Source organism: Barbus barbus (genome assembly GCF_936440315.1).
Source record: "Barbus barbus genome assembly, chromosome: 42".
Classification (NCBI taxonomy): domain Eukaryota; kingdom Metazoa; phylum Chordata; class Actinopteri; order Cypriniformes; family Cyprinidae; genus Barbus; species Barbus barbus.
In genome coordinates, this window is record NC_136720.1 from 1,892,104 (window position 1) to 2,002,870 (window position 110,767).

Consider the following 110,767-nt stretch of genomic DNA (forward strand, 5'->3'; position numbering starts at 1 on the left):
GCACATCAGTAATCTGACAACGCAGGTAAGCCACATTTACATGAGTCTATTAATAAATCAGGTTATTTCCCTGTAGTGATGTCACAACATAATCATTTGTATCTGACTCCGCGTAATCCATGTTGTCAGTTGTGATGTTAAAGCTTGCAACATGTCTGCGGGAGACTTACAGCTCATTCTGGGACGTAAACAAGAGGGCGCCGCCATATTGTGAGGCCACATCGGGCAAGACTTAAAACAACCAATTACAACACGAAAATGTGTCGAAAACAATGTTGACCAGTCAATTAAATGAACGAAATGTAATGTGAGACAAACTTCTACTGGACGGAAGAAAACGGTATCTGGAAAAGATGGCATTGATCGGAAATTTGGATCCGTATGAGGTGCCTGCAAGAGAATGTCCTCGAGACCCTGACGATTTAGGGTAAACGTACCCATTAAGCACACTTCCATTTTTGAGATCAGATTATAAAAAGAAAAATATATATATTATCCTACTTGATGTCTTAACCAGTTGATGTGTTTGTTACTATATACCTCCTATAATTTGAAGTCAATCAGATCTTTGTACGCTGAGATATGAGTCTCCATGTGTTCACTCTGTCTAAAAACTTTCACCAAAAGAGGAGCCCCTTAAATGTGCGTTTAAGCCTTTATTTTTGGTAAATTTCACTACTTATTGTAAAATTAAGAGATTAATGTTCAGACTTTTGTGTCATTATAACCTGAAACTTGGATGTGGGAAACAATTACATTAGATCCAAAAGATAGTTTTAGCAACAGATGCTACAGAACACAGTTAGCTGACTAGCTGTAGAAGATTGTGTGCTACGCTAACATATTACTTTTACATCCATAATATTATAAATTGACAATTTATTGCTGGTCTGTGATTTTACAGTGCTGCAATTTTTAAAGATTTCATATAATTTTAAGCAGGGCTTGACATTAAGTGATGATGCTCGTATGTGTTGGAGAATGAGCTTTATTGGCCAGGTATGTTTACACATATGAGGAATTTGTTATAGTGACAGAAGCTCTACAGTGCAACAGGACAGGGCACAGATAATAAAAGAATAATATACAAATGTACAAAATAGCAAAAACACTATATATAATATAGACAATTATGTGTGTGCAGGTCTGATATATGCTAATTTGAAATTAAAATAAGTATGTGTGATGAATAAATAATGTATAATAGTTGTGTGTTCTGCGTTTATTGTCAAGTGTTCATGAGATGGATTGCCTGAGGGAAGAAACTGTTCCTGTGCCTGGTCGTTCTGGTGCTCAGAGCTCTGTAGCGTCGACCAGACGGTAACAGTTCAAAGAGGGAGTGTGCTGGATGTGAGGGGTCCAGAGTGATTTTACCAGCCCTTTTGCTCACTCTGGATGAGTACAGTTCTTGGAGAGTGGGGAGGGTTGTACCAATGATTCGCTCAGCAGTCCGGACTACCCTCCGTAGTCTTCTGAGGTCAGATTTGGTAGCTGAGCTGAACCAGACAGTTATTGAGATGCAGAGGATGGATTCAATGATGGCAGAGTAGAACTGTTTCAGTAAGTCCTGTGGCAGGTTCAACTTCCTCAGCTGGCGAAGAAAGTACAACCTCTGCTGGGGCTTTCTGACAATGGACAATCACTATCTCAACAAATTAGAATACTTCATAAGACCAATAAAAAAAACATTTTTAGTGAATTGTTGGCCTTCTGGAAAGTATGTTCATTTACTGTATATGTACTCAATACTTTGTAGGGACTCCTTTTGCTTTAATTACTGCATCATTGCGGCGTGGCATGGAGGTGATTAGTTTGTGGCACTGCTGAGGTGGTACGGAAGCCCAGGTTGCTTTGATAGCGGCCTTCAGGTCATCTGCATTGTTGGGTCTGGTGTCTCTCATCTTCCTCTTGACAATGCCCCGTAGATTCTCTATGGGGTTCAGGTCAGGCGAGTTTGCTGGCCAATCAAGCATAGTAACACCATGGTCACTGAACCAGCTTTTGGTACATTTGGCAGTGTGGGCAGGTGCCAAGTCCTGCTGGAAAATGAAATCAGCATCTCCATAAAGCTTGTCAGCAGAAGGAAGCATGAAGTGCTCTAAAATCTCCTGGTAGATGGCTGCATTGACTGTGGACTTCAGAAAACACAGTGGACCAACACCAGCAGATGACATGGCAGCCCAAATCATCACTGACTGTGGAAACTTCACACTGGACTTCAAGCAACATGGATTCTGTGTCTCTCCACTCTTCCTCCAGACTCTGGGACCTTGATTTCCAAATGAAATGCAAAATTTACTTTCATCTGAAAAGAGGACTTTAGACCACTGAGCAACAGTCCAGTTCTTTTTCTCCACAGCCCAGGTAAGATGCTTCTGACGTTGTCTCTGGTTCAGAAGTGGCTTGGTAGCTCTTTTCCTGAAGACGTCTGAGCGTGGAGACTCTTGATGCACTGACTCCAGCTTCAGTCCACTCCTTGTGAAGCTCTCCCAAGTATTTGAAACAGCTTTGCTGGACAGTATTCTCAAGCTTGCGGTCATCCCTGTTGCTTGTGCACCTTTTCCTACCCAAATTCTTCCTTCCAGTCAACTTTGCATTTAATATGCTTTGATACAGCACTCTGTAAACAGCCACAGCTTTCAGTAATGACCCTCTGTGACTTACCCTCTTTGTGGAGGCCGTCAATGTTCATCTTCTGGATCATTGCCAAGTCAGCAGTCTTCTCCATTATTGTGGTCTCAAAGAACAAGAGATACCCGGAATTTATTCTGTAGGGATGGTCATTAATTGAAACGCAAGTGTAAATATTATAATATTTTGAAATACTGATTTTTGACTTTCATGAGCTGTAAGCTCTAATCATAAATTAAAACAAAAAATAAAAACTTTTGAAATGTTGAACTTTACATGCAATGAATCTAAAATATATGAAAGTTTCACTTTTTTAAATAACTTACAAGAAAAATGAACTTTTTCATGACATTCTAATCTATTGAGATGCACCTGTATTATTATTATAGCCTACTTTATTGCTTTCATTTCATAACATATTTATATACGCTACTAACCTGTTTTCATATAGGCAAACACACACAGACCTTTTCATTAACATAAAAACTACATTTTTCATATCAATTTTATTCTCAACAAAAGTATTATTCAAAAATACAAATATTTAAACAGAATACCAGATTTTTTGTTTAAAAAAAACAAACAAAAAACTATTTAAAATTACTTTCCATTACTGTAATACATTAAAAACTGCTTATTTCATCACAACAGACATGTACTTTTCATGTATTTATGTAGCCTATATATGTATTTTATTTATGTAGATTTTTTCACATATTCTACAAACCTTGTTATAATGACTATTTACATCCAGTTATGAACTGCATATAAAAATATACCTACATTCTCCTAATTACATTCAGTACAAAAACATTGAAACGCACACATAAACTTCTGAACTTTGTCACGTGAACACCTCCGTCTAGACTTAATTACTCCATCTAGCAGGTGTAAACACTTATAGTTATACTTGACCTATGCCTATATAAAACCACAGTCATAAAAAGATTATCTAAACAATCTTTATTTTAAAATATGCCTATATATAAATATATATAGTCTAGACAAAGGTGTCCACGTGACAATCTTCCGTGCCATGGACACCTCTGTCTAGACTAGCTACTAATTACTATGCCACATAATTCATTCACATACATTACCATCATAGTAATACCAACCAGGTTAAAAATCAACTGACTTATACTTTAAGGCAATAATAACAATATGTCCATCTATGGTGATTACCATCTGAAGTCTTCATGGGTGTACTCATCATCTGAAGCCTCCACAAGTGATGCTGGATCCAAACTGCAGTAATCTCTAATAACACTAGGATATGCGTCCCAAAACATACAAACAGGAAAACAAATTACAAGCATTACAAGTTGGCCATATGTGCATAAACCCAGTTGTAAAAACGACATATAGAAACGTATTTTTCTTGCACAGTGAGTTAAAGACAGGATATTCAAATAAAATTAATTCCAGGTCCCCATTAATATGGTACAACAAAATAATACAATCCTGCAATAAACTGTATAGCCATGAAGGTTATATTGTTCTTTATTCAAGCTATTTCAAGCGGTGGTGATTCAAACATTAACAATCTTTGCACTTAAAGCAAATTTAATAAAAGTGGGACTGCTGTGTTACACTGTATTAGTTTTAATAAGTACTCATTCTTTCACCATCACATACTTACCTGCTGTACATCCCAAGGAAGGAGAACCCAGTGTGCTTTGGTGCAAAGGCAGTATGAGCGAGTGAAATGCCTCCGATGAAAAGGTCTGATACTGTGGAGACACTTCCGAACATCCTTTTCCAGTGCTGTTCTACACTCTCCACCAGCTGATCCTGCATAAATACACATTTCGTTTTTAAGATGAGGCATGATTGTATGATCAAAATGAGGTGGGATTTGTATCACATCATTTTCAGCCACATAATAAACATATGTGGCTGTATGTACAATTGTTATACGGCTCGTTCAGTGAATCGCCGTAACAGTGTTCAAATTCCTTATAAAATCATAAATGATTCCCTTTGAGCTAAATTAAACTATTTCTTTAAATGACATAATATTATATTTTTTATTACGTTACACCTGTTTGCTGTTTATTGAACTATGCCTGTTTATGACCACGCCTTTGAATAAAGCTTGCACATGGATCCCGTCCGTACACTCCTAAAGCAAAATATAATCTTTTTAAAATGTAAATGGCATTTATCTTTCTGTAGATTTTTTTTAAGGCTATGATTTAATTTGTTGTATTGGGCCAATTTCACTCTTTTCTAAATACAAACCATATTTCTGAAAATTTTCAGGTCATAGCACTGAGTCTAGCTTTGCTGAGAGTGCTAAATGATATTTGCAGGTGAATCTGTGATTTTAATTATTTTAGACTTTGATATTGAAATTGGTTCAGTCTTGAATCGGTTTAACACTTTAACTAACTTAAAAGCTGAAGCTCGAGATTATGGTAAGAGGCGTTACATTTCTGACGCGTGCTTGTGGTGTTCGGCCAATCACAATGCACTGGGTCAGCTGGCCAATCAGAGCAGATTGTGCTTGTTGGAAGGAGGGGCTTTGTAGAAAACGATGCGTTTTTGAGAGAGGCGGGGCATAGAGGAACTACAATAATTTACAGTATTTAAAAAATAATGTGTTTTTTTAACATTAAAGCATTTCGACATATTCTGTTACACCAAATACACAAAATAATGACAGGGGTCAACACTAAAGAGTTTTTCTACTGGCTTTTTCTTTACATGCCCTGCCAGCATTTTCACTGTTATCATTGTTTTTGATCTTGTATTCTAATAATATTATAGATATGGGTATTTTAACATACTTTTGTATGTATTTGCCCGTTCAGGCGGCTCGTGGCTGTCTGTGCATGAGCACTGAATGCAGTTGTCTTTCGAGCTCAAATGCTTTTTAATCGCTTGAATTTTTTTTAAATGAACAAGGCTTAAAAACACATGCAAATGATAAAACTTCATGACAACGCTGCAGTGGCCCGATCGGGCAAGTGACAAATCCGTCTACTGTCCCAAACGTCTTTCATGCTGGCCATCGGGCAGTCCTTATTGTCGAGCCCTGAATGATCTTTAAAGTAGCATCATATGACCTCTTTAATTACTCACCCTCATGTCGTTCAAAACCCGTTAGACCTTTGTTCATCTATAAGATATTTTTGATGAAATCTGAGAGCTCTCTGACCCTCCGTAGACAGGAGGTCCTACCACGTTCAAGGCCCAGAAAAATACCAAGATGATCGACAAAGTAGTCCATGTGACATCAGGGGTTCAACTGTGATTTTACAAAACTATGAGAATACTTTATTGTCACAAAGAAAACAACAATAATGACTTTATTCCACATTTTCTTCTCTACTCACTTATATAAACTTCAGTGATTCAGTGCTTTAGTCAGTCTTGATGACTGCAGCGTGACACAGCACCATCTCAATCAAGAACCTGCTGAACATTCACTCTGTATCAGACCTTCACTCATTCAGTTTCTTACATGTTTAACTGGGTACTGTATCTCGTATTTATTAACTGAACTGTTTACTCTAACAACTGAATATATTGTAATTTTTTGCCAATTAAAGAAAGTAAAAAGATAATAATCAATGAACTATATTCCTTTATACTGCTAAACTGTATTTTAAACTAAATTAATATAAAAGAACATTACCATTGAAATCAATCAGATCAAAGACACCATTTTATTCTTCCCATCCAATCCCTTTAGAAGACAAAATTACTAACATTTTAGAAGAAACGATTTAAACCATTTTAATTAAAGATGTTTACTTTAATTACTTTGCTTTAATTAAAGATGTGTATAATGTAAACTTATATTGATTTTAGCGAACAGGACTTTTATTTTGGTGTTGCGATGTGACGTCATCAGGCTGCGCGCGCTCCCGCGTCTGTGATTCTGCTGAAGAAAGGTGTGTGTGTTTAATCATGTAAAGTGTTTAAATCAACACAACTCGTTTAGAGGACTGTGTATGAAACTGTGAAATTAATTTTGGTAACACTTTAATGCTTTATCTAGTAACATTGCAGTCCCTATATAGTGGAGTATTTGATCTTAAGCGAGTTGTTACTGTCTAGTAACGTTAGTGATGAGAAACGGATCTTTTCGAAGCTCCGAATCAACTGAATCAAATGATTCGAATCACCTGCTGCTCAAAACAGTGAAAATACAACGAGAAAACAAACACATGTGTAACTTTTACAAAACAACTGCAAATGAAAGTGGAATCTATTAAATATAATATACAATTAAGCAAATACTATATAGCAATATTAATACAAACATGAACCTTCGATATAATTTGTGTCCCTTTTATTATTCGAGTGCTAGTTTTGATTGTTTTTGTTGGTAATTTAAGACCATTAACTCTCTCTCTGACTGACTCCCTCACTAGTGCGCTGACTACTGAACTAGTGTGCTGACTACAGAACTAGTGTGCTGACTCCCTCACTAGTGCGCTGACTACTGAACTAGTGTGCTGACTACTGAACTAGTGTGCTGACTACTGAACTAGTGCGCTGACTCCTTCACTAGTGTGCTGACTACTGAACTAGTGTGCTGACTACTGAACTAGTGCGCTGACTACTGAACTAGTGCGCTGACTACTGAACTAGTGCGCTGACTACTGAACTAGTGCGCTGACTACTGAACTAGTGTGCTGACTACTGAACTAGTGCGCTGACTACTAAACTAGTGCGCTGACTACTGAACTAGTGCGCTGACTACTGAACTAGTGCGCTGACTACTGAACTAGTGCGCTGACTACTGAACTAGTGTGAACTAGTGCGCTGACTACTGAACTAGTGTGAACTAGTGCGCTGACTACTGAACTAGTGCGCTGACTACTGAACTAGTGTGCTGACTCCTTCACTAGTGCGCTGACTACTAAACTAGTGCGCTGACTACAGAACTAGTGCGCTGACTCCTTCACTAGTGTGCTGACTACTGAACTAGTGTGCTGACTACTGAACTAGTGCGCTGACTACTGAACTAGTGCGCTGACTACTGAACTAGTGCGCTGACTACTGAACTAGTGCGCTGACTCCCTCACTAGTGCGCTGACTACTGAACTAGTGCGCTGACTCCCTCACTAGTGTGCTGACTACTGAACTAGGGAGCTGACTGAGACACACCCAGAGATTTAATCAGCATTTATTTCTCTTTCTGTTAATTATTCTCATCTTAAACAGGAGAAAGTGTTCAAACACACAGAAAAACTCCTGCTGAAGCGACAGAGATCCGCGAGACACTTTTATAAAGATGGAGTTTATTAAAGAAGAGAGTGAAGATGTGAAGATTGAAGAAACATTCAGAGACAAACATGAAGAAACTGAGGAACAAACAGGTTGGTTTTCATTCTCAAAGCTTACTTTACTTTACTTTTAGTAATTTAGCAGACGCTTTTGTCCAAAGCGACTTACAAATAAGAAAAAGTAACTAAAACTAAAAGTTAACACTCTGTAAATACTCTATACACACACATTTAAGAAAATACAGAAATTAAATCAAATTGACACATGCATATAACAACATTTCAATAATAAATATATAAATAAAAAAAACTAAAATAAAAAGCGATACTTCTATCCCTTGCTGGTGTCCCACGGTAGAGTCGATGGTCTTTACACTCTTTACTTCAATATTTTAATTGAATTGTTTAATTCAAGTTTCTTCTGTGGGTCAATGGAGCTGCTGTCTGTAGGGAACTTGCCATCAACAAATCTCTTTTTATTGGTGATCCAGCTCTTGGTAGTCCTGATCCAAGAATTTCAAAGGGTTGTCGAGAGTTCCCACGTTGTCTTTTGTGGTGGATTCATTCCTGGGTTTTTTGTTTACACGAGGTGGAGGCATTTTTTTTTTTTGCAAAAGTCTGTTTCTTAGGATAAACTAAATGAGCAGTCTTCTATTACTAGATTTGACTCTTTGTTCTGCTCAAAGCTCTGGGATCCTGTGCTCACACTGAATGATGTTTTCAGGAAGTGTGCAGTGTTTTGTTACTATACTATTGCGCAAACTGAAAGAGATTCCTAATTCCTCCCACCACAATGAAAAGCCATTGTTAATATAATAGGTAACCACATCTGATTAGTCCTTAAAATAGTTCAAATTATGAGAACATGAAAATACAGAAACTCAAGCTACTTATCTCTTTGCAGTCTTCATTTTTACACCCGAGACTTCATGCGAGCCCGTTAACATTAACCACCAAACCCTGTTTGCTGAACTCATTCAATCCTTAAAATGTCCAGCTCTACAAACAAACAAACAAAAAAGAACTTGTTTTTATGTAGCATTAAACCAAGTATTTGCTTGAAGCAAACAATGACACTTCAGTTTTTAACTTGACATTTGTTTTATTTAAGAGATTTTTCTGCTATCATCAAAAGTTCCATATTAATATACATATCTGAATGTAAATAGCAGTAAATGATCATTACAACAAGCAATAAAAAAGTCATATTTCAGAAACACCAGCCCACTTATAAAATAATAAAACATTTCTCCTGGTAGAGTCACTGCATGCTGTTTACCTTTGCTTTTCATTTAAATATCTCTAGTGAGCAAATATTACAGTCAGTGACCAGTAACTTCATAATGAACTGCAGCATAATAAAATCAAACTGTTGTTTATGAGTGACAAAACCAGTTGATATCAAACACCTAATTAGTGCACTAAAGAAAACATCTGTTGTGACTTTAACATGGGGCTGCACGATAAATCGAAGCGATTAGGCAGAAACTGCGCTTGTCATGCGTATCTTTCAGTGAAGCACGGTTCTGTGATCAGCAGTAAATCTTCATCTGAAGGCCAGCATGCAGCAACTCCAAATATACCCCGAAGAAGAAACCCAGGAAATGCCAATCGCTGCAGGTGAACTAACAAAAGTTTTAACTGCTCTCATTGATTCAACGTGACTAATAAACACATGACTAGAGGTCGGCAAAACCGATTAATCGGCACCGATAGTTGCCAACTATCGGTTATCGGCAAAAATCTATGCCGATACTTTTCCGCTTTGCGTCCGTTGCTGGAGTGGCTGAAAAGGGTCCACTGTCATTATACAATACGAGAGTGGCCTCTAGAGGCGGAAATCACTGACAGCACGTTGTTTATTTTGACATGTGACAGAGCATCAAACTTCAAACGCGCATTTAAATATAGTTGTGTTCTAGCTCGGCATCTAGCTCGGCGGGGTGTTCCCTAGAAGGGGAACGGCTCGGGGTACGCATGCAACCATGGTTCCCTGAGAGGGAACAAGACGCTGTGCCCCCAAGACGCTGCGCCCCCTTGCCATGCCTTCGGCCTGCTTGTCTACATCTCCTTCAGACATCTAAAGTGGACGACGTATTCAGCAGGTGCCCTTTTATACTTCCGGGCACCCCGCCTATTACGTCATGGGCCATGTGGGCCAATAGATTGGCGTTGTTTCACACGTTCTCTTTTATGTCTTATTGCGTTTAAACTGTCAAATATAAAAAAAGTCAAAAACTACATAATTTACAATATTATTATTAACACAGTCACAGTGTGGCAGCAGCTTAATATACAGTACCTATACTGCTGTCTATGCTGCTAATATGAGCCAAGCAATAAAATAAAACCAGAAAATCACTCCCTCTTGACTACATGACATCTATAGCTGTAACCAACAAAACAATCATGTGGTCTGAACTGGGCTTAAGACTGCATAAAGATTTCCCATACATGAAAGGTTCTTAGAGACACAGCTGGGAAGCTGTATTGCTTAGCTTAAAATGTGCTGTACCAGAAAACCTTTGAGGGTGACGAAGAAAAAGCACCTCATATAATGCGTGATCAACTTTACATTCTCAGAATCACTCCAATGTATTTTAATAAGCTTTCTCTAATAGTTTACTGATGCTTTTGTTGGATTGTTTTCAGAAAATGTTATTGGTAGCAAAATGTGTTGCAGGTAAATAATTTTGTTTGCAAATGTACAAACCCGATTCCAAATAAGTTGGGACACTGTACAAATTGTGAATAAAAACAGAATGCAATGATGTGGAAGTTTCAAATTTCAATATTTTATTCAGAATACAACATAGATGACATATCAAATGTTTAAACTGAGAAAATGTATAATTTTAAGGGAAAAATATGTTTATTTTAAATTTCATGGCATCAACACATCTCAAAAAAGTTGGGACAAGGCCATGTTTACCACTGTGTGGCATCCCCTCTTCTTTTTATAACAGTCTGCAAACGTCTGGGGACTGAGGAGACAAGTTGCTCAAGTTTAGGAATAGGAATGTTGTCTCATTCTTGTCTAATACAGGCTTCAAGTTGTTCAACTGTCTTAGGTCTTCTTTGTCGCATCTTCCTCTTTATGATGCGCCAAATGTTTTCTATGGGTGAAAGATCTGGACTGCAGGCTGGCCATTTCAGTACCCGGATCCTCCTCCTATGCAGCCATAATGTTGTAATTGATGCAGTATGTGGTCTGGCATTGTCATGTTGGAAAATGCAAGTTCTTCCCTGAAAGAGACAACGTCTGGATGGGAGCATATGTTGTTCTAGAACTTGGATATACCTTTCAGCATTGATGGTGCCTTTCCAGATGTGTAAGCTGCCCATGCCACACGCACTCATGCAACCCCATACCATCAGAGATGCAGGCTTCTGAACTGAGCGTTGATAACAACTTGGGTTGTCCTTGTCCTCTTTAGTCCAGATGACATGGCGTCCCAATTTTCCATAAAGAACTTCAAATTTTGATTCGTCTGACCACAGAACAGTTTTCCACTTTGCCACAGTCCATTTTAAATAAGTCTTGGCCCAGAAAAAACGCCTGCGCTTCTGGATCATGTTTAGATATGGCTTCTTTTTTGACCTATAGAGTTTTAGCCGGCAACGGCGAATGGCACGGTGGATTGTGTTCACCGACAATGTTTTCTGGAAGTATTCCTGAGCCCATGTTGTGATTTCCATTACAGTAGCATTCCTGTATGTGATGCAGTGCCGTCTAAGGGCCCGAAGATCACGGGCATCCAGTATGGTTTTCCGGCCTTGACCCTTACGCACAGAGATTGTTCCAGATTCTCTGAATCTTTGGATGATATTATGCACTGTAGATGATGATAACTTCAAACTCTTTGCAATTTTTCTCTGAGAAACTCCTTTCTGATAGTGCTCCAATATTTTTCGCCGCAGCATTGGAGGAATTGGTGATCCTCTTGCCATCTTGACTTCTGAGAGACACTGCCACTCTGAGAGGCTCTTTTTATACCCAATCATGTTGCCAATTGACCTAATAAGTTGCAAATTGGTCCTCCAGCTGTTCCTTATATGTACATTTAACTTTTCCGGCCTCTTATTGTTACCTGTCCCAACTTTTTTAGAATGTGTAGCTCTCATGAAATACAAAATGAGCCAATATTTGGCATGACATTTCAAAATGTCTCACTTTCAACATTTGATATGTTATCTATATTCTATTGTGAATAAAATATAAGTTTATGAGATTTGTAAATTATTGCATTCCTTTTTTATTCGTAATTTGTACAGTGTCCCAACTTTTTTGGAATCGGGTTTGTATTTGAGAAATGTCTTCAAGAAAGCAAGGTTCTGAGATTATAGATTACACCTCTGTCAGTAGTTTAGTAGGTATCATACATGTTTAGTTTTGATGCTTTTCATGTCTAAATTAGGGCTGTCAAAATTAATTAAATAATAGTGTGATGTTTTCCCCCTTAGGTTAATGTGTTAAATATATTCAATGCAATTAACACAACACCATTTTTTCCTGGCATCCTTTGGCTGGTGTTACAGTGGACTGTATGGACATGCTATCAAGCATGTTAAGATGCAAAAGAGAAGTTAATTCAGTACTGGAGCACTGTCCGAAGCAGCTCCTTTGAACATAGGCATCCAACATGTACAGAAAGACGTTTCAGAGAGCACACCAGTAGTGACCTCGTAATAACAGTCTTAAATTAGTTAAGAAGTCCTAAATGAAGGTAAAGTGTTGGGAGAAAAGCAGATGTGTTATGTGATCTGTATTATGTGCTCAGGTTTTAAAGAGACAGTACTGCTTTTAAAATGAAACCTGCTGCAGTCTGTGACGTTGATGTAAATCAAAGAGCAAAAGAAAAATAAATCACTCACTACTCTGATTGATTTTTTGTTTAATAAAGATTAATTTATATTCAATTAATAGTTTATGCATATACAATTTATGTTAAGATTGTTTTAAGTTCACTATTTTTCAAAGCCAATTAAATGTTACAAATAACAGTTTTTGATTATATAGTATAATTGCTATAATCAATGGCTAAAATTGGGAGGAAAATTCATTTAATATATACTGATCAGTAGCAGTATTTGTATCATTGAGACTGGTCTTCATTAACAATAGGCTACTTGATAAAAGATGCCATTAAACCACATATTTTAATACACCAACTTTGTTGTTTTACAGTAATTTGGAGATTCGTTGTGAAATTGTTTGTCACAGTTATTTTTTATTTGATTGACAGCACTATTCTAAATGTTTTGACATCTGTTGCTTTGTGCCATTAAACTGGTGTTAACTTTTTTTTATATTTCACCTCAGTCTTGATGGCGCTGAAAGAGGAGAGTCAAGAACTGAATGAAACACAAGAGAAAGATCAAAATGAGAAACATCATGATTTCAAAACTGAAGAAGAATCGATTAGTAGCTCTCAGGCTGAAAAGACTTCCTCACCAAAAAAAGCTCAAAAAACACAAACTACAAACCTTAATTCTCACATGAGAATTCATACTGGAGAGAGCTCTTTCACCTGCCAACAGTGTGGAGAAATTTTCAATCAAAAAAGATGCCTTAAAGTCCACATGAAAACTCACATTGAAAAGGAACCTTTAATATGCCCTCAATGTGGAAAGAGTTTTAAACGTAAATATAACCTTAATTCCCACATGAAAATTCACGCCGGAGAGAAACCTTACACCTGTAAACTGTGTGGGAAGAGTTTTACACAGAAAAGTCAAGTTAAGGTCCACATGAGAATTCACACCGGAGAGAAGCCTTTCACCTGCCAACTCTGTGAGAAGAGTTTCAGAATTAATGCAGAGCTTAAGACTCACATGATAAATCACACTGGAGAGAAACCTTACACCTGTAAACTGTGTGGAAAGAGCTTCACACAAAATAGTCAACTTAAAGTTCACATGAGAATTCACACTGGAGAGAAGCCTTTCACCTGCAAACTGTGTGAGAAGAGTTTCACACTAAATAGATATCTTAATACTCACATGAAAATTCACATGGAAAAGAATCCATTCACATGCTCTCAGTGTGGAAAGTGTTTCACACAGAAAAGAACCCTTGATGCCCACATGGTAATTCACACTGGAGAGAAACCATTCACCTGCCCTCGGTGTGGAAAGAGTTTCCGATTAAAAGAAAACCTTCAGGCTCACATGAAAATTCACACTGGAGAGAAGCAATTTGAATGTCAACAGTGTGGAAGGAGATTTACACAGAAAAAACTCCTTAATGCCCACATTAGACTTCACACTGGAGAGAAGCCTTTCATCTGCCCTCAGTGTGGGAAGAGTTTCACGAACAAAACAAACCTAAATACTCACATTAGAATTCACACTGGAGAGAATCCGTTCACATGTGATCAGTGTGGAGAGAGTTTCAGATATAATGCAAACCTTATTAGTCACATGAAGATTCACTCAGAAAACAGTTTTAAATGTCATCAGTGTGAAAAGAGTTTCACAGACATGAATCACCTTCAGGATCATGTTAAAATTCACATCTGAGAAACGCCTTTCTTCTGCCATCACTGTGGAAAGAGTTTCACAAGAGGAGGAAGTCTCAAGATTCCCAAGGTAGTTCACACTGGAGAGAGACCTTACAAGTGTCTTCAGTGTGAACAGAGTTTTACATGTCAACCCAGCATGAAACGTCATTTGCGAACTCGTTCTGAGAAGAAATTGCCATTTTCCTTAGTGTGAAGAGGTTTAGAAGAAGGAGAGATTTCTACAGTCATCTGTGCATTCATTCTGGAAGACAGTTCAATTGAAGTCAAAGTACAATTCCCTCAAATTGTGAGTTGTCAACCAATGCCATGTGTTGATTTCCTTTGAATCAAAATATCAGTCAAACTTTTACCTTGCTGGGAAAAGCAACAACGTAACTGGAAGATTACTAAAAAATTGACATAAACTTAACAAAATGACTTGATCTTGTAGATTGTAGGTGTATTTTAGCTTATTGTTTAGTCGATTTCAATTGAATGTTGTAATATCTGGATGAATTTACTGATTGTTCATACCAGGCAACTTTAAATTTATGAACAGGAAAAGCATGGAAATAATATTATTTATGCACAGGTCTTTTTATTTTGTTTATCAGCACAGTGTATTCTTTGTCGTGCTTCCAGTAACTTACATGGACATACTGTTTCATTTCTAATTAATTTGCTGTAATAAACAATCCTACACAGTTTGCCTTCCTTCCTTTTTCTTGTTAATTACAGTATATATTAGAGAAAGTATTTCAAAGAATTGCTTCATGCTCCACACTTGTAGGATTGTGGGCTGCTGGAGCCGATCTCATATCTCAGGCTGAAGGCAGGGAAACACCAAGGTTAAATAGCCAGGCCATCACAGGGCTAAATGTATACAAATAAAAAATAACTTTTGTTGTCATTTACTCTTATGACGATCCAAATCCATAGGAACCTGAGCAGCAGAGTTCAGAATGTATCCAAGATGATTCATCCTCTTGATGGGCAGGCCATAGTAAAGAGAGTTTCAGTAGTCTAGTGAGGGAGGTGATAAAGTCTGTACAAGAATTTCTGCACGTTTGATATTTAGAGTAGAGAAGGCAAGCAATGTTATGAAGGTATATAAGCAGGCTGATTTGACAAGTTGATGCGAGAAATAAAAGGTGAGAGAAAAATCGAAAATTACACCAAGATTTAGCACTGGAAGGCCTAAAACACCAGCAGTATTAACCAATTGAACAGAGCGGTTACCAACCAGCAGTTTTTGGTCATTTGTACGGAAGCAATAGGACATTTGAGCATTGATATCATCAACTCGTGTAGATATGGAATTGGTGGGGATGGGAGCAGTGGGTTTAGTGCTGAGTGTCGTCTGAGTCACAATGCTCTGGTGTCTGTCTATCTTCTCTTGTGGAGTTATTGTAATGTACATGTATTTATTTACCCTTTTCTTTCTGTGCTGGGAGTGTTGCAATAGGTGTTTCCATGAGAATGCTGATTACTTTATTAGATTATGGTTCTCTGCTGTGTCTCATTTTCCCATGCCTATTTTACCTCTCCTGTCTTCTTTGTGAACCAAGAAGGGAACTCTGGAGCACACCACAAGAAATAGGTGCAATAGTTTCAATTTTCCTGTAGTCCTCCAGGACGAGATTCCATCTGAACTCTGTACCAGTCCTCTTCTTCTTGGGACTCTGGTGAATGGCACAGAACCTGAAAAAAATAGTCTCAGTCACACACGTACAGCAGCCAGATAGTTCAAGATTCAAGATTTTTATTTGTCACATACACAATTATACAGGGTATAACCAGCAGTGAAATGTAGGTCAGGTCCGCTCCAAGGACAGTGCAATTATAAAGTATACAGATATTAAGAAAAAGAAAAGTAGAAAAAATAAGAGAATAAAATAAAAGATAAAAAATATAAATGTGCAGGTCAGTATGTTGTTGACTTAAATAGTAATAAGAGGAATGTGCAAAAAGTTGTACAGGGTATTTAAATAGCAGCAATATGAGGTAGAGAAAAATTATGAATAGCTATTCATATGGTGATATTAACATGGAGTCATGTGATGTTATGACACAGAGTTAGAGTTTAGGAGCCTGATGGCCTGGGGGAAGAAGCTCCTCCTAAGTCTCTATTTTTGCAGTGTTTGAGGTAGATGTCCTGCAGAGAGGGGAGAGCAGACCCTGAGATGCGCTCAGCTAAGCGCACAACTCTCTGTAGTGCTTTGCAGTCCTGATTGGAGCTGTTTCCATACCACACTGAGATGCACTGAGTCAATACACTTTCTATGGTCCCTGAATAGAAAGTTTTCAGGATTGCTGGTGAGACCCTGAATTTCCTCAGCTGACGCAGGTGGTACAGTCTTTGCCTGACTTTCGTAAGCTGTGTTTGGATGTGTGTAGTCCAAGTCAGGTTCTCGGAGATGTTTACACCGAGGTACTTGAAGCTACTCACCCTCTCCACAGGGCTCCCACTGATCATAAGAGGAGTGGTATTCCAAGCTCTACAAAAAGCATTAATTTCATCTTTGTTACATAAAAAATATTTATTGAAACATTTCTATATTGACAACTATATACATGAAACAGCAAATTCATTTAGAAAACATTCTCATATCTACAACTATATACAACAACTTAAACATTTACAACTATATACAAGACGAGAAGAACACGGCCATCAGCCACACTGCCTACAGCACCGCCGGTGCTGCTGTTGTTGCTTCAAGGCTGCAGACAGAAGAAGAAGAAGAAGGTTTCGGTTAGTCCAGTGGTAATCCAATCTGTCATGTAAGATGATAATTGATTCTACAACAGTTGCAGCATATTTAATATTGTATCACTGAAGGTAAATAAAATATACTTAAAGGGATAGTTGACCCAAAACTGAAAATTTTGTCATCATTTACTCACCCTCAAGTTGTTTCAAACCTGAATTAATTTCTGCTGAACACAAAAGAAGATATTTTGAAAAATGTCTGTAACCAAACAGTTGATGGACCCCATTGACTTCAATAGTATTTTTTTTTTCCTACTATGCAAGTCAATGGGGTCCATCAACTGTTACAGACATTTTTTTAAATATCTTATTTTGTGTACAGCAGAAAAAAGAAATTCATACAGGTTTGAAACAACTTGAGGGAGAGTAAATGATGACAAAATTTTCAGTTTTGGGTCAACTATCCTTTTTTTTGGTCAGTTAAGACCATAATACAGTACATCACTGGTACATTAAGTATATTTCAATTACCTTCTTGACTATGGGTATTTTCCAATGGTGGTGTTGTATGTACTTGGATGTAAGCACAGCAGGTCATAGTCCACACTTAATAATTCACCTGACAAAAATAGTCATGGTCAAGAGGTGCCTCGTGGAGTGCAGACACCTCGTTGGTCAGCGCAGCCCGCCAAGCAGCTCCACTCCGGCTCTCCCCACCATCAAGCTCCACAGGTGGCTGGTTGTTCTCCTCCTCCACAACCTCTTCCAGCACATCCCCGACACCAACACAAATGTTGTGCAAAATTACACACGCCGTCACCACCTATGCGTAAGGCAGAGCAAAAGGATACAAGACTGTTGAGATATGAAAAACATGAACACAGAAGGTAGTGTGACTAGCAGGTGTTAATCATTAACTGTTTTTTTGAGTAGGATACTATGATTTGATTAAGAAATCCACTACAGAAGTATTGCAATGATGTATTACCTTAGGGACAAACAGTGTATGTACTTCAAGTGCTTCTAAAAAGATGCACGCTCAATGATTGTGCGACCTTTGGAATGATGGTAGTTGAACCTTTGCTCTGCCATGCCTCTCACTGGCCTCTTATATGGTGTGATAAGGGACAGGGGTTCCTGTAGACATGGGTAGCCACCGTCAGCTAGGAGAAAATACCCAGGCGGAGGGTCAGTCCCTCTAATGTAGATGGGGCTGTTCTTGAGAATGCGTGCATCATGCACACTTCCTGGGTAACCCACAAAGATGTCAATAAAGCGGCCCTGATGGTCACAGACTGCCTGGAGCACCACTGAAGGGAAAAGCTTTCTGTTGTTGTAATCGTGACCATCAGGGCCGCCAGGACATTTTATTCTAATGTGGCAGCCGTCTACTGCCCCTGCTGCCTTGCCAAATGCTTGGTGATTAGCCAAGCGAGCAAAAATATCCCCAACCACTTGGAGCTCCTCCTGTGTGCGAGGGAAGTGGACAAATTGGGGTAGCACAGCCACCACCTCATCTGCCATCTTGTGGACAACTCTGTGCACTGTGGGAAGAGGCATGCTAAAGACCCTGGAGACAACTCTGTAGGCTGAACTGGTTGCCAGCCAGAACAGGAACACGAGTGTCTCCAGGGTCGGGCCCCATCCGTGCTGCCTGTCAGTCTTCAGGGCCACCATCAGCTGTTGCATGGCCTCTCTACCCAGCCTGAAGTCTGGCCGAGTGTCCTCCCCTCCATAGTACCGCTGCAGTACTGGCACTGTGGCATTGATGGCACTGTAGTGCCGAGCCTGTACAACATGTAGAAGAGAGGAAGGTTTAAGTATAATTTCAGTTTTGCCATTTATTTAATGTTTATTAAACATATCAGCTCAACTGATTTGCACAACTTGTTTGTGAGATAGGACAAGTCTTTAACAAATAGTTGTGAAATTATAAATATTTTTAAATATTACGCAGTTCTGTTCACTCAGGCAATATAATCGTTTTAAATCAATAAACTCCTTTTAATCATGTTGATTCTTTGACTGTCAAGTGTGTTTAACCAGTGCGGGTCAATTTGACATAATGGATGTAATTATTTTTAAATGAATGATAAGAGCGTTAACGTTACTTACCATCCCACGTCGGCAGAGGTGGCGACAAATTAAAATTCTCCTCCTTCGAGCCTGACGTCGATGCTGCCTCACCATCTCCATTTCCATATCTGAAAAAATGCTGTACAGCAACCAAACCAGTAATGTTTGCACTTCCATTTTTCAGCGCCAAAAGCGGACCGTTTCACTGACGTAATGACGCAATAACGTGCACTTGCTAGCCTGTTCCATTTACGTGTTCTCCGAATGCTTAAGAGGAGCCTCGCCTAGCCTCTGAAGGAAGTGACTTGGAAGGACCAGTCCTGCCAAGGACGTATCCTTGACATTGAGAAACACCTACAGTTTCATGATTCTGAAAAGGACAGAGACAGACAAGGAAAGATGTATGGCCAAAGGCAGGGCAATAGAAGTTGTTGTGCAAAAGCTACTAAAAGATGAAATTCTGTAGAGTTCACAACAGGGGGAGGATACCCCCTAAAATTGTCACTGGCTATAAGCAATTTGGACTCACAATCGAAAAGGTGTGAGAGACCGGTTACATCTGGCCATGGCTTCCAACATCTGGACCAATGTTGCTGGAGCCAAGCATTATAATGGAGAATCATGGTAAGTTCTTTCACAATAATGTTAACTCTGGTTGTTATTTTGAGGAAAAAATGCTATGGATTTCCCTGTGAACTCAAAATATAATTTGGTTCCAATATGACACTGTAATTGTAGTACTCAACAAACTGCAAGCTTTATAAATAATCACACAGAGGTCAGTGTTCATCAATGCTGATGTAACTGGAATTCATTTAAATACCTATGAATAGGCTTATATATTAAAACATGAATCCACGTAAACATGTTGTCTCGTGTTTACTCAAATGCATTTATGTGTTTGCATGAACATAACTCCTCAATAACTCAAGTCTTGCCTTGTCAGCCCTCAGGAACTACTAGTGACCTGGACCATTATTTGAAAGTGAAAAACACGTTTATTCCTCTCTGCATGATGGATGCACAAATGGGTGTGCAAGAATAAAGCACTGTGCAAAATATGTCTTAATTAAACTATTTTAAAATATATGTGGCACAGCCACAAGTGGCTATAAACCTAGCCACAAAATTCTGTATTTTGGAATGAAACACATTCAACAAACTGTGAGGAGAAACTGAGCTAAACATGAAGGTTAAATTAAACATTAAAAAATATGAATAATAATAAAAACAATATTTTAACAATTATATTGTAAGGATAATCTGAGAACACGTCCTGCACAGGTAAGAATGTACATACAGCCACATGTTATTTATTTTATTGTGTAATGTCTATAGCTCTCCACACTGGTTGCTGTGTGCATAACTGTAGGCAACTTCTGCCCTTTTTCAAACGTAGCACGTCATTTATTGTACGCTGTGTTGTCACAGGCTTCCAGTTCAGCAATGGCACAATAATTTTCCTGTCCAGACAGCACTTGTGGTAAGCCTCCGTTTCGGTTGCTCCTTCATATTACTTGCTCTGAAATTCTGAAAAAGAACATTTTGCTAGATTATACTGCATTATTAATTAAAACTACATCACTCTATTCTTTCTTATAACACTAAAATCCATTCATCTTAACAGTTTTCTCCAAAATATCATTATGTTCTCAAAGCATATACAGTAGGCAGACTCTACATGGGAGTAGCATATCATACATTACAGAAGAAATTATATTAATAAATAAATATACATTTGTTTGGCAGTAAAGGCAGACTTCCTGAATCCTGAAGTGACCGAGTATAAAGCCACAGCCACCCATGCATATTTGAGGGCTTCTGAGTATAATAAATTATATGTAACTGTATAATATAATACTATATGAATTATTAAAATATACTGTTAATTTACTATTGTGCTACACCATAAGATGGGTTTAGGCTAGAAGGGATATGTATGGTGCTAATACAGTGTCATTTTTGTCACACTGTACAACAATAATTACTATTTTTTCATTCTTGTAAAAGGTAGGTGTAGGGTTGGGGTAGGTGTAGATGCTAATAAAACACAATCTAATAGGTAGAAAATTAATTTCATTGCTCGTTTCCGGTCGGAGCTGTATATCTAGCCACAACAACCCATAAAATGTTTTGTATTGAGCCAATGTCCTATACAGCTCTGGCGGTTGTCATTTAGTCATTTTTATTAGTGTAGTGCAGTCCCATTATTCCTGAAGAAGTCTCCATATGTTTTGAATGTCACCCTTATCGGACACTGAAAACTTTAAGTTTATGGGCATATCCTTATCTGTAAATGTCACAAATTCATGCAAGCATTTCCATTTTTGCATAAAAGCTTGTGTTGTTTAAATCTTTACTGAATGAGCTTGTCAGACAGACAGAACACAGGGAGACAATAGAGAATGTGACGTGACGCTACTCTACGCGTTGCATGCTGAGGTGCCACCGCCATTCTGAGAGGATCACCCTCTGCTACAAATGCTGAAATTAATACAGATACCTGCTTATCTTTCGTTTTTGCCTTGAAGTAAAATGTTCTCATTCTTCATTGTATCATTTGCAGGGAAGAGAAAATATTTTATTGCTTCGCATGACAATTCGATTTTTCACTTAAGTTTTGTAGAATTTGGTTTACAGTGTTATTAGCATGAAAATAGTGTCACGCGCTGGACATTTCTTTCGCTCAACCTGGCAAAGACTGAGCTTCTTGTCTTCCCTGCCACTACAACTCTACAGCATGATTTCACCATCCAGTTAGATTCATCAACAATTACCCCATCAACTTCGGTCAGAAATCTTGGTGTAATCTTCAATGACCAGCTGACTTTCAAAGACCACATTGCAAAAACTGCTCGATCTTGCAGGTTTGCATTGCACAACATCAGAAAGATCAGGCCCTTCCTTACACAACATGCTGCACAACTTCTTGTCCATTTCGTGGACAAATTTGGGCACGAAGGTCTCAGGTGTGATCCCTTTTTTTTTATTTTTTATAAATGTCATATCACCATCTTCGATAAAATACAATTATCAATTTATGCAATTTTGTGGTGCGGTTTTTTTTTTTATTATTTACCTCTAAAATTGACCATATTTTATTGTAAAATATTTTTGTTATATTTACTATTTATTTTACTTCAGTAAAAAAATTATAATAATAATAATTCCATTAAGTTCAGACAGCCAAAACCTAAAAATTTGGTGACATCTGATGGTTCTGTATAAAAATATCAAACATTTCAATGCCACTATTTGGCTGTAGTATTCAATGTTTTTGTGTGTGTGTGTGTGTGTGTGTGTGTGTGTGTGTGTTTGACACATTGAGAATGTTGTATAGGCTCAAACCTTAATTTCTGTGTATGTTTCATCTGCATTGTGTTGATTTTTATTGGACAATTAATTTCCTATGGGTGCCCATTTTTGGACACGAAGATCAAATTAAGTTAGGAGTTTATTTGTTTTTTCAACCACTTAACATTGTTGAATCGAGTCCTCTTTTTTTTGTGTGTTCAGGTGGCAAACTTACGAAAGGTTGCCAAGTCTTGAACCGCTCAGATTAAGTAAACTATTTAAAAAAAATTAAATGATTTTGCCCAAATTTGTCCCAAAGGATGATTGAGGGTTAAATCCTGATTAATAACTTGATTAACAGTCACTCAAAGAATTCTCTATTCTACCAGCAGACATGAACAAATATGTTTTATTTCTTATACAGCTATGATTGCTCTTGGCTAATTTGGCTGTATTAGAAAATCAATAACAAAACAAATAGGGAAAGGGAAGTGGTGTGTGGCCAAGTATGGTGACCCATACTCAGAATTTGTGCTCTGCATTTAACCCATCCAAGTGCACACTCAGTAGTGAACGTTTTTATGACCCCAATTAGAGGGTCATAAAAAACAAAAAAATAAACTCACACAAGTTTGGAACAACTTGAGTTTGAGTAAATGAGTTTTCATTTTTGGGTGAACTATTGCTATAAGACAAGTGAACGTCTCCTCTTTAGTGTGATGCCTTATGAGACTGTAAAGTTTTTGTTGATCTGAAAGACTTTTCTCAGTGATGGCAAATGAAAGGCTTTCTTTGATGTGAGTTATTACATGATTCTTACGTAGTTTCCTGTCCAAGAAACTCCTTCCAAGCTAATGACATATACAACTGTGATCTAAAGGATACTTTACTTCTGAAACCAGTTCCACCATGAGGGCACGTGAAAGACTGCTTTACAGTGTGAATTCTCATCGAGTGCTTTTTAAGACTTCCTTTTTCAGTGAAACTGTTTCCACACAGTTCGCAGGTGTAAGGTTTTTCTCTGGTGTGGCTTCTACTGTGCTTTTTAAGGTTGGATTTATTAATGAAACTCTTTCCACATTGCTGGCAGTTGTAAGGCTTTTCTCCAGTGTGGATTCTAATGTGCTGATTAAGGTGTCCTTTTTCGCTGAAACTCTTTCCACACAGTTCGCAGGTGTAAGGTTCTCTCCAGTGTGACTTCTAATGTGCTTTTTAAGGCTTTCTTTATCAACAAAATTCTTTCCACACTGAGGGCATGTGTATGGCTTTTATCATGATGTTTCTCATGCTGAACTTTGTTTTCCATTCCATTCAGTTCTTGGCTCTCCTCTTTCTGTGGCATCAGGCCTAAAGCAAAAAGAGACCAATACAAGTTAACTCCACAAAGCAACAGACATCAGTACATTTAGATATGTATAGCTTCAAAACCATTAACGTTTATCAATACTACTAACTAAGCTACTGAAAGAGGTGTTGCCTGTAATCCTCTTCTCAATATTGTTAACTTAATTTGCTTTCTTTAGGAAATGTCCCAAATATGTTGGCGGTTATCAAACTCCTTATGAAAAAGTTGACTCAGGAGAACTGTTTAATCCTGGAATAACTGGATTCCTTGCTCCTTAACCCTACAAATGACCCGTTTTTGGCATGCAATCATGGCTACATACATTCCTCCATGTGCTATTAGATCTTATGATAATGTAGACCATGACATTCTCTTGGATAGCTTTAAAATTATGTTGGCATTTGTGAACAAGAATTAGCATGGTTTATGTCTCATATATTTGACTTCTACCACTTTGCTTGTGAAAATAAAGAGATCTCATCAAACACAAGTATGGAGTCCCACAGGGCTCAGTATTAGGTCCTCTGCTTTTTATGCTTGTATAAGTTTCCTTTAATAGACAGTGGGTCTCATTTGATAAGCAAAAGTACATGCAAACTTGTGTGTGAAATCAGCATACAAATTTTCACAAACAAATCATGATGTCGAACACTTATTCTACAATTACTTCTAAATTTACAAACAAATGTAGCAACAGACTGCCTGACTTTGCCACTTCATGTTAAGTTTTATTTTTCTTTGACCAGCTGACCAATTCAAATTTAGTCAATCATGCCTCTTCTCACTGACTAACGTTTGGTCGGCTACCGGGGGGCAGCCCTACAAGTCAGGACACATTTGAACTGTACAAGGTACTTTTGGAGCTGAAGGCCAAAGAGATGCAGATCCACAACCTGCTGGAGAAGCACACCATGGATAAGCATGAAAAATCTTAGAAAAAATCACTAGGAGCACATTCTTAGAAATGTGGGTGTTCCCTTTTAAAATGATCCTAAAAGGACAAATTTTAGAACCTAAAAAAAAAAGTAATTCAGAAAGGATCTTAACCTTTAAAAGAGGTCTTAAAGGGGTCCTATTATGCTCTTTACACAGTCTTGATTTTGTTTTGGGGGTATACTAGAACATGCTCTCATGCTTGGTGGTTAGAAAATCGTATTATTTTTCACATAATTTACATTATTACAATACCTTTCTCCCCAGCCTGGCACAAACGACTCGATTAGTTCCGGGTTTGATGAAGGCCCGACTTTCGAAAAACGAAATGTGTTGTGATTGGTTAGCTGTCCCAGTGCTTTGTGATTGGCGAACAGCGTTTCAGTATTGCCAGAACAGCAAGTTCATCAATATTGCCATATCAGTTCAGACCCCGAGAATATTGAACAAGAGGATCGTACAGAACCTTTGCATGTACGGATATTGCAAGACATGTTAAAGTGGTAATGTTATAGTTGTTGTTGTTTTTTTAGGCTAAATCACGTTTTAGATGGGATGTCAACAACAGCTTAAAAATAACTGCATTGACTATGTACAGATAAGTGCAACGGTAATATGTATTATGTTTATTGTTCTTTAATTCTAACATTATAACATGAATTGCACTGAAACTGTTATACAGTTGAATTTATTTATACCATAGTCCCACATACTTGCACTATTTGTGGCAGCATATATATGCAAATTAATTATCTGCCAGCGGTAGTATCTCATTTTGAAGAATATTACTGAATGTACAAATACAGTAACCTGTAATATTAACGTCTCTATTCATGTTCAGTTGTTGTACAAGTACAATGATTGGTCAGTGTAGTATTTGTCCCGCCCCTCCTCCATCGATTGGACAGCTGGGTAAAAAGTGACAGTGATAAGCACTGCGTTTTACCCAAAGCTAAACAGCAACTTATCAATTCTCAGCTACAAAACAAAAAAAACTGAGCAAATGAACTTAAATAGATTTGCATTAAAGGATTAGCGCACCCAAATTATTTAATCATTAATTACTCACCCTCATGTCGTTCCAAACCCATAAGACCTTAAGATATTTTTTATTAAATCCGAGAGCTCTCAGATCCTCCATAGACAGCAGCACAACTGCAATGTTCCCAGGTCCAGAAACATAGTAAGGACATCAGTAAAACAGTCCATGTGACATCAGTGGTTCAACCATAAATTTACAAAGCTACGAGAAGCCTACGGTTGAACCCCTGATGTCACATGGACGATTTTACCGATGTTGCTGTATGTCTGTTCCAAGCGGGTGATTTTTAACTTATAATAATTTAACTTCTTGATAATTATGTCATGTAATGTCATGCGCCTGACAAGTTTTATGGATCAGGTCAGGTATGATCAGGTGCTTAAAGCTTGGATAACCCCTTATTTACACTGCACACATCTGCGGTGCATTATTATGTTTATACCAACCTACAGCATGTTTCAGAAGCAGCTCTCAACACTGCTTTGCTAAAGATACACGCCTACGTTTTAGTCACATAACATTGGTTAATGGAAACGCCGTCATTTCGAATCAGTTTTTTTTAATCAACATTTATAAAATATCTCAAATGTTTTGCACAAATCTGTAATGTAAACACACCGATTGTTTCTCATTTGGTCAGATATTATTTACATGATTTATTTTAACCCTTCATGTGTTTTAATTTTTTTTCATATTTAAAGATGAATAAATGTACTTGTTTTCTGATCTGATATTCATAACAGCACTCTTAACTCATGTGATTAAATATTGTATCATGATGAAAGATGAAAGCAGGAAGATCGAGACCTGGGGTCTCATTTATAAATGTTGCGTATGCACAAAATAGGCATAGAAATATGCATACGCAATGTTGCATGCACATATCGGGATTTATAAAAAATAAACTTAGCGTAAATATGTACGAACCCTACGGACATTCTAGACCATGCATACAAACTCTTTTTCCTGGCATGAAAAAAAGTTATGAAGTAAACAATGATTTTAAACTGTTTTCATGTCAATATACACATTTACATTAAATATTCCACTCTTAATGGAGATAAGCACTGACATTAGGCTATATAAAGTCATTGTGATAAGTTAAACCAAAATTATATTAATTTAGACATATTTGTAGCGGATGCACTTGATTACTTTTCCTGTGGCATGCTATGTTTTAATGACAGCGAGGAGTGCTATAGGTGCACAATAGCTCATCTTAAAACGAAACGGCAGATCTCATTTTATGAGAAAATATCAATGATGCGCACTTACTTTGATATTATGGTGGACACTGCTGGATTCGGTGGTCGAACGGTCCATTGTCCGTTTTGAATAGGACCAATGATAACAGCTTACTGTACAACAGCCTGTTGATGCCGTGTGAAGGAATATCCAAAACATTATGAAAAATACCACTGTATTTGAAAGATACAACTAGAAGAAAATGATAAGATGTGCACATTTCCTTTTTAAAATACTTTGTCAGTGGCGTGCCGAGTCAAACAATTGTATTTCCACTGCATAGGTTTCCACTAAAATAGCTAAAACATGTTAATCTTATCAGCAAAACTGCATAAATTTAATTTGATTAGTTTAAAACAATTGAAATACTATTTGGCCAGTGGAAATTAATGAGATCAACTCTATTCTAAAATGTTTATCTGAGAACTGTTTTAATGGATATTTTTATATATGTATTCTAAAACATAACAAGGATACTGGATGATTTTTAGCAATAAAAATTAATGTGTATGTAACTAATGGTATTTATAGTCCGTATCTCATATTTCCTTAATGTCTTGTACCTCTGACTGTGTTAAACATGGTGTCACGTGGATGGGAATATGCATGGAAATGATATGCAGATAAGGTTATGCATAGTAAAACTAGGCGTTGTAAGCTCCATATGATTTCGGAGTGGACACAATCTTCCCGACTGGGATTTATAAAGGTTTTTGTGCAGGTTCTGACGTATGCATGGTTTTATAAATCTGAAAACTTTTGTGAATATCTACACTTTTAGGATTAAATTAGACCCCTGGAATAACAATTACTGACTATTGACTGGTAAGATCTTCAGAGAGTCAAAACAACAGAAGAATGGAAAGAGTGTGTGAGTGAATGTGGTTGTGAATGTGTGTAGATGTGTGTTAGTTATAGGATCAGAAAATGACACCATTCCTTTGTCATAGTCCAGATACACTCTTACACAATCAAGCTTCTGTTCAAGACAAAAACCAGAACCTAAAAACACACCGTACTGATTATACTGCACACACCAGACATTAGTGTCAAAGAAACCCCATCCCTTCCTCTGGTTTGATGCTGTAGTTACTCCAAGTCTCCAGCATGAACTCTGTTTAACCTCTACATCCCAGCAGTGTGTTCCTGAGTTAAAACCCTCTGAAGCCAGGACACATTCATAACATTCAAATCTCTCTGGATTATCAGGAACAGGTTGATTGTTCTCGCTGTTTGTCACACTAGTCAGATCATCAGACAGGACGAAACATGGATTTGCAGTGTTTGGATCCAGAATCACAGGAGCTGATGAGACACAATCAACAGATGCTTTTATTCTGATGTTCATATAATGATCAAGAGTGCACAGAACACAGATTATTGTATATTACGACCCTCGTCCGGTTAAACACTTTAGATGTTTTCTTCAGATCACTGTCAGTAAGTCTCTGTGTATCAATACTGAAGGTTAAAGTCAGAAACTGAGTGACACACACTATAAAGATATTCAAATGATTTACGCTGTAATTTATATTTAATTAGGAGAAGAAATTTGTATTTAGTGCTGTCATATTCAAACGTGATAAACAATAATAATGCCAAAGAAATAATGTTTATATTCATATAATTTCCCTCAGTGTTTCTCTTGTATAAATCACAAAGCTCTTTACTGAATGCTGCCTAATTATTAAAAATAAATAAACAGTAGGTATTATTCCACAATAAGATATAATAATAATAACATCTTGCTGATATTGTTCATTAAAACTGTTTTACTAAATTATTAACCCTTAAAAGCATACAGTGGTGTGGAAAAGTGTTGGCCCCCTTGCTGATTTTTTATTTTTTTGCATGTTTGTCACACTTTAATGTTTCAGATCAAACTAATTTAAATATTAATCAAAGGTAACACAAGTAAACACAACATGCAGTTTTTGAATGAAGTTTTTTATTATGAAGGGAAAACAAAATCCAAACCCACATGGCCCTGTGTGAAAAAGTGCTTGCCCCCTAAACCTAATAACTGTTTGGGCCACCCTTAGCAGCAACAACTGCAATCAAGCGTAATTCAGCCACATTGGAGGGTTTTCGAGCATGAACCGCCTTTTTAAGGTCATGCCACAGCATCTCAATAGGATTCAGGTCAGGACTTTGACTAGGCCACTCCAAAGTCTTCATTTTGTTTTTCTTCAGCCATTCAGAGGTGTATTTGCTGGTGTGTTTTGGATCATTGTCCTGCTGCAGAACCCAAGTTCGCTTCAGCTTGAGGTCACCAACAGATGGCCGGACATTGTCCTTCAGGATTTTTTGGTAGACAGCTGAATTCATGGTTCATTTAATCACAGCAAGTCTTCCAGGTCCTGAAGCAGCAAAACAGCCCCAGACCATCACACGACCACCACCATATTTTACTGTTGCTATGATGTTCTTTTTCTGAAATGCTGTGTTACTTTTATGCCAGATGTGATGGGACACACACCTTCCAAAAAGTTCAACTTTTGTCTCGTCAGTCCACAGAGTATTTTCCCAAAAGTCTTGGGGATCATCAAGATGTTTTCTGGCAAAACTGAGACGAGCCTTTATGTTCTTTTTGCTCAGCAGCGGTTTTCGTCTTAGACTGGGCAAAAATGGCCTGCATGGCAGAGTTCCCTTTCTTATGGAGGAGTCATGAACACTGTGAGGCAAGTGAGGCCTGAAGTTCTTTAGATGTTGTTGTGGGGTCTTTTGTGACCTCTTGGATGAGTCGTCGCTGCGCTCTTGGGGTAATTTTGGTCAGCCGGCCACTCCTGGGAAAGTTCACCACTGTTCCATGTTTTCTCCATTTGTGGATAACACTTTTTCACACAGGGCCATGTGGGTTTGGATTTTGTTTTCCCTTCATAAAAAAACCTTCATTTAAAAACGGCATTTTGTGTTTACTTATTAGACATCTACTTTCTTAGTATTCCTCAATCTATTCAATTTAAACAATACAACAAGAAAAAATAATCAAATAATAAAACAATGTTTGTTTTCTGATCATTTAAAAAAAAAAAAAAAAGTGTATAGGGTCACTAGAGACCCATAATGTATATTTTTCCTGTGCAACAATAATTAAATATCTGATGACTCAATAAGTGCAACTCACATTTATTCCACAAGGTGGCACTGTTTGATAGACAAAGATGACGTGATGTTTAACTCAACATACACGTAAAACAAAAGAATACCAGCAGCAAAAATTTAATTGGGTTGAATGGCTTTACTGCGGAGCAATTGCCATAAATCAAAATATTGAATATGAAGTCATTGAAAAACGCTAGTTTTGAGAATATGGTCGAGATTGCGAATATGAGCCAGATGCTGAATGTACTGTGGAAGACTCTGATTATGACAGCGATGGTAAAGTCATCTGCTCAAATTGAACAAAAATGCTTTATTTTATTCTTTTGTAATATATGGGGAGAGTTTTTTGCTATTGCAGCAGTTAAAGATTCATCCGTGCTGGATATATAGGTCCGGGACCCTAACGACCCGAAGATGTAATAATGATTGGCAAAACATCCATGCACACTTTCACTAAAAATGAAATAAAGCTTTAAAAAATTATAAATATTACATGAATATTAGATGAAAATCTAAAAGCTACAATTAAATGAAAATTAGAAGTTGTTTTGGCAATTAATTTAAATAAATTATGTTGAAGTAATAAATGAACTGAAACCAATTTTTTTGTAATAATACAAATTAAATTTGAAGCTAAATATAATTTTTTTTTTTATAATAAAAATCACATAAATTACTTAAACTAACATGTAAAAATAAAACTTAATTCAAAATATTTATAAAAAATTAAAGTAATATATAAACAGCATTCATTATATGGGAAATAGAAACTTGTTTGTGTAGAAATGTGGCAATCTGATCAAATAAACAGCCCAAAAACTGCTGAAATCACTTCTGTGTCTTTCATTATTTCTACAAGCAAGTTGTTTGTTTTGGTGCAGTAGATCATCTGGTTCTTCACACATAGGCCTAATGCTGAAATCTGTAAATATTCCCCCTCCTGCGTTATTTCCAGTGTGTGTGTGTGTGTGTGTGTGTGTGTGTGTGTGTGCAAGCTCAGATCTTCTCAAGACTCACTGTTCTGGACGATGTCCTGCATCTTCTTCCAGACTCTGAAGGGCAGGTTGCCCAAGTATCGTGGCACATGAATCAAAGCTCCAGAAGGCATCTGTGGATCCGGCTGTGATGACATCTGGAGTCTGGAAGATCATTCAGGATCAGAACTGCACTGGCTTTGGATCAGAAGCAGAGAGACTAGAGACACCAGCAGATCACTCACCTTTCCATTGAGCCTGGAAACTCCTGCAGAACAAACACACCATTGATCATCAAGAACTCAATCAATCAATCAATCAATGATATGAAATCAGACCTTTAGAAAGCAGACTTTTTCACTGGTTTTCTTCATCTCCGTCTCTTTGATTGTGTGTGAAAGAGCTGAGATGGATCTGTTCATCTCCTCCAGCTTCTCCTTCATCATCTGCTTCTTCTGCTCCTCTTCCTCCCTCAGTGCGGTGATTGCAGCTTCTTCTTCATCTCTGAGAAACTGATGAAGCTTCTCAAACTGCTGTTTAATCTGATGCTCTGTGTGCTCAGCTTGAGACTGAAATCAAACCACATGTCTAAGATAAACTGGGGTACTGACATATAACTAAGGTTGGGTATCGTTTGAATTTGATCCATTCTGATTCTTATCAATTCATAGTTTTGATTCCAATAAGATAAAAAACCCAATATAAAGAAATTAAGTCAAACATTTATTCTGTCTTTTTACAAAGCATTCTGTTGCAGCTAAATATCATTAATAACAGCCAACAGAACACTTAGGCCCACTAGAGGAGCTTTTGCCTATGCTTTTAACAACAAACCACAGCAAAAACAACGACTAATATAAATTTCAAATATTAAAGTGTTAAAGACAAATAAACAGTCAGTAATAAGATAGGAACAAACAAATCAATTAGCAATAGCATAAATAAATACAACTGTACCAAATTTCAGGTACAGAAAAAAAAGTTATTTTCATAAAATATAGATGAATGAATTAAAGTTATTCAAAATATTAAGTCAAGATCAGTGAATGATTTTCTTTTGTTCTTTGATTAACATTAATGACAGGCAGTGCGTTTATTAGGCCGCTGTCTAGGCCGAACGCACGCAGATCTAAAAATACTGTACACGTGCATTTTCTTTCTCATCTGTTTACATTCACTTAATGCAAAAACGGCTGTGTTTATGATGATATACTGATGTAGTTGTAACGCATGGAACGATTAGAGAACGGACACCGGCTCGGAACCCGCACCAAGACTGCTGCAAAGTCACTACAAGGCAAGCCTGCAACTATTAGCTGAAAAAGTGTTACAGTTAATGCTAATGCTTACGGTCTGGCAGTACGTGGGGAAGATTTCTTTTAATGGATGTCAATGGAAGAGAGGCTTCACTACGCTGAATAAACAGCTTTTTAGAGGAAATGGCTTATCATTGAATGAATCGACAGCAATCTAAGACTTTCCATTTCTTTGCTCTTATAAATTCCTTGACTGAACTGCAGGGTGTTTTGGGTCATTGTCCTGATGCAATATGAAGCACTTCCCAATCAATCTGGTGGCATTTTCTTGAATATTGGTAGGCAAGATGGTTTTGTACCCTTCCAAATTCATTCTGCTACTGTCATCTTTTAGCATCCAAATTGCTTGCTTTTCTCTCAAAGTCAGCTCCCTCATCTTCATCCTGGTTTGTGTGTGTCATCATCGAATGCAGAAATAATGGATATAACTGATACGACACATTCCCTGCTTTTAATATCTGAAGAATTAATGCAACAGGACACAGCTGATCACTTAGAAAGACCTGTGAGGCTCCAATACTTATGCTCTCATCAGATAGAGGGATGAACTCTAAAAGTGCTGAACTTCTTAGCTGGTAAAACATCTCTGTGTTGAATCACCCAATAATAAAATGTGACATTCTGTAGTTTTGTCTCATATTCATCTTTTAATCATATTTGCAAATGTCTTGACTCCACAGCCAACAGAGCAATTTTGTCTTTACTCTTCCAATACTTTTGGAGGGCACTATATATTTAAAAAAAATACCTTGCTACGTGTACTGTGTTAGGCTAACAGTTGCACTTACATATTGTTGCTCTTTTGTTAGTTTAGATTGCTTATATTGTCTTCATTTGTAAGTCGCTTTGGATAAAAGCGTCTGCTAAATGACTAAATGTAATGTTATTGGTTAAGGCACACGTACTCCAAGTTAGCCGCTATGCTTTCTCCAATAGCAAGTAATAGAGACCTTCTCATCTCCCCATAGTAATACAATCTCTGACCGCTGTTCTTTATGCTTGTGCTGCAAACATGTGCTCTGCATGCAAACAAGGCACAAGTTATTTCTGTTCCTGCACTTCAATCATTAAGCAGAATCAAAATGTCTTAACGAATACCCGATTCTGGAATAATATCCTAGATATAACGGATCCAGAAGCAGACTGCTGCTCACCATTTACATATATAATCAATTAAAGTATGTTATATTAAATATATCAGATCATAACTGTATATAGTGATCCTACAGCTGTAATGAAAATGACTCAATTCTGTTTCCTCACCTTGATGTATTGAACTGTTTTCTCAAACTCTCCTTTCATTTTTTCTCTGTGTTGAAGTTTCTCCTGTAATGGTTTCAGTGCTGTATTGAGCTCCTCCTAGAATTGAACAAAATTAAATCCATTAAACACCAGATTACTGTGAAAAAAGAAGAGAGGATGATGCAGCAATGATCAAAAGTATTTGCCTCCATTCTGATTTCTTCTGTTTTTGTTTTTGTCCGGTTTGAATAGGACCAATGATAATAGCTTACTGTACAACCGCCTGTTGATGCCGTGTGAAGGAATATCCAAAACATTATGAAAAATACCACTGTATTTGAAAGATACAATGGTGTTAAACACGGTGTCACGTGGATGGGAATATGCATGGAAATGATATGCAGATGAGGTTATGCATAGTAAAACTAGGCGTTGTAAGCTCCATATATGATGATTTCGGGGTGGAGACGCAATCTTCCCCTGACTTTGATTTATAAAGGTTTTTTTGCGCAGGTTTTGGCGTACGCATGGTTTTATAAATAAGAAAACTTTGTGTATGCAAAATCTAGCTTTTGTGCCCACGTACACTTTTAGGATGAAATCTATGGAGAATTTTACAAATGAGACCCCAGATCACTGCAGCACTGATCAATCAAATCACCACTTAAATAGGACTTTTGCAACAGCATGAAGTTGAAACACTCTTTTGTCTTACCTTATATGATGAAACAACTTCACTGATGGGTCTGAATTTATGACTGTCATGTTTTTGTGAATTAATACACACTAAACACATCGGCTGTTTGTCCTCCAGACAGAAGAGTTTGAATTTCTCACGGTGTAAACTGCAGATCTCCTCAGATCCTGATGGCTGCTTTTCATTTCTCTCCTTCAGGAACGACTCACACACGTTTTTTAACACAAGATTAACAGGAGGATCAGATCTTGAGGATCTTCTCCTGCAGACAGGACACTCCTGGGTTTCCTTGGTTCTCCAGAACTGTTGAAGACACTCTTTACAGACACTGTGACTACATGATAAAACAAGAGGAGCCTTGAAGATTTCACAGCACATGGGACAAGAAAGTTCTTCTGCAGATACATTTACTGAAGCCATTTTCACTGTTTGAGCTCCAGCAGTCTAAAGTTTACTTTCAATTTCTGAACGATGGTTTCAAAAGTGAATCACCATGAGAATCACAAAGATCTGCTGTATATTTGGAAAAAAAATTCTCAAAAATCCTTCTTGAAAGCTTTTGTCTTCGTTCTCCACTGATTCGTTTTTGCTGTTGTTGAGGCATTTGAGAGCCAGTATGACAGAAAAGAGAAACAAAACATCATATTAAAATAGAGTCAGAGACATTACAATTGTGAGTGTTTTCCCAGTTAACAATAGTTTGTTCTAAGAACATTTCCCAAACATTTTGTTTTGGTTTTGGTGAAATGTCCAGTGGTTTGTAGCACGAAGCGAGATGAACAAACTCAGAGTTGCAGAGTACGTTTTGAGTTGACAAAACCTGATAAAGCCAGCCTGGTTTAGACCAGGCTCACAAAGTTTGATATAACATTCTCTGACAACTCAGAATTTGAACCAGAGTTTGTGATTAACTCTGGAGCGTGTGCACCTGAAAGCGTGTCACGTGTAGCAAACAACCAATCACACGGTACGTGGTGACCATCAGCAAAGCGTCAGTTTGATTCACTTCTCGCAAGAGTCAGCAATTCACTTTTCTGCTGAGGATTAAGAGATGTTGTTATTAAAAATGTAATACATTTAAATGCATTTACAAGCCAGGAATAAACACTTCTGCTGCAACAAAAGTTTGGCAGCAGAAAGTGAAATAGTGACAGTGTAAAGAAGTACTATTTGAGAGAAGCAGTCAATCAGTGGAAGTTAAAAGCACTTAGCAGGAAGTTAGCAGCCCTCGTGTGAAGACCGAAGAGTTTAAAGACCATCGACTTCTGTTTCAGTTTTTATGACCAACTCTTACTATGTGTTTCCATATCCCTACTATTACTAGCACTCGAAAACCACTCATCACACACTATAGGCAGCGCGATCCTAACAACCTGTGCGCTTTGCCTATGTCTGCTAAAACACTACTTTCTTTTTCTATTGGTCTCTGGAATTGTCAGTCTGCAGTAAACAAAGCAGATTTCATTACATCTATTTCAAGTCATTAAAGACTAAACCTCATGGCCCTGACAGAGACGTGGATCAAACCAGAGGACACTGCTACTCGAGCAGCACTCTCCAATAATTTCTCATTTTCCCACACTCCCCATTTGACTGGAAGAGGTTGAGGTACTGGTCTGCTCATCTCTAATGCATTCCTTTACCTTCTCTGGGTATTAACAGCTCCTTTGAATCACATTCAGTCACTATTACCCACACTTTTAAAATCCATTTTGTAGTTGTTTATCGACCCCCTGGAGCAAAGGTAACTTCTTGGATGAATTAGATGTGCTGCTCTCAACCTTTTGTGAGTATGGTACTCCAGGGCTCGCAAAATTAACAAATCCCTGGTAGTTCAACCTTCGGGCAGGTACTCTTCAGAGTTTGGTAGCCCGAAAATTAATTTAACTAGCCCAAATATATATTTTTTTAAATATACAAAATAAGATAGGAGTCTAAATGTCAATCAAAAATATTTTCAATACATAAATATCAACAAATATGAAGGAAGGAATTTTATTTCACTATTTACAGGGTATATGCAGAATTTTAAAAATAAATTTAAGGCTATTTATGACCCATTTTAAGAGCTGCACAAGTAAAATGAACACAGTATGAGCAGGGTTGGACAATGTCTATGGTAACATACAGTACTAAGCCATAAAGGAAAGGGAAAGGGAAGTGGTGTGTGGCCAAGTATTGTGACCCATGCTCAGAATTTGTGCTCTGCATTTAACCCATCCAAGTGTACACACAGTAGTGGACATACACCCGGAGCAGTGGGCAGCCAAGGCTACAGCGCCCGGGGAGCAGTTGCAGCTTTGGTGCCTTGCTCAAGGGTCTCACCTCAGTTATTGAGGGTGGAGAGAGTGTTGGTTATTCACTCCCCCCCACCTACAATCCCTGCTGGACCTGAACCTTCGGGTTACAAGTCCAACTCTCTATCCATTAGGCCACGACTGCCCCTACAAAGAAGTGCCATTGAGTATCATTGAAGAACACCATATGTAGCCTTCTAACAGAAGTCCAAAATTATATAAAAACAGTTGAATAAATAGTCATACCTTAAGGCCTGGAAAGATGAACCCCAAAGATTGTAGACATGAATGACCAAATTAATTTGTTATTAAATTGTGATACTGCTCCATCACTGAAAATGTGCAACTTTTCCATGCTTGGATTTTTTTTTTCATGAGGTCATCCACCACCTTGGACAGAAATGTTACAACAGCCTTCTTTCATCATAAATATCTCCAGTGAACGACCATTTGTTTTGTTTATGTTTATCACTGCCATGCCGCCAGGAACATGCGTTATATCACCTGTTTAATTTTTTAAATTTTCACGTTGTTTAAAACGTCACGTTCATAACGCAAAATTAAAGTGAAGGCAAACAGGTATATTGGGGGCAAGACAAAAGAGGAATCCAAAACGGGCGTGAGTCAGTCGACACCGAACGTTATCCAGAGGGCTTGACAAGAGGGGTAATCCAATAACACAGGCAATTGTCCAGGCGAGGTGCAAACACAGTCCGAAACAGCAAGGCAAAGAGCTAATCCAAGATACACAGGCAAGGATCAGGTAACAGGCAATTACAAGACAAAACTAGACTATGAAACTAGAACAGGCTCCGTAGAGTAGCTATTGCTAGGAGAGTGATATACGCTAAACAAAACTCCGAAAAGAGGAAGTCCAAGGCTTATAAAGCGTGTCTAATTGGATGCAGCTGTTTGTATGTAATCAGTGCAATGGATGATGGGAACTGTAGTCCGGAGTGACATGTAACAGTCTGTGTAGTATGAGAGTCAATGTAACGGAAGAGTGACCTCTGGTGGCAAGCGGATGGAAGTCCATGGACAAATTTGGTGACAGAAAAAGAAATTCTCATAGAATGTATTCATTATCAATACATTAAACCATCTCTTTATATTTTTCTAAACTCCTGAAAGTAGAGTCCAGACATCAGTAAAGTATCAGTCTATAAACATATTTTATTAGATGAGGAAAATACACATGCGTTACGGACGTGACAAAAAAAGAGAAAAAAAACAAGAGTTTTTGGGAGAAAACGTATTTTGTAGACTTTCTGTGATTTACAATGCACAGCCCAGAGGCAACCATATTTGCCAAATGGAAAGGGTTGACTATTCACAAAACATAAAATATACACATTTTATTTATTTCAATATATTAGTTTTTGTGTTTCAGAGGAAAAATCAATGTTACAGACGGACATCTCTCTGTTACGGACGTGACAGTTTTGAAAGTGGAATTAATCAGACTATGGAAATGCATAGCTATAAAATGCTTTAAAAACTTTAACAGAGACGTCTAGCGGGTATTTAATAGGGATGCCCCCCTAAAGCTAATAGGACTAATCCAATGAGCTTCAATATATTCCGCTCTCAAGCACACGCATAAAGTTTGCCACCAAGCACAGGCAAAAGTCACCTAATGATTATGAATGTGTCGGAAAAAAGGAGATATTTGAATTATTTATTAATAAACTGGTGTTTATGAGTCCTTGTCGGCTGCAAAGATGAAATACACAATAATGACTCTCATCTCCATACTGGACACGCCTTTAGAGAGAAATGCAACCTACATACAGATTGCAATAATCAGGGAATATTTTGTTTTTGAATTGGGCCGTTTAAAAGTAGACATTTTAAACATTCTATAGAGACAGTATATTTCACATGTCTGTGAGGCAGCCATACGCGGTTTCGGATTTAAAAAAAAAACCGCACTCCAGATTCAGAGATGGCAGAAAGTGCGTCCTGTTTGTTTTCATTATTTTACAAGAGCAATGTTTTACTTACTTACTTACTTTACTTTTGTCATTTAGCAGACGTATTTGTCCAAAGCGATTTACAAATAAGAAAAAGTAACTAAAACTAAAAGTTACAACTCTATAAATACTATCTACCCACATATTTAAGAAAATAAAGAAATGAAATAAAATTGACACATGCATATAACAACATTTCAATAATAAACATATAAATGAAAAAACTCAAATAAAAAGCGATACTTCTATCCCTTGCCGGTGTCCCTGCAGAAAAATGCAGATGTCAGAAATGTCAGAAAAATGCAACTCATTGCACGGGCCCTTCCCAGCATGCAGGTGCATTCCATAGCCTACTCCGTACAAACGGGTTTATTAAAGTTTTAAGATGATCTAACGGACCTGCTCCAATTCGTTGATCATTATTGTTGATAAAAATTAAACGGATTTCGCTCTTATAAAAAAACTTGTTTTAATGACTAATTTATGGATTAAATAATTAAGATACAAAACAGGCTAAGTAAAATATGCTGAATATATATATATATATCTTACAAATATTTAGCTTAGACTGCAGTTTCACATTTTGCGTCTGCATAGCGAAGTATATTACACTAAACAAGATGTGTAATGAAGAAAAATATTTAGACAAAAATAAGAAAATCTTTTTTTACATTAGCTAACATATTTAAGGGCTAACGGCAAACTCATATTTCTTGAAAGCTGTCCTGCATGGACGCGAACACATTTGAGATACGGTCATACAAACGGACGTAGGCTATGTAAATTAAATAATAACAATAACAACAATAATAATAATAGGGCCTAATAAGAATAGCTTTTGCCTTGAAAATAAAGTGAAGTGACATACTGCCAAGTATGGTGACCCATACTCGGAATTCGTGCTCTGCATTTAACCCATCCAACGTGCACACACACACAGCAGTGAACACACACACACAGCAGTGAACACACACACACACACACAGCAGTGAACACACACACACACACACACAGCAGTGAACACACACAGCAGTGAACACACACAGCAGTGAACACACACACACAGCAGTGAACACACACACACACCGTGAACATACACCCGGAGCAGTGGGTAGTCATTTATGCTGCGGCGCCCGGGGAGCAGTTGGGGGTTCGGTGTCTTGCTCAAGGGCACCTCAGTCGTGGTATTGAGGGTGGAGAGAGCGCTGGACATTCACTCCCCCCACCTACAATCCCTGCCGGCCCGAGACTCGAACCCGCAACCTTTAGATTACGAGTCCGACTCTCTAACCATTAGGCCACGACAGAGTAAAAGCAGTGCAGTTGTATTGCGTGCACTTAATTACACCTATTTGCAATTGACGTTTAATTCACGAATTGATCAAGGATAGCCGGATGTGGCCCAGGGGCCGTACAATTCCCAGGTCTGATCTACAGTATGGTTGGTAGCGCAATGTTTAAATGCATTAAAAACACATCAGTGAATCAGGCCACTTTATTTCTGCCGAACACAAAGGAAGATATTTGGAATAATGTCATTAACCAAACAATCTCATCCACCATTTACAACCATAGTAGGGAAAGTAAATCGGGATGAGATCTGTTCAGTTACTGACATTCTTCCAAATATTTTCCTTTGTTTCGGTGTGTTCAGCTTGCAATTGTGTTAAGGGCTGTTATTTTTACAACACGTGCTTAAGATTTTCGTCCAATCACAATGCACTGAATCAGCTGGCCAATCAGAGCACACTGAGCTTTTCGTAAAGAGGGGTTTGTTGAAATCAATGCATTTTAGAAAGACTGGGCATGGATGAGCTACAATAATGTACAGTATGTGAAAAATAATAATTATTGTGAATTATTTTTTGAACATTAACTCATGCTTACATATTCTGTTACACCCAATACACAAAATAATGATCTTATATTAAATAGCATCATATGACTCCTTTAAAAAATCGGTTACACTTTATTTTGATAGTCTGCTTTAGACATTCTACTAACTATAAGTAACTTTGTAAATACATGTCAACCAATTCTCATTAATTTGCAACTACATATATACAACTCTCAAGAGTAGACTTAGGGTAGGTTTAGGGTTAGTAAAATAAGTTGACATATACTTGCAAAGTTTCTCATAGTCAGTATGTTGTATTGTGTTGTATAAAGTGTTAGCAGATATTAAGCAGACAGTCTACTAATACTCTAATGACTGCTAGTTGACATATAGATGCAAAGTTACTTACTGTTAGTATAATGTTTAAAGTGGACTATTGAAATAAAGTGTTACAAAAAAAATCTATAAACAATGTATAAATAATGTTTTTGTTCTAACATTTTGAGAACTTTATGAAAGACCAGCTAACTTTGAACAAACATTCTATTAACATACTGGAAGAACATTCATTTAAAGGGGGCATAACACACAAAGTGTCACCCAAACTCATGTTAATCTTGAGTATCTATAGAGTAGTAATGTACTCTTCATATCTCCAAAATGTCTTTAGTTTTATCATATTTATAAAAGAAAGATACAACTTTACGATTCTCTGCGAAAACAGCCGAACTCCTGGAGGCGCGCCATGGGCAGAGCTAAAGAGTGACGAGCACTTAAGCGCCGATTGCCAACAAACACAGACATTTGATGCCATTTCACTTACCGTCTGCAGTTACGAATCATGACTGGAATCTTTTATAGCTGGGACGGCTCCATCTTTCGGTATCAAACGATGTGCAAAACCAGCATTGAACTGAGCCTTGTTTATAAAATGTTCGTCAACAAACACACTTGCAAAACGTCTCAGGTTACTTATGTAACCATGGTTCCCTGAGAGTAGGGCATGAGACACTGCGTCCTCTAGGGGTCGCTATGGGGAACGCCGTTAGCGTGAACCGTGTCTGAAGCATACATACAAAAACACCACATGTTGGCCAGCTACAGCCTATGATGTCACTACTGGCGCGACCACATTATAAAGGGGCACGGGGAAAATACGTCATTCACTTCTTCGTCTGAAGCTTGCATCCGAAGCATGGCACCGAATCTAGAGGACGCAGTGTCGCGTTCCCTACTCTCAGGGAACCATGGTTACATACGTAACCTGAGAAGTTCCCTTTCGAGGGAATTTCAAACTGCGTCCTCTAGGGGTCGCTATGGGGAACGGAATACCCACGCCACCATGCTGAGGGGGGGCAAGCCAAGCACAAAAGGCGAGCACTAAGTACCAACTCTACCCGGCTAAGGGAGTTGCCCCTGGGACGGTACGACGGCTGTCAGTGACATTATCCCCTTCGGCCAAAGGCCTGAGCTGCATTCCCCAGAACTTACCTGTTAGGGGCCGGGCCTCCTGGACCCAAGGTAGAGCTCAAAGGCTTGGAATCAGAATGCTGCTCCCTACCGAGATTCCTTTAAGGGGATAGGACCAAGCGCCTAGGATAGTAACTAAGTCTTGGCCTGTCACCCAGGGGCTACTGCTTACTCTGCAAGAGTTCGCTGAAAGAACTATCTCAACAGATACTTGGTAGCAACACTCTGTTCAAGAAGTATCACTGGGGGTACATAGGTAGAGTGGGGCCAAAGGTGAAACTGGGGCCTGACCGACTTAAAGAATGGGTACGAAGCCGCAGCGCGTAACCCATGTCATACAGGATGACCGCAAAATCCCTTGGTGTGCGATCTTACCACAACGTGGCTTTCAGGAAGTGCACAGAGACTAGCGTGCGCACTTACCATATCATGGATTTGTAAATATTCTTGGGAGGGAGCAGCATGCTCATAGGTGCAAAGCTAGCTCTACCAACAAGGAGAACAACTTAACAGGGAGGCAGAGAGAGGCCTAACAACCTGAAGTAGCTGACTCACAGAGCTGAATTCTTTCAGATGCCCGGGAGGGAGCAGCATGCTCATAGGTGACCCACAAAGTGAGGGGAGCAATGCTAGCTCTACCATAGCAGAGCTCTGGAGAGCGGAATTTAACTCTCAATATGAGAGGGAACTCAGCACATACAAGGTAGAGGTGGGCCCAAGATGAGACCGGGGCCTGACCGACTCAAAGAATGGGTACGAAGCCGCAGCGCGTAACCCATATCGTACAGGATTTTAGAAAGACCGCAAAACACTTGGTGTGCGATCTTACCACAACGTGGCTTTCAGAAAGTGCACAGAGACTAGCATGCGCACTTACCATAACATGGATTTGTAAACACCATTCAGATGCTCAGAAGGGAGCGGCATGCTCATAAGTGACCCTCTAAGCTGAGGGGAGCAATGCCAGCTCGACCAACAAGGAGAGCTCGAGAGGGAGTAGCTTGCTCATAGGTGACCCTCTACAGTGAGGGGAGCAATGCTAGCTCTACCAAGGCAGAGCTCTGGAGAGCGGAGAACTTAACTCTCTGCATGAGAGAGAACTCAGACGCTCCGAAGGGAGAGGCATGCTCATAAGTGACCCTCTAAGGTGAGCAATGCCAGCTCGACCAACCAGGAGAGCATAGGGTGCAGCAAGGGAGCAGCATGCTCATAGTTGACCCTCGATAGTGAGGGGAGCAATACTAGCGCTACCATGACAGACTCTGGAGAGCGGAGAACTTAACTCTCAGATTCTACTTACACACCAGCACATTTTTTTTTTTTGGCTCAAGGAGATTGCTACTTAAAAACCCCCGGAAGGGGAGCAGTCCCTGAGATAGCACATAGATATCCTCAGATAGCCATGCACCTTTCTATTCAAAGGAGGCGTCCCTCTGCCAAGAACTGATGTAAAAAGACCCGCAGGTCCTAGGCATTGTAGTGCTGGAGACCTGATGACCAAGGAGGCTCTTTCCACAGAAACCTACGACTGGGCCACACGATCCAGGGGTATGAGGCCGGAAACAGGGCTCTCATCCTAGCCTGGATCTAGTATCGACGAGTGAGGTCATCACTGCACTGAGTCGAAGGCAAGAGGTGAAACACACACACAACAGGTCCCAGAAACTGCAAAGAATGGCTTAACAATACCAGTGATTCTTAAAACTGGATCGTATTCACCCATCTATGGTTCCTGCGCATGAGATCAGTCCCGAAGGCGAAGTCCGAAGAGTTGAGTCTGGACCATCAGTAAGGTAGTTTCTATGAAACATAGAACTTAACCAAAATATCATAAGTCCAGCACAGAGACTGCAATGTTCTTAAAACGCAGGTTCCTAGGCTCCCACCTAGACTTGGTCAGGTGGAATTGACGGTGGTTGTAGGGGAATTAGAGAGGAGAAGATGAGGGCAGATGTACAGGCCCCCTGAGGGAAGGGAGTAGATGTTTAAGAGTTACTCTGGTCCGTTGAGAATGCCTTGTCTGGATCACCTCCCTCAGGTCTTGCTTTCCTCTCCTTGACCCACGCCTCCCTCTAGCCCTACCCGCAGGCGGGGGAGGGGCACGAGTCACGACACTAGCCTTCTGCGCCCATTTCTGATCCCCAGATGGAGATGGGCCAGGACCCCTGCGTTGTTCGGGCTTAGACCTGGGCCTTCTTGGAATAAAGGTTCTAAAGGCCGCTGAGCGCGCCTTCGCCTCCCTAAACTTCTCGACCACCGTCTCGACGGAGGTACCGGAAAGCTCGGAAGGCGAGACTGGAGCATCAAGAAGAAAGCCCTTCTCTTTCTTCCCAACATCTGCCAAAACATCACCCATAGATGTCTCTCCGTTACCACCATGGCCGCCATAGACCTGCCCATAGCAGTGGAGGCCTGCTTAGTGGCACGGAGAGCCAAATCCGTGGTGTGGCGCAGCTCAGCTACTTCGTCAGGCGACAAGCCCTGACCCTTATCCAGGTCTTTCAGCAGATCAGCCTGGTACGCCTAAAGCAACCCCATCATGTGTAACGAAGCGACAGCCTGACCTGCTGCTGCGTATGCCCTGCCATTTAAGCGAGATGTTTCCTAAAGGGGCTTAGATGGCAAGGAGGGAGCCTTGAGAGAGGACGTCTCACCCTCAGAGAGATAGCTGGCTAGCGTCTCTTCCACAGGGGGCATTCTCTCGTATGCTGAAACCTATGAATGCGAGAAGAAAACGGCTTCTTCCATTCCTTCTCAACCTCCACATGGAGATCAGGAAGAAATGGGAGGCTCACTCGAGCTGGGGGGTTATGGCCAGAAAGATAACACTCATCGAGACGACCCATCATCTTGGCCCGCTTCCATGGCAAGTCAAGCCTTGCCATGTTCCATAACCTCCAATAGTTACATTTACATTTATTCATTTAGCTGACGCTTTTATCCAAAGCGACTTACAATTGCTATATATGTCAGAGGTCGCACGCCTCTGGAGCAACTAGGGGTTAAGTGTCTTGCTCAGGGACACATTGGTGTGGATTCGAACCCGGGTCTCTCACACCAAAGGCATGTGTCTTATCCACTGCGCCATCACCACCCCCCATAGTTCATCATACGCAGGGCAGGAGGATTGATAGGGCTCAGTCTCAACTTCTTCACCCTCAGACATCTCCTGCTCTTGCTGGGCATAACCCAGCAGAGCACTAGCCACTGGATCAGATGATGTCAGCGAGATCGCGTCGTCATCATCCCACGGCTCGCCCTCGCTCGCGGCCGACGAGCGCGAGAACGAAAGCCCCCTCTCTAACTCATCAGCCAGATCCGCCTGCGAACCCCACGAGTTCATTCTCCTCTGTGCCTCAGCATCAGTGGGTCTTGAACCGCGGGAAGCAGACGGCTGTCCCTTCTTCCTCGAAAAGAGAGACAGACGAGAGCGGAGCTTTCTCATGGAAAAATGCTCACAGTGCACGCAGATTGCCCCCTCGAGGACATAGCATGCGTGCTCCTCGCCCAAACAAAAGACGCAAAGATCGTGCGTGTCATTAGGTGTCAAATAACAAGGACACGGATGCACACATTTCTTAAACGCCTTGCTAGAATTACTTATAAGGCCCTAAATGGTTTAGCTCCTGCGTACCTAACTTGTCTTCTAACACGCTACTATCCAACCCGCTCCCTAAGGTCGCAAAACCTTGGACTTTTGGTAGTACCTAGCATAGCAAAGTCCACTAAAGGAGGTAGAGCTTTTTCACATTTGGCTCCCAAACTCTGGAATAGCCTTCCTGATAACGTTTGGGGTTTAGACACACGCTCTCTGTTTAAATCTAGATTAAAGACATCTCTTTAGCTAAGCATTCACATAATGCATCTTACAATCTTGTACTGCAGTTATATCTGATCAAATGAACATTATTATTATTCTTTAGCTTGGGTTGAACAAATCATTTTTGCTTAGATGGAACAGCAGCTACGCTAATTATGTCTCTATTTGTTTCTCTGTTTCTGCGTGGTAACTAGTAATTACAGAAGCTTCAGTCTGGATCCAACCCTTAAATGATCTGAGATGACCGAACACCTGAGGAAAGATAATGCTAACCCCTCAGAGGATGCCAATGCTCAGATAACATACAGAATTACCAAATTTTGCCATAAGTTAAATATATTAATTATAAATATATTGTGGAAACTTAATTTCCTGTAGAGCTGCTTTGCAACGATTTGTATCGTAAAAAGTGCTATACAAATAAACTTGAACTTGCTAGTGCTCGCCATAGTAGAGTAGAAAATCGTTCTTACCAGTGGAATGCACGCTTCAAACAAAACAGTCACTGAAGACAAAGAAGAGAATGACGTATTTTCCCGGTGCCCCTTTATACTGTGGTCGCGCCGGTAGTGACGTCATAGGCTGTCGCCGGCCAACATGGGGTGTTTTTGTATGTATGCTCCATTGCTGCCCCGGAAAAACAAACTGCATCCACTGTTTATGTAATGCTGGGTTCTTCGGGAAGCCGAACAAGGATACCAAGGAACATGCATATTTTGTTATAAATGCAATCTCTCAAACTCAATTATATATGTATTTTAAAACAAAAAATTTAACTATTAATAGTGCTCAAATTGTGTTTACCCTACAGAATACAATCATGCAAACATTTTATAATTTATTGGTATTTAAAGTTTATTTCAACTGTTGTAAAGTAAAGGGACACCACTTGCCACCGCAAATGAAGAATGACCCATAAAATTTATGGCCAAATGATAAAGATGGTTTATCAGTGTTACATACATCATGTGTCATAACAGATTTTGATATTTTGATTTTCAATACCTTGTCATGTTCACTCTAATAAAATATGTGCAGACAAACAAGCCGGAAGAAGATGAAGTGACTGTAAAATAACTCTTTGATGTATTTCTCTGTCTTCATCTGACCAACATACTGTATATTCTACAATTGTTATTTTACCAAGCAAAGACAATGGAAAATTAATGTTTTACAACATCTTCCCATGACGTTAAAAACCTTATGATGACAATACAGCACACAATGTATATGCATATACATATATAAATACATAAAAATAAAACACTGACAATAAAATAAAAGTAATTTGTAAATGAATATTGAAGAGATAATACATAAGGAGAGATAATGTATACAAAAAGAAACAACTTGAATGAAGATTTTTGTGACTGCCATCCAGATTTCACGCCAAGGGAGTTTGATGCTGAAAAATGCAGGGAAAACAATGAGTGTATGTTAATTTAACACTGCATCCCGTTGCACATAGCGAGTAGCCTATAAACATAATGTCATCCTTGAGGCGTCCAGTATAGACAGCCTGTAGCTGTTGCGGCGGACACACCCAGTGCAGATAGGGCGTTAGAATGGGGATACGCATACAGAAGAGAGACATCACTATACAACGAACACGTCAATATTATTTAGCTTGCGCTTACATTTTATTTAGATGCCATCTTAATATTTGATCAAATATTTTTGCACTTTAATTTCAATTAGTAATTAGTCTGAACATCCACTCTGTTGTTCAGATAATATCAGATATGTCAAAAAAAATAAAAAAATAAATAAATCATAATTATGAAAATAAATATAGCACATTCATTTGGCTATTTTTCCTCATAAATGCAAGCTCTTTCTCAGCGTGATTTACCTACATTTTTGGAAACATTACATATGCCAGAATATGCAAATGAACAGTTTACTTTAGTGTGTTTAGATGCATAGATACACAAACTTATTTTACGCTTACTGAGCCAAGTTAGGTAATATCTGCCGATGGAGATGTTGATTACAAGTGACGCCCCTTTACACAAAACCACAATAGCATCAATGTGTGAGCTCGTTCTTAGGATGGCAGCTGTCACACACTGGATGAATGTCAATTGTTTGTCAAATCTGTTCGAAGCCTGTCAATATGTTCTGCACCCAGTGTGTGTTGTGACTTATTTAAACATAAAGTACATAATATAATCAAATAATTATAAATCAAAATATACTACAATTACTTAAATTGTAACAGAAAATAGTTGAAATCAAAGTGATAATGACTGATAATATTAAGCAAAAAGTCAAACCTGAATGTTGATGCCTCTCTCTCAGCATCTTCTGTCCTTCTCCAGCTTTCCAAATAGCAAATGAAAGCTCTCTGCTGGTATTTATATAGACACATATATAGGCTACCCTGAAATCACATGATATAGGTTCCTTAAAATCACATGGCAAATTTGAAAGTGAAAGTATTTATGATATAAATAATATTGTATTACTTAATTATTTTTTGTCATGATATAAATAACATAAATAATTATCTTTATGCTACTTGATTTACAGATTTTCACCTGTCATTCAAATGTGCTGTACATTTAAATGCATTTAAGACATTGTGAACTAAATCTGAATGATTGCTCAAAGTATGTGAACCTATTAACTATTCAACAATATATTAAAGCAATCAAAGTAATTTAAATAAGGAAATATTCCCAGCCCAGAGTCAACTATTCATAAATAACTGGTTTGATTATCTGAAATGAGTCATAGCCTCTGAATGCAATGTTTAGATAGCATTAGTAGACAGACTGGACATCATAATAAACATCATAACTGTCACGTTACGTAGAAGCAGGGAGAACGCAGGAGGCATGAAATGGCTCAAATAGTCTTTAATGACAAAAAGCAGGGATAATCCAACAAAGGAGATGAACAAACACAACGAGATAGCAACGAGTGCACATTAAAGCAACTAGTAACTTAGTAGACCCAACAGAGAACCAAGGGACAGACAGGAACTCAAATACACAGGATAATTAACAAACACAGGTGCCAGCAATCATAATAACTAAATGAGGAATCACAAAGCAAGCAAACTAATCAAGAACAGGAAAAAGACCATATAAAGGAAAACCAGGAACAAAGACAGGGGTAAAACAAGGAAAAACGAGTCCAAAACTCTCACATTACTCTGGTGGGCGTCCCAGAGGCTGGTACCTGACGGATACGCGGGAGGCATTAATTAGGTCAACTGGAACTGGGAACACTTCCCAAAAACACCCGATGTACTTGTTGCATAGTTAGAAGAATGGCATCTACGCTAATATTAGTCTAGTTAATAATAGTTTCTTTCTTATTCCGAGGCCACCGTAGCCACCCAGATCCAGTCCATATCCAGATCAGATCAGATGGTGGATCAGCACCTAGAGATGACCTCTACAGCCCTGAACGTCAGCAGAGACCAGGACAACTACATGATCCCCAGAGAAGAGCATGTCTCTTAGACGGCCATCAGGACAAGACCACAGGAACCAGATGAGTCCTTTGCACAATCTGACTCTGCTTTAGCCTAGATTTAAACTGCTGATTTTGTCTGGCCAGAGGAGAATGACACTATTTCGACATCATTTCCCCGTCTAAATACTGTATAACTGATGTAAAGCCACCCAGCTTTATATCAAGCTGATGTAAAGCTTCTTTAACACAATTTGCATTGTTAAAAGCGCAATAATAATAGTGACTTGACGTAATAAATGATTTTGAGAATAATTCTCAAGTTATTTAAAAAATGAAAAACAAAAATTCTGACACATTATCTCAGGCGCGTTTCCATTACAGATTTGCGCAAAACTTTGGCAATAAAAAAGTATTGCGAAATGACAGCGTTTCCATTTGATGGGACTTTGATGGATTTTGGCTATATTTAATCAAAGGAGGTGAAAACATTATGGGCCGGTTTCCCGTACGGGGATTAAGCCTAGTCGTAGACTAAATGTCATTTTAAACCTGGATTTATTGAAGTAGCTTTCTCACACATGGATTACAATAGTCTCAGACTTGCACTAGTCTTGACTTAAACAATTGGATTTATAGAAGTAGGATTAGACCTAATCCAGGTCTAAATTAAGTCTTAAATTAAACCTGGTCAGAAGCAGGTTTAACCTCAGATTAAAAACTGCTTGCCTCAAGGCTCACGTCCACAGTAGCAAAAAATGGATTACCTTGACTATTTCAATGACAATCAGAGACCACCACCAAGACCAGAAAGAAGGTTGCTAAAAGACAGGAGCAACCCACTAAATTATTTTGATTTACATTTTCTTGACCGTTTCCGTATGTCAAAGGAAAATGCAACAGAAATAATGGTTTGCTGCAGCCCAAGCTTTCAGGTGACTTAGTCAGAGGCACCCCTATTTCTCCTTCCTTACAAATATTAATTACCTTAAGGTTTTTGGCATGTGGAACCTTCCATCGGGAAACTGGGGATTTGTGTGGTGTAGGTGAATCAACAGTGTGCAAAATAGTACACAAAGTCTGCAGTGCTATATGTGAACTGAAAAAGGATTTCATCAAGTTCCCAAATGCTGCTGAACAGGCCACCTACAAGGTAGATTTCTATGAATGTGGGAACTTCCCTGGAGTCATTGGTTGTATCGATGGCTGCCACATTCCCATCAAGTGTCCCTCTACAGCAGATGCTGAGGAATTCAGAAATCGTAAAAACTGGTTTTCAATAAATGTACAAGGAGTGTGCACTCCCACTATGCAGTTCTCCAATATTGTTGCACGCTGGAAAGGTTCAACTCATGACTCAAGGATTTTCCACAACTCCTCTTTATATACTCAGTTTGAAGCAAGACAACGCTCTGGAATTCTACTTGGTGACAGTGGGTATGCACAGACAAACTTCTTGTTCACCCCTTATCTCCATCCAGTCAGACCAGAGCAACAGCGCTATAACCAAGCTCACATTCTCACCAGAGGGCTAATAGAGCGCATGTTTGGTGTATGGAAGAATCGTTTCCAGTGTCTCCGAAATGCACTGCGGTTTGAACCTAGGAGGTGCTGCATTATTATTATTGCAACAGCAGTGCTTCATAATTTTCTTAAACAGTGTGGCTGCCCAGACCCTGATATTGAAGATGATGTCCCCATCCCTGAGCTAGCCAATGACAGAAATGGACTTGCTTACAGAGATGCTTTTGCTTTGCAGCACTTCTCATAAATGTGCCTTGAGTGATACATAAATGATTGGCATAGACAGGTAAAAAATTTCAGGACATTTTTTTTATTTAACTGAGGTTTGGTTCCAAAGACAATTGACACTGCTGCTGCTTCATCTCTCTCTCTTTCATAGACAACTCAAGATGAAGAATTTTCATTTTGACTTCATGTTCTTCTTTTAAATATTTTAATTTACATTCATGGAACTCTGGCAAGTTTCTCATGAATGGTCATCCTTTTCCCTCTTGACCTGCTGCCTGGATTAGAGACTGCTGGATGCTGACTAATGCTACCGCAGGAGACTGGATGCTGCTGCATGTTGGTGCTGGCTGCTGATGGATTCATTTGAGCCTCTTGACTGTTCCCTGCGCCCCCCAAGTCCTGGGTGAAGATCAGGTCATCTTTGTATGGAAGAAAAAATCTAGTATTACATTTGACTTCCACAATAAAGGTCATTACGTCATTTTTGTTACAAGACATGACTTGCATTTAATTACTGTATGTTGGATGGGATAACACATGTTACTGTAAATGAGACGTGTCCTATCAAATGAGTCTTTGAAAGATTCCTCACCTGAACTGTCCAAATGGTCATCATCTGGAATACCTTCCAGGGGTTGCTGACTTTCAATAATCCCAGCCAACAAGTCCCCCAACTCCTCTGTGTCTGGTGGAACTGGAAGTCCCCCACCTGTCTTGAAACGCTCTTGACGCGTAGCAGCAGTTGTTTTTTTCAGGTTTATTTTTATGTTTTTCCACAGGACCTTTACAAGATAATATACACTCTGAAGTTGGAGTTCTACATAATATTGTTTTCTTTTTACATTTCATTAATTAAAACATTTATAATTTACTGATTTGTAAGAATGGGGCAACAATAAATCATACCTGAACTTGTTGGAGTGTCCGTTTGGTTACTTTTTCATTTGAGTTGAATTCATTCAATATGGAAATCCATGCTTTCTTCTTCTTGTTTTCTGTACCTGAATCATGCTGTTTGTTTTCAATTACAGAATAGTTTGATACAATTTGTTTAAAAAGGGTCTTCTCAAATTCACTGAATTAGTGACTCCTGTTCCACACACTCCTTAAGACTGATGAATTACAAGTATTCCATACCAGGTTTTTATAGCAACCTCTCCTTAGCCACATGTGCATGCCATTAATCTATTCGGGTTTCCAAAAGATGATCTCACTTGTCCTTGATTACCTTAATCTGAGACTCTGTAGTCTAGAACTAGTTAATCCAAATTTAAGCAACATCTCAGAAAGTCAGTTGTTTAGTGTGGATTAATTTAAGTAGAATTAGCCTAGTCCTGGTTTATTTTAAGCCCTTAACGGGAAACTGGGCCTATGAGAATTTTTTTTTTAGTTTTAACAAGCAAAACATTTCGTTATTACAAGAAAAGATGTCGTTAAAACGAGAAAAGATTATCGTTATTATGAGAAAATGTTTTAACGAGAAAACATCTTGTTATTACGACATAATTGAGTGGAAAAAATAATGTATGTGTGACGAGGAGAACGAGACGTGAGATGTGTGGATCCAAGTGCAAGCTCTTTATTATAAAACAAGGTCATATTCAGGCAGGGTCAGTAGACAGCAAACAGGTATGGCAAGGGCAAGACACAAGAATAGTCCTTAGAACAAGTGTGGGTCGGCGATCGGCGTACAATATCCAAGGGGCTAGACAGAAGGGGTAATCCAGGTACGAGAGCAATAATCCAATACAGAGGCAAACAAAGTCCAAAGGGCAAGGCTAAGAGTAAATCCAAAGAACACGGGCAACAAGGTAAACTAATGATAGAACGCTCTGTAGAGTAGCTAGGCTAAACAATACTCAGCGTTATCTGAATGAAAGTCCCAGGTTTATATTGTGTGTGATTGGGTGATGGTGATTGTGAGATGGTTCTCAGGTGTGGGAGTGATCAGTGTGAACAGCTGTGTCATGGCAGTGGCTGATGGGAAATGCAGTTCGACAGAGAATGGTAACAGTACTGTGGTGTAAAAGTCATTATGGTGAACGAGTGACCTCAGGTGGTGAATGAATGGAATTGCACGGACCAGATTCGTGACATAGCCCAGCCCCCCCCCCCAAGGAGTGGCTTCCAGACACTCCAATACAATCCAGGAGGGTGGTGGAGCGGAGGCTGAACAGGGGGAGGGACGGAGGGCCAGGTTCATGTGCAAATGGAGGGACTGGGAACTGAGGCAGAGCGGGAAGCCAGGGCGGAGCAGACGGGACCGGAGCCCACCAGGGCGGAGCAGGCGAGACCAGAGCTCACCAGGGCGGAGCAGGCGAGACCGGAGCCCACCAGGGCGGAGCAGACAGGACCAGAGCCCACCAGGGCGGAGCAGGAGACCACCAGACCTCAAGATTTTTATTTGTCACATACACAATTATACAGGGTATAACCAGCAGTGAAATGTAGGTTGATGTACCTGAGCAATGTACCTGAGCAAAAGGCCACCACGGCGGAGCAGCAGACCACCAGACTGGATCAGAAGACCACCACAGAGAAGCAGACTGGGCAGGAAACCCTGGCAGAGACTGAGATCTGGGGGAAACAGAGACGGACAACACAGGGAGAGCACAGACAGACAACAAAGGTACAGTATTCATGGTCTCAGGGGCCGTGGCAGGGAAAACAAAAAAACGTATCAAAAGGCTCACTGACTTTGGGTTCATGGGCTGAAACTGGACGTGATGATAGTTCAGAAGTGAGCTCTTTGGAAATTACAGGGGCAACGGGACAGACATGGAGTGCATTTATAGTCTCTGGGCTCATGACTGACAGTTCAGGTGTATATTCCCTGACAGAGACAGGCAGTTCGGAATCAGACACATTGGCTGGTTCAGAGCAGGGCATATGTTCAAAGGCGGCCTCCGTGGCCAAGACAGGGCAGGACAAGGGTTCAGAGGCGGCCTCTATGGCCGTGGCAGAGTAGGACAAGGTTTCACAGGAGGAGGATACCACTGACACCTCTGGAGGTTCTGCAGCAAACGCCGCCACCTCTGGAGGTTCTACAGTGGTAACATCCGGAGGGAGGTGGAGTTCGGTAACGGTCTCTTTGACCACAACCTGACAGGCTGAGAGAACATTGCTAGGCGCCACCATCTTACAAGGGGCTGAGACAAGCACCACCGCTTGGGGAGGTTCTGCAGCATGTGCCACCACGTCTGGGAGAGCTGCAGCGGGTGCCATCACCTGGGGCAGTTCAGAGATGGTGTATGCGGCCCAAATGCAACATAAAGCGATCCCCACCCTGGGAAGCACTTCAGACAGGGGAATTAGCTCAGGGACAGGAGGGTTAACATGGGTGGATTTGTGGATACCAGCTGTGCGTACAGACATCAGTGGTGCATCCCACACGCTGGACACCAGACAGGAAGTACGAAGAATTGACCTTAAATCTCTGGGTGTGATAGACTCTGGCCGTTCGGCTGAGACGTGAAGAGACTCTGGCCGTTCGGCTGAGACGTGAAGAGACTCTGGCCGTTCGGCTGAGACGTGAAGAGACTCTGGCCGTTCAGATGAGACGTCAAGAGACTCTGGCCGTTCGGCTGAGATGTGAAGAGCTTTGATATTGTATGATGCTGGCTGATGAGCTGTGATGCAGAGTGACTCTGGCTGATGAGCTGTGATGCGGAGTGACTCTGGCTGATGAGCTGTGATGCGGAGTGACTCTGGCTGATGAGCTGTGATGCGGAGTGACTCTGGCTGATGAGCTGTGGTGCGGCGTGACTCGGGCTGATGAGCTGTGATGCAGAGTGACTCTGGCTGATGAGCTGTGGTGCGGCGTGACTCGGGCTGATGACCTGTGATGTGGCACGACTCGGGCTGATGAGCTGAGGCGTGCTGTGTCTCTGGTTGATGAGCTGAGGCATGCTGTGGCTCTGGCTGATGAGCTGAGAGAGGGGTTGATTCATGACGATTGACGGTGACTTGATTTGACCTGCGACGATCAACTGTAGCTTGGCTTGACTTGTGACGATTAACTGTAGTCTGGCTTGGCTGGTGGACATAATTTCTGACTTGACTTGGCTCTTTAACAATGGCCGTGACTTGGCTCTTTAACAATAGCTGTGACTTGACTTGGCTCTTTAACAATGGCTGTGACTTGACTTGGCTCTTTAACAATAGCTGTGACTTGACTTGGCTCTTTAACAATGGCTGTGACTTGACTTGGCTCCTGACTGGCAGCAATGGCGCTGCGGGGTGTGGTTGTGGCCGCCATTTTGTGAGCGTGCTCTAGCGCAGCTGTAAACATACAATTGGGTGCGGGGTCTTGTTTCTCCACGACCCCCACAGTGAGCGTTGAACCAACAGTCAATAAGGCATAGTCCAAAAACTGAGCGAGTGATGCACGCGGACCCTTGCATCTAAACTCAGACTTCAGAGGTTGATGTATGCCATCGCAAAAAAATCTCAATCAAAGTAATATCCGGAAAATCTGAATAGTTGACGATGGCTAAAAACGTTCTAATATGTTGCTCCAGTGAATGTGGACCCTGTTTAAGGGCAAACAGAATTCTTGTTGTGTCCATACCTGCTGAATGTCCATCTGAGAAGCTGCTGAATCCTAGGTGGCCGAGTATTCTGGGTGGCCGAGTATTCTTCTCAGATGATTGTGAGATGGTTCTCAGGTGTGGGAGTGATAGGGGTGAACAGCTGTGTCATGGCAGTGGCTGATGGGAAATGCAGTTTGACAGAGAATGGTAACAGTACTGTGGTGTAAAAGTCATTATGGTGAACTAGTGACCTCGGGTGGTGAATGAATGGAATTGGACGGACCAGATTCGTGACAGTATGTGGCAGGAATGCATCACCATACGGATTCATTCTGAGTCAATTCAGCCTCTGTGTTTCATTCTGCTGGTCTCAATCACATTCATGATTATTCATACTGTCACCAGTCCACATCAGAGATTTAGAAACAAGTTCACGAATAAATGAGTCGCAAATGGGCATTTATTCAATCTAATGATCAGTTTACAATATAAATATTAAAGCAAACTTATTACTCTGTTTATTAAAGATTCACAACTGTATGTGTGTATGATCTATATTTATAACCTCTGGATGACAATGTGTAACATTCAGTCCACTGAAGGCGAGCGTAGTGAACCCAAGTGCAGTTTATTTACAAAAGTAATCCAAAATACAAACATAATCCAAATCGAGACTTGACTTGAACAGATTTGACTTGAACAGACTTGGCAGGAACAGGCTAGACTCACTGACAGCAGGTTACAATATCAATACACGACGAGAGACAATAGGCTTGTTCGACTTAATGCGGTGCCACAAAGATCGGCTACCGCCTGACAAAAGCATTACATTCTGGTTAAAAAATTTGTCTGACTTTGATCGGCACTGCAGCCGCCTTATGATCACATGTGCCATCAAAGTACCGCGAGAGCAAAACGAGACCAGCCGCTGCAGTTGCTCAAAATCAGCTGCAAAAGCCTTGATGATGACACACTTTATTCTCATTGGTTAGATTCTGTGATGACAAGCACGACGTGTGTTGCATGTTTATTCTAACAATTCAATTCCAATAATGCTCACAAATCTGTGTTTTTATAACAGTAAAAACATTTTTAGTGTTGTAACACTGTTATCTTGAGTCATGTTTATCACTGGTAATAGCATAATATACCCCCACTTTATACCAATGAGTAACAAGACATGACTAGAACAACCAATCACAACATGACAAATCCACAAGGCAGAAATAAATGAGGGCAAGGGAAGCATGACACGAATCAAATGACAAAATAAAAGATATGAAAACAAGAACATGAAACAAACCCCAAAACCAGGCGTGACAATGAAAAACTAATTAAAAATGCATACAAATGTAATGATGTGAGATTTGATGAGTTTGTGTGCATGTGAACATCAGAAAGAGGATTTACAGAGAGTCTCTCTATCGTTTAATATCACACAGAGACACTGAGCAATCAGTATAAAGCCTAAATCCAGCACAGAGGGGTTCAGTGAATGTGGTGTTGAATGTGTGCAAGTGTGTGAGTGTGTGTGTGTCAGAGATGCTGTAGAAGGACAGAGAGCCGGTCGACACGTCCACATACACTCCTGCTCTCTTAGAGGATGAACGGAGACCAGGTATATCAGTTCTGTTATTATTGTGAAGGACAGTCAATCTGTTACCAGAGCAGATCAGACTCCAGGATTTGTCATTGAATCCAAATTCACTCCATCCTTTCCTGCCGATTCCTTTATATGACACTGATATTTCAACCTTATCTCCGCTCCATTCAGCCTCCCAGTAACAGCGTCCAGTCAGACTCTCAACACTCAGAACCTGAGGAACCTCATCAAATCTCTCTGGATGATCAGGATACGGCTGATGATCTTCCACACGTGTGATCTTCCTGTTCTCATCAGACAGAATGAGTTGAGTGTTTGCTGTGTTTAGATCCAGTGTGAGATCACAGGCATCTGAACACAAGAAGAGAGAAACATCAAGAACAACACAACAGTGAAGATGTCTGTGTGTGTTTACAGCTTTGACTAGATTTGCAAAGTAATGTCCTCACTATTCACAAATGTCCTCACTATTAAAGGGGTCATATGATGTGATTTCAACACTCTTTAGAGTGTTACAAGCTGATTGTGCATAGATAAGATCCCTGAAGTTGCAAAGACTAAAGTCTCAAATCCAAAGAGATATTCTTTATAAAAGTTAAGACTCTGCCTCGCCCCCCTAAAACGGCTCATTCAAACATGCCCCCACATGTCTACGACAAGATTTGGAAATAATATTTTTTAAGATGTGGACGTGGTTTCAGTAACCGCAGTAGTGTTGATGCAGCCATGTCAGGGAGACGCTGTGTGTTTCTAGGCGAAAGCAAAGGCACTTTATTTGGCCTTCCGAAAGTAGATGCAATAAGGAATCATTGGTTAAGATTTGTTTACAACAGAACAGCACAACCCAAATGTTCAAATTTGTGCAACGCATTTTATGGATGACAGTTTCATGAACCTAGGAGAGTACAAGGCTGGCTGCAAGGCTATTTCTAAAAAAATAAAGGGTCAATTCTGACTTTGCTATGACAATCTGACGCTTCTGAATCAGCGACTGTAAGTATGTTTTGTTATTAGTTCAAGTATTTGCTACTGACTGTTCAAATGCAGAGTTTTATGTGTGTGAGGGGAACAAGGGAGTGTATAGCCCGTCAGAAATCATCTTAACCGCGGCTTGTGTACTGCAAATACATACGAGCATCATCACTGCTCTCTTTCCCTCTCGGGCTTGAACTGGTAAAACTAACTTGAAAGCTGAAGCTCGCAATTATGGTAAGAGGCGTTACATTTCCGACGCGTGCTTGTGGTGTTCGGCCAATCACAATGCACTGTCAGTTAGCCAATCAGAGTAGACTGCACTTGTTGGAAGGAGGGGCTTTGTAGAAAACAACGCGTTTGAGAGGGCCAGGGCATAGAGGAACTACAATAATGTACATTATTTGAAAAATGTGTGCATTGCATATAGTCATTCAGATTGATTACCATTAGTATAATCACTACAAATGGCCTACCATGGTGAAGCTAAATGGCTAGTATAGCAAAACCATGTTCATGTGTAACTACATTTACATTTATTCATTTAGCTGACGCTTTTATCCAAAGCGACTTACAATTGCTATATATGTCAGAGGTCGCACGCCTCTGGAGCAACTAGGGGTTAAGTGTCTTGCTCAGGGACACATTGGTGTCTCACAGTGGATTCGAACCCGGGTCTCTCACACCAAAGGCATGTGTCTTATGCACTGCGCCATCACCACCCACACAACTATTTTATTTTTGTATTTATTTGTAGTAAACCCATGTTTAATTTTGATGACGGTACATATGTAATTAAAACATTATGTAATTGAGGGCAGAAATGAACGTGAGTAATCTTACCTGACACTGATATTACAATAGCCAGTCTTAACAGTTTACGTGATCTGGCTCTTGATTTTATTATTGATTTTTTTTCTTTGCCGGGAGGCAAACATATCAAACATGCACCCCACATCAACATGTACCCCCTGTAAAACTAGTCCCGTTCGAATAGGGCTTAATATAGTGAAAGCTGTTGAACAGCGACTAGTGACTGGTCTTTCTCACTAGCAGTGCTGGTCCTAGACTTCTGGAGCCCAAACAAAACTCTGTGAAAAACCCTGTCAGGCCTAAAACAGTGCAGACTAGTGTTGTGTAAAGCAGCGGCACACAAGTCAAGTCAGCTTTATTTCTATAACGCTTTATACAGTACAGATTGTTTCAGAGCAGTAATAGATTGAGATAACAAGCCAATAGTGGGATTCTAGAGCTCAAGTCAGTTCAGTGTTGATTCAGTTCAGTTTACATTTAGTCATTTAGCAGACACTTCTATCCAAAGCGACTTACAAATGAGGACAATGGAAGGAATAAAAATCAACAAAAGAGCAATGATATGCAAGTGCTATAACAAGTCTCAGTTAGCCTAATGCAGTACACATAGCAAGGTTTTTAAAATTATAATCAATAATAAAAAAAAACAGATAGAAAAGAAAAAGAATAGAATCAGAATAGGCCTTTTATGCTTTTGTTAATTGTATAATAAATAAAAAGAAAACAGAATACAAAAAGATTGGAAAAGCTATAGTTATCTTTATAGTTTTTTTTAATGAATAGAATTAGAATAGAGAGTGCTAGAGTTAAGCCCCGTTCACACCAAGAACGACAACTATAAAGATAACTATAAATATATAGTTCTAAAAATCATTTTCAATATTAAAGAATAGCACAGTCCACACCACAACTATAACGATAAAGGCACAGAGAAACGATATCGTTGGAATCACTTTCAGAACAATTTTTTTCCAGCTGATGAACGATACAAACATTGACATCCAATCAGAATCCATCTAATCCACTAAAATGCAGTTTTTTTTGAGCGCGAGTTATTCCATAACAGATACAAACAATAACTCTACCTGAAGAAATTAGACGTAAACAAAGGAATAACTATCCATATTAATCCATATTACAACATTCTTGTTTCGTTGGACTAAAAGTGCTCTATGGGATGTTGTTCAGTGGACTCTTACCTCTCTAACTAAACCGGGATTTACAGCAGTGGATGCGTTTGTGACTCATTATCACGATGAATCTCGTATGCACTGCGTTTTTCTTATACAGGTTTTGATGTGTACTGCTTACACAAATTTAGCAAATACATTCCTATATACAGATATATAGTTTGTCAAGATTAATTTTGTCCCGTTTCATTCAGGGCATCCATGTGCGGTTTAACAGGTTAAACAACACGTGTCAGGACCTACTCATTGTCGAAATCATACTCTAGATTTAATACTGTCGCATGGAATTGATGTCAGTGGTGTTGAAATTTTGCAGCAGAGCGATGATATCTCAGATCATTATCTAGTTTCGTGTATATTCTATATAGCTAAAGCTGTAAAGCCAACTCCTTGTTACAAATAAGGTAGAACCATCACCTCAACCACAAAAGACTGCTTTATAAATAATCTTCCTGACTTATCTCAGTTCCTCAGCATATCTAATAGCTCAGAACAACTTGATGATGTAACAGAAACTATGGACTCTCTCTTTTCTAGCACAGCTGGAGAAAAACAAAATTAGAGGTATTTCGTATTGCTTGGCGGGAAAATACTCTCTCCTACAGGAAAGCCTTAAAAATGGCTAATCTGCTTATCTCTCTTTGAAGAAAACAAGCACAACCCCAGATATTTATTCAACACAGTGGCTAAATTTACAAAAAATATAACATCAGCAGGTGCAGACATTACCCAGCAGCACAGTAGTAATGACTTTATGAACTACTTTACTTCCAAGATCAAACTATTAGAGATAAAATTGTAACCATGCAGCTGTCAGCCACAGTATCACATCAGATTAGCGGTGGGCGATATGGCGAAAATATCATATCACGATTTTTTTTTTTTTTATAAACTTCACGATTTTATCACGATTCTTTATCATGTTGGTTTTACTATTTTGTCTGCACAGTACAGCCAAACTAATTTCCCTATTATAAAAGACAAAGCCTTTCAAGGTAACAAAATATAAAAAAAGAATGGTGGATATTTAGGCCAAAGTGGGCGAAGATAAAAATCTTTGTCATTATTTTATATTTGTTATTAAAAAAGAAGAACAAAGATTCACATTACAAATACACATAATATACAAATAAAATAAAGTGCTTTATTTTCAGGTACAATAGGCATATTTAGCAGAGCATTCAAGAAATTGAATGAACAAATATAACAAAACTATATAGATTGAACTGTATTATTTTTTTTATAAATAGTTTTGTTGTTTTAACATTAAAGAATAAAAATTCTGTTATCTGTCTGTCGATTCTGTCATAGTGTTTTATATTTATACCATCATTTACTCACTCAAAATTAGTTTTAAACCTGAATGAGTTTCTTTCTTCTGCTGAACATAAATGCAATTTTGAAGAATGTGGAAACCATGTTTCCTACTATCAAAGTCAATGTGGACCAGCAACTGTTTGGTTACCCACGTTCTTCAAAATATCTTCTTTTGTGTTCAGCACTAGAAAGAAATTAATACAGGTTTGGGAAAACGGGAGTGAGTAAATAATGAAAGAAATTCATTAAAGGGGTAGTTCACCCAAAAATGTACAGTCGGCTGCATGTTTAGTACTGTCTCTTCAAGTTTTAGACATGCACGCATCTAATATACAGGCATGCATTCGTTTGTCTCTGCTGTTTACTTTCATTTTAGACATAACCAACTGAGTCTATATGTAAACCTTGAGTAATCAGGCACTGTTAGACAGGCGAAAAGCTTAATTGGCAAGGCTTTAAAACACGCAAATAATGTACTTTTGTGATTGCGAATAAGTGCAGTGTTCTATGAGTGTAACTCTGCCGCTGAGTTAACACTGATGTGAATGTATGTGGCGCTGTACAGTATATAGAGACGGAGGCGCCAGAACTGTATTTGACAATGTGTGCTGTAGCACGATACTACGATATTTCTTCAAAAGCAGATCATGGAGACATTTTTATCGTCCACGATCAAAAATCATCATATCGAACACCCCTACATCAGATAGTACGCTATAGATCCCCTGAGGAACAATTCCACTCATTCTCTTCAATTGGAAATGAAGAATTGTATAAACTTGTTAAATCATCTAAACCAAAAACCTGTATGTTAGACCCTGTTCCATCTAAGCTCCTCAAAGAGGTGCTTCCAGAATAATAGATCCTCTTCTGAATATCATTAACTCATCATTGTCATTAGGATATATCCCAAAAATCTTCAAACTGGCTGTTAAGCCAACTTGACCCCAAATAATTAATTAATGACAGACCAATCTCGAATCTCCCCTTTTCTGTCAAAGATATTAGAAAAGGTAGTATCATCACAACTATGTTCTTTCTTAGAGAAAAATTATATATGTGAAACTTTCCAGTCAGGTTTTAGACCATATCATAGTACTGAGTCTGCTCTCATTAGAGTTACAAACGACTTGCTCTTATCATCTGATCGTGGTTGTATCTCTCTATTAGTGCTACTGGATCTTAGCGCCGAGTTTGACCACAACATTCTTTTAAATTGACTAGATAATTATGTTGGCAGTAGAGGAAGTGCACTGGCATGGTTCGAATCATACTTATCTGACTGCTATCAATTCATGGCAGTAAATGAAGAGGTATCATACCAATCTCAAGTGCAGTATGGAGTACCTCAAGGCTCAGTACTTGGCCCCTTACTTTTCACGCTTTGCATGTTACCCTTGAGAGATATCATTAGGAAACATGGTGTTAGCTTTCACTGTTATGCTGATGATACCCAGCTCTAGATTTCTTCGCGACCCGATGAAACATACCAGTCCAATCTGTCCCGCCAGTTTCATAATAAACCGAAAATATATTTATACTCTTCATTATAACATAAAAGGTCTTTAACGTTGTTTCTTGTCATTGCTTTCGCAAAGCTTCAAACGGACTAAGCGTAATATGGCTTTCTCTTCATCAACTCGTGATCCCGTGTTTTCCGCGTCTCAGAGCGGCTCCTTTCACAGTGAAGTCTATTTTTGAATGTGCTGTGGGTTTAGCGCGCATCTGAGAACACAACGGGCACCATTTACACTTTGTTTTCACATTAGCATAATTTTCAACATTTTAATGGGCAAATGTTGACTATTTCGTTAGATTTGAAATGAGACGCGTTTGTAAATCTCTTTTCACAGAAGCTGGAATTTTCCGCCAAAATAAAAGCTCATAGGTTTATCTCTTGCAAGCAAGGATTAAAATTAACAGACACAAACAAAGAAAATATTGTACAGGCAGAGCAAGCTCACTGTTTATTGGATAAAAATATAAATATTGCAGTGGGAGTTTATATGAATCTATTTCTGAAGGGAACTGCTTAAGAGAAGTTTCAATGGCATTTTTCCCCTCTTATCACTGCTCTTCCATAAGCGCCACCTGCTGTCAGAGAGTGAAATTCAGCCTGTCTGCTGCTTTTGTTTTATGCAGGTTTTAGCATAATTTCACAAAGCTTTAGTCAGTCAATTCTGTTTTTTCTTCAAATGTTGACATGATACAATCAAATTTAAATAAGAAACAACTTTATGATACATCTACATGTAGCATCATTGTTTGTATCGTGATTAAAATGCAGTGGTTGGTTCTAATTTCAAATATCTTTTTTTTATTTTTATTATTAAATATGTTTAGTAGTTGTATTAGCAGCACCTGCACCTGCAAAATCAGTTTAATGGCCAGGAAAAATATTTGTGTGTCTGGTAGATTTTCACAAGTCACCAGAAAAATGTTGTTTGTATCGTGATTAAAATGGCAGATGTGGCTCCGGGTGTATGGTCACTATGTGTGTGTGCACATGGATGGGTTAAATGCAGAGCACAAATTCTGAGCATGGGTCACCATACTTGGCCACACACCACTTCCCTTCCCTTTCCCTTTATAAACGTTAGGCCCTGCTTGCACGTGTCGAAATTAGGACAAAAGTATTGTAATTTCCCTACTGTAGAATAAGGTGAAATAATATACCTGTGAAATATTCATTTTCATTTATTTTCCAGTGTAATTGTTTTCCAATACATGGCTATTACTGTCATAGGAATAATAATATAACATTATTATTATCATTATATTCTAATTAGTTTGGCTTCCAAATTCACCGGTGCAAGTGTAATTTAGACTGAAACATTACATCACAAATATAAAGAGGATTTAGTCCTAGATCACTGTCTAATACTTGATGGTTGCTCTGTAAATTCTTCGTCATCAGCTAGAAACCTAGGCATACTTTTTGATAGCAATCTTTCCTTCGAAAAACATGTTTCTAGCATTTGTAAAGACCACAAGAACCAGATGAGTCCTTTGCACAGTCTGATTCTGTTTTAGCCTAGATTTAAATGACACTATTTCGACACATTTCCTTGTCTAAATACTGTAAAGATGATGTAAAGCCACCCAGCTTTATATCAAGCTGATGTAAAGCTGCTTTAACACAATTTGCATGGTTAAAAGCGCTATACAAATAATATTGACTTGACTTAAGTATTTCTTTACACAGTTCAATAAGTGTGAAGTTCATCAGTTGTGCAGACAGACTATATATACAGTGTATCTGTGCACATACACAAACTCCACTGCACACTGAACACACAAGATAGTCCTGTTTTACATTTGTCATATCTGTGTGGAGTTTGGTGTGTGTATGGATAAACATTAGATGTTTGTGTGTAGAGTTAAAAGTGAAAAAGCACATTTTAAAACAGTTTTGAAAGAAGCTTTTGTGTTTTTGTGTAGTGTTTGTGGTTTTGTGTATAGAGTTTAGGGAAAAGGAGCTATAGTTTCAGGAATTATAAGCAAATGAAATGAAATGCATATTTTGACAGTGATGCTCTACACCATCTAGCTGTCAGAAAAACTGATTTCTCAAATGTGTGATTTACTAAGGAAACTACAGCATGGTAAATATAGATAACTCAAGAAGTAAAATACAAAAAATACGTAAATTCTCTAAATATGCAAGCTTTAGTTCCAGACCTCAGCTTGGTTCCATATATATTTTAAATATAAATATAAAACTTTGAACCCCATACAGTATCTTTCCTCAGTCACATGACCTTCTGCCTTACCTATGTATCTAAATGTCAAAAATAATAATAGCTTCATAAAACAGCTGATTTTATCTTTTAATATTAACATCTAATTGAGCTCAACTTACAATTTTTTTTTAAGAGAAATTCTCAGAAGCCATGAGGAAGCTCCTTTGGCTCTGAGGACCCAATATCCTGACTATTTTTGGGCTTTTTTTTGTTCATTTTTTTATTTATGATTTTTTTTTACAAAGCATTACTGGCGCCCAGCTGGTAATGTTTTAGATATACACATAGACACAAATTATCCGGACCTGACCGGACCTCTTGGAACTTTAATTGAATACTCCTGCGAGTGTGTGTGTTTTTGGGACAAATGAGGACATAAATTTATATGACACAGGTATGACATAGGTTTTACAAGGAAAAGGTGACTTATGAGGAGATTGTTTGTTATTTGCCCAATAAATGACAATAACATTTTAGTTTTAAACCATTTTTTTTGACAGATTCCAAAAATATTTGTGTTTTCTCTTTATTTTGACAGATGGTCTAATAAATTGTTAAGCACTGTATGTTTTCATAGTATTCATTTGGCACGTTTGTCTGAAGGACATTGGGCAGAATGTGGAATAGTGTGTTTTTTTTGGTCAAGAAAAGCAAAAGGGGCTTTTTTTTAAATCCAACTAATCGTTTATCAAAATAATCGTTAGTTGCAGCCCTAATGTGTTTGTAGACCTACACTTTCGCAGTCCTGCTGTCATCATGATCTCTCCTCCATGATCCACACTATAAACACACAAACACATATTAATGTAGAGCTGCATCATTCACACACACGTTCAGTATGTCAGTATTAGTGTTTGACATACTTGAGTGTCTGCAGTTTATAGTTTGGATCCTGCAGTTTGTGTTTGAGCAGCTGGACTCCTGATTGTCCTGGGTGATTGTAGCTCAGATCCAGCTCTCTCAGGCGTGAGGGGTTTGAACTCAGAGCTGAAGACAAATAACCACAGCCTTCCTCTGACACCATACAGCCTGACAACCTACAGACACACACAGACATATCATCTACAGCCACAGACAGATAATCTACAGACACACAGACAGATCAACTACAGACACACAGACAGATCATCTACAGACACACAGTCAGATCAACTACAGACACACACAGACATATCATCTACAGACACACAGACATATCATCTACAGACACACAGACAGATCATCTACAGACACACACACAGATCATCTAAAGACACAGTCAGATCATCTACAGCGACACACACACACAGTCAGATAATCTACAGACACACAAAGTCAGATCATCTACAGGCACACACACACAGATCGCCCAGCCCTACAGACAAGCAGCCATATCATCTACGGACACACAATCAACTCATCCACATACACAGTCAGATTATCAACAGACACACAAAATAATCTACAGACACACAGACAGATCATCCACTGACACAGACAGATCATCTACAGACACACATAAACATTATGACTAGCTGACTGTTTTTAAATACCTCAGTATCTGCAGCTGACAGTTTGTACTCTTCAGTCCATCAGAAATAAACTTTACACCAGAGTCCTGCAGGTCATTGTTACTCAGATTCAGCTCTCTCAGGACAGAGTTTGAGGATTGTAGAGCTGATGACCAACTCTTACAACACTGAGCAGTGAGATTACAGCCAGCAAGCCTGAAAGAGAGCAGAACACACACATCAACAGTCGAAACATCTACAGACACACACAGACAGATATATCATCTACAGACACACACGGTCAAAACATCTACAGACACACGGGGGAAATCGTGGCCCAATGGTTAGAGAGTCGGCCTCGTAATCCAAAGGTTGTGGGGGCGAGTCTCAGGCCGGCAGGGATTGTAGGTGGGGGGAGTGAATGTCCAGCGCTCTCTCCACCCTCAATACCACGACTGAGGTGCCCTTGAGCAAGACACCGAACCCCCAACTGCTCCCCGGGCGCCGCAGCATAAATGCCCACTGCTCCAGGTGTGTGTTCACGGTGTGTGTGTGTTCACTGCTGTGTGTGTGTGTGTGTGTGTGTGTGTGTGTGTGCACGTTGGATGGGTTAAATGCAGAGCACGAATTCCGAGTATGGGTCACCATACTTGGCTGAATGTCACTTCACTTTCACTTTCACACGGTCAGATCAATTACAGGCACACAACTGTAATCAGTTGACTGTAAATGATCTCTTATATGTCCATAAATACCTCAGTATCTGCAGCTGACTGTTTGGACTCTTCAGTCCATCAGAAATAAACTTTACACCAGAGTCCTGCAGATGATTGTTACTCAGATCCAGCTCTCTCAGGACTGTAGTGGATTGTAGAGCTGATGACAAACTCTCACAGCACTGAGCAGTGAGATTACAGTCAGCAAGACTGAAAGAAAGAAGAATACACACATCAAGAGTCAGATCATCTACAGACACACACAGAGAGAGACCATTTACAAACACGCACAGATCATCTCCAGAAACACACAGAAAGATCATCTACAAACACATATTCAGATCATCTACAGACACACCAGTGGCGTGCAGTGATGTTTTAAAGGGGTCATATGACGTTGCTAAAAAATTAGCATTATTTTGTGTATTTGGTGTACTGCAATGTATTTATGCGTTTTAAGGTTCAAAAAACACATTATTTTCCACATACTGTACATTATTGTTGCTCCTCTAGCTCCGTCTTTCAGAAACACGTAGATTTTTACAAAGCTCATCGTTCTGAGAAGCGAGGCGTGCTCTGATTGGCCAGCTATCCAGTGCATTGTGATTGGCTGAATACCTCAAGCGTAAGACTGAAATGTTATGCCCCCTTGCCATATTGTGATTTATTTATTTTTATTTATTTAGTCATTTAGCAGACGCTTTTATCCAAAGCGACTTACAAATGGAGGACATAAGAAGCAATCAAAACCAACAAAAGAGCAACAACGTGCAAGTGCTATTACAAGTCTTGGTTAGCCTAACGCAGTACAGATAATTATTATTATTATTGTTATTTTTTAATAAAAAGACAGATAAAATACCATTAGAATAGATAGTGCTAGAGTTAGAGGGTCAAGTAAAGTAAAAATGGCGTGTCCAGGTGCGATGACACAAAAACACATTATAAATGAGGCATTTGTTGCATCCAGTGGGGACATAATTACTGATTATAATGACTTATACTGTCTTTTTACGCGGCGCGATGCAACATTACCATGTCTGCATTTGTGATCGGAGAAACGACAAACAACAAGCACTATTCTGCACTGCTCAAAACTCACGTTTGAATTGTCAGATTCTTAAATAAGAAAGCGTACTTACAGGCTGTGAGTCAGAGGCGCCAGACTGTCCTTGCAAAGTTGGAATGGCCCCACTTTATAGAAACAGCCTTTGTGCATAGCTGGTAGGCTACTCCCAGGTTCAGGAAATAGTCCTCCGTAAAATGCGCTGCACACACTCTAATATGTGGGTTGAACTGTGTTGAACAGTGTTGTAAATACTACTTAAAGGAACACTCCGCTTCCCAAGAGTGAAACGGTTGAGTTTTACCGTTTTCGAATCCATTCAGCCGATCTTCGGATCTGGTGGTAGCATTTTTAGCATAGCTTAGCATAGATCTAGCATAAATCTGATTAGATCGTAAAAATGACCAAAGAGTTTCGATATTTTTCCTATTTAAAATTAGACTCTTCTGTAGTTACATCGTGTACTAAGACTGACGGAAAATGAAAAGTTGCGATTTTCTAAGGCGATATGTCTAGGAACTATACTCTCATTCCGGCGTAATAATCAAAGAACTTTGCTGCTGTACCATGGGTGTAGCAGGCGCAAGTGAGGCCTGCAGTTCGTTAGATGTTGTTCTGGGTTCTTTTATGACCTCCTGGATGAGTCGTCATTGCGCTCTTGGAGTAATTTTGGTAGGCCGGCCACTCCTGGGAAGGTTCACCACTGTTCCAAGTTTTGGATTTGTGGATAATGGCTCTGACCGTGGTTCGCTGGAGTCCCAAAGCCTTAGAAATGGCTTTATAACCCTTTCCAGACTGATACATGTCAACAATTTTGTTTCTCATCTTGTTCTTGAATTTCTTTAGATCGCGGCATGATGTGTTGCTCTTTAAACATGCTTCACTTTGTCAGAAAGGTTATATTTAAGCGATTTCTTGATTCAACAGGTCTGGCAGTTCACTAGCCTGGGTGTGGCTAGTGAAATTTAACTTAAGCTTTCTAAAATAATGTGGTTAATCACAGTTCTGTCATGATTTAACAGGAGAGGGCAATTCATTTTTCACATAGGGCCAGGTAGGTTTGGACAGCTTTTTTCCCTTAATAAATGAAATCATCATTTAAAAACTGCATTTTGTATTTACTTGCATTATCTTTGTGTAATATTAAAATTAGTTTGAAGTGTGACAAATATCCAAAAAATATATAAAAAAGGAAGGGGACAAAAACCTTTTCACGGCACATGTATATAAGATTTATGTCCCTGTTACACTTAATGTTTACACTAAGTGCAAATAGCTATAGATTATATTTACACCTAGCAGGATTTTATTTATACTATTATTTATACTGCTATTTATACTACTTATTGCAAAAAAGTGACAATAATCTGCACCTCAGTATTGTAGTACATTATAAAACAGTATGTAATAACATATTGAGTGTAAATTATAATTTTAATTCAAATTATTACATGGATATTGGGACAATAAATCCCTCCCTACACCTACCCTAACCCTTCCTGATACTTTAAGTTCAACTTTTAGACTATTTCCTTCATTATTATTGAAAATACATGCCTTTCCGACATGATTTCTGATTTGAAAAGGCAGGAAAAAAAGTTTGGCAAAACGTGTATTCGAACCTAGGTCGATTGCATCAAAAACGACTTCAAAACGTACTTCACCAGCTGTGCCACTGGAGCTGTTATTGAAAAATAGTCTTCTGTAATGCTTTGTAATCACACGTTGGTGGGCAGAGTTAGTGTAAATAACCTCTCTTGTAAATAAGGCGGCCTATATGCACTTGTAAATTTATACGTTTTTTATTTGTGAGCCGATGTTCAGCTGTTCTTTTTAATAGTCAACTTATTTTCGGGTCATCGTCATAAAAGCCCTGTCACAAACATTGTCACAGGCACGAAGATACATCTTTCATTTCATCAAGGTGAATGCTTGCACAAACACAAAGCAGTGATATCTAAGCGGGAGAGTTGCTTACTTACTTTATAATTAGTCAGTAACGCCATCATTTTCTTCATTCAGACCGAGAGCTTGCATGAAAACAAGAGGCGGTATTTATCGTAAGAACCAATCACATTCAATCATAACCAATCATATCCAATTATTGTGTGATGGAGGTATTGCCTCCTCTCACGTGACATTCCCCCATTCATTTAAATGAGCCTCCAGAAAAGTCACGGCACGCTAAGGGGTCTCTGTAGAAAGTCTATGGACCAAAGGGAGGCAAGCCTCCACTGTAACGTTACCTGCGGGTGTGTCGCTGTTGGACAGTGTTACTTTATAAAAACAAGTGACTTTTAGACTTTTAATATCATATTTAGTCACATTTGCGCGGCTTTATTTTTGTAATATAAATTATTTTCTAATCTAATTTTGAGGAGAGGAGACACTGCCTCCCTTGCCTCCTCAGAGGAAATGCCCCTGAGACACACACAGACAGATCATCTACGGACACACACAGACAGATCATCTACAGACACACAAAGACAGATCATCTACAGACACACAAAGACAGATCATCTACAGACACACAAAGACAGATCATCTACAGACACACAAAGACAGATCATCTACAGACACACAAAGACAGATCATCTACAGACACACAAAGACAGATCATCTACAGACACACAGTCAGATCATCTACAGACACACAAAGACAGATCATCTACAGACACACAGTCAGATCATCTACAGACACACACAGTCAGATCATCTACAGGCACACACAGTCAGATCATCTACAGACACACACAGTCAGATCATCTACAGACACACACAGACAGATCATCTACAGACACACACAGTCAGATCATCTACAGACACACAAAGACAGATCATCTACGGACAAACAGTCAGATCATCTACAGACACACACAGTCAGATCATCTACAGACACACACAGTCAGATCATCTACAGACACACACAGTCAGATCATCTACAGACACACACAGGCAGATCATCTACGGACACACACAGGCAGATCATCTACGGACACACACAGACAGATCATCTACAGACACACAGTCAGATCATCTACAGACACACACAGGCAGATCATCTACAGACACACACAGACAGATCATCTACAGACACACACAGGCAGATCATCTACAGACACACACAGGCAGATCATCTACGGACACACACAGACAGATCATCTACAGACACACAGTCAGATCATCTACTGACACACACAGGCAGATCATCTACGGACACACACAGTTAGATCATCTACAGACAAACATCAACATTGTGATCAGTTGACTGTAAATTATCTCTTATATGTTGTTAATACCTCAGTTTCTGCAGCTGATAGTTTGGACTCTTCAGTCCATCAGAAATAAACTTTACACCAGAGTCCTGCAGATTATTGTTACTCAGATCCAGCTCTCTCAGGACACAGCTTGAGGATTGTAGAGCTGAAGACACAATTTCACAATGCTGATCTGAGAGATCACAGTCAGAAAATCTGGAAGAGATTAAATAAAATTTAAGAAATAAAACATTACAGACATGTACAGAGTGTTGCCAGTTTTCTGAGGCTATACAAATAAGTTTTGAGAGATTCTCCAGACAGCTGTGAAGTTTTACATTTTATTTTTTTTATTATATTAAATCCAGGCTAAATTGTTAATTTGCTAAATATTTTAGTTTTCCTTTATTTCGCGCTTCAGGAACTTGCTGTGCTTTATTTTGCTTTATTAACTTTATTCAACGTCACAGCCATTCAAGATCAAATTATGTGATGAATAAATGCTTGATATGTAGTTTAAGCTTCACAATAAGAGACAGATTAATTCACTGAGTCACGTATGTGGAAATCAAATCCTTTAAAAAATTAGGTTAATGAAATAAAAACGCCCTGAATGAGTGCATTTTGGGGAAAAACAGTTGAATTTAATTCTCTGTCAGCTGTGGCTCTGTGGTTTAAATTCAGTTTTATGAGGTGACGCAAGTGCTTTAAAAAAAACAACAACAATTTACCACTTTATTTATGAAAATACAAATGTTTGATATTTACATTTAATAATTCTGCTAATAATATATTATGCTTTTCAACATGTCACGAACACATTTTGTTATTCGCAGTGTTCGATAACGTACCTGAAAGCCACAGTTAAGTAAAACTACACATATCGTACCAGAAAATGACTTTGGTAGAAGTTGAAGTCACCGTCTAGAATATTGCTTCAGTAAAAGTTTTAAATATAAAACGGCCACATACACACTGCAGAGTTTCAGGAATTATTCTGGAAGCGGCTCTAATCTGTAGTTAGAAATACTCAGCATCAGACACTCTCCATATGAAAGAGTGGTAATTAACAGCTTTGTATTTCCAGCCCCACAATTAAGCTTATGGCTACTGAACTGACCCCCGATAACCAAACACTCCGACTGGAATCACACAAATGTACAGAATATGTGTTACTCAGTGTAAAATGGACATGCTTTATCTAAAAGAAGAACAATTATGGTGTAACAAATCATGGTGTTTTAGAATACACATAAATCTCTGGATAAATCTAATAAATAAACACATAAATGAGCAAATGAAACGAACAAGTAGGTTTATTGGGTATTTGAACCAGTGTCACTGACACTGTTGAGCAGCGCTCAACCAATAGACTACAGATTAACTTTTCCTGAAACACCCAGAAGAACCTTTTCCAGCAGCGTGTTCACGAGAGAGCAGCTCTTCATTCCTCTCACATCACATTAATAAAGATAATCAGTGGCATCATGAACATCGTTTTGAGGTGACAGTTCTGCACTGACTGTGAGGTATGATGATCTAGTGCTGGATTTGTGTTTATTATATATAGACCTAGTTTTATAATGAAACTTTTGACCTGTTAAAATGTAGGTTTTAAAATTGTATTTGTGACATTAATGTGATCACAATGCTGACAGAGTAAATATGTGTTAGAAAACTAGACCTATCACTTCACAGTAAAATACCTTTCTATCGTTTTATCTATTTTATGGCATAATGCAGATCTCTTTAAATGTACAAACCCGATTCCAAAAAAGTTGGGACACTGTACAAATTACGAATAAAAAAGGAATGCAATAATTTACAAACCTCATAAACATATTTTATTCACAATAGAATATAGATAATATATCAAATGTTGAAAGTGAGACATTTTGAAATGTCATGCCAAATATTGGCTCATTTTGGATTTCATGAGAGCTACACATTCCAAAAAAGTTGGGACAGGTAGCAATAAGAGGCCGGAAAAGTTAAATGTACATATAAGGAACAGCTGAAGGACCAATTTGCAACTTATTAGGTCAATTGGCAACATGATTGGGTATAAAAAGAGCTTCTCAGAGTGGCAGTGTCTCTCAGAAGTCAAGATGGCAAGAGGATCACCAATTCCTCCAATGCTGCGGCAAAAAATATTGGAGCACTATCAGAAAGGAGTTTCTCAGAGAAAAATTGCAAAGAGTTTGAAGTTATCATCATCTACAGTGCATAATATCATCCAAAGATTCAGAGAATCTGGAACAATCTCTGTGCGTAAGGGTCAAGGCCGGAAAACCATACTGGATGCCCGTGATCTTCGGGCCCTTAGACGGCACTGCATCACATACAGGAATGCTACTGTAATGGAAATCACAACATGGGCTCAGGAATACTTCCAGAAAACATTGTCGGTGAACACAATCCACCGTGCCATTCGCCGTTGCCGGCTAAAACTCTATAGGTCATAAAAGAAGCCTTCACGAGTTCGCCCTTGCGTATAATGAACAGAGTTAAGGTTTATGCGTATTTGGCGTGCTGTCCGGGGAGAGGGCTCCGAGCTCTGTAAATTACTCCCGAACCCGGGGCACTCCTCCTGTCCGGGGAGAGGGGTCCGAGCTCGGCATTTAGCCCGGACCCAGAGCGCTCCCCCCCGAGCTCCTCCCCACGCTGGGGTAGGAGCGGGCTGATGGTGAGGAGTAGGGGTGGAGGTGGGATGCTGAAAACTGTAGAGAGAATGAAGGTAAGATGGCTTGGTCTATTTATAGAAGTTCTCTCTCGGCTGATAGGATAGACTGAGTGATTGCTGATGGTGAATTGGCCGTGTTAATTATCTGCGCGTGCTCCTCCCGAAATTTGTTAATAAAACATCACTTCACGAGTTCGCCCTTGCGTATAATGAACAGAGTTAAGGTTTATGCGTATTTGGCGTGCTGTCCGGGGAGAGGGCTCCGAGCTCTGTAAATTACTCCCGAACCCGGGGCACTCCTCCTGTCCGGGGAGAGGGGTCCGAGCTCGGCATTTAGCCCGGACCCAGAGCGCTCCCCCCAAGATGCGATTAGCGCGGGACAGCAGCCGGAGTGGGGCGTTGATAACCCCCCGAAATTTGCAAGGCTTCAGGATGGAGAGGCGCTGGACGTCGCTTGGAGTGGAAATGTTGCGGTGGCATCTGAAAGAGAATGTGGCTTCTGAGGAAGCGGCTCTGCTGCCGCATCTGGAAAGAGAATGCAACTGAAAGGGAAAGTGGCTTCTGCGGAAACGGGCACTGCTGCGGCGTCTGAAAAGGAATGCGGCTTCTGCGGAAGCGGGCACTGCTGTGGCATCTGAAAGGGAATGTGGCTTTTGCGGAAGCGGGAGCTGCTGTGGCATCTGAAAAGAAAATGCAACTGGAAGGGAATGTGGCTTCTGCGGAAACGGGCACTGCTGCGGCGTCTGAAAAGGAATGCGGCTTCTGCGGAAGCGGGCATTGCTGTGGCATCTGAAAGAGAATGTGGCTTCTGCGGAAGCGGGCACTGCTGCGGCATCTGAAAAGGGAATGTGGCTTCTGCGGAAGCGGGCACTGCTGTGGCATCTGAAAGGGAATGTGTCTTCTGCTGAAACGGGCACTGCTGTGGCGGGATCGAATGAATAGGGCGCTACTTGTAGTATTTGAAAGAGAATGCGGCTTCTGCGGAAGCGGGCACTGCTGCGGCATTTGAAAAGAGAATGTGGCTTCTGCGGAAGCGGGCACTGCTGTGGCATCTGAAAAGGAATGTGGCTTCTGCGGAAGCGGGCACTGCTGTGGCATCTGAAAAGGAATGTGGCTTCTGCGGAAGCCGGCACTGCTGCGGCATCTGAAAAGGGAATGTGGCTTCTGCGGAAGCGGGCACTGCTGTGGCATCTGAAAGGGAATGTGTCTTCTGCTGAAACAGGCACTGCTGTGGCGGTATCGAATGAATAGGGCGCTACTTGTAGTATTTGAAAGAGAATGTGGCTTCTGCGGAAGCGGGCACTGCTGCGGCATCTGAAAAGAGAGTTTGGCTTCTGCGGAAACGGGCACTGCTGCGGCGTCTGAAAGGGAATGTGGCTTCTGCGGAAGCGGGCACTGCTGCGGCAGTATCGGACGAGCGGGGCACTGCTGCGGCCTTTGGAAGAATATGGCGTCTGCGGACGCGGGCACTGCTGCGGCATCGGAAAAAGAGTGTGGCTTCTGCGGAAGCAGGCACTGCTGTGGCGTCTGAAAAGGAATGTGGCTTCTGCGGAAGTGGGCACTGCTGCGGCGGTATCGAATGAGCAGGGCGCAGGCATTCGGACCGAATGTAGGTCTTGAATGCCTCTGATGTCCAACGGCCGAGTGTCTGGATCTGAGGCTGGGAGAGGCCTTTTTGGGCGGCTGTGGTAGCTGCGCCTATGCGAAAGGAGTGGCTGGAGTAGTGATCTGCTGGGATACCGGATAGTAGTAGGACGGACTTGAGGTGTTTTTGGAACCAGAAGCGTGTGGCAGGGCGATTTGAGTCGTCGACGAAAAGCGGGTCGGATGGGAGTTTGGCCTGCGGGCTCCTGTACTGTAGGTAAGCTAAGAGGGTTTGGTATGGTTGGATTGGTGACTGGAGATTGAAGATATAAATGACGTGGCCTCTTCTCGCTTGGTCTGTCTTGCTTTGCTTGATGAGATAGGAGATTGCTTCGGTGTCTGGTGCTGATAGGTCTGAAAGGGTTGGATGGATTTTTGGATTGACGTTGGATGTGATGGTGAGTTCCGAGCATCTGAGAAAACCGAAGAAGGCCAAGATGAACATGGCGTCGAGCGTGCGGGCGGTGTGCATGGAGTGGTAGCCTCTGCGGAGGGTGGAAATGCATTTAGTTAAGATCTCTAGAGTTATTGGCTGTCTAGCATCTGGGCGGGTGGGTTGGGCTCTTTGGATGCCCTTAATGAGCATGGATGTCTGCGGGCTGGTTATTCCTGGGGAGGGTGAGCCGAGCATGAGTTTGTGGAAAAAATGGATTCCGCTGAGGTAGCCTTTGATGGAGCTGGCCTGGAGGTTTTTGGTGACGTTGAGATGGGAGGTGAACGAGGTGATGGTGAGTAGGGAAAAATCGGGGAAAGGCAGGTTGTAGGTGCGGTGGAAACTTTTGAAACTATTCCAAGCAGTTAAGTACGATTGGAGGGTCCTGGGGGAGACGGCATGGAGGATGGAACTGAGGGAGGCATCTAGGAGGGTTCTTAGAGGGTGATTTACGGGAATATCAGCTCTGAATATGGAGGTACTGGCGTTGGGAGTTTGTCGGCATCTGGCACCAGCAGCCTGAATTTCTGGAAAGCAAACCGAGAGAGAGAGTCAGCTATTTGATTTTTGGACCCGGGGACATGTTTTGCATTTAGAATGAACTGGCCGCATACCGAGATCCAGATGAGACGTCTTAGAAAGGGCATTAATGCGGGGGAGTGAGACCGGCCTTTATTTATGCAATGCACGACCGCTTCGTTATCGCAATGCACTACGATGCTTGCGGTGGACCATTCTTTCCCCCGCAGAACCGCTGCGGCGACGAGAGGATATAACTCAATCAATGCTGAGGATGACAGGGACTGCGGTAAATCTGACAGCTGGGGGGGCCACGTGGATGCAAACCAGCGGCCTCGGTAAAATCCCCCGAAACCGCTGGAGGGGGCGGCATCCGTAAATAATTGGATGTCGTCGGGGTGGGAAACCATGCTGTTATAGAAGAAGGATAAGCCGTTCCATTGTTTGAGGAAGTTTATCTATAGCCTGAGCTCGTTGCAACACGAGCTGGATAGGGATAGGTGATCCTCCAGCGCGTGCACGGAGGACGCGAGGGATAGTAGGTGAGAAATAAAAGGGCGGCCCTGCGGGATGATGCGCATTGCGAAGTTTAGGTGACCGAGGATAGACAACAGCTCGCGCTTGGAACAGTTTGGGTTGTCTAAGAGGGCGGAAGCGACCAGGATCGTTCTATCGATTTTCTCTTTGGACAGGGAAGCCTGGAATTTTTTCGAGTCTAGTTTGATGCCTAAAAATTCGATGGACGTGGTTGGGCCAGTGGTTTTGTCCTGGGCGAGCGGAATCCCGAGTTTGGAAAAGACTTCCTGGACTGTTGAGAGGTGTGCGGCTGGGATGGAGCCGGGAGGCGAGATGAACAAAAAATCGTCTAAAAGGTGGATGAGGTATGGGATTTCGTAGTTATTGGAGAGGATCCAGCAGATAGCCTCTGCCAGCATGTCGAAAATTTTTTTTGGGCTGCTTCTGCAGCCGAAGGTTAGGCGGACGGAAAAGTAAAATTTCTCGTGCCAGCGTATGCCGAATAAATGCCAAAAATCTGGATGGATGGGCATTATTTTAAAGGTGGAGGCGATGTCGACTTTGGCCAGCCGGGCGCCGCGACCCGTGTCTTTGATCAGTGTTATGGCTTGGTCGATGTCGTGGTAGTGGAGAGAAAATTCTTCGAGCGGAATGAGGCTATTAATGCTTGGGAAGGGGGAGTTATGCGGGGATGAGAGATCGATTATTAGACGTTTTTTACCAGAACATTTCCGGGTCGCGACGCCAATCGGACTGACGCGAAAACAGGGGAAGGGAGGAACGTTGAAGGGGCCAATCATGAAGTTTGACTCGACTTCGTTTTTGATTAGAAGATCGACTGTGTCGGGTTCGGCGAGGGCTGACTGAAGGTTGGCACAAATGATGCTTTGTTGCGGGAGGCTTTCGACGCCAGGATTAAAGCCGTGAGTAAGACCGGTCAATAAAAAATCAGTAAAGTTGATGTCGGGGTGCTGGGACAGTTCGGCAGACAGACAGTAAATTTGCACAGGAGTCGATAAGTAAGGTTTTTCATCTTTATTGGAGGATTTAAACACTGGACATATGGTGCGGGCGTGTGCGCCGCCGCAGAAGCTGCAGACGTGCATGTAGCGGCAGCGATGCCTGGAGCACCTGCTCGCGTTGAAGTTGGAGCAGACCTGGTTGTTGGAGAAGGAGGAAGGGTGGCGTCGGTGGTTTGGAAGTGTTGGAGTGTTTGGAATGTTTTGGAAGTTGGAGTGGTTCGCTGGCGTGGGACATAGCTGGTTGATTTGCGCTGAGGCGGTTCGGCGTAAGGAGGGGTGGGCGGGGTGATGAGAGGGCATGCCGTGGTGGAATGGGCGACAGAACGGCAGACTGAGCATGTGACGTTGCGGCAGCCCAAGAAGACTCTGTTGTGGAGCTCGGTATCCAGAGCCCCCCAGTACGGGCACTGGTTCCACTGAGCCACCCTGATAGCACATTTTGCTGAAAACAGCTTGTGGTAGGTGTAGAAGTGCGTGCCTCCGTATGATAAGGCGAGCTCGGCGACTATTGAGAGATAGTCGCTGAGCTCGCGTCTCCTGTGTGGGAAAGCTGTGCAAATTACCTCGGAGTAACGGGTGAAGGCGATCGTGAATTCGGAAAATGACAGAATGCGTGACAGATTATGCGCTGAATTTTTTAGTGTGGCGGAGAAATCGCCGCAATCAATTTGGCGGTCTGAAGAGGGTGGTGAAAGTGATGACAGGAGAGAAAAAAGGTCTATGTCCGCACCTGTTAGGATCTGTGCTCTGATGCTGCTGGCGACAGGAGGTGGTTCCAGGGCAGGAGCGTTCAGTGGGATGGGCGTCGGAATGGCGGATGCCAGCGTGAACGGAGGGCGAGCCTGAGGATGAGGAAGAGGAGGAAGAATGGCGGCCGTTGGAGCCGCTGGCGGAGGCAGGCTCGCGCTGGCGTCGCCTCCGGGAGCGAAGACGGAAGGGAGGAAAGGAGGGAGAGAGGAGAAGGGGGGCATTTGCGCCTGTGCCGCTGACGGAGGCAGCCTCACGCCGGCGACGGCTCCGGGAGCGAAGATGGAAGGAAGGAACGGAAGGAGAGAGGGCTCGTAAGGAGTCTGGGCTCACGCCGCTAGCGGAGGCAGCCTCGCGCTAGGGTTTGAAGGCGGAGCCTCGGGCCATGGACCGGGGAGCGCATAGCAGGAAGGAGAGAGGAAAGGCTGTGGGTGAGCTGGAACTGCCGGCGGAGCCATGCTCACGCAGCTTGTGGCTGAGGGGGCCGGCGCGGCGCCGGGGGCAGCTGGGCGGAGAAACGGGCTAGGGCTAGCAGCGACGGAATCCGGGGCATGGCCCAGGCTTGCCGAGGGCCGGCTACGGCGGCTTGGAGCCCGGAGACCCCTCCTCACGGGCGTGGTGTTGTTTCCAGGCCGTGAGTACGGGCCGCTGCGGGCCGGACTCGGTTTGTCGGCCGTTTTTGATGGAGGAGTGGAAGTCGGCGCTGGGTTTCTTGGCTGGAGAGATGAGTAGAGGCTGTAGAGCTCCGCCTTGTTCATCCGCCGTGAGAAGTAGACGTCGGCGTTGTTCAGCACTTGTCTTAGGCTTAAGACTGTCCACTTCTCGATAGCGGGGACGAAGGAGCTGGCTGAGGCATATGAGGATGTGGGAGAAGGTGGAAGACGCCTGGAAGGGGGAGTCGAGGGCGAGACTCGGCGTCTCGAGGATCGAGAAGCGGCTCGGGAGGGCCGACGGCCCCGCGGTGTAGCCGTGGGCTCGATTGCGGTGTCTTGGCAGGTGCTAGCGCGCTGGGCGGCGCTGGGAGACTCCAGAGGACCCTGGTTGTCGAGGGAGTTGTCGTTCGTGAACAGTTCGATCTCTGACATCGTGGCGATTGGGAGTACCAATGCTGAAAACTGTAGAGAGAATGAAGGTAAGATGGCTTGGTCTATTTATAGAAGTTCTCTCTCGGCTGATAGGATAGACTGAGTGATTGCTGATGGTGAATTGGCCGTGTTAATTATCTGCGCGTGCTCCTCCCGAAATTTGTTAATAAAACATCACATATCTAAACATGATCCAGAAGCGCAGGTGTTTTCTCTGGGCCAAGGCTTATTTAAAATGGACTGTGGCAAAGTGGAAAACTGTTCTGTGGTCAGACGAATCAAAATTTGAAGTTCTTTTTGGAAAATTTGGACGCCATGTCATCCGGACTAAAGAGGACAAGGACAACCCAAGTTGTTATCAGCGCTCAGTTCAGAAGCCTGCATCTCTGATGGTATGGGGTTGCATGAGTGCGTGTGGCATGGGCAGCTTACACATCTGGAAAGGCACCATCAATGCTGAAAGGTATATCCAAGTTCTAGAACAACATATGCTCCCATCCAGACGTTGTCTCTTTCAGGGAAGACCTTGCATTTTCCAACATGACAATGCCAGACCACATACTGCATCAATTCCAACATAATGGCTGCGTAGGAGGAGGATCCGGGTACTGAAATGGCCAGCCTGCAGTCCAGATCTTTCACCCATAGAAAACATTTGGCGCATCATAAAGAGGAAGATGCGACAAAGAAGACCTAAGACAGTTGAGCAACTAGAAGCCTGTATTAGACAAGAATGGGACAACATTCCTATTCCTAAACTTGAGCAACTTGTCTCCTCAGTCCCCAGACGTTTACAGACTGTTATAAAAAGAAGAGGGGATGCCACACAGTGGTAAACATGGCCTTGTCCCAACTTTTTTGAGATGTGTTGATGCCATGAAATTTAAAATAAACTTATTTTTCCCTTAAAATTATAAATTTTCTCAGTTTAAACATTTGATATGTCATCTATGTTGTATTCTGAATAAAATATTGACATTGGAAACTTCCACATCATTGCATTCTGTTTTTATTCACAATTTGTACAGTGTCCCAACTTTTTTGGAATCGGGTTTGTATAATAATCTAAAATACTGGTTAGTGCTGTACAGTAAAGAGTAAGCACACTTTAAGCACTACAGTCCAGTGTTGCAAATTTAGCAATTTTGCAGCTAGATTTAGCGACTTCCCCACCCCTTGAGACTTTTTTTCAAAAGTTTAAGGACAAATATAGCAACTTCTTGCCCACTGATCTATATTCATCTTTATATAGATCAGTGAATTTGCTATTATGATGTAATCTAGTGACATTTAGCTACCAGTTCCCTATCTGTCGGTCACTACGAGTTATGTCGAGTGATGACATTATGGGGATTCACTTGGGAGCCCCAAATATCTCTGATTTTAAGAGAAAACACCAATGAATATTGGCTAGTGGATTTTGCATACCTGAGCCACTCCCCATGCATACGGGTATAAATAGGTGACAGGGGCATCCACTCTTCAGGGTTTACGCTAAGGAGCCGAGGACTTGACGTAACCGAGACGTTTTAGCTACTTTCAATTGAAAGCAGTTGGCAGCGCTGCTGCCGTCACTGTAATAGTTCACTGTAACAGCATGAACATTAAGCTTTTATGATGAATAATTAGTGAAGATTAAAGGTTATAATGATATATTATTATTGATATTTACCAGTAACGCATGTCATTATTTTATCTTAATTCATAAGTGAAAATGTCTGAATTCCAGCTTTACTGATCAATGGAGTCGACCGTCCCTTTGCTCCATCTGCTGCTGATTTAATGAACGAGTTTCTCATGTGACTGGGTTGTGTTTACTGCTGCACTAAGACATTTTACTCAACTATCTACTGTATTAAAAGGCGTGTCGTGACCCCTTTAAGATTCTGGTCTGTTATTTAGGAGAAAATCTCTCATTTAAGAACATTTATTTTAAAGGTGTCAGATTCATTATTAAATATGATACTTAATGATTAAACACTCACAGAGCTTTTCTGCAGTTGATCACAGCTGGTATCAGTCTTCTTCTCCCCTCATATGATGTGTTGTATTTCTTGAGGTCCAGCTCATCCAGCGGCTCCTCTGACATCTGAAGAATGTAGGAGATTGTTGTGCTGTGAGCAGGAGATAGTTTCTTTTCTGAGTGTTTGTCGGATTTCACAAACTCCTGAATCTCTGTAGACAGAGTCTGATCTTTCACTTCCAGCAGACAGAGGAACAGATTTATGGACTGACCAGCTGAGAGCTGAAGAGATCTACCTTTAATCTTGCCTTTAATGTCCTGTGTGGTTTCTCTGATGGTCTCTGAGCTGTTCTCTGTGTGTGTCAGTAGATCCTGTAAGAGTCTCTGATTGGACTCCAGTGAGACGCCCAGCAAGAACCGCAGGAACAGATCCAGATGTCCATTCTTACTCTTAAGGGCTTCTTCTACTGCTGATGATAATAGATCATACAGAGAGACTTTATCAAAGCTGTAAAATATAAATGCATGCAGTGGCTCCTTATTCTCTGTTAAATAGCAGTAAAACACATAGAAAGCAGCGAGAAACTCCTGAATGCTTAGATGAATGAAGCTGTAGACTTTCTTCTGATGAATCACAGATTCCTCCATAAAGATCTCAGTGCAAATCCCAGAATACACTGAGGCATCAGTGACGTCTATGCCGCTCTCAATCAGGTCCTCCTCATAGAACATCACATTGCCCTTCATCAGCTGTTTGAAAGCCACTTCAGCAAGTTTCATAATCACTTCTCTGTTGGACTGCAGGAGTTTCTCTGGATCTCTCTCTTCATACTTCTGGTTCCTCATGTTGATCTGAATCAGCAGGAAGTGGATGTACATTTCAGTCAGAGTTTGAGGGATTTCTGCACTCAGATCTTCTTCCAGGAGCTTCTGAAACACAGTGGATGAGATCCAGCAGAAGACGGGGATGTGGCACATGATGTGGAGGCTTCTTGCTCTTCTGATGTGTGAGATGATTCTGCTGGCTCGATGCTGGTCACTGATTCTCTTCCTGAAATATTCCTCCTTCTGAGGCTCATTGAATCCCTGAATTTCTGTCAGACGGTTGATGTATTTGGAGGGGATCTGATTGGTTGCTGCTGGTCTGGAGGTGATCCAGATGAGAGCAGAGGGAAGCAGCTCTCCTTTCATGAGCTTTGACATCAACACATCCACTGATGAAGTCTCAGTCACATCACAAACTTTCTGATCGTCTGAAAACATCAGTGTGATTCTGCTTTCATCCAGACCATCAAAGATGAACACAACTTTACACTCCTCATAAATCTTTGAGTCCAGATCTTGAAGTTCAGGATGAAAGTCCAGCAGAAGTCTGTGAAGACTGTACTGATGATCTCGGATCAAGTTCAGCTCTCGAAATGGAAGCACAAACATGAAATCTACATCCTGATTGGCTTTTCCCTCGGCCCAGTCCAGAATGAACTTCTGCACCGAGATGGTTTTCCCAATTCCAGCGATACCTTTAGTAAGAACAGTCTTGATCTGGTCTTTCTCCTCACATCCTCGTTCAGCTGAGGCTTTAAAGACGTCATTGCAGTAGATCTGTGTGTCTTGTGAGTGTTGTGTTCTGGCGGTTTTCTCCATCTGTAAAACCTCATGTTCTTCATTCACTCCTTCACTCTCTCCCTCTATGATGTAGAGCTGTGTGTAGATCCTGTTCAGGAGGGCTTCATTCTCCTGGAGTTTCAGTCCCTCAAATAATCTCTCATACTTGTTCTTCATGCTGGATTTAAGATGCTCTTTGACTCTCTGTAGTTCATCATTCACTGGTTGAGGAGAATCCAGGTCTCCAGTCGGATCATCTCTATTCCCTCTGCAGAAACAACAGAAATAAAAAAGAACAAATTAAATAATAATAATGTACATTAAAGTGTTTAAATATATAAAATTAAAATATCAATTATAATGTAAATCAATACATATTGCAATCTTGTATTTTATGTAGAGATGCACAGATTGGCCGGTCAGTCTGCCGATTCCGAGCTGGTCCGTTTTGACGTCAAACATACAATCACATCTGGATGTAAATATGTCGTTTCATGCGAGAATGATTCATATTTTATTGCTTTCAGTGTAAACGGAGACTGAAAATGTATTGATGTCGTGCCAGATGAGTATGAGGCCAAAGTATACTGCGTATATATAATCTGCATGCAGATCCGCGGTTGAGTATACTTACAGACGTGGCTGTGTGCAAGATGGAACGGAATGTGGAAAGTGAAGTATACCCGGGCTTTAAGTGAGTTTGTGTGAGAGATTCGTGCAGAAATTCAAACAAATGAGCGCAACAGAACACAAAGTAGGCTAACTCACAGAAAGTTATAGATGCATACAGCGGTAGAAAAAAAAAAATATTTATAATATATGATTTAGGTAAGCAACATTACACGACCAATATGCTTGAAATATCAACACGATTGTTATACAATAATAATAATACATTTTATTTGTAATATGCCTCTTAAACTCAAAGCACTACATGTACAAACAAAATAACAAATCCACCAAAACTACATAATATCAAAAATAGAAGTAGATAATCATAAATTAAAAGCTTTACTAAGAAGATGCATCTTAAGAAGTTTCTTAAAACAATGCAAGGAAGCAGCATTCCTAATAAATGCAGGTAATGCTTTCAATAACTTAGGCCCGTTATAAGAAAAAGCCCTACCCATCATGGTTTTTAATTTACAATGCGGCAGATACAAGGAGAGACAACCAGCATAGCGGAGAGAGCGACCAAGTCACAGATGTAATCTGGAGCCAGTCCATGCACTGCTTTATAGTTTAAAGTCAGAGTTTTAAAATCAATATGTGATTGAACCGATGGGAGCCAATGAAGTTGCTGGAGCACTGGGGTAATGTAATGGTGTGCGGATGTATAAGTCAAAACTTGCATAGCTGAGTTTTGTATATATTGCAATCTCACTCTCTCCACATCAAATGTTTACTCCACTCTGCGTAAGGTGAATGCACGGAAGGCAGCTGGCCCTGACGGAATACCTGGTCGTGTGCTTAAAGCCTGTGCGGAGCAGCTAGCTGAGGTCTTCACGGACATTTTCAATCTGTCCCTGGCCCAAACAACTGTCCCCACTATCTTCAAAACCTCCACCATCTAACCAGTACCGAAACACTCCACTGCCTCGGTCCCTAATGACTTCCGTCCTGTTGCACTCACCCCCATCATTGCCAAGTGTTTTGAGAAACTGGTTGCATCCCACTTAAAATCCTGTCTCCCTGCTACACTAGACCCATTCCAATTTGCCTATCGCCACAATAGGTGAACAAAGGACGCCATCTCAACAGCACTTCACTCTGCCCTCACCCACCTGGACAGTCAAAACACACATGTGAGAATGCTGTTCATAGATTTCAGTTCTGCATTCAATACTGTAATCCCCTCCAAGCTAATCTCCAAACTCAGCCAGCTTGGAATCAGCACACCCATCTGCAATTGGATTCTAGATTTTCTGACTAACAGACCTCAGTCCGTCAAGTTAGATAACCTCTCCTCCTCCATCATCACCCTGAACACCGGTGTGCCACAGGGCTGCGTACTGAGCCCTCTCCTGTACTCCCTCTTCACTCATGACTGTATTCCTGTATTCCTCCAACACCATAATCAAATTTGCAGATGACACCACGGTGGTAGGTCTGATCAAGGATGACGATGAGTCAGCCCAGCCTACAGGGATGAGGTACAGAACCTGGCTGTGTGGTGTGCCACCAATAATTTACAACTAAACACCCAGAAGACAAAGGAGATCATTGTGGACTTCAGGCGGACTAGGAGTCATGCACACACACCCATCTACATCAACGGAGCTGTAGTGGAGCGTGTGTCGAGTTTCAAGTTCCTTGGCATCCACATCTCTGATGACCTCACCTGGTCCCATAACACCTCCACTCTGGTCAAAAAGGCACAGCAGCGCCTTTACTTCTTAAGGAGCCTTTATTATTTGGGGTGGTGATGGCGCAGTGGATAAGACACATGCCTTTGGTGTGAGAGACCCGGGTTCGAATCCACTGTGAGACACCAATGTGTCCCTGAGCAAGACACTTAACCCCTAGTTGCTCCAGAGGCGTGTGACCTCTGACATATATAGCAATTGTAAGTCGCTTTGGATAAAAGCGTCAGCTAAATGAATAAATGTAAATGTAATATAAATCTGGGTGTCGTCAGCATAACAATGACAGCCCAGGCCATACTTCTAAATAATCTGCCCAAGAGGCAGCATGTAAACACTAAATAAAACAGGACCAGAACTGACCCCTGAGGGACACCCTGACACAAAAGCTCAGTCTGAGATCTATTAGTACCCAGGTAGACAAACTGAGAAGATAAGATTTAAACCAGTTCAACACAGTTCCAGATAGACCAATCCATCTACGTAGTCTGTCCAGTAATATGCTGTGACATATTGTGTCGAATGCAGCACTAAGATCTAATAGAACCAAAATGCCACAAGCCCCAGAATCGGCTATAATGAGAAGGTCATTCAAAACCCTAACTAAAGCAGTCTCTGTGCTGTGTCAATTTGCAATAGAATTATAGATATTCTCAATTGTAGATGAAAAGTAATTGAGAAACTCATTACACTGCTCAGTAGTGGAACAGTTAATGTTACTAGGAGGTTTAATAAGATTGTTGACTGTTCTAAACAGGGCTCTGGGATTAGAGATGTCACTGTTAATAATTGTAGAATAGTTTGCCATTTGTACAGATTTGAGAGCATTGTGATATTCAATCTGATGCTGATCAAACATTGATCTATGAACTTAGACCACATTTTTTGTATATCTGCTCCAACTTCCTACCTTTGTCTTTCATTCGACGTAACTCAGATGTATACCATGGAGATGATCTCTTGAAAGAAACAACAAGTTTTTTTCAGAGAGGCAGTCTCATCCAGAATATATGTAAAAACAGCATTATATTGGTCAACAGAGGCCACAACCGGTAAGTCACCAATAGTAAGACTAAGATAGTCAAGATCAATATCACAGATTTTCCTAAAAAAGGTAGCACACTCTTTCACAGTCTGCAAGGTAGGAGGAATCAGATTGAATGTGAGGAGCTTGTGGTCACTTATACATGCATTCAGGTTGTTCAATGATTACTCCTGAAGTGCATACCAGATCTAATGTGTGACCGTGTTTATGCGTTGGAAAGTTAACATGCTGAGTGAGATTAAGACATTCTAAAATGTCCATAAAGCTCACCGTGTTGCAATCCATGTTATCGATATGAATGTTTAAATCACCAGTTAAAAGAACAACTGGACAGATTGCACTGGTTTGGGAGGACGATAAATAATTAACACCAAGTCTGGTGAGAGACCATTCAATTTAAATGCCAAGCATTCAAATGATGAAAAACAAGGCAATGAGACTTCAGTTAAAGCAACATCAGATCGATAAATGACAGCAAGACCGTCACCTCTACCGGTGGAACGCGGTCGGTCTATATAAGTGTATCCAGGCAGAGCACATATATTTAAATTAAGATAGTCATTTGTCTGATGCCACGTTTCACAAAGGTAGAAAAAGTCCAGTTCTTTGTCCACAACAATGTCACAGATTGAAGCCGCTTTGTTGTTTATAAAACGAGCGTTCAGATGAGCAAACCTGATTGTGTCAAGGCGGACATCTCCACTGGATGCAGTAGACTTCTGAAGGTAGGAGAAGTTCACAGGACAAACACGACATGGAGATGAATGATGACGATCCAAGCGCCTCCGAGTCCAAATTGACATTATACCAGCACTGCTTGCTTGCAAATTCCGGCGGGAGCCTAGATGAACGTATTTTGGCTGGCGGAGGAGATGTAGCGAACGCAGTGTATCCAGAACACATGTAGCAGGAGGCGCAGAGTGTTCATACTGAAAAAGTTCCAAAGGAGAGTATTTTAGCATGATGAAGTCAGGGTGATCAAAGTATATCTTGCTGTCAACTCCAAATAAAACCAGAATAAAAACAAGTAAAATCCAGGAAGGCCGCATATTAGCAGCAGGTATATGCCAAAAGACGAATAGGTAAAAATCCAAGCGTCAAAAGACAGCAAAGTCACATTTGAGAAACATCAGCCAATCCAAAATCAGAATCAAAAACACATTAAAACATAGCTCACTAACAGGCGGACCGCGGTCCTGGTCCGGAAAAAGCCATCCCATACGGACCCGTCTACAGCCAAAACAGAAGGTTAAGATTTAAACCTGACGGGGCGCTTCTATTTCAACCGGCACAGCTTTTGAAGTCTTTACGGTAGTGGGGTCGCCAACTGGCAGACTCCGGTCCGAATTCGTGAAGGCTTTTGACATAATGAAATAAATAAATACCAAATGCTAATTTAATAAGTACAATTTATATTAAGCACATGCGCGCAGACAGATGAAACTTTCAGTGAGTGAAAAACGATGGCATTTTCAAAAATTAGGAACGTTAACGGGTCCTTAAAAAGTCTTAAATGGTACAAGAAAGTCTTAATTATGATTTCAGGAGGTCTTAAATGTGAGGACTGAAAGACAAGAATTGCGATTAAACTTAAAAAGGCTATTCATTCAATAAATATGAGCGCTGCACGTTTCAGATTCACTGCTTTGTGGAGTCTGTCTCTTGGGCTTGTGTACTGCCGTTCCGAAAGCGCCACCTGCTGGAAGAGAATGATTTTCCATTTTCAATCAGCCTGTACGTCTGCTGTTGTCAAAGACCAATGTGAAAACAACCCATGATTTTAAGCAGCAAACACGCAGACTTGTAAATGTGAACTGGTGGATCAACAAGAAGATATGTGTTGTAAAATGTAAAAAATTAAGGCAGTAAAATATATTTATATATGCTATTTAATTAATATAATACTTGATTGTTTTTGTAAAAACCTGCATCTGAACTGTATATCATACTTTTTACAGTCATTTTATTTTATTTATTTATTTTATTTTTGTGCAGGTCTTAAAAAAGGTCTTTAAAAGTCTTGAAATTAAGCTTAAATATCTTGCATATACCCTGGCCTGGCAAAAACCATCAATTGTTTTTTAGAATTGTCCGGACCTCGGCTGGTGGGGAGGATTCATTACTGGACCTCAAGCCATTTTAGTTGAAGACCCCTGCATTAAAACAAAGAAACAATTTAACGCACTGATGGAGAAGCGCCAACCACACTGCACCACCTCTCACACCGGAAGTAGTATAATAGTAGTACCATAAACAAGATTTTAAAATTAAGTGACTTACATTTTAGACACAATGTTGACTGTTTTTGCTCAATTTCGCTGATGAAAATAGTTCCAATCAAAGCCACAGCAGAACTGTTTTATATCTCTGAGTAACACGGCGGTGTTTCGTTTCTGAATGAATCAGCCGTTTGAACGAATTGCTTGAATAAATGACTAAATTACTCACTAATTTAAAGAGTCATTTGCCACCACCTACTGGTGATTTGATTTCATATTTAAAAACATCATTGCATTTTTTTCCCCAAATTTCTTATTTGTATGTTTAAAAATATTCAAACCATTAATCAATAAATATTAGAAAAAATAGATTCTCAGATGCATCGCGATTCTCTCTTCAACGATTCTTAATCGATTCGGAATATTTAATATATGCACGATACTCGTTAAGTAAAGATCATGTTCCATGAAGATATTTTTTAAATATATCAAAACTTCATTTTTCATTAGTAATATACATTGCTAAGAACTTCACTGGTGGGGAAGTTTTAGTTTTTTTCCCCATCAGTAAACTTTTGTACATAGATTTGAGGAGAAATCAACAATTACATAATATATATAACCTATCGATGATCGAAATGAGAAATTTCCAAAAATGCCCATCCCTAATTTTATGATGTAGTTTTTACAGCAAGGTCCATCTTGCATCTTCACTGAAATTCCCTCTTACTGTTAGACTACGAGAAGTAAAATCTGAGCATTTGCTACAGAACAAGGGTTTCATGCGACTAATAATGTCTGACAGTAATAATGTCAAAACACTGAATCATGAGAGGATCTGAGTGTGTGACTCTGACACATGCAGCACATACACATTCATTCAAACACCTTTCATAATTCACTGATCACACTCTCATCTGACAATGAGATCAATCAACTGTACATTATTAGATCTCTGCATTAAGTAGTGTTGTGTCTCACCTGGAGTCAAAGGTCACTGGATCAACACTGAATTTAGGAGGAGGACCCATAGATCTGTCACTTTTCAGAGACACGCAGCTGTGATCAGGAGATGAAGATCTCTCTTTGCTCTCTCTGTTCTCCATAATGACAAACTGACTTCAGACCTGCATATAGAAACATAAGAGAACAAATGACACAAAATATTGTGATTATTATTCCAGTAACTGCAGTGAAAACAAATCTTAACACTATACACACAATGAGACTGAAGAGAACGTGGAGCTTCAGACTCAGCAGCTGCAGCAGTATCCGCTGAACGCAAGCAGCGTACGCTCTTCTGTGTCAGCCGCACACCAGATACCAGATACTCGTAAGCAAACGTAGAAGACGTATCCTTGTGGCGCGGCTGACACAGAAAAGCTTACGCTATTTGCGTCCGGCGGATATTCTCCCAAATGGCGCTACGCTGAAGCAGAGGAGACAAATTGTTGAATAAAGTCATTGTTTTGTTTGCTTTGCACAGAAAAAGTATTCTCGTCGCTTCATTAAATTCAGACTGAACCACTGATGGCGATGTCTTTCATACTTTTCTGAGCCTAGACAGTGATTATTACTTGGCAGTCAAAGTCACAAACCTCCCGGTTTTCATCCAAAATATCTTAAATTATGTTCTGAAGATGAATGAAGCTTTTACGGGTTTGCAATGACATGGGGGTAAGTGATTAATGAAAATGACAAAATTTTCATTTTGGAGTGGAGTATCCCTTTAAAAATATGGTCAGTTTAGCAAAGCTCGGGTTACTTTGTGGTTTAACTACAATTGTGGTAAGAGTATGCTTGTGTGCGTTGTTGCTCTTATTCCAGTGTTTAAAACGGCTGAATGAATGTGCAGTCGCTGCCTTACAGAAATGTAATGATGTCAAACATTTAATTAATTTTAAACAGTAACACGTTAGCAGTATTTTGAATATTCATATTTTGGCATTGCATACAGTGAAATGATTGTGAATGATAAATGACTCAGAATAGTGACTAACATATTTAATACAGAAAAATAAAGGTTCATTCTGATCTTATTCATCAGATCTCACACACTGTAGTGTTTGATTTCTAGTTAAGACGTGTGCTGGGAGCATGTGCAGATCAGAGGACGTGCTGTAAAGAAACATTCGGTCGCCCAGAATATGCCCCGCCTCCGGACCGCGCGCTGTTATTTAGCGACTCATTACAGACACTGCCTGGATTCTCCATCCGAACGCGCTTTTCTTTCTTTTTTTTTATACCGGCGGCGATGCCATCAGTCAGAGAAATCCTCCTCAGAGTGGAGAAGCTGCGGCTGGCCAGGTTGAAGATTCTTTATTTGTACAGTTGTAACATTAACGTTAATAAAGCAGATAATTGCTTTGTTGGCGTTTTTAATTTTTGAAATTGCTTTGTGGACTGTCCAGTTAAGGTTAGCTCTTTAGCATTATAAGCATTATAGTAGATTTGAGTAAAAACAGACCTATTTGGACGGGATCTCCTCCTTTCTGTGAGATGGGTAACTGTTAGTTTAGTTGGCTAATTTATCCGGATTTTAATCCAGTTCTGATTGTATATGTAACGTTAGGTAATTTTCCACCCCTCTTCAGGAATAACTACAGGCGAGAATACATTTTTTCACTTAAATTTGGTTCTAGAATATTATTTCAAGTCTATTTTTGCTTGTATTTCGTCAAATATATTCCCCACCTCTCCTCGTAATGTTGTTTTAGTACATATGAAATAAACTAGCAGACTCCTTACAGACGCTGCACGGATTCGCGATGCGCTTTTTTTCTAACAGTGGCGTCTCAGAAATCAATCCTCCTCAGAGTAAAGCAGCTGCTGCCAGCAGGGGGTAGAAAGACGGATCACAGTAAGAATACTGTTAAATAGGCTTTAATTGTACAGTTGCCATTAACATTAATGTTAATAAAATAGTTAATTGCTTTGTTGTCATTTTTAATTCTGAAATTGCGTTGTGGAAGGTCGAATTACGTTAGCTCTTCAGCACATTAGCATTAGCATAGATTTTGAGTAACAGGCCTGTTTAGACGGGATCGCTTTTTTGTGAGACAGGGTCATTTTTCACCCCTCTTCAGGAATAATTGTAGGTGGTATCATGCTATATTTTTCATTTTAATTTAGTTTTGGAATATTAGCTCAAGTATATTTTTGTTTATATATATATATTTTGACAAATATATTCTCCACTTCTTGTAATGTGGTTTCAAATAATTTATATGAAATTGAAATACTACGATACTTTGTGTGTGTGTGTGTGTGTGTGTGTGTGTGTGCTCTTTACAGCTTATTCAAGTGCTCCAGACTGGTTTTTGATTCGATCCGAGTGATCCGAGTGAAAAAAAAAAGCTTTTTCCGTGATAGAAAGCTGAAAAAGCAGAGGTATTTCATGCAGACATAGTGAAGGGTTATGGTAATTAATGATACAGTAAGAGTTAATCATTCCAACGCGATCTGTTGAGTCATCAAACATAAAATATTATAAAAATGTCTACATTCACTACGGAACTCGAGATGAAAATTGAACTGAAATTCAGCATGGTAAACAACTAAAATAAAATGTGGCCTTATTGATATCTGGAGATTTATTATATTATAGATACAGTGATTTGCATTAAACTGTGAGCGCTCACACCACAAATAAAGAAAGAAATCATATATGGAAAAACTATCTGCGGCAGCTTGTTGATACCTAGCCACCTGTTTGTAGGTATTAAGATTATCCATTTATTTTTCTACTTTTACATCTTACATTTAACAGTAATCTTTGCTATGAGATGTCATGAAATTTGTATGAAAATGTGCTCGTGTGATTACAGGTGATGTGAGAAAGTCAACACTGATACTTGTTACTTATTTCAATGTTTTTGTCTCACTCTTGTCCTAAGGTTATCATACTCAGCCGGATGCGGTCCGTATCCACAACGCAGCCCTGAATGTCAGTGACGACCACGACAAGTGAACATCATGACTGGACAGACATCAGCTCAGATCCTCAGCAAAGACATGTCCTCTGCACAGACCCCTACGGCCAGCACTGAACGTGTCCGGCCAGGAGCTGCTAGGACCACAGTGCAGTTTTATCATGTTTCAGTCACTGTTAAACCCGTCATCCACTACTGATAAAATGTAAAAACTGTAACTTGATCTTCTAGCAGTAGGAGCTGGATGAAAGAATCTGAATGACATCAGTCCACAATCTGACTAGTGATGCAGCCTGAAATCATAATCACAGCATCTGTGTTCATTTAGCCAGAGGAGAGCTGAGCTGACTGCTCCTGGTCTCTCTCAAGGTGTTTTTTCTTGGTTTCAGTGACCTGCTGGAGTTTGGGTTTTACTGTCACCTCTGGATTGCTTAGCTGGGGTTTAAAAGACACTGAATATTCAGGAATAATACTGATTTGATTGTATTGCATAATGACAAAACTTGAACTGAATTGTTAGATTATGATATCACTGTTTTTTCCAAAGCTGCTTTATTGCCAAATCCACTTTGTTTCATAATGTATTAAATCAACATCAAGCTGACACAAACTGAATAATGAAACTTTTGTATGATATAAAATTCCTTATAGCTGAATTGAGCTAATACATTCGTAAAGATTAACGTTACCAAGTTATCGAACTGAATTTTCTTTTTAGAGGTAACGTTTTTCATGAAATAAAACAATGTTTTTGTACAATTTGTGGTTGCATTTTATTTTTTATTTATCTTTATGTAATACCTACATTTTATATAGTGTTTCATTGTTATTGGTCAAGAAAAGTTTAGATGTTTTTCCAAGTTTTGAACGATTTTCTGGTTTATTAATATTAATAAAGGGAGACATATTGAATATTTAAGCTTTTATAGAGCAGTCTAGTCTATATAATGTTTGTCAGCTCTATTTTAGGTATTTCCATAGCTAGGTTTGGCCAGATTACCCATTTTAAATAAGGTATAAACCCACTTAATGAACAGATCCAGTTGGGATCCGGCCGGATGAACCGCTTTATTAGCGGATACGGATAGGGTCTGGACCGGATCTGTAATGAATACATGACAATATACATGACAACTGCTCTCTCTGAGCCAAACACAGACTTGAATGTTTCCGCTGTGAGCATACTTCACAAGGTTTAATAGACAAATCATTATCTTTTAGAAATAATATTAAGTGGGTGTTTAAATCAAGATGACGATCTTTTAACAATTAATTGTGAAGCTCTGTGACCAACTTCATCATATAACATCAAAATAAGAATGTGAACTGTGAAAGAAAAAAAAACTTCACATCTGAAAATATGATTTATTTTAGTGTGAGCTGTTAGCCAATGTGATACAAAACTACAGACATGCTCATTTGGACAGAGTGATTAACTGAGGTGTAGCCTAGTGTTCGTAGTTATAAGTTCTCAGTTTCGCGTAATAGGTGTATAATTATTACCTCATCAGCTCTTCTAATAATGAATGAATGACGACAGTTCAGTGGCGGGATTTGTTTTGGCAGCGGCTATTTGCACTAAGTGTAAATAGCATATTTTTTTAGTGACAGATTCTATTTACACTATGTTAAAATAGCAAGCTTTTCTGCTATTTATACTACTTATTGCAAATAGTAGCAATTATCTGCACCTCAGTATTGTAGTACATTATAAAACAGTACGCAATAATAACGTACTGAGTGTAAATTATAATTTTAATTCAAATTTATTAAATGGATGCCACCTTATTGGAACAATAAAGCCCTCCCTACACCTACCCTAACCCTACCGATACTTTATTTTAAACTTTTTGATTATTTCCTTAATTTTTATTGAAAATGAATGCCTTTCTGATGCGATATGAGATTTGAAAAGGGAGAAAAAAATGTTTGGCAAAAGGTGGGCTCGAACTCGGGTCGCTCGCGTCAAAAAGCATGCGCCTTACCATCTAAGCCATCTAGATGGGCTATTTGCATTTAGTGTAAATAGACACTCCGTTTTTTTAAACTTACAGTCTGGCAACAGTCCCACTTGCCGGTAGAAAAAGGTACTGCTTAACAGCTGACTATTTAAATACCCGACACAAAAGCTGCGTTTAGTTGGAATGAGCGTGATGTATAAACGGTAATCTACCACAGCCAGCAGACTGCTTTTCATCACGGGCAGATGGATTTTTAGTATTTGGATAACAAAATAATTGTTATACAACCTATTTTATTTGTGAAGTGCAACATATTCCAAAAGATCAGGGGCTTTTGACAATACATCAGGGGCTTAAGCCCCCAAAGCCCCCCCCTCGCAACGCCACTGATCTGAACTAACAGCAGAATCTCTAGAGCTCGATATCATTATAATCCTGAAGATTAACTTCTGCAGATTCATCCTCTTTTACAAGCGGCACAAATCACTAAATGTGTTCAAGTTTAAAGATCGGATTTAACACGACAGAGAAAAACTACAATAATATGAACTTATATCAGAAGCCGAGAAATGAACTTACCTTAATGTTTTGTTTATGGCAATTATTTTCCATTCGAGTTTACTTTCGGTTTCTTCTTAGTTCGGTAAAGTTGGCAAGATATTGACAGATTCGACTTTTCCGGATCAATAACTCGCGAGCAAATCGTTTTTAATACACAAATGGCGCCACTTTTCTTTTTAAGTGATGTAGAAAACGAGCTACAAGCGAGGTTTCCTCAAAACAAGGTTTCCTCTGCTCTGTATAAAATACATTGATCTAAATGCGCCGGCGTCTGAGAGACGAGTCCTAAGGGACCGTCTGCAAAGCGCCAAACGTGAATTGTTTTTTTTACTAATAACACACTCAATAACTTTACACTAACGCACTGTAGTGTCACCAAATTCAGTTCACACATAACTGCTCTCCTGCTGGTTATACTACAACACTCATTTGGAAAGCAATTGCTTTTGCAAATTTTTTATTAATATTTATTATGAAAAAGTTAATTACTGTAACACACTGTGCTTTCACCAAATTCAGTTCACACATAACTGCACTCCTGCTGGTTATACTTCAAGATTTATTTAGAAAATAAATGTTTTTGCATATTTTCTATAATTGTTCATTAAGAAAAAAATGGTAAGTATGTGTAAATGGTGTATTAAGTTTTATTTATTGCTTACATTTTGTCCTGTTGTGTGAAATTCCATTTTGCATGGCCTATAGGTATGTCTCTACTTTTTCCACACTGGAAGCACCTGTCACCAAGATACATTTATTGTGTGTGCATTGTAAACATTCTTGGCAATAAAGCTCTTTTTGATTTTGCACAAGACGCAAAATTAATTAATTAAATTTGAAACAATTTTTTGGTGTCCATGGTTGCTTTTTTTAAGACACTGTGTTCATTTTTACCAAATGTCTGTATTCATGTTTTTGTCTGTTAAGATGATATTTAGACAACTTAAGTTTTTTTTGTTAATTAAAATAATTTTAATTAATTTATTTATTCTTCAATGTATTTTTTTATTTATTTATTGTTAATGTAATTGTATGCACGCAAATAATTTCAGGGGAAATATGTATTATTGTTTGATGCAGTCACTGCCACACTTTTCCAGAAAACATAACTAGAATGCTGTTACATAATGAAATAATCTTAATTTTTATTAATGTAATGTCGATTCTGAGCAAACTCATTTGTTTTATTAAATGTCAATATATAAAGACAAAACTTTATTTTTATGTATTTAAAATAGACTTTATCTGTGACTATAATCCAATCAGGAGCAACTTTCAATTAATCTCTATCTGCATCATTGCATCATAGAGACCAATGTTGCTTCTGATTGGCTGGTGAACTGTGGTAGAAATGCAGTAGTGTTTTAATCTGTTACAACTATGATCAGGAAAGCATGGTTTATGCATTTGTTCTCAGACATTGTTTCTTCAGTGAAGTTCCATGGATATATGTAGGTAAACTTTTATTTGCTTATTGTATTATAATTGTGTATTTTAAATAGGCTAGCTGAAATATACGTGTCTAACCTAACATGTCTTGAAATATTTCTGAAACTATATAATGCAATGTTTACTTGTTTGTTTCTTTATAAGTTATGCATGAGCGGTCCATTTATTTAACGCCAAAATTATACACCATGTACCAATAAGGCCCATAAAAACTGACTTGGTTTGAATAAGGCCCAACAAAATAAAAAATAGGATACTATTACTATTACATACTAATAGTGGACACTGTTCATTATTTATTTATATAAAAAAAAATAATAATAAAAAAAAAATTCTTAAGCTAATCCAAATTAAAATTTTGACCTAAAAATGGAAACACACTCAAGTGCGTCACACGCCGTTTTCTGAAGGAGACAGCAATGTCACTGCATAACGCAGAGATCCTTAGCTCCTTTGGTTTGTAATAGTTGCACCAAATTTATTGATATTGATAACTGCAAAGTAGTGCTGAGTTTTTTCATAAATTGCAAAATATGTTTTTTGTGCCATGTACTCAAAATACATGTATGTCATATACAGCTCTGATAGTCATGTGTCACATGTCATTTGAAAGGTGTCATCGAGTAGAATAATACAAGCATAATTTTTGGGGCTTTGAATAAACTGGAGCTACTTTTTGTACAAGAAGTCACCCAAGACCCATATGAAAATAATACACTGATGTCACCATTTTGCTTGTAACTTCATAAAACATGCTCAGATAGTGGAACATTATTATTTTCCATTATTTAGAGCAGATTCTCCTGATTAAAAAGAGCCCAATCCGTCATTTATATCTAGAGATTTTCCTCATGAATTTATAACACATCAAACTGCACAGGAGGTTTGTAGCTTAGCAAAAAAATCCTAGGTAGTGGTCTAAAAAAACGATCTTGAAAAAATGCACATTATTTACAGAAAATTAGTCGAAATTTACCATAGTCTGTCAATAAGATCTAAAGATTTCGTTCATAGTCCTGTAACATAAAGCCCAACATGCACACTTCAAGCACAGCAGAATAAACCACTGTAGTTACACTTTGTGCTTTTATTCGAAGATATTGTCCTGAAATATTGAATGCCAAATAAGACAGATATGAAAAAATGATCTTGACCACTCAATTTTGTCTTACAATTCTATTAGCTATTTCTCAAATAAAATCATTTTTCCACTGAAAGTACAGGACGTTTTCTATCAAAAGATCTTGCTATAGTCTTTGAGTTATGAGTCATTATTTTTGTGTATGTCACTCAGAAAAAACATCAGTGTGGCAAAAATGCCCTCGGGATAAAGCGTTAATGGGCAATACAAAGAGAAATTATAAAAAATAATTAATAAATCAGTTATTAATTCATCACTAAACAGTTTTTAAAAAATGACAAAAAATTAAATGACAAAACACAAGTACGCCGTTTAAAAAATACATTAATGAATTCATAATGACATTGTGGAATTTCAAACTTTATTTTTAGAAATAAATACCTATATATTTATAAATATATTGATGTATTATTCCTTAAGTGTTTTCAGAAAACAACATGGGTCCAGCTACATAAGTAAATAGTCAGGATTGTAACTGTAGCCTCTACATTACCTGCCATTTTTGAATTATGCATTTTCTCTAAAACAAATTCTAAAAGTGATAGAATCATACATTGGAGCCATCCTCAATCCCAAGGATACTGCTGGCCGTCTATACCACTTCAATCACTACACAATGGGTGCAGTTTTACACAGCACAAGACAACAAATGGCTACACAAGGATTAAGAAATGTAGGAATCTCTCAAAAAATGTAATATATTGCTATCAAAAGATTAATCGGGATTAATCATAATTGCTATTTACTATAACAATGACAACCAATAGACAGGAATTCTCAACCTTATACATCTCACAGAGACACATCAATGACTTTATATCATTTACATTGTTGATGAGAATCATCAGTTACTCATTATTTAGCATAAGCATCTTGGGGAACATTACCTGATATTAAACCTACATATAATACAGCAAGTATGAAATAAGAGCAATATACTGAAAAGTGTCTCTTTAATATTAGTGTCATTTAGGACTTTCAAGCAATTAAAATATTTAAATGGTTTTAACTACAAACAACAAATTTAATTCCAATTACTCTTCAGTGTAATTTAATTATCTTTTTCTCAGTGAATTTACTTTTTTTTTTTAAAAAGGCTGTGTATCATTTTGTCAACTGTGGCTTTGATTTGACGTTGTACAGAAAAAAATAAAAATATATATTTTATATTCATTAACACTGAAGGATAAATATGTTTTTTTTTTTTTCTAACATTATCTTCATGCCCTTTCAAACCACATTTTTGTGGTTGACCCTATGCAAGGGTCAAATGAAGTTGAGGACTCCAAACAGGCTGGCTACAAATTTGGGTAATGTAAGACAGATTGTAGGCAATATGGGACAGTTATAAATAAGGTAAATTTAAGTAAAAAATAATAATAATTTTGTCTTTTAGAGAGTATTTCAAGATGCGTCGTAATAGACTGTCAAAGGAAGACTGGGTTAACATCAAGCGGCAGCCTGGAAAAATAACCCACACCTTCCAAAAAGATTGTACCTGTTGTGGAGTCTTTGTGATGCAGGTGAATCTACATATGCATCACTATTAACATTATGATAGGTGTCATAACATGTACTGTATTTTTACAGTAACACAGTGTACATTCATGTTTACTTATGCCATCTATACAGATGACTGTGATAGAATTTCCGAACATTCCAGAAATGTTTGACATTGACCTCTCAAAACAATCTGTACAAAATCTAAGAAGAGACATAGCTGGGGAAATTCTAAAAGGATCAGGTATCATTTTACAAATTAATTACTTCATGCTGATTACTTTTTACAAACCTAACAGCAATATATACACACACGCACACACACACACACACATATCACAAGTACAGTGTGTTACAGTAAAGTTACTAACAATATTTCATAATAAAAATTCATAAAAAAATATGATACCAAGAGTAATAATACTCTCCAAATGAGTGTTGTAGTTTAACCACCAGGAAGGCAGTGATGTTTGAACTGAATTTGGTGAAAGTACAGTGTGTTACAGTAAAGTTGTTAAAAGCATTTCATAATAAAAAATGTGCCAAAGTCATTACTTTCCAAATGAGTGTTGTAGTATCACTAGAAGGAGAGCAGTGATGTGTGGACTGAATATGGTGAAATTACAGTGTGTTACAGTAAAGTTATTTAAAAAAATCATTATTAAAATTAATAAAAACTGTGCCAAAGCCATTACTTTCAAAATGAGTGTTGTAGTATAACCACCAGGAAGGCAGTGATGTTTGAACTGAATTTGGTGACACTACAGTGCGTTAGTGTAAAGTTATTGAGTATGTTATTAGTAAAACAAATTGGCGTTTGGCACTTTGCAGACGGTCCCTTAGGACTCGTCTCTCAGAGCCTGGGTGAGCATGATTTCACCAAGTACAACATGTTCCTGGATCAACATCCTTGTTGATCCTGGAACAACATTCCAATCAACCAATCAGAATCCAGAGATAACTTTTCAGGAAATATCTGTTTTAGGCTTACGATCAGGGTTAGGTGCTTCTACACCCTTGTTAATCAGCTGTCATTTCCCACGGATTTTAGGAATAAATGATGGGTAGGGTTAAGTTTAGGGGTAGGGATTGGGATTGGGTTAAATCTGTATTTTAGGACAGTAATGTTAATCCAGGATCAACAAAAGATGTTGATCCAGGAACATGTCTTACTTGGCATTTAGATCAATGTATTTTATACAGAGCAGAGGAAACCTTGTTTTGAGGAAACCTCACTTGTAGCTCCTTTTCTACATCACTAACACCAATTTGCATATTTACATACTTTTTTCAAAACTGTTAAATTCAAAGACCATAATACAAAACTGAATAAAACAGTAATTTGCTATTTCTACAATTATACCATTTTGAAATATCTAAAAAGACAAATACTATTAAAAGAACTGAAGCCTTTCAATTTCATTACCATTTATACAAACTTAGTAATAATTTTGTCCCGTAATTTATGTAAACATGGACCATGTAACATACACATATTGCAGTAAATTCTAATCAGTACAGAGTTTTATTCTTGTTTTATCAATAAATTTTACAAAATAATAAATTGTGTTCTCATGGTTCTTTGAGTGATATTATATAATTATATAAACATTAGTACTGGGCAATGATTAATCACGATTAATTGCATCCAAAATAAAAGTTTTTGTTTACATAATATGTGTGTGTACTGTGTATATTTATTATGTATATACTGTATAAATACACACACATGCGTGTACAACCTGAATTCTGGAAATGTTGGGATGTTTTTTTAAATTTGAATAAAATGAAAACAAACACTTTCAAATCACATGAGCCAATATTTTATTCACAATAGAACATAGAGAACATAACAAATGTTTAATCTAGTGCTATCAAACGATTAATCGCATCCAAAATAAAAGTTTTTGTTTGCATAATATATCTGTGTACTGTGTATATTTATTATGCATACATAAATACACACAAATACAGTATATATTTTCTAACTATTTACATGTATATTTTTATATTATATTATATATAAACCTATTTAATGTATAAACATATTTTTCTTAAATATATACATCCATGTGTGTGTATTTATATATACATAATAAATATACACAGCACACACACACCTATTATGTAAACAAAAATCTTTTTATCTTGGATGCGATTAATCGTTTGACAGCACTAGTTTAAACAGAGAAATTTTACAATATTATGCACAAAATTAACTAATTTCAAATGTGATGCCTGCTACAGGTCTCAAAATAGTTGGGATGTTTACCATGGTGTATCATCTCCTCTTCTTTTCAAAACAGTTTGAAGACGTCTGGACATCGAGGGGTCCATCACTAGCAGAGTACAGTGCTTCTAAAAGGTCTCTCACCGAGTGGTCTAAAAACTCAGAGAACTTAATTACTCAAGAGCTTGTAGTCTTATCACAGAAGGATTAAACTAGAGACGTTTTTCTATGGCAAAAAATGCCAAAAGAAAAAGCTTCCATTCACACATGGCCCAGACTGGTCTCCAGCCTCCCAAAACAGATCACTTCGATCATCAGAGCAGATTTATATGGGTACTAACACTTACACTGGAGGAAAGAAACCTTTCCAGAGGTGAAAGAAAAGCTCTTAGGAAATTAAAGAATAAGAAAGAGTTAATCATTAAACCAGCGGATAAAGGAAATGCCATGGAACTGATGGACAGAAAGAGTTATCTGTGGGAGGGATACAAGACAATTGAATGTTTCTGATCATTATAGTCCTCTTAATGAAGCCATATATCCCCCAGACTATGATGGAGGTCAAATAAATTCTGGATGAAATGTACTAAAAAAGAAGCATCAGTGGAAAACAGAGAGAATATTTAGTGGGTTCAGGAATTCCAAGGCCCAGGACATTCTATCTCTTACCTAATTCATAAAGATCCTAAAAGTTGGACTTTACCACAAGTGATAACCCCAGGGCGACCGATCGTCTCAGACTGTAGAAGTGAAACCTACTACACAGCTGAGTATGTCGAATATTTTTCAAAACCCATATCGCAAAGACAAAGTAGTTATTTGAAAGACACATATGACTTCATTTGGAAAACCAAAGATTTAAAAATCCCATCCAGTTCATTCCTTTTCACGATAGACATTGACAGTTTATATTCTAATATCATGACCCAAGCAGGCATGAAGGCAGTTTGTGAGTGCATGCTGAAATATTTTTTCCAGGTTAATTCTGTTTATTCCATTCCTACTCACTTTGGTGATCAGCCCACTACTTGACCGGCCCACCAGGAATGTACCGATGACCAGTACATGCTTGAGCTTCATTATGCGGAGTAAACAGCTTATCATTTAAAGGGGTCATTGGATGCGACATGCACTTTTACAAGCTGTTTAAACTGTTTTTGAAGGGAATGCTCCCCCACTCATTCGCAGAGCTCATTTGCATTTAAAGCGACATGCAATAAAATGGCTTGCTGTAGACAGAGCTGATTTTGACAAGGTAAAAACAGTGTTGTTTTACACAAACTTAAAAAAAAAAAAAAAAACTATTTTACAGACTTTACCATTGAGAAATTTTAACCAAATTATGTTACAAACTTTTCTTTAAGACCCTAAAGCAGTGCTTCTCAAGAAGAACAATATATATATATATATTCAAGAAGAAGAAAAAAAATCAGTTTGAATAAGGAAAGCAGTAACTTTGCCATAGTATCCTTTCAAATGTTAAAGTTGCCACAGTCATTACGTTCTTTGCGTGTGCAGCACTTTATTTGTACCATTTTGTTTTATTCGTTTATTTATCAGGTAGTTTCAAGGAAATCATTTAAGTGTTTGTTTGTTTGTTCGCCAAATAACTCTGTATGTGTCCACCCCCGCAACCCCCCAACCCTCGGAAAAAAGCACAGGCTTTTTTTTTTTTTTTGCTTTAACCCCTGTATAAGATGCAAGCAGTTTATAAAAATCACATAAATTGTATAAGTATATCATTGACAGGGTATTAAAAAGTAAACATACATTTTATTATATTATTGAAGATATAGTTCTGAGACAAAATACCTGCATTATCACTTTACGCCTGTAGGAAACTCAGAAGAGAAGATCAGATACTGAGTGAATCTTCATCAGGTTCTTGATTGAGATGGTAGCATGTGGCTCTGCAGTCATCAAGACTGACTAAAGCACTGAATCACTGTAGTTTTATACAGATTTCAGGAAGCCATCATCAGAATATAATGGATGCAAACATGGGCGTAACCACCATATACTTGGGGGGGGGGGGGGGGGGGGGGGGGTTATAATTGTAAATTATGGGAAATGCACTTAAAAAAAATATCTGGGGAAGGGCTCACATTTGGACCCCCCCAATATCTATACCATGGTTACGCCCTTGGATGTAAACAGTTACAGGAATTTACCCAGACTTTCAGCAACTCTAATCCAATCAGCATAACTATAACACTCATTATCACAGAGATCAGGGAAGGTCACACCTACAGACATCACATTCACACTCAACACAGAGACTGATTAGCAGGAACAATGACCATCAGTTAAAGTAATGGGACAGTAGCAGCAAGAGGCAATAAAGACAAAAGGTGACACGTATAATGATTTTTCATTTGCATTCACACACACCTAAAATGAATGTTATTGAGTAGTCCGTTTAGTCTTCAGATTTAAATCTCATCGAAAATATTTGGTGGAATTTGAAGAAAGCATTGACAATGTGAAAACCAAAGATTATCAGTAATCTGGAAATATATATAAACAGAATAAAAACAACAACTAGAAGGACCAAAAAAGGGCTGGAACTATTTTTAAGTGTGGAATGGGCTGAGATTGCAGTAGAGTCTCAAAAGCTTTATTTGAGGTTATAAAGAGTACATGATTTTCTACAAATGTAATTTTTGAGGGTTGAGTAATTTTGTACATAACTGTTTAGAGCCATTTTGATTAACTTCACTTATCCTCATAATCACTCATGTGTATTAAACTTTCTATGATAATTTAATTATACCTTTTTGTTCATGGCAGCAGAATGTCTTACAGGTCATATTTTGTATTAATAATTTTGATTACCGTTATATTGGTTCAGTTCTTTGTCTGTTCGTGTCGTGGTTTTGATCATGTTACTTATTTCTCATGAGTTTCTTTGTGTTTTGATCAGATAAAGGTTACTCTGGGAGGAGAAAGCCAAAACTTCAAAACCACCATAAAAAAGCTAGACTACAGTTTGCAACTGCACATGGGGACAAAAATCTTAATTTCTGGAGACATGTCCTGTGGTCTGACGAAACAAAAATTGAACTGTTCGGCCATAATGATAAACGGTATATTTGGAGGAAAAAGGGCGAAGCTTTGAAGCCTCAGAACACCATCCCAACTGTGAAGTATGGGGGTGGTAGTATAATATTGTGGGGCTGCTTTACTGCAGAAGGGACTGGTGCACTTCACAAAATAGATGGCATCATGAGAAAATAAAATTTTGTGGATATATTGAAGCAACATTTGAAGACATCAGCCAGGAAGTTAAAGCTTGGGCGCAAATGGGTCTTCCAAATGGACAATGACCCCAAGCATACCTCCAAATTAGTTACAAAGTGGCTTAAGGACAACAAAGTCAAAGTATTGGAGTGGCCATCACAAAGCCCTGATCTCAATCCCATAGAAAATTTGTGGGCGGCACTGAAAAGGCGAGTGCGAGCAAGAAGGCCTACAAACCTAACCCAGTTACACCAGTTCTGTCAAGAGGAGTGGGCCAAAATTCCAGCAAACTATTGTAGAAAGCTTGTGGAAGGATACCCAAAACGTTTGGCCCAAGTGAAACGGTTTCGGGGCAATTCTATCAAATATTAAGGAAGTGTATGTATACTTCTGACTTTGATGAAAGTGATAAAAAAATATATATAAAATTCTCCCTCGCTCGATTCTGACATTTAACAAATGCAAAAAATGTTAATATTTATTGATATAAAACAGAAAAAGTTTACTCTGATTTAATGTTTGACAGTAAAGAAAAAAAAAGTTTTTGTGTTATTTTTCTGAAGTGTATGTAAATATCTGGTTTCAACTGTATGTGGTGGCATTATCTTGAATAAAGGACATAACACAAGCCAACCTGTTAAGGTATTCATCTTCATTCTGGGGACTCTCATAAGGTGTATAAATGTTCAAAATGATGAACTTTTTCCCATCACCACTGAACTCAATTCCTATAGCCCAATCAACATCCAGTCTAACCACATTAACTAGCTGGTCAAACTTTTTGTGCCATAATACTGCAACAGCACCTGCTATTCTACCTTGAACTATTTTATAGCTTAGGCCAGTGGTAGATTCACCCACCCCATAGAAGTCTATGTATAAAATTCAGTCTTTCCAGGTCCTGCTTAGGTAAGAAAGTCTCTTGGACACACAAAATGTCACAGGACTCCAATCGTTTATCCACCACAAAAAGGCGTGATTTATCTGCATCACTATGGCCAACACGCAGTCCTCGAGCATTATATGACACGACATTGATCTTCATTTAGTTCAGTTTATCACAAGCACCCACAAAGCTACTGCTCTTTTGTAAGCCTGCAGATGTAATGTCAGACACTGGGCGATCTTCTTGCAAATCAGCCCCCCCTTCTAGGGGGCAGTCGTGGCCTAATGGATAGAGAGTTGGACTTGTAACCCGAAGGTCGTGGGTTCGAGTCTCAGGTCCGGCAACCACGACTGAGGTGAGACCCTTGAGCAAGGCACCGAACCCCTCAACTGCTCCCCGGGCGCCGCATTGATGGCTGCCCGCTGCTCCAGGTGTACCTGGATGGGTTAAATGCAGAGAACGTCCCTTTCCCCCTTCCCCTTTTATTTTTTGGGGAAGTCGTGGCCTAATGGTTAGAGAGTCGGACTCGTAATCGAAAGGTTGCGAGTTCGAGCCCCCGGCCGGCAGGAATTGTAGGTGGGGGGAGGGAATGTCCAGCGCTCTCTCCACCCTCAATACCACGACTGAGGTGCCCTTGAGCAAGGCACCGAACCCCCAACTGCTCCCCGGGCGCCGCAGTGTGTGTTCACGGTGTGTGTGTGTGTGTGTGTGTGTGGATTTGTTCACTACTCACTGCTGTGTGTGTGCACTTGGATGGGTTAAAGGCAGAGCACCAATTTCGAGTATGGGTCACCATACTTGACAATACGTCACGACTTAATCCGAGGGCCACGCGTCACTGTTTACTCTAGGTTTACGAGTCTCAAAATAACGGCGAACATAAATCCCTGCTGGCCAAAGTTGTGGGTCATACATGTCTGCTATTTCATTACACTCAGCAGTAACATGAAAAGAACTGAATCTGTTGCGGGTTGAATCAATCTTCTGACATGTAACCGGTTTGCTCAGATAGGAGCAGAGCGTGTCAGCATCAAGACTAGGAGAAAATCTAGTTGCAAACACACTCACCAGCTTAGTTTTACCACTGGAATGTTGCTCTCAGTACCGGTGTTCTGACGGAACACCATAACCATCAGAATGGCATACCTTCGGTTAATGCGCATGCGCAGCAGTGAAATTTGTTGAATTGCGCATGCGTTAAATTTAAACCATCATTTCAGCATACTAAGATTACAAGCGGTAAGTGCTGGTGTAATATATTGCATATTATATACACATTACCTAATTGCATGCCTTGTACAATTACAAGAAATGTTATTTTTAGCAAGTGGGGTTGTAAAGTAGCGCAATGTCGTGTTAAAACGTTAAATCTGGTGTTAACTCGAGGTTCTAGCGTTTGGCGCCATCTGACCGAGATTAAACACATCGACTAATGTGTTGCTTTTAAATGATTAATGCTTATTTTTCTGCTAACTGTAGTTTAACCATGGAAAATAAGTGGGAGGAAATTTTCAATTACCTTTTAAAGGGTTCATACCCTGCAGAACTAAATAAAGGGCAGAAGCAAAGCCTAAGGAAATACTCCTCGAAATTCAGGATTCACGGTCAGTATTTACATCAAAATACATCTTACTGACAGGAATATGCACGTGTTCATATTTTGTATTATTTATTATTGGTAATGTCAATATTCCTTAAAGATGGAGAACTACTCTTTGGCAGTGACAGAAGAGTCATAAAGACAAAGGAGGAGGCTATGAATTTATTTAAAGAATTTCATGCCTTACCTATTGGAGGAGATACAGGAACCTTAAAAACACGAGCTGCCACGGTTCTACTGGTATGGCATGACAGTGGACATTGACAAATGGGTATGCAGCTTATCTGTTCATCCATAAGCCAAAATTTGTATTTTTATACGTCTATATATACAGATTAATAGCTATGTGAAACTTGCTGTTTGTAATTTGAGCTTTTTTTTCAAGATATCTGAATGTGACCAATGTCAACGGGTGGGGCCACCCCTGAATGCAGTTAAAACTCTGGACTGCATCAAGGTCACCGTCTTTTGTAATCGACTAGATTTTAACAATGCTAAGCATTATTTTATTTAATCTATTATGCATTCAAATCACTAATAGGTATCTGCTGTTTGGGAGCTCATCGGCATTGATCTCACTGGTCCACTCCAAAAAACATCTACTGGGTATCAGTATATATTGACAGTCACTGACTATTTTTCCAAGTGGGTGGAGGCCTTTCCTCTAAAGACAAAGTCTGCATTGGAAGTAGCAATTATAGACATGGCTGCCCTAAGCGCATACTGTCAGACCAAGCACGGGAGTTTGTCAATCAAGTAAGCTTCACTTTATGCATTTTGTTCTGATGATGTCATTTGTGATTTGGTGCTCAACAAATAAAGATTTATTGATTGAAATATTTGACAGAAGTACTATAAGTCAAATGAAAATAATGTTCTGATTTTTTATTTTTATTTTAGATCAACAGCACACTTTGTGAGCTGCTCTCTGTTGAGAGGAGTGTTCATTATTCTTGAGTTTATTTTCAGGGTTTTGTTTATTTGGTAACTCTTCTGATCATTATTACCAGAGTGTATTGAAAGTTGGTAGTTTCTGTCTTGAAAAACATTCATTTAGAAATAATTCTAAAAAATTTTTTCTAGGGCACTTAAAAAGCTTGTTAATGATCAGCAAGATGACTGGGACCAGTACCTAGATGCAAGTCTTTTTTCGCTGAGATTCTCACCATTTCTTTTAATGTATGGGAGAGAAGCTAGATTTCCATCAGAAGTGCCTGTTGAACTGCCAGTAGGTTTTTTTCTGTATTTTTCTTGAAAATGGCTTTCTGTGAGGGCCAAGCATCAAGTGACCAAACATTTTAAAAGATAGGCTTAGATAATATAGCTTAAACCATTATGATTTGAGGTTGCATAGCATATTACCCCAAAAGGTGCCACTGCTCCTCTTTTACCTTGCTCAGGTTTTCTGAATACCCCAACCACAATATCTTTTCCTGTAACTCCCAGATCCCACATATATCCAATAGATGCAGTAGTAATAGATAAATGCAGATATATTGCCCATGAAGCTCAGCTTTATTGGAAAAATGTTTAATATTTTATTGTAGATTAATTTTGTGTAAAAGCCTATACTATGAAATGTACAAGTCATTATCTATTTTGTTGTAGCTTTCAACAATAATACTCCCTGAAGACTGCAGTGAATTTCTCAGGGACAGTCAGAGAATGCAAGAGAGCACAAGAGAAAAGGTCGAGGAGAAAATTGCACTGTCACAAAAAAAAAATGACAGAGGCATTTGCAAAAAGAGTTCAGAAAAAGTACAGAAATGTGGAGTTTAAAGAGGGAGATGAAGGTCCCAGCCCCAACCAGCTCTCTGGTACCTGTTTGGGGTAGTGCTCAAGAACAAGGTGCAATAGTAACTCATAGAAAGTTAGTTACGACCTGTTGGTCGTTGGTTTAGACCAGTTGGTCATCAAGTTGCATGTTTCTCCCATGACCCGTTCCTGGTCATGATTGCACATGTTCTTTGTTGAAAATGTAAATGGTACAGTTTCTCATCTAAATATTAACAAGACTAATTTGAAATGTTCTGTGTTGCAGTCCAAAAACTTTGGTCTTCTAAAGATACAGGACAAGTGGAAGCTGTCGTGGGACCATACAAAAGTTATGAGACCTCTTTTAGAACACTATCGGGACACGGCTGGCTTTCTGATGAGGTGAAAGTACATCCATGTGATATACAAGTTTAATGTTTCAGTGCTGTATCAAATTAAATTACTAACAACTTTTTTTGCTTACACAGATCATTGATGCATACCTGCACTGCATAATGAAATTAGCCAAGGTAATAAATGAAATTCAATTCCACTGAAAACTGTGTTTTCATTCTATTGTTAGAAATACTGGCTTTTAACAGACCAATACTGTTACAGATACCTGGGCATCGGTTGGACGCTGTACTTGGGTCCTCTGTCTTTCATCGTGGCCAGTTCAGAGTTGTTCAAAAGGTAATATGGTTTTATTACAGACTATGCAACCTTATACACATGCATGTTGGAACTTTGGATTTTAAGTGCTCTCTTCTATTTTTAGATGAAGTTACCCACAGCCTCAACTTGGATTTGTCCTGTAAACGTTGGACGTCACTGGATTTTAGTGGTACTTTTCTTGATTCTGTATTTACCACAAACTTTATTGGTAGTTTTTGGTGTGTCTGTAAAATCTTTAGGGATTGTTTTAGGATTAACTAATACATTTTTTTTTTTAAATTCAACAGATTGTTAAAATGGATGAAAAATCCCTCCTTGTGATAGACCCCCTCGGTAATGAAAATATGTACCAGAGAAAAATTC

At 39.5% G+C, this 110,767-nt stretch overlaps 3 protein-coding genes and 1 pseudogene across 6 annotated transcripts; 2 read left to right on the plus strand and 2 right to left on the minus strand.

Moving 5' to 3' along the window:
• The first annotated feature begins 6,469 nt into the window (after positions 1-6,469).
• LOC306861351 (uncharacterized protein) lies at positions 6,470-15,084 on the plus strand. The gene is made up of 3 exons (XM_079403569.1): positions 6,470-6,533; positions 7,813-7,967; positions 13,198-15,084. The coding sequence occupies exons 2-3, from the start codon at positions 7,883-7,885 to the stop codon at positions 14,394-14,396; spliced, it is 1,284 nt and encodes a 427-aa protein (XP_079259695.1). The 5' UTR covers positions 6,470-6,533; positions 7,813-7,882; the 3' UTR covers positions 14,397-15,084.
• A 64-nt stretch (positions 15,085-15,148) lies between these two features.
• On the minus strand, positions 15,149-34,779 carry LOC306861446 (zinc finger protein RFP-like; the record flags this gene model as incomplete). Its single annotated transcript, XM_079403692.1, has 11 exons — positions 15,149-15,203; positions 15,920-16,059; positions 17,710-17,913; positions 18,192-18,878; positions 23,626-23,807; positions 27,842-28,330; positions 31,148-31,269; positions 31,350-31,372; positions 31,443-31,673; positions 33,684-33,779; positions 34,378-34,779. The coding sequence occupies 11 exons, from the start codon at positions 34,777-34,779 to the stop codon at positions 15,149-15,151; spliced, it is 2,631 nt and encodes an 876-aa protein (XP_079259818.1).
• Positions 34,780-49,937: 15,158 nt separating this feature from the next.
• LOC306861447 (putative nuclease HARBI1) lies at positions 49,938-50,950 on the plus strand (annotated as a pseudogene). The gene has a single exon. The product of its transcript is annotated as a putative nuclease HARBI1 (transcript).
• A 4,960-nt stretch (positions 50,951-55,910) lies between these two features.
• LOC306861603 (NACHT, LRR and PYD domains-containing protein 3-like) lies at positions 55,911-96,205 on the minus strand. 3 transcript variants are annotated; one of them, XM_079403976.1, is made up of 9 exons: positions 95,947-96,205; positions 90,456-90,601; positions 82,265-84,115; positions 71,673-71,846; positions 67,347-67,517; positions 66,634-66,807; positions 65,965-66,138; positions 65,835-65,881; positions 55,911-57,417 (listed from the first exon to the last, which is right to left on the minus strand). In XM_079403976.1, exons 2-9 carry the CDS (start codon positions 90,578-90,580, stop codon positions 56,885-56,887), a joined length of 3,249 nt encoding a protein of 1,082 aa, XP_079260102.1. In that variant the 5' UTR covers positions 90,581-90,601; positions 95,947-96,205; the 3' UTR covers positions 55,911-56,884. The 3 variants fall into 3 exon arrangements, with proteins under 3 accessions (XP_079260102.1, XP_079260103.1, XP_079260104.1); XM_079403977.1 differs by lacking the exons at positions 90,456-90,601; positions 95,947-96,205 and adding an exon at positions 89,307-89,361 and having other exon boundaries at positions 56,074-57,417; XM_079403978.1 differs by lacking the exons at positions 67,347-67,517; positions 71,673-71,846 and having other exon boundaries at positions 56,074-57,417; positions 95,947-96,201.
• Positions 96,206-110,767: the final 14,562 nt, after the last annotated feature.

Coding starts and splice junctions, on each gene's coding strand:
- LOC306861351 (XM_079403569.1), top strand. CDS start 7,883: ATGGAGTTTATTAAAGAAGAGAGTGAAGATGTGAAGATTGAAGAAACA. Junction 7,968..13,197: donor AGAAACTGAGGAACAAACAG/GTTGGTTTTCAT, acceptor ATTTCACCTCAG/TCTTGATGGCGCTGAAAGAG.
- LOC306861603 (XM_079403976.1), bottom strand. CDS start 90,580: ATGGAGAACAGAGAGAGCAAAGAGAGATCTTCATCTCCTGATCACAGC. Junction 71,847..82,264: donor ATCAACTGCAGAAAAGCTCT/GTGAGTGTTTAA, acceptor AATCTCTTCCAG/ATTTTCTGACTGTGATCTCT. Junction 65,882..65,964: donor TATAAACTGCAGACACTCAA/GTATGTCAAACA, acceptor GTGTGTTTATAG/TGTGGATCATGGAGGAGAGA.